The sequence below is a fragment of the Meriones unguiculatus genome, chromosome 17 (assembly GCF_030254825.1).
Source record: "Meriones unguiculatus strain TT.TT164.6M chromosome 17, Bangor_MerUng_6.1, whole genome shotgun sequence".
NCBI lineage: Eukaryota > Metazoa > Chordata > Mammalia > Rodentia > Muridae > Meriones > Meriones unguiculatus.
The window spans coordinates 58,073,862-58,195,757 of NC_083364.1; the positions used below are offsets into that span (position 1 = coordinate 58,073,862).

General features: G+C 42.5%; 3 protein-coding genes across 8 annotated transcripts; all 3 read right to left on the minus strand.

Moving 5' to 3' along the window:
- Positions 1-7,362: 7,362 nt before the first annotated feature.
- Nfkbiz (NFKB inhibitor zeta) lies at positions 7,363-31,231 on the minus strand. Of its 3 annotated transcripts, XM_021664551.2 has the most exons (13): positions 30,893-31,231; positions 28,949-29,020; positions 15,420-15,559; positions 14,920-14,950; positions 14,694-14,797; positions 13,700-14,499; positions 13,003-13,108; positions 12,486-12,632; positions 12,225-12,288; positions 11,786-11,955; positions 10,396-10,506; positions 10,120-10,287; positions 7,363-8,490 (listed from the first exon to the last, which is right to left on the minus strand). In XM_021664551.2, exons 3-13 carry the CDS (start codon positions 15,546-15,548, stop codon positions 8,437-8,439), a joined length of 1,884 nt encoding a protein of 627 aa, XP_021520226.1. In that variant the 5' UTR covers positions 15,549-15,559; positions 28,949-29,020; positions 30,893-31,231; the 3' UTR covers positions 7,363-8,436. The 3 variants fall into 3 exon arrangements, with proteins under 3 accessions (XP_021520226.1, XP_021520224.1, XP_021520225.1); XM_021664549.2 differs by lacking the exons at positions 28,949-29,020; positions 30,893-31,231 and adding an exon at positions 17,687-18,094; XM_021664550.2 differs by lacking the exons at positions 28,949-29,020; positions 30,893-31,231 and adding an exon at positions 17,341-17,663.
- A 2,984-nt stretch (positions 31,232-34,215) lies between these two features.
- Nxpe3 (neurexophilin and PC-esterase domain family member 3) lies at positions 34,216-85,119 on the minus strand. 3 transcript variants are annotated; one of them, XM_021664547.2, is made up of 6 exons: positions 84,984-85,119; positions 73,610-73,839; positions 54,606-55,360; positions 48,680-48,753; positions 42,285-42,491; positions 34,216-38,825 (listed from the first exon to the last, which is right to left on the minus strand). In XM_021664547.2, exons 2-6 carry the CDS (start codon positions 73,700-73,702, stop codon positions 38,275-38,277), a joined length of 1,680 nt encoding a protein of 559 aa, XP_021520222.1. In that variant the 5' UTR covers positions 73,703-73,839; positions 84,984-85,119; the 3' UTR covers positions 34,216-38,274. The 3 variants fall into 3 exon arrangements, with proteins under 3 accessions (XP_021520222.1, XP_021520223.1, XP_060226528.1); XM_021664548.2 differs by having other exon boundaries at positions 73,610-73,783; positions 84,984-85,113; XM_060370545.1 differs by having other exon boundaries at positions 73,610-73,880; positions 84,984-85,084.
- Positions 85,120-89,038: 3,919 nt separating this feature from the next.
- Positions 89,039-121,496, minus strand: Cep97 (centrosomal protein 97). 2 transcript variants are annotated; one of them, XM_060370546.1, is made up of 11 exons: positions 121,397-121,496; positions 118,012-118,154; positions 114,807-114,965; positions 112,919-113,020; positions 110,012-110,125; positions 109,169-109,335; positions 106,693-106,857; positions 105,829-105,953; positions 104,411-105,170; positions 100,115-100,190; positions 89,039-95,913 (listed from the first exon to the last, which is right to left on the minus strand). In XM_060370546.1, the coding sequence occupies exons 1-11, from the start codon at positions 121,437-121,439 to the stop codon at positions 95,230-95,232; spliced, it is 2,538 nt and encodes an 845-aa protein (XP_060226529.1). In that variant the 5' UTR covers positions 121,440-121,496; the 3' UTR covers positions 89,039-95,229. The 2 variants fall into 2 exon arrangements, with proteins under 2 accessions (XP_060226529.1, XP_060226530.1); XM_060370547.1 differs by lacking the exon at positions 114,807-114,965.
- Between the last annotated feature and the right edge of the window lie 400 nt (positions 121,497-121,896).

Consider the following 121,896-nt stretch of genomic DNA (forward strand, 5'->3'; position numbering starts at 1 on the left):
GCATAAAAACTCAACACCTGGGTGTTTACCAAAATGAAATGAGAGCATACACCCACACAAAGGTTATCTGTAGCTAATTTATTCATAGAAACCAAGACTGACAAGAGAAAGAAATCTAAATGACCACTGTGGTGGTTTGAATAAAAATGGCCCCTATTACTCAGCAATCAAAAACAAGGAAAACATGAAATTTGCAAGTAAATGGTAGGATCTAGAAAAGATCATTCTGAGTGAGGTATCCCAGAAGGAGAAAGACTCACATGGCATATACTCGATTATATAGACCTACAAGATATGATAAACATAATGAAATCTATACACCTAAAGAAAGGAGACTTGGGGTGAGATGAACAATCCTCACTTAGAAAGACAAATAGGATGTGCATTGGATGTAGGAGAAAACAAGTAACAGGACAGGAGCCTACCACAGAGGGCCTCTGAAAGACTCTACCTAGCAGTGTATCAAAGCAGATACTAAGACTCATAACCAAACCTTGGGCAGAGTGCAGGGAATCATATGAAAGAAGGGAGAGTTAGTATGACCTGGAGAGGATAGGAGCTCCACAAGGACCAAATACATCTGGGCACAGAGGACTTATATGAGACTGTTTCTCCAACCAAGGACCACGTATGCCTATAACCTAGAACCTCTGCTCGGATGTAACCCGTGGTAGCTCAGTAACCAAGTGGGTACGCTAGTAAGGGGAACAAGGACTATTTCTGATATGAACTCAATGGCAGACTCTTTGACCTCCCCACCCCCCAAGGGAGGAGCAGCCCTGTTAGGCCACAGAGGAGGACTTTGCAGCCAGTCCTGAAGATACCTGATAAACCAGTATCAGATGAAAGGGGAGGAGGTCCTCCCCTATCAGTGGACTTGGAAAGGGGCAGGGAGGAGATAAGGGAGGGAGGGTAGGATTGGGAGGGAATGAGAAAGCAGGATACAGCTGGGATACAGAGTTAATGACATGTAACTAATAATAATAAAAAAAATGGCCCCTGTAAGCCTATAGAGGGTAGTACTGTTAGGAGGTGTGGCCATGCTGGAGTAGATGTGGCTTTATTGGAGGAAGTATGTCACGAGGGGTGGGCTTTGAGGTATCTGAAACTCAAGCCAGGCATAGTGGCTCACTCTCTCTTCCTGCAGATCCAGATGTAGAACTCCCAGCTACATCTCCAGCACCTTGGCTGACTGCATGCCACCATGCTTCCTGCCATGATGATAACAAACTAAACCTCTGAACTATAAGCCAGCCCCAATTAAATACTTTCCTTTATAAGAGCTGTTGTGATCATGGTGCCTCTTCAGAGCAATAATACCCTAACTAAGACAGCCATTAATAGATGAATGACTAACAGACTGCTATTTACACACTAGTCAACAATAAAAATATACTACCAATGAATGCATCAATGCTGATGACTCTGAAAAACACCAGGGTGAGGGACACTGAATCCTGTGATGTCATTCCCAGGAAGGACTAGAAGAGGCAAAGCCAACTTGTAGTGACAAATTAATAATCACCTTGACCACTGTGTGGAGGGGCTGATGGCAAAAGGGGAGGGGAGGTGACCCTCTAGAGAGGTGGAAATGTGTTCTATCTTGACTTGAGTGGCGATTACATGGAAACCCACATTATTGAACTGTGCAATTAACATGCATCCATTTTATTGCATATGAATTATACACCACAAAGTTGATTTTGTCCAACCATAAGGCCATTTTATGATAAAGATATACAGATATATATGCAAAAACAATATATACACATATTCATTTCTGAATAACAGTTATAGAAGACAGAGGGAGAACAAGGAAGGAGTTGGAGGATAGAGCAAGAGATTAAATGATGTAACTACAATACTTTAAAATTCCTCCTCCACTCCAAAATATTTATTTTTTTAAAAAGTTGATTTTTAAAGGACATTCATCCCTTTAAATTGGAAGCCTTATCTTCATCATCAGTCTATGATGACTCATTCAGAAATAAATTTTATAAGAAATAATTTCATTATGAATTACACCCAGGAATTCCACATGAATGCCTAGCCATTTGCATTACATATTCATAGCTGTAGAAATGCCCATCATTCCTGATTTGAGGTGGCAGAAGGCTGTAACTTCAATTCTCATCTTTCTAAGAACTCTCAGCAACCATTTTTTTAAAACCAGTTCCTGAAGTCAGTATCTGTATTTTTTTATAAGTAAGTAAAAAATCTGATACCCCTCTACCTGCTCCATCCTGATAACACAAGCAAACTGTCAGACCAGTAAGCTGATAATACTGGTGGCCATAGGAAGGTCTTAACACTTTGTTTTAGAAACACTGGCAGTACATAGACTTCCCTTTCCTTTGAGTTATTCCTATCTGCCATGGGAAACTGATGGACAACAGTGAAGTGTCATAAACAAATCTGCTGGCCTCTGCAATGAGCCCACTTGTTAGGAAATCTCTCTTGTTCATTTGGAGTCTTAGACTAGACAAACTCACGCTAAGCTATGTTACCTGTTTGGTGTGTTTGTTTTTCTTTTCCTGAGTACCATTCTCCAAATTTAGCACTTTAAAATACCAATTGTGTTTAACTTCAAGTTGAGCAAATCCGAAGTCTGGATGAACTTGGCTACATTATCTGTCTGGAATGTGAAAGTGACACTCTAGCTGTTACTTGGGCTGTGGGGGAGAAATTTGCTTCTAAGCTTATTCAATTATTGACAGAATTTGGTCCCTTGTGTGTAGAAGACTGAGACCCCATTGCTTTCTGGACTTAGAAGGATTACCTATGTTCCATGGCACAAGGCCCTTTGCTCCATCCTCCAAGCCAGTAACTGAGCAGTGAATCCTTCTCAGGCTTCAAATCAATCTGACATCCAAACTACTACAACTAGGGGAAACTTTTGCCTCAAATGATAAAGCAGAAAGCAATCAAGGAAAATGTCAACCTCGAGCACACACACAAAAACACACTCATACACACACACACCACATTTACACACACTCAAGTCACATACAAAAAACAAACAAAAAAAGTCTACTGTGGCAATTCAGAAAACATAAAAGCTTTGGAATGCAGTAATGACAAGCAAAAACTAGAAACAAAAATTAATTCAAAGATAATGTGCCTTTTGTTACAGATTCTATATAACTTCTGTTAAAAGAAAAATAAAATGTATGTATCTTGGAAAATAGAAAATGCCATAAAAGAGGAAAGTTGTCAACTATTTAAAACCTTTGTATTAAACATACTACAGTTTATTCTTTGTATGGCTAGAATATACATGAAAAGTAATAATATGAATACTTAAATTCCTCTGTATAGATCTTTACTATATCATATAAACAAACTCAACAGTTTCCCATAAAGTTTAAAGGGGCTGTTTGAAAAGCAATCTGGTTTAATATACAGCCTTATTGGGTATATTTTAAAGCCCTAAAGAGATCTGTTTTCCTTTAAATCAAGTCATATACAGTATATTATATCTTATCAGACCTTGTCAAGCTCAAATTTTTATCTCTTTAAAAATTTTTCCAGATAGAAAAAGAGTTGTCTACTTCCCGTGAACAGGGTCCTCAGTAATGAAAGAGCAGTGCGGGAAGAGGAAAAAACCACGGACACTGATGAAAGTCATCTGTGAGGTCCCACACGGATGCAAATGCTTGAAACTAAACCTCTACAAGAGGGACAGCAGCAAATGGAAGGCAGGCTATGAGACTGAGCTACTGTGAGCTGATTAGAAACAATGCTGTCAAACTTGAGCATTGAATCAGTTAAGCTAAAGAATCTAGTATTGTTTCCCAATCGGCATGTGTCTCTACCATCAAGCCTACTCATGGCTAATCTGATGTTCCAACAGGAAACACATGCTAGATCCAACTTATACAGCTCCCAAAGCTGCTGTAGTCTTTATTTGCAGAACAACAGGCAGAAGCCCATCACTCAATGAAAACAAAACACATCAACTGGACTTTGGGCCCCATGAACTCAGAACCAACTACCTAACACTTCACATCCAAATGTTTCCAAATGCCACTGACTACCGACTTTACTGTTATCTTTACAAAGTCAAGTAAACTCCAAGCAGAGCACTACTGCTTAATTTATGATTCTATTGCTTCCCCCATGGGCAACTTTAGCTACTGTGATCCAATGTGAAAAACAGCAGGGCCATTCATATGTGATCCAGAGAACAAAATAACTAATGATACTCAAAGAAGCCTACTTTTAGAAGGTTAAAGCCTGGAAATGCATCATGCTTACAATGCTGTAGACCCAACAGTGAAATGTGAGCCCTAAGAACCTTAAAACTGGATTTGTACATGGTGGATGAAGTGAAGTAGCTCTGGATTAAAGCATGAGCTCCATGTCAAAGATGAAATACACTTTGAAGTATACACTGTGTCAGGAGGGAAGATGCATTGAAAAGCCAAAAGGTTCAATTAAAAAATATATACAGTTGCTAAATATTTACTGTGTGTCCAATACTGTGCAAGGCACAGGGGCTTTAGTGATAAGACAGTCATGCTTTCCCTTCTCTCAACAGTGAAGCCTGGACTAGAGCATGAAAACCAGGACTCCAGTGGCAGTTCTAAGTTAGCACAAACTTTGTACTTTGACCTCAACTTTGCCAGAGCCAGAAGTTGATTTCTCCCCGAAGTCACTTTCAATACAAAGTAACTGATAATAATATTCTATCCAGTAATAAAGCATCTGATGCTATTGGGAAAATGGAAACCATGGATGCTATGTTTAAGAAGTCGTTATTTTCTAAAAGCTAGAGGAGTTTGAGAAAATTCTCCACTCCTGACTTTAAATGCTACTTATTTGACTAACAAAGCTGGAAAAGTTGGTGTCTGACTTGCGGGGATTCTGTAGACTATACCCAAACTACTGTTGCTTGCAGAGAGACATACTCATATACAAAATAATTTTTAATAGGAGTCCAACTAGGCCCCTTATCCTTACCTATGATTGATGCAAAATTACATACCTAAATACATTACACATTAATTCACTATTAGTGAATCCTGTTCACAGTGCCAACTCCCCGCATAGCCAGTGGCTCGAACCACAACTGGCATGTACTTGCTCACTCCTTTAACTAATATGTTATGATCTCCTACCATGAATCACATGCTAAGCAATGAGCACATGGTCTTGGCTTCCATACCCCACCACGGTACTCCCTCCCTGCTAAGCCCCTAGCATATCCGAGGCCTTCTCAGTGGGGTATAAGAATATTGCCAGTCACTTGTAGAACCACAAGTAGAAACATTTGGCTCTCTGCAATGCTAACCAAACTTCACTGAAATCACCTACTGTTTCCACAAAATACTGGGTTTTCACACTGTTTTCTATTTGTTCCACTTCCCTCCTCCCTTCCTGAGCATCTGGATCAATGTTTCCATACCTAGCCCAAATACCCTACCTTGAATCCTCCCAGATGTAAAGTCCTTTTTGGAATCTCTCATTGTTTTCCTTTTTTTTAAAAAATGATACTTCACCTAGTCTACCCAATAAAGTGTATGCCATGCCTATTTTTTGTCTGGTTGATTGGTTGATTTGGTTTGGTTTTATTCAAGACAGGTTCTCACTATGTAGCTCTGACTATCCTGCAACCACATAGACCAGGCTGGCCTCAAACTCACAGAAATCCAACTGCCTCCACTTCCTGAGTGCTGGAATTAAAGGTGTGCATCATTACACCCATCTGTACACATCTTTCCCTCATGTTATGTCCCCTACATGTGCAACACACACCTTTGTTAAACACTAGTTCAGCTGATTGTGAAAAAAAAGGGGGGGAGCTGAGCTCCCTTAGGCTTACTGTGTAGGTATATTCAGTGGGGTGTTTTGTTCCTACTGTCTTGGCTCTCCATCCAAGTGCATTTGCAATCTATGCTTAAAATTTTATTTAAGCCATGCATGGTGGCAAATGTCTGTAATCCCAGCACTCTGGGAAGCAGAGGCAGGTAGACCTCTGTGAGTTTGAGACCAGCCTGGTCTACAAAGTGAGTCCAGGCCAGCCAAGGCTACATGAAGAAATGCTGTCTTGAGAGGGAAAAAAAAGTATCTATCTTAAAGAGAAACTGTACTAGAGAGCCATGGTCTTCTGGGGCTATGAAGCTCTGATGCTGCATACAAGATTGCATATGTGCTGTCTTGAGAATTTTCACTCTGAGAAGGGATTAAGCAACATCCACCTAAGCTCCCCGTGGGAATCCAACAAGTTTACCAGGTGTACGTACTGAGTAAGGAGTTATTGTCAGGACCACTGGTAAACCCAAATCAGTCACACCAAAAAAATACACCCAGCATGAATTACCCATGATTACACAGACGGAACCCCTTCCCCCTCATCACCCCCAGCCTAATACACGAGCCCCTTCCCCAGACCCTGCAGCCACATGCGATTAGGGCAGAACTCTAACTGGCTGGAAGGAATAGCTGATAGTCACATGGACCTCCTTCCGTAAGGGACGGCCAACAGTCAATAAACTCGGCTGCTACCATCTTTAATCACAATGGCCATAGCTGAACCCATGAAGATGGTGGCAGTTTGGATCGGAGGGCAGTCCTGGACAACATATGCCCATGTACATTTTTCAGGAAAAGGATCCATGGCTTTCCTCGGGTGCTCAAGAGAACTCTAAGAACTATTACATGTGCAACAATTGTAATGGTGGGAAAGGGAAGCCCTCCCACTTGGTACTGTTCTGAGGCTGATATCCCTCTTAGGAGGACCCTACTAATGCCCACACTGTGTTTCCTGTGTTCACTGTTCTGCTCATTTACCACAGAAACTGAGTACTCAACAGTATATACTATTAAAATTCACATTCTCAGAACTTGATCTTCCACTCATGAACACATGAAGCCATTTTTGATGTTAAAAAGCATGTAACTTCAGGGAACATGTTCTCAAAAAATAAAAAAGAATCGAAAAGTAAGTAATTTAAAGGTATGCAGTGTTTATCATTAATACATTCCATAGGCTGGGAATAGAGCTCAGTGGATAAAGAGCTTGCCTACCATGCATAGGCCCTAAAAATCAATCTTCAGGAGTAGAAAAAACAAAACAAAAAACAAAAACAGTACTTTTCAACCTACACACACAAATACCGCACTAGGGGAAAAATGCATGTTCTAAGACAACATGAATTTATTAATGTTCATTTAAAACTATGCATGAGTTTTGTCAGAGAGTGTACTAGGTTCATTCCACCTTAGAAATGCCAAGTGGCTATATCTAACTTCATAGGACATGCTGAATCAAACAATATGATCAATTCAATCCAAAGGACATCTTTTCAAAAAGAACATGAGTACTTAGCTACAAAAGAAAAACTAGTCAATTAAAAGATATCATTTTAAATGGATCATATTTATTACAAAGAATCAGCGCACAATCAAAGCTAAATATATTCTTCCCAGGCATATCAAATGTAAGCAAAATAATGTCAAAAAATTAACATTACTAAAAATCTAAAACATTTTTATGAATAGTATAAACACCACATCATATTATTACTATTTGACAACAGGAAACAATAATGAATTTTTGTAATTTCTATTAAGGACAAACAGAAAATTTAACAACTTTATGTAAATCACAAATTCTAAGAGGTAATTCATAAAAAAGGGTCTCTTCAAGAATGTGCAATAACCTCTTTCCAATGCTTGAGCAGCCCATTTACAAACCAAACATAGCAACTTTGGGACACACTTCTCCTTTTGCTTCACCTTCAAAAACTATAGTTGGGCAATTACGCAATACAAGTTGCTTCAGTTGTGCATAATTTTTTTTAAGTGGTAACAATTCACTAGCTCTTTTCTCTTTTATTGATTTACAAATGTCCATGTTAACAATCAAATATGTACAACATTTTAAAGGTAAAAATAACAGTTATGTACAGCTTCAAAGATCACATCCTAACCACAGAGAACTCTCTCACCTAGTGAAAGAGTGAGAGTATTAACCACCAGCTCCTGTATCAGACCAGGGAGGCATTAACAGGACATCCACATTTTTTTGTCCCCTTTCGAAGGCTTTCAATTTTCTTCCCGTGTTTTCAAGTCCACCTAATTGGAAACTGGCAAGAGCTACAAGAGCAATGCTTTATGCCACAAATCAAGCCTCTTCCCGTGAGTCTCTTTCTACCCAAAAGCTACTGCTTGTTGAAAGCAATTTTACCATTCAGATAAATTGAGATGTATAGATCCCAGATACCTGGGCATGAAATATGCAAATCTGCCAAGAAAATTAGATATTTTTCTCCTTTTCTTTTAATATAACCCACTATATAATAGTGAACTAAATGTGTTTGTTTCATAGAAACAACTTACATTTGCCAGTACAGGGCAAATGGTCTATGTACAGATACATCAGGACTGCCTAACTGACAGTGAGTGTTGCTGACCAGGCTCCAAGCCATGGAGCTAGTACGGTGGTGCTCGCTGCTGAATGGACTTCCCCTTCAGGATACGCCGGATCTGGAAGAGAAATGGATTGTGAAGTTCGTCTCTAATAATCAAAGTGGTACCCCTCCCTCCAGGGTGTCACTCCTCTCATAAACCTTCTACAGCACCCCTAACCTATAAGCATAGCTGAGTCAACTCACCAGCCCTAAGAGTTTTAGCATTACAACTTTCACAGCTTATTTCACGTTTCCTGTAATGACTGCTGAGTGCAAGACAGTAAATCAGCTCCATTAAAACTGAAAATCAGCAACTGAAATAGGTCTGTATCGCCCTGCTAATCTTTACCACTAGGGCAGTCACTATGGTATAGAAGTCTATCTCGTGTAACGTGAAGCCAGCCAACCTCCAGCATCAAGAATGCAAAATCCCCATTATACGCACTCAAGTGCATCTCAATGACTTCCAAGTCAAAACAGTGGCCAGAATACCCACATGTTAAAGCAATTGTGTGTCACCCCCCTTTCCTGGGGAGCCCAGGAAAGCCCCACAGTCATCTAGAGTGACGGACTTTGTATTCTGGTTGGATAAATTGGGTTATCTGCCTCTTAGCCCACCACAGATTAGAAGCAATAACATAGAGGAGAAGATGGTGGTGGCTGCTTACAGCTGCTGAAGGGAAGCCTGTCCAGTGGACACAGCCTGGCAATGAAGGAAGGAGACGCCCCTCTCCATAATGGCACACACAAGACAGAAGGAAAGATGACAGCACCCGAAAAGTCTCACACTCCTGGAATACCTCAGAGCACTGATGTGTGAAACTACAGCACAGCAGGGCAGCAAACGCTGGGCTGGAGACCTCCATTTACTAGCTCATCACGGTTCCTGCCCTTCCTACACACTAACTCATTTTCTCAGTTAAACCTCACTGAAAAGTTTTTGTAACTTTTAAATGACATAATACATGTGAAAAACGCTACCAACTATCAAGTGTCTAAGATCCAAAGAACTCTGCAGACAAGCTACTAGAACATTTTAGTTCTAATGACACCTAGGAATCAAAGAAAAAGCCAACCTGCATAAATTAATTTATAATTAGTAGTATATTAATCATCAATCCACAGCTTTTCAATAGCCCCAATTCTCTCTGGGAAAAGAGGTCCGTAAAAATAATTTAAAAGAGTAAAATCTGAAAATACCTGATAAAACAGGATCAGATGAATGGGGAGGAGGTCCCCCCTATCAGTGGACTTGGAAAGGGGCACGGTGGAGATGAGGGAGGGAGGGAGGGAGGGTCTGGGAGGGAATGAGGGATTGGGACACGGCTGGAATACAGAGTTAATAAAATGTAACTGATAAAAAAAATAATAATAATAAAAAAAGAGTAAGATCTTAGGGAGAAAAAGGTTACTCATGTGGAACTATGTAATCCTTGAGGATAAAATATAACCACCCTTAATAAGCACAGCACAATTTTAACATGTTCTAGGTACTTTTCCATCTCTTATGGAGGATCAGTTAGGAAACAGATTTATAGAAGCTGATATTCACTAAGTAAGCCTTTACTGCGTGAGCCTGCACTACTTCAAACAGTCTACACTGAGCAGCTCACCTGCAGAGCATCAGCGGGCCTTTGCCCCTCCCCCTTCTGGATTTCAGACCAAAGGGCCTGAAGGAACCTCCACTCCCTCCTGCGGCCCTCACCTGTTCTCCCACCGGGCCATCGGGAACCAAATGTACGGGCTGCTCATTCTCCAAGTTCCGAGTGCTCGGGTCTGCTCCCTTCCTCATCAACAGACGGACTGCATCCAACTGTGTCACTCGATACTGCAGGCTGGCAGCAACATGGAGGGCAGTGTTTCCATTGTAAGCCTGAGAACAGATCAACACAATGGCACACATAAGGAAGGGGGAAATTCCCTCAAAGGCGCTCACAAGCCCGAAGGTGGGAAGGTCAGCACCGAGGTTCTCTAAAATTACCTTTGCATTCACGAAAGACAGGCAGCTGGGCAACTCCAAAAAGAGGCGAATGAGCTCCAGATTTGCTTCTTCCGCTGCCAAATGCAGGGCTGTGCGGCCACTTTTACGGTCCTGGAGAAGGCAAGAAAGGCAAGGAGTGGGAATCCAGTTGCCAGCCTTCAGAGCATGGGTTCCCAATCTTCCTAACGCTGCAACCCTTCCTTCATTCACAACTACATGTCGTGGTGAAGATAAAATTATTGTTACTTCATAACTATAGTTTTGCTACTGTTATGAATCGTAGTGAAAATAGTTGAGATGCAGCATATCTGATATGTGAACCCTGAGAGAGGGTGAGGGGGTTTCGACCCACAGGTTGAGAACCACTGCTTTAGAGACCATGCTCTGGCCTTCTCTCAAATGTCTAAAGCAGCTTTAAAGATGCCTCTGCTGTTTCCTTCTTCCCAGAGCCTTCCTGAGCAGGTTACATGGAAGCTCCTATTCCTCTTATATTCCCAGTTAATTTACCCACTTGATTCTCATCACATCCGACTCATATATACAGAGCAGCCATTAAAGTGTAGACATGCAAAGCATTACTTTCTTATGTTATATCAAAGTCCACTGATTGTGTGTTCCTGTTTCCAGACTTGGCAGCCACTGTGTATTGCTATAATGAGAGAACATAGCCAGCTCCACAGGGACCTGTATCCACGTGGGCATCTGCATCCCCAACTCATTTAACAAGATGTTAAAGGACACAGAAGATCATCAACAGATAATATCCAGATTTAAAAAGAATATTTTCCCATTCAACACGGGGCCAGTGAGACAGCTCAGGGGATAAGGTGTATGCTGCCGATCCTAAGTAGCCGAGCTGCGTGCCCGAAACTCAGTGCAAGGAGAGAACCAACCCCTGTGGGCTAACCTCTGACCTCCACATCCATGTGGAGCAAAGCAAATAAAAATCTAACAAAAAAAAAACAAAAACAAAAAAAAAATTTTCAAAAAATTAAAATTTAAAAAGTAAAGTTCCAGATTCCACACACGCACACACAGGCAAAAAAAAAAAATCATTCCAAAAAGCACCATCTTTATGGTTAGCACATGAAAATGGAAGCCAAGCAGCATCAATGCCCAGCCTCTTTTCACTTTTAAACAAAGACTAATTTACTTCCCAGCTAAACAGTTTCATTTGCTTGGATGACTCACGAATTAAAAAGAAATCAAGAAATAGGATTAAAGGGTCTTTTCGAAGCTAAGCTTCTTAAATACACATGTAAAGCTTCTCACTCCAGCAATTTAAAAATAAAAGGAGGGGAGGAAGTAGTTTTAATCTGTGCTTACAAGCCAGGCCTCTGCCACACCCACGTTTCTCCCCATCCATCTCTAACCGCTATGGTGAGGTTACCTTCGCCTCCACTGCTGCTCCCATCTGAATCAGACACTTAATGGTGTCCACCAGACTCTTATTCTTCAGTAAGAGATCCTGCACTTCAGGCGAACGAGGCTGTTGGTTCCTCTGCAGCTCATGTACCACAGCGTTGTGAGCCACAACGGCACAATGGAGGGGAGTCAGGCCTGAGGAATAAGGGTACAACGGAAGTCAAACACCCCATCAAAGCTTCCAGCCACCACAACTACCCTTTGGACGGTTCCTCAGTTCACTTAGAAACGGTCTCCAGAAAACTTCCTAAGGCAATCCGTATGTACCTAGGCAGTTTCAATGCCAAGTTTACCTGTAAACCATTTAGCTCTACTTGACTTCTCTCTTTCTTAGTCTTGGAATCCATGGGCCCCCTCCCCACTTTCCACATGGTTCTTTATCCAATGGAGTATCGGCTGCTTACCATCGTAATTGGTCGCCTCAAGATCCACAAACTGATTGCTCCTCTCCGCTCCCTTCTGGATTGCCTGCGATTGTTTAAAATACACACCTGTTATCCAACGGTAAGGTACACAAATTGCCACCCACTACTGTGCTAATAAATAAAGAAATCAAACTGAACACAGATTTTTTTTTTTTTTTTTTTTTTAGCAAGCAGCCTACACGCAACCTCTTACATCCAAGCCCCATGGCCTCGGCGCTGTGGTGACGGAAGCCTGCTTACCTGGAGCACCTGGGAGTGGCCCTTCTCCGCACACACGTGCAGAGGGGTTCTTCCCCAGCAGTCGGTGGTGTTGACCTGGGCACCAAGGTTCACCAGATCTTGCACAATGAGGTGCTGATTGGCAGCGACAGCCACCTGGAAGGCGCTCTGCGGACATTCAGAGAAGAAAGATGCATTTTAAACCTGTAACACTACCGTAACGGGGAACATGAAAGTAAACGAGGGCTGAGAGGGAATATCCGTGGAAGGAAAACAGATCCTATTAATAAGCAACCAAATACAGAGAGACGAGGAAACTAAAATAAGCTCAGGGTGCGGCTTCATAACACGAAATCTTTGTTCAAACAACTGCAAAGTTAACATTAATAACTTCAAGGTTAACGGTGGCAAAAAGTCAACATCTCGAAGTTAATATTAACTGAAGTCCCTTGAGCTGGGGCTCTTAAGCAGTCTCCACGGGAGACTGGCCACCACTCACTTCAGCACCGGCCCATCTTAGCCACGCCACCACCCTCACCTGCCCATTGTGCTCCTTGATGTCCAGCATGTGGAGGGCGTTCATCTTTCTTGCAAGGACGTAGGAAAGTGCTCGCCTCCCCTGGGCAACGGCAATGTGGAGAAACCTGGCGAAGAGGCAAGGAAAAGAGAGAGGGATTGCTTCTTCTGATGTCATTAAGCTGCCCAGAGAAAACAAAAACGCCCACCACCCTCTTTCTGATGTATTGATACACTCAGATGGGACACCACAGAGGAGGAGAATCTGGCTTTTCTAACATGTTGGTACTCTCTCTGAACTGCAGCAGAATACAGATGAGGAGGAGGAGGAGTACTGAACACCATGCTGAGCACTGAAGACATTATTTTTAATGCTAATAAAAATTCTAGGACAGAAACATTACTATTGTATGTGTAAAGAAACAGAGGCATAGAGATTTTAAGTAACTTGCCCAAAGAGATAAAGACATCAGGACAGAGGAGGATCCAGCCTACAGACCAACTCCTAATAGATGGCTAGTCACGATCTAATTGTTTCTGCTCTAATCTGCATTAGTCTTCAAAACAGGTTATTCACAGAAAGCACATATTTTTAATTTAGGAGAAAAAGGTTTTCTTTCAAGAAGATAAAAGGAACATCCTTTCTTGAAATATGAATTATCATGGTGCCAAACACAAAGGTTTAAGGAGGAAAGTGCATGAGATAAAAGGATACTCACGTGTCACCATCTGCATCCCTGGAGAGAAACTGGTCTTGGGAAATATTTGCCAATTTGCTCTCTTCCTGCTCTACCTGCCATTGAAAAAACGACTTCCCTAGCTGTGTGGTGTTCATTGGGCTTCCCAGGATGTTCTGGAGTGATGGGGAAGCACCTAAGGAGGGGGAGCCAGCATCGTGCACCCCGACTGCCTCACAGGCACTACTCGGCATCAGGCTGAAGTTCTGCAGGTGAGCCTCATTTTGCGGTGGGACGCTGGGGGCAGCCTGAACAGGGACAGCAACATTCTCAGGTTCTCCTTGGCCACTCAGAAGAGACACGAAACTTTGGCCGGCGCAGAACTGTGGATCTTGATTATCAAAGAGGTTCGAGTCATACTTCGGAGACTGGGCCGTTTGGGAGTAAGGACTGAACTGCAGAGTTGGGTTGCGTGGATAGTGCTGCTGCTGCGGCGGCGGCGGTGGCGGGAGTGGCTGCTGCATGTTCTGGGCTTGCGGTGTATACTGGTACATAGAAGCCTGGTCCATCATTTGTGCAGAGCCACTGACTTGGAATGGCTGGTATTTCTGAGGCGGAGAGAAGACCTGCCCTCCATGGAAGTCCTGGCATTGGTCTCTTGGAGAGTTCTGTGGTACCACGGGGCTCATCCAGCTAACCTGGACAGTGTTTAGTGAAACTGGGCTGTACTCGTTCTTAATGTTTATAATGTTCTGAAGCAGAGCAGCACGACTCTCCAGCTTGGATTCATTGTGACAAACATCTTCCATGCTCTCCCCAGCTGCAGGTGTTTGGGATGATGTCTGGAAAGAAGGAAAAGATAACTTTCACAATCACTTTGTAGAAAAGAACTCCATGAGCTACAGGGTAGACTCAGCAGTAGGTTACATGGCTAGGCTTCAATACCAAGCACCAAAAAAAATGTTTTGTTTTGATAGTAACACTATCCCAGAAATGGTTCCACAGAGTGTTCAAAGGAAAATAGTGAGATGCTTACCACAAAATGAGTAGGCAACAGAGCTGGCCTTTTGCAAACTGGTCCATCAGAGGGAGTATCGGCCCCCTTTCTTTTCCCCGCTGCAGACACTGCACTCTTCAATTCTGTTCCCAAGGAAAGAATATGCAATCTGTGATCATTCCAACTTTCAAACTCCACCTAGAGCCACACTAAGTCATTTCACTCTAAAAAGACCAATGAAATTATGAACAGAAGTAGCTCTTACCCGTGTGTTGCTCAGTGTTCGTGCTCTGTGTCTATAAGGGAAAAAGATCACAACTGAGTACACACAAAATGGCTTCTCACTCAGTAAAGATTTACCTCTGTCCCCTCTCTCTGTCTCTCTCTCTGTCTCTCTCTCTCTCTCTCTGTCTGTCTCTCTCTGTCGCCATTTTTTTACCTCCAGCCTATTCAATCCTGGTCACGGTGAAATAAATAATATTCTTTGCATCTGATTCTTTCCTCTGTAATCAAAATGTTCCACTTTGACTGAATCCTATGAATCTCCTTGTCCCTAAACTGTTTTCATTTGTTTTCCCATTTAAATTTCCCTTACACACCCGGCACTGAGCCAAGTGCAAGGAAAGCAGCAAATAAAACACAGACCACAGTCTGTCCTATGATCTCAGTCACTGCAAAGGAGTTACTGGATTTGGCTAGCTAAAATAAAATAACCTTGAACGACTCGCCTCCCACCCGATCAAAACAAAGAGCAGAGGCCACCACCTTAAACTCATCCACTGACTGGCCAGAAGTCCTCTGTTTGTTACTTCGGATATGCAGGAGGAGTTCCTTCACCGAGTTCTTCACTCGAACACCTTGAAATGGTCCTCTCTGCTGCCTGCCAACCCCCATATGGGGCTCAACTGTTCAGAAGAAAAAGGAACCCATCTCAATTACAACTCTTCACAGTCATGAATCATCACAGCCCCCAAAGACTGCAGCCTGATGGATAAAATCCTCAAGCAGCAGACTGCAAAGCCTTTCCAATGGCCAAAGCTTTTCCAACATCCTTCGGTCAATGGGTTCTCATCATCAGTATCCAGTCCTTCTCAAGGGTCTATGTTGCCCGATAGGTCTTCCTACCAGGCACCCTAAGGAATTAAAGGGCTAGCAATTAAGGAATTAAAGCAGATCCTTGGGGCCAAGAGATACACCCAAATAAAGCCTCTCTGTCTCTCAGTACTATTTACTCATGAAATAGGATCAGAGGCTTTGCCAAGATTGTAGACTTATTCTTGACTTTGAGAAATCCTTGGAGGAGCAGAGTATAAATGAGGCATTTGTAGTTTTTAAAACAGAGTCTTTTATGTCCATATAGAAATCATAAACTACCTTTATTATCATTCACCTAATAGGGAACCAAACTTCCTCTAAAGATCTCAAGGTACCAAAGCTGACAAGCCAGCAACAGGGACTTAAGATTTCTTAGTATTTCCTTAATTCATTTGTGCCAAGAAAGCTGCTTAAATTCACTTAGCACATTTCCACATCACACACAGGATTTCCCCCTCACTCACTGCTCTTAGAATTACGTACATGGGCATTCTAAGTAAAAAGGAAACAGGCGTGTTCACCTTAAAACTTCAGATGGCAGTTTAAAGTTTACTATGAGGTACAGAATTCCACTCCTGGCCACAACTATCTAACAAGCTCTTGCACATGAATTAAAGACAACATTGAGGGGATCAGGAAACGAATAACTGGTCCACTGTCCAAAATAGGAAAAATTAAAAAGGAGAACAAAGCACAATTTGGCCATCCATACCACAGTATATGAGACACTCAGTGATGAGGCAATGAAGTGACCAGATAGTCTTTCCATTTAAATTCAAGGATTGCAACAAACACCCGAATGACTAGAATGGAATAAACAGCACTCCTCTGGACTGTCAGGAGTTAAATTTTCCATGCCCAGGGAAGACGGGGGTGCGGGGGGGGGGTGGGGGGGCAGCTTTAGGAATCCCCCATGGCGTGAGTGGTAAACCAAGAACCAGCAAAAATCGGTTCAGCCAGATGTCAGCCATTTCGGCCTAACGACCTCAGAAAGGGCTGTCAATGCATACACACCTAACTTTTTAGCTGGACCATACACGACCCTGTGGTTTAAGGCACATCGTTTTAAATTTAAAAATAACTGTTTAAAAATAAATGACACCCAAAGCTTGAGTGGCCAGCAATATCAGCGTAAAGAGTCATTCTTTAAAAGAATTGCGACGAGAGGTTCCAACAGCTGAGACGGTCTAGGCGGTGTTAAAATCTACCCACGGCGGCATCCTGTTTCCCCCCAGAATTATGCAACTCGGTTCACCAAGAAAGGAAACCACGCAGTTCGCAGCTAAAGAAAGGGCCTCAATAGATGGAACTTTCCCACTCTAAAGCACACAGAAAAACAAGACGGCAGAATTCCTAGCAGGCCTCTGAGACGCCAACACCATAAACTAAGCGCAGAAGCGGAATCACTTCTCCGACCCTAGCTGTCCTCTACAGCCTGATAAATTGGTTTCTTTTTATTTTATTCATTCCTACAGATATATCAGGAATAGGTGGCGGCTTTAAATCCAGTTCCCAAAGCTTTATATTCTCTGCTACTGCTTCTCACTAAGAGAGTTACAAGAAGAAAACTTCATCAGACCCAAAACCTCACCGTCATATTTCTCAGATTGTCGAGTTCGGGGCACGGGGGAAGTGAAAAGGGTAAGAATTATGAGATGGGGGAAAAAAAGAGAATCCTAGACTCTCAAAAAGTTCTTCCCTCCGGAAGCCAGGCGCTCTAGCCAGCAGAGTGCTCGGAGCTCCAGCCGAAAGGCTCGGGACTCGGCACACAGTCAAGGGCGTCCAGCAGCCACTCAGGACCACACTGTGTGTGATCCGCGGCTGCAGGGGCCGCTTCACGTCTCGACTAGGCGACCCCTAGCTGGGGAGTCCTGCCCCATCCTCCCAGGCGTGTGAACCCCGAGGAGAGGACCGCGGAGTCCCCAACGGGTGGGTACCTTGCGGGCGTTCGGCGCGCGCGCCACCTCTCGGGCGGGACTCCACGGCCCCGCAGGAGGACACGGAGGAAGTGGAGGAGAAGTCGGAGGAGTCGGAGCCGGGCGAGCCGGGCGCGGAGGGCACGGCGGACAGGTAGCCCGTGTCGCAGGCTCCGGGGGCCGAGGGCGGCGAGGCGCCGTAGAAGTATGCCAGGTTGAGCGGGCTGGTCATGAGGCCGCAGTCGCCGGCCGCGTCCAGCAGCCCCTCTCCGCCGCAGCTGTCGTCCAGCAGCTTGTCCACGATCATGCTCCCAGGCTAGGCGCTCGGGGTCCCCAGACACCTGCGCCACCAGCGAGCTGCGGCAGGGCGACTCGTACGTGCGCGCCCGGAGGCGGCCGGGCTATTTAAGGAGCGCTCGTGGGCCGCCCGGCCCCTCGCCGCCCCCAGCCCCCGCGCCCCGCCCGCCCGGCCATTGGCCGCGCCTGGGCTGCTTGCGCCCCGCCTCCGGATGCGTCTAGTTTCCAGTAAAATGCCCGGGATGAGGCAATGCGCCCTCCGCCCTCGCCCCGCCCCGCCCGGGCGGACCGGTTGTTTTCCGGCGGCTCACCTGGAAACCCCGGCCGGCACCCGCGCCCCGGCCCTGCCCCCGTGCCTGCTCTGAGCCTCCCCGGCCGGACTGCGCTCGGCTCACCGCACCCCGTGAGTCTGGACCCGCAACAGAACGCCTCTGCACGGGCTGCGAACCTACCCCCCTCCTCGGAGGGTTAGGGAGCTGCGGGGAGTCCCGGGCCCCCGCGGGAACGGGTCCGCCCGGTTCTGGGAGTGGAAAGCCCAAGCTGTGCGTGCAGAGTTCAGTCTCCTCCCGTGCCTCCCAGCACTTACCCGCCCCCAAACCTGGGAGCGTTTGCTTCCAGGCCAGGTCTTTCAGGCCAGGTCTCAGTTTCAGAGCGCTGGAAGTTTTTCTAACTTCCTATCTGGACCATAACTGAACTTTTTTTTTTTTTTTTTTTTTTTTTTTTTTGGTGCAGTATTCGAATAAAAAGCAAATGTCCATCCTTTCGTATCCTTCAATACTAAAATGGTCTTCCTAGCAAAATGATTAATGCAATACATGCACGTATATTTTTGTATGTTTTACATTACTTTTTATATACTATGTAATGTTTTATTCTGCACAACTTTACTCTGTCTGATAAACAGGGATTTTGATGTTTCTCTCTTGAATAATTTTTTAAATGTTTATACAGCTGTTGACACAAATCCAACTAGGGAAATGACAAGGAAAGTTTGTTTTCAGGAGTGAAAATGGATGAATGATTAAGTCTTTAGTCCATAGGAATGAGGTTCGTACACACATATTAAAAGAAACTGACTGGTTAAACATCATGAGAGATACAAAGTTCAATGGACAGTCTAAAAAGAGAGGATGTTTCTTGTGGAGAGAGGAGGTCACGGGGAAAGTCTGCAAAGAATGAGGCTTTGAGATGACCCCTACAGGATGGCCCTAAAGGATTTTGGGAAAATCATCAGCAAAGAATTAAGGCCAGGAGTCAGGGAACAATCTACACTGCCTTTTAGGACTGCTGAAGGGAAGATAGCCTTAAATGTAAAAGGTAACGTTAAGTGGAACACCTGCAGGGGCCAGCGAAGATACTGGAACTTCGATGCTCACTGAAGAAACATGAAGGAATTTGAAACAGGCAAAATGAATCTGGAAGCAGTTTTTTTAGAGGAGATAAGACTGAGGGTGTCCTAGTGGCCAGTCAGAGTCGATTGCCATGGCCCCAGAGAGATGACCTGACCTAGAAGGAACTGTGGCAAGGGGGAAGCTAAAAGTAGATAGATAATGAGTAATTAAGTGAATTGCACTGCTAAGGCAGAATCCACAAAGCTGGCTCTGCTGACTGTGCTGGACAGAAGGGCAGCCCGCCACGCTATAGCACTAAGCAGGCACCGAGCATTATTAAAGCTAAAACTGATATCAGTGACTTCTTACGGTTCACACTCCTGTTTGTTTCCTGGAAATAAACAAAGATGGGGAAATGAGGGGATTTGATTCCCTAATTGCTAGCTCTTAGGCTCTTGCCCTGTGCTCAGGCAGCCCAGAGAAAAGAGCTGTCAAACAACCTGTGACACTCCACAGAGCTGCACGGCAGCCACAGGCGGTTTGGTGCTGAAACACAACCCTGGCTTCTAAAGGTGCAGCCTGCGCCAGGACTGTCTCACATGGCTCGCACCGGCCTTTCCCTGGAACTCTTTCCACCAAGGCCAGATTGAGGGCATGTCCCCTGGTGTAACCTACAAGAGAGACTCCTGTGGCTGGTGTGGAAAGTGATAGGTGACTGGTACAACCAGCCCCTTTCCTCAGGCTGCCCAGCTCACTCTGGACCAGCTAGAAAACACCTTGTGTTTCTTCCTCCCCATTGTTACAACAACAGGCCCAGCTGAAGGCTTGTGAATGGTCTTGCCAACTTGTGATTAATTTTTAAGTTCACATACAAAAGCAATGGGTTTCTTTGTGGCATTTTTATACATATCTGTCATAATCTGTTCTAATTCATTTCTCCCCCACTATCTGCCTCCTGTCCCCACTGGCTATATAACCTCCTAGACCGTACTCCTTTCTGATTCCATCAGCCTCTCTCTACCTTCCTTTTAGACCTCTTTGTCTCCTGTCATAACTGTCTAACATGGGTCTGATGCTGCTTTAAAGATGGAGATTAGAAGACCCATCTCGAGGCTCAGATGTACTGTGTGCATCTAAGGACACTGGAAAAGATGGAAATAATATAGCAGAGAGCTCTGCAACTCATGGAAAGGAGAAATTTGTTCCAAAGTGACCTGAAAAAAAAAAAACCCTTTTGCTTGGCTTCATAGATGTTAATAATTTACTATCTTGTGTTTTATACAACAGAACATTTTGAACAGTTTTATGGTACTGGTTATGTTGTAACACCACTGTCAGACCAATAATTCAGAGTTCTAAAATGGAACAGAATTTTTTTTAAATGCAAAGGTAATGAACTTAATACCATATTCATATTTGAGATGGAAACACCGGTATCTAAGAAAATGGGCTATTGTACTATATTGACAGAAGAGGACAGGCAAGAAGTTGGCAATTCCCCATTATTGATTTTGCTGACAGAGAGGGGGGGAAAGATCACAGCAGAGCCACTTTCATTTGACATGGCAGCTCAGCAAATGACAAACAGCTCTTGTGTGAAGAATTCCGCTGCTGCCTGAAAGAGGACAGTTCTGCAGACTATGCCTGCTCTTTGTTTGCACCCACCCAATACCAGCCCACATCACATATCAGCGTATTACATGAACGTCTGACTACAAGCACAAGGGGTGCGAGACACCTGAAATGTACAGTCTCCTTTCTGAATCTCAACACTAAATGCTACCAAAAAAAAAAACCTGTCTCACTTAAGAAAGTCTTAGATAAAATCATAGTGATCCTAAATTGTATTTATACTGATCCCTGAAGTATGTATCACTTTAATCTTCTGTGTGGTGAATAAGGCTTACATTCTTGCACTGTACTTTGAGGTACAATAATTGCCTTTAAGAAGAGTATTTGCCAGGCTGGAGAGATGGCTCAGTGGTAAAGAGCATTAGCTGCACTTCCAAAGGACCCAGGTTCAATTCCCAGCAACCACATGGCAGGTCACAACTGTGTATAACTCCAGTCCCGTGTATTCTGACACCTTCATGCCAAGGCACAGAGAATTAAATTAAATAAATTATATATATATATATATATATATATATATATATATGAGTATTTGCTAGCATAGCTGTCCTCTGAGAGGTTCCACCCAGCAGCAGATCAAAACAGATGCTGAGACTCACATCAAAACATTAGGAGGAGCATGGGGAGCCTTTTGAAAGAGTTGGGGGAAAGGATAGAAGGATCTGGAGAGGACAAAAACCCCACAAGAAGACCAACAGAGTCAAATAACCTGGACCCAGGGGGCTTGTGGAGACTGAAGCACCAACCAAGAACCATGCATGGCCTGGACCTAGACCCCATATACATATGTTGCCAATGGTCAGCTTAGTCCTCTGTGGGTTCCCTAATAAGGGGATCAGGGGTTATCTATGACTTGGGCCCTGTTGCCTGATTTTTGATTACAACCCCTGACAGGGTTGCTTTGCCTGGCACTCAGTACTAATGTGACTTGATGTGCTGGAGTGGGTTGGAGGGATCCCTTTTCTGAGGAGTAGGGGAGGGGGAGTATGGGGAAGAGGAAGGAAGGCTAGAACCAAGAGGAGAGGAAGGAGGGACTACGATCGGATGTAAAGTGAATAAATAAAATAAAATAATAATTTAAAAGAAGAAAGGTATCTGTTCATCAGGGTGAACAGTGTGGCTTGCCATTCATTCTAATCAAACTCTAGGCTATGAGCTGAGCCAGTGTTTGTCACAAAATTTCATGTGAATGACAAGATGGATATTCGGATTTCTTTTTAATTACAAAGTAAGTCTGCTGTATCAAGAAGAACTTTCAGTATTTGTTAATGATAAAATTCAAAGGTTTTTAATGAAAAATTAGAAGTTGAGGCAATCTCTTTCAGATCTCCTGAGCTGTAAAGCCTCCGATACTTTAAAGACTTCTGTGATGAAGCCAGTGGTGATGTTCACAAATATAGTTTTAAATTATATAATGAAACCTATATATCATTATACCCATGATGAAGCATTAGAAAAATCTGTATCACTCAATTAACTATATGTTCCAGATGAACAATGCAAGATATTAAAAAAATCACCTATGGGTAAAGAGCAATTAAAGGACAATCAGACCAATAGATTTAATGAATCAAAAGTTAGTTGGGGTCTAGGGATGTGGCTCAGTGGTAGAGCACTTGCCCAACACGAGGAAGGCCTTGGGTTCAGACCCGCAAAACATTCACACAAAAACTGCGGCAAGCATGGTGTTGCAGACTTGTAATACCAGTGCCTAGCGGGCAGACGCAGGAAGACCTGGGATTCAAGAGCAGCCTGGGCTACATAGAGAAATCCCTGCTGGCCTCAGATGCATGGTAAGGTCTCAAAAAGGAAAAAAAAAAATATTGATTGGACCGACGTAAGTATTGATTTGTATTTTTCAAAACCCTCACCGTTGAGGGCTCAAAAGAAGACTCATGGGTTAAAAGTACTTGCTGTTCTTACAAAGGATCAAGATTCAGTTCCCAGAACCCACATGTCAGCTCACAACCACCTGTAACTCACAATTCCAAGGGGCCTGACGTGCTCCAAGAGCACCCGGCACACTTGGGGGTGCATACATACATAGATACACCCACATACATACATAGATACATACATACATACATACATACAGGCAAAATAAATATTAAAATAAACATTAAATAAATAATAATAGATATTAAAAACCAAATTTCACATTCAAAGTCTCCTTTTGTGGAGTTGGGGCCATGTACACGGTCCAACACGGTAACCGAAGCTGCCCTGGGACTCACCGAGATAAGCTGAACCTTGCCGAGCTCCTAGTGTCTCCGCCTCTCAAGGGCTGGGTTTAGAGGCATGTGCTTTAACCTCACTTCCTCTTAAATACAGGTGGTACACGTCTGTCAGTCATTCCTTACATAAAGACGTGAACACTTATATGCCCAAATTTTAATTCTGGAACTTTTTCTAAGGATATTCTTTAATGTACACCCCTTAGTTCAGAGTCTAAAACTTGAAGGTTTTGGTTAGGGAGAGGGATTTCTTGTTGCCATTGCTTTTTATAGAGACTTACTCTGAATTTCTACAAATAAGGAAGTAGTATGTACCAGATTAAAAACACCAGTTATAGGAATATTTAAGACCTGAAAAAGAAACCAGCCTGGGCCATGTACAAAATAGGCATCACCAATTAAATAATTAAAAATGATAGCCACGAAATATAATCTATACTTTGACATAGTGATGATGTTGATGGTAGCTATCACTACTGAACGTCCACCATACAATAAATACTATGTTAGGTCATTCACATTATCTCTAGTGTAACAAATGACTGGAAGAATAGGCAAAGACTGGCATGAAGTCAATACAGTCAATGGCCAAAAACTAAAGTGGCAGCTAGAGAGAGCTTGCCAACAACAGCTCTGAACAACAAACTCTGAACTTTCTGTTATTGAGAAATATGTGAATTTAATAGCATTCACAGCAATCACCTGAACAATCACTTCCCCTCCCCCAAGACTGCTTTTGTTTACACTTTCAGTATACCTTTAGTCAGAAACTGGGGACCACAGGCTCTTGGCTAAACCCAATCCTTTGTGCAAGCTGCTCCCTAAGAATGGTCTTTACATTATATTAATCATTGATTTTTAAGTGCCTATTTAAGTACCTATACAATGTTTTCCATCATCTCTCTTGGACCTCAAAACCTCAAATTAGCCCACTATGAAAAAAATATATAAAAAATAAAATAAAATCCCACCTTCTGATTTAAGAAGAGGGGCTTAGAGTTTCTATGGTAGGACTCTAAAGCCTGCAAACCCAATTCTAGCCATTTCTGGCCTTGGGAAAACACAGGCCGATCCTGAGGGATCTCTGACAACTACAGTCTAGCTGAAATGCTGCTCTCCACATTAAGTGAGTGACCCCTACTGAGCCCTCAGTATAGAAGGAGAAGTGATGGAGGACATGTTCTGGGGGACATTTCTCCTGCTCAATGATTGGACCCATGACAGAGTCCAGATCAAACTAAACCCTAGGCCTGATTCCGCATCCTCTAAGGTGTGGCCTTATCAAACCTACCGGTCCAGCTATCAACTCAGTTACAGTCTGAATTGCACCCCTATTACCAGAGAATTCCTTTGTTGATACCCGAAGCCCTGGGACTTCAAAATGAGACTATATTTGGAGATAGCCCTTTAAAGAGATAAGTTGAAATGAGGTCAAAAGGTTTTCTGTTGTTGTTGCTGTTTTTCGTTTTTTTTGGGTGGGTGTGTATGTGTGTGTGTGTATGAGTGCACCTATGTATGCAGGTATGAGTGGAGGCCAGAGGATCAGTCTTGGGTGTCATTCCTTATGCACCATATACCTAGGCTTTTTGTTTTTGTTGTTTCTTGGGATATGATCTGTCTTTGGCCTAGAGCTCACAGAGTGGGCTAGGCTGGCTGACCAGCAAGCCTGCTCATGACCACTATGCCAAGCTTTTTTTTTTTTTTTCTTTTTTTAACATGGATTCTGGGGATCAAACTCAAATCTGCATGCTTCTGCACCAAGCATTTTACCAGCTGAGCTCTCTGGAACCCTAACTTTCTGTTTGAGTGAGTGATTGATTGATTGTTTTTAAGCAGCTAAGTCAGGAAAGCTAACACTCCATTCCAGTATATTTATATCCTCATGAACCACATTGGGAAATAGTACATTGACTCTTGCTACGAGTTTTATCCAACCTAAATCTCTTGCCTGTAATATTTTTTCGACTTCTGTTTGAAATCATAGGATTTTCAAGTAAATCAAACTTTGCTCCAAATCCCATCTAATATCACTTAATAACCACTTAATTGTCTCCTCTAGGGCTGTTTTTCTCATCCTTAAAATGGGTATTTAACTATTTTTGGTCAGTGTATTAGTTAAATGAGGCACCAATGATGGTAGTTATCTTTTTTTTTTTTTTCAGATCTGTGTTGAATACTTGATAGCTAAGCTAAATATTCTGACATCTTTGGATCACCAGCCTAACTAGAAGAAGGAAAGTTGACAATCTTGAAGTCAGGTTTGGACTTCAGCTGCCTGAGAACAGTGGAAAGCTGGTGTGACAAGCCGTGGGGAGCTCCTCAGAGTTTCTGAGCAGAGTGAAAACATTGGAGGTGGCAGCTGTGCTCATGTAGGTAAGTGGAACACTCGGCAACAGTCAAGGTCGTGAACTGCAGTGGTACCTGCAGGGTGGAAAGGGAGTGCTTTGGGGGAATGATTCAGAAGTGTAATCCATAGGGCTGACAATGGACTAGAAAACAGAGCAAGGACAGAGTCAGGCCGCAGCAGGGCTGACAGTGTAGGGTACATCATGGGCAGAAATAAGGAAGCCAGGTGGAGAACAGAGGGAGTCTGCATTTCCTGTCCTGCCACTGGCCTGCATCTCACCTCTTCCCTGCAGCCCATCAGAGCAGTCACTGCCCCACCAACTTCAAGAAGGCATCTCACGGTGCCAGGGTGGGTTAGTACCCCTGGGGAGCCTCCCCTTCTCTGAAGAGACAGAGAAGGGAGAAGGAAGGGGAGGGGCGTGAGGATGGGACTGGGAGAAGAGGGAGAGGCTGGGATCAGTCTGTAAAGTGATTAAATTTAAAAAAAAAAATAAGGCATCCCACAATCAGCTCATGCGGCATGAACCTTTACAAAAGGCTACTTACATTTCTAAAGAGAGGCTGAGTTGACAGCTGGACAGGTAGATTTGACAGGGTCCCACCATAAAGGATGTAAAATCAGGCTTATGGATTGGTTTGATCTGGACTTTGATGGTTTGATCTGGGCTCTGTCATTGGGTCCAGCAGTTGAGCAGGAGAAATGTCTTCTAAACTTTTCAGTTATTTTTGTCTGTTTAATCACTTATTTGTGTGGAGCAGTGTCTCCCTAAATTATTTCTGTACCTCATATCTCTCTAAGTTTTTGACTACCATAAGCTTTGGAGCTTAGACAAACAAATGAAGTATATGGAACACTTGGCCTCTGAATGTTGCCACCACATTGTGCCTCCTGAGTTACAAGCCGGCTGCCATCAGTCACTGTGCCCTAGATATTTAATTAGTGTTGCCTGTAAGAATCTCTCTTATCTGAATGCTGGATGCTGTTCAACACCACAAGTAAACAAACAAAATAGTTTTCTTTGGTTGTTTAAGCTGAGCTAGAGAACTGTAGCACAGGAATGACAAGCTTGGAAGGCCCTGCTCCACCCACTTCTGCCATCTTGAATCAAGTTCATCTGACATGACACTAGCGATTTCAAGGGTCAGTTCAACAGCCTGGCCCAGAAAACTGTACTTTTGGCTTCCTCTAACCCTTGTCTTCCATCTCAGCTCGAACCCACCTTCTTTGCTCTTAGCAGAGGTAAGACACAGAGAGCTCTTAGAGCCTTCCTGATAGCTGTCCACAGACAGCTATTCCAACCAGGAAACAAATCATTTTCACTGCTTCTTACAGAGCATTTGTTAATTCCTAGCACACAGAGCAACTGTGTGTTATGAATGTGGAGGTAAGTGAATGGGGGCACAGAAAAGGAGCAGGGTGAAGTCAGAGCCACCCAACTCCCACCCTCTAGGTCCTCTCAGGTCATCTTCAGGCACAGGCCTAGCCGAGGTACCTGTGAGTCGCCTTCTAGCTCTGGCCCTTTCAAATCTCTGGGAAATTTTTCAGGATTTCTTTTAAATTTGGTGTTCCAAAGCAAGTATTCTAAATGTTTTAAAGGACCCGGTATATATGAAATCCAGCACATTGCCCCAACGATTTTCATTGGCACAATTTTCAGCCATACACTTGTTTCTAAAGTGCAGATAGACTTTAGGGAAGATTTTTGTTTCAATCATTGTGGTGCTGAATACAGAATCACTGGGCAGATAGATTCTATACTCTTGATTATCAAACTTTGACTTACACTCATGGTGCACATAATTATTCACTCTACTCAGCCAAACACTGCAAAATGAGTTGAGAAAAAATAGGCAAGGCTAGCAAGACAGCTCTGTGGGCAAAGGCACTGGCCACCAAACCTATGACCTCAGTTTGAGCCCCAGAACCCATATAGTAGAAGAACCCCAGAGCCCACAAAGTGTCTTCAGACCTATAGACAGACAGACACACACACACACACATACACACACAAAATATATGGCTGCCTGTCTGTATGTATGTATGTATGTGTGTGTATACATACGTATATCAATGTTATATAAATTGTTAAAGGAAAAAAGAACAATGATTGTGGGATAGCCACTTTGAAAACTGGTATGGCAGAGCTTCAGAAAGTTCAGCACAGGGCCAGAAAGATGGCTCAGTGGATAAATGACTTGCTTCAGTGAGTTCAGTCCCCAAAACTCACAGTAGACTCATTTATTCCTCCACTCAGGTGATACCAGTGACCCTGTAGGAAATGCAGCCTGGGAAGGGATTGTAAAGCATTTCTACAAAATAACCAGGGAGAGCAAATGAGAAAATGTAAAGGTCTTCTAGAGCCTCCTGGAGGCTACCTGTGAAAACAGATAATTTAGTTAGCTTACCAGCTCACTCTGAAACATCAATGACAGTACAGTAGATTGGTGGGTTTACCCAAGGCTCCCTTCTTCAGAGGAGGCAGCAGTGGACCCAGCAGCAGAGGGGCAGTGGGAATATTCTCCCAATGTTTATCTTTCCAACATGGAAGAAAAAGTCTTGAGAGGGGCAAAGGGAAATTGGCAACAGGATAACCCTTCCTCTGATATCTGCAATTGTTTCCAAAAAGGACACAGAAAGTAAATGGCCAGCTCTTGTGCAATCCTTAGGCCAGGCACTCCAGTGAGGTCTAAAGCACTTCTCTGCTGTCTCTTTTAAATATGTATTATCATGGCAGTTATCAAGCAAAACTGAATCAAGTAACTATGGACAGGGAATAATGATAGCCAGGACTCAGACCAAGAAGTATAAGAGACCCTGGGGAGAAACTGGCCTCTCCCATTGGCACATTTGTGTAACTGGCCTGGTGGCAAATCTAGACACTACTTATTTCTATCTGAGCCAACTCCCAGTTCTCCTGAGACCATGAAATATACCTGAGTACAGTAAACCTCAAATGCTGAAATGAGGAGAAACTGAGCTTTTGCAGATTCAGCTCCTAAAAGAACTGTTTAGAAACACTAGTCTCAAGTCCAGTATTTTCTCCATGAAATACTTGGACCTCCCAGTTCCACACTGAAGGAACAGAAAGTGCTTTGCTCAGAAGTCTCAGACGTGTGTTCAGATGAGCATCTTGACCCACCCTGAGCAGACATGATGCTCTCAGAACCCGTGGAAGATTGCATAATCCTGAAACTGTCCATTAGCAGAGGGCTGGATTCCCCTCTTAGATGTGCTCATAGCCTCCTCCCATGAGAAACAACAGAAATTCAAATATATTTGCTAACTTAAAGAAAGAAAGAAAAACAAGCCACCAAAAACTTTTGGTTCATAAATCATAATTGTCTGCTTGTAAAGAAATGGGCTTTGCAAACCTTAGAACTCTGAATGAAAACACCCCTTTTCCCATAGTGACAATACCACTTTGAAACACTCCCTCACTCACCCTCGGGATTTCTGCATCAGGCCAAAATCAAATTGTGAAGTTCAGCATGGGCCTCGGAATCTTCTCAGTGAGCTGCGGGCAAGAGATCAAGAAGCCCACCAGAACAGTGTCAATCATAAGCCAAGAGGAAATATCCTTCAAGAGTGATTTGTGGTTGGTCTCTGAACAATCAGAAAGCCCTCCTGAAGATCACACTTTGAGAAAGGGAGCTTTTAGAAAGGTTGCTTTCTGTGTTCTGAGAACACAGGACAAAATAAAAGGGACAGGTTTGCCCCCTTTTCCTTCCTAAGCCCAAAAGGCCAATCTCCTAATAATGGCTGTGCTGACCCTGACCCTATCTGAACATGAGGCGGAAGGCCCCCAAGTACACAGCCAAGTACACAGAGCACTCTGCACTGACCCATCCTAAGATGGCTTCTGTCTCTTCAGGGCTTGTCACCTGTACCCTGCCCAGCTGTGTCCTTAACCTGCAAAATGTTAGAGAAGTGGTAGAAAGAGGAGAAGGCACATGCTATTCTCAAGCCAAATAAAAAATATGTGCATATGAAATGTGGCTTAAGCCATTCTGTATGGGGGATAAGTAAGGGAGATGAACAGGCCTTGGAAATTTTTCTATTTGGTTATCCAAACAACCCATATTGTCCAACAGCGGTTTTCAATCCTCCTAATGCTGTGACCTTTATTACAGTTCCTCATGTTGTGGTGGCCTCCAGGCATATAATTATTTTGTTGATACTTCATAACTGTAATTTTGCTACAGTTATGAATCATAATGTAAATATCTGATGTGCAGGACAGCTGATATGCAAACCCTGTGAAAGGGTCATTCAATCCCTCCAAAGGGGTCATGACCCACAGCTTGAGAGCCACTTAACTAAGAAAAGAAAGAACTGTATTTCTTTAGATGCCAGATTCAAATTAAGAATGTATGTGTGTGTGTGTGTGTGTGTGTGTGTGTGTGTGTGTATGGTGCCAAGTGCTTAATATTTACATAATAAATGTCACATCTTCTTTGAGCCAGCTCCTTTGCCCAATACAACCAGTTCACTAAGGCCCATGTAGAGAACCTCTAATCCATCCCATCTAGAAACATGCTTTCATGTGGATGAAACCTATTACACATTTCAAATAGACATTTATGAACCTGCCAAGCCATCAAAACAGTGGTTTACTCTCATTCATAAAATGGCCATTCACAAATTTTAGTTTTATAGAGGTGTTCTGAGAATTATCTAGGGTATGCTATAAAATATTTCAAGATACATTTTTTTTCCATGAAGACGCAGTTTCATATAGCCGGGCGTGGTGGCGCATGGTGCACGCCTTTAATCCCAGCGCTCAGAAGGCAGAAGCAGGCAGATCTCTGAGTTCAAGGCCAGCCTGGTCTACAAAGTGAGTTTCAGGACAGCCAGGGCTACACAGAGAAACCTTCTTTCTCTCTCTCTGTCTCTCTGTCTCTCTCTCTCTCTCTCTCTCTGTCTGCCTCTCTCTCTCCCAAAAAAAAAAAGCAAGACACAGTTTTATGTTTACCCTCAGTGAGGGCATAGACCTTTGAACCCACCCATCAAGCTTCCTGAGAAATTTCCACCTTAGGGTACCGCCATTTTCCATCACTGGCTTTAGATAAATTCATACATAGATTTACAATGTCTTCATCCTTCATCACTCATCATATCCACTTCCACCAGTATCTTACTTCTTTCTAGGCCTTTAAGGCAAACAGACATGATTCATGCTATTACCAAAATATTAAAACATCCTGCATGCCACCCTCACCCCCTCCAAAAAAAGAGTATCCCACAATATTTTGCCACAAAGCAAATGCTGTAATTTAAACAGCAAACATCGAACTCCCAAGGAAAGAATATGGGAAAGGAGCCGCTTGAGAGCAACTTAGCTCTTAAGACACCCTTTCGTATTAAATATCAAATAATAGAAGTATACCTTTGTGTCTGAAGATTCAAGTCAAAAACATGTAAAGGCAAATCAACTGTTTCCAGCTGTAAGCGGCGATAATGCCCCAAGTACGTGAGAGCATCAGAAGACTGATCGGTTTCCTTTTGAGGTTACATGATAAGGAGCAGTTAAAGCAGCCTCTGTCTCTCTAGAACTCGCCGACTGACCTCGGTGGCAGAAATTGGCCAGTCCTCTAGCCTCCTTTATAGTGCCGGCTTTCTTCTTGCCAGCTAACTGTACAGAGGGGGCGGGGAAGCCCAGCACTCCTAAAATACACCCTATGCTCATCCTCGGCTTCGATCGGGGGTGCGTGGGCACCGAGAAGGGCCAGAGGAGGCGAGGGGGCCAGTGAGGACTAAATTGTGGACTTTTTTCCGCACGCTGGAAATTCCCAGGCCGAAAAGGTACCAACACGAGTCCCGGACATTCCCCGCGAGGGCTATCTCCAAGACCCGGACTGGAGCCGCGCGGAGCACTGAGCGGCTCCGCATTGCTGTTTTCAGGAGGCCTGTCCCAGTGTCCCGGGAATCTAGGGCATTAGGCCTCCTCACTAGCGTCGCCTCTATGATTTTCACTTTTTCACTGTGGCCTCTTAGGCGTGGAAATGGCATGGTATGGAGGATTACTTCCCGCAGCTGAGTTTTGTGAGCATGGCAATCAGAAAGTGGCGTCTCTGCGGTGTGTTCATAAGATTCAACTTAAGTGAAGCAGAGCCCGTTAGCCGGATGGCTGCTGGGACAGGCGATGGGGGAAGTCGGCATAACTGCGAGCCAGCCGTTGCACAAGACTGAAGGGGTTTCTCCTGACACCCAGTTTCGCTGTTGGGTTTTTGGAGCAGTGTAGTGGTTTCAGGTCTGTCCTTTTCTTCTTTGCTTTCATCATCTCCAGGCATTCGTTGTTACAGTCTAGTTTTTGTGACTGCATAGGAAACACCCCCCTGTCCTATTGGGGCAGCAAAAATGTTCATCTACATCATCAGTTCAGATCCTTAAAGCTCAAGAGGCCTGACTAGCTCTCGTTTGATTAAAAATAGTAATAATTAAGGAAATTCTGTATCCCTGCAATGCCTCTGGGGATAGCATTTTTTTAAAAGATAAATATCCTAAAATGAGTTCCTGGCAGTTCTTTCCCAGAGAAGCCCACACCAAACGTTGTCCCTCTTTTTCCTGAGCACTTCTTTTTTCTTTTAATCCTCATGCTTAAAATCTATATTTAAAATGCCGTTTAATACATTTTTTTTTTTAATTTAAAGGTAAGTGCATTTGAAAGGTTGAGTTGAGCTGAACTGATGGAGCACATTTTTTGCTCCCCTGGTTTCTGTGTTTTACACTTCCGCCTCAACAGCTCTCTGGCACTCCACTGCCTCCCATCTGGTTCTGGATCCTAAGTGCCCGCACCCCCACCCCTAGCATCTGGAAATGCTGCAGACCCACTTTGAAAGAGGAAACAGCAATCCGAATTCATTTTCATTGCCCACGCGTGTAGCAGGTATTCTGAGTGCACTGGGCATGGTGGAATAAACCCTCAATGCTAAGGGGCTGTGTAGAAGTGAGGCGTCTTTTATCTCCCTGGAGGGCTTATCTCCCTGCCCTTCTCAATGACTGTCATTTTCTTCACCTGGGTCCAAGAACAGACAGCTCACTTTTTTTATTAACATCCCTACTGTGGTTTTCCCTCCCTCCCCGCCTCCCTGTCCCACCCACCTCCCATCCACTTCTCCTCCATTTCTCTTCAGAAAAGAGCAAGAAGCCTCCCATGGGTAGTAACCAGCCATGCATGACACATCAAGGCCAAAGTAAGACTAGGCACCTCCCCTCCTATTGAGGCAAGATGAGGTTACCCAGTAGGAGGAAAGGGTCTCTAAGGCAGGCAACAGAGTCAGAGACATCCCCTGCTCCCACTGTTAGGAGTCCCACAAGAAGACCAAGCTACGTCTGTGCAGAGGACCTAGGTCAGTTCCACGGAGGCTCTCTGGTTGACAGTTCAGTCCAGGAGACTCACTTCTACTTGGATCACATGAATATGTAAAGGCTTACCGTGGCTCTCCTCTTCCCTGGAGGCCTGTTGGCCACCAGTCCACTAGGGCAGGAGGAACAAAGGCGGGTTGCACAGTGATGGAATAGCTTCCAGGTCCAGCTGCAGGGAGGCAGATGTGAGGGGGAATATATAGAAAAAGGGGAGCAGCCAGGAGGCACTCTGACAGGAATTCAGTGTTCTTCCCGTGCATTAAACAGCACAGCCCTGTTGCCTGTGTATAGAGCACAGTACCTAATTATCCTATAGGTGCAGGGAGGGGAGAGCTAGCAGGGAACTGTGCCAAAAGCCATGTATCAGATGTGGTTAGAGGCATCTATGCCTAAAGACATCTCCAGATGAGGTCAGGCACAGAGTAGGAGGCCCTGTAGGGGAGAGGGAGTCTTCTGCCTAGGGCAAAGTTCAGGAAGGCTATGTGGCCATCCAAATTAGAAGGACTGCAACCTCAAACAGCAGGATCCTCCATCAGCTTACCATAAAATTTGTTCTTACCAGGGACTCTGATTTATCAGGCTGAAACTTATTATCTCTAGCCAGGAAAGTCTGCCAAGGAGGTATTAATATTAATGTTTTTTCTTTTTTCTGAATGGTAAAATGGTTCCCACACATTGGAATACCTAAGGGCTGGTCTCTGTCTGCTGACTTATTTTTAATTGCAAGTATACATGCGGAGGAGTATGCGCAAGTGCGTGCTGGAGCCCACAGAGACTAGTGGAGGGGCTAGGTATCGTGGGCTGCTGTGAGCCTCCTGATAGGGATACCAAGAACCAAACTTTGGCTCCCCTGCCAGAGCAGCATGTTGTCTTAACTCTGAAAAAGGTATAGCCGTGGCTGTCCTAGAATTCACTCAGGCTGGTCTTGAACTCAGAGATCCGCCTGCCTCTGCCTCCGGTGTGCTGGAATTAAATGTGTGCACCACCACTGCCCAGCTTGAGAAAGGAGAATGTTCTTAGTATGGGCGTTTTCTTTCCCAACACCAGCAAATCAATCACTTCAGCTCAGGAGTATGAGTCACTTCAAATATAAATTCTTAGTTTTCTTTGCATACGTGTGAGTATTTTGCTTCTGTGTATGCATATATACACCACACGCATGCAGAGCCCACAGAGGCCAGAGGGGTCAGAATGGACACACACACACACACACACAACTGGAGTTACAGGTTGTTGTGAGCCACAGTGTGAGCGCTGGGAATCAAACTCTGCCTGAGCAGCAAGTGCTCGGAACTGCTGCTCCCTCTCCCCAGCCCCAGAAATTCATAAACCACCTCAACGAAATTGTATATAAACCAGTTTTAATATTTTATTACAAGCCCAAACATCCAACCATAGCGGCCAACTGACATAAGAAAACTGGTACTAGATAGTACAATTTTAGGCAGACATTTATAATTATTAAGGCTATTTAACATATAAAAATATTTAAACTTCAGGTTAAATTTTTTTAAAGGCCCAAATTACATGTTCTTTGTGATACTAACTCCAGGATTTGGGTGCTAGGATTAATTAATCATAATCTGTTGATGCTCAAATACTGTAGAGAAAATGGCATAGTATTTGTGTATAAGAAGAAACATCCTCCAATATACTTCAAATCATCTCTAGGCTACTTACCATACCTAATAATATGTAAATGTTATGCAAATAGATGTTATGCCTTATTATTACATGGAGGACACAAAAAGTCTGTATACATTTAGTACAGATGCAATATTCTCCCAAGTATCTTTATTTGGCTGAAGTTGGCTGAAGCTGGTGATATGGAAGGAATCTAGAGATAAAGAGGATAAAGAACATGTGATTTAAAAAAAAAAGAAAGAAAGCCTATCAAAATTCTAATGTTCATTGTACTTGATTGGAGTGTATCCTAATTAAACACTCACAGTTTTTTTTAATATGATTCCCTTTGTATTTATTGTGAGAAATCTATATTTAAACATTTTTATATGACATGCTGACATTCACAAGTATGTGGGACTAACTAACCTATAATAAACTTTTCATAAGTTTGAGAAGCCCTTATCTGAAGCCCATGAGACAAGAACTGTTAGATTTTAAATTATTTTAAGTTTGGAAATATTTGTATACGTTTATGTATATATATATGTATGTATGTGTGTATCTATGTATTTACATACACATATGTATATAACTCATTAATGTGTCAGAAACCCAAGTAGAAAATGTATGCCTCATATATACTTTACATCTATAGGTTGAAGGAAATTTTATATAATGTTTAGTATGTCTGGTTTCTAAAGATTAATTTATTCTTCTTTTTATTCTTTTTATTCTTCTTGTATGTATTTGGTTTGAGGGTTTTGGTTTTGGTTTTGGTTTGTTTGTTTGCTTGCTTGCTTTTGTTTTTGATTTATTTTGTTTTGAGACAGTGTCTCACCATATAGCTCTAGTGAATGAAGAACTTTATAGACCAGGCTGGGCTTGAGTCCACAGAGATCTGCCTGTTTCTGCCTTCCAAGAGCTGGAATTAAAAGTATGTGTGCATATGTGTGTGTGTGTCAGTGTGAGTGAGTGCTACATGGATTCAGGTACCCTGAATGCATGTGGAGCATCAGTCACAGGTAAACCCCTTGGCATGGGTGCTGGGACCCAGACTCAGCCCTCTGAACAGCAGCAAGCACTCTGAACCTGAGCACTCTCTCCAGCCCCGCATCTGTCTTTTGAGTGGGACCCATCACATACTCTCAGGTAAAGCTTTCCCACTTGTGATGTATTTGAAAGCGTTAGATTTTGGAAGATTCTGGATTTTCACTCAACCTTTATCTGACTGCTCTGGGAAACATTTGGGTAACATTAGGGTAACATTTTAATGTCTATAAAAATTTACACACCAGAGCATAAAAGGCAAAAGCGGGACGAAGGTGACTGAAGGGTTCAAGAAACTGCCATCAAAGTGTTAGGATCTTGTGCCACCAAACTTAAAAGCAAAACTCCACAAGGTCATAAGGAATCAGCCATGGTAACAAATCGCTGTAAACCAATAGCAGGCAGTCCTGAAAATTTCACTGGGAAAATAACATCTCAGCCTCTTCCCAAAATCATCCTTAAGGAAGTGTTCACAAGTTCTCAAACCATAACATCTCCTTATGGAAGTCAAGCAAGCTACAGCTAATCAGGACGCGGACTCCATGTCCCTGACTCCAATTCAGACACTAATTCTTCTGTGAAAAGTGGAGCTAGTATCACCCAAATTATTGAATCATGACCAGAATTAAACACTTGATGAAGCCTTGAAATAACAGATAAGCAATATTTCTTTTCTAGATCAATCTTTTCTTTGTCATTGTTTCTCAAAGTGTGGGACCCCACAACCGTTATCAGAATCCCTGGGCATTTATCACAAAGGTTTATTCCATAATCCTTGGAGGTATGGTCCCTAATTCATTAAAAGACCATTTAAGATGAGTTTTTGTTGTTGTTGTTGTTTTCCGATACAGAGTTTCTCTAAGTATCCCTAAGTTGTCCTAGAATTCCCTCTGTAGACCAGGCTAGCCTCAAACTCAGAGACCCACTTGCCTCTGTTTCCCAAGTGTGTCACCACTCCTGGCTTAAAACTAGCTATTTTAACCAGGCTGATGGCACAGTCTATAGGTCCAGTTACTGGGAAGGCTAATGCATGAAGATGAAAAATTTAAGCTCATATAGGCTACAAAGCAAGTTCAAGACCAGCCTGTGATTTTATGGAGACCTTCTCTTAAAATAAAAAATTTAAAAAAGAAGGAGGAGGATGAGGAAAAGGAGAAAGAAGAGGAGAAGGAGAAGAACTACTGGGAGTTTAGCTCAGTGGTAGATTGCTTATCTAGCATGCACAAGGTTCCAGCAGGTTCAAGCTTCAGTACGGCAAAAACTAAGAAATCATAATATATTTAACTTCACTGGTCCTGTTCAGACTCCAGAAACAATTATAAAACTTTTCCCCACAAATTATTTCACAAATGTAATGGTCCCCAAGAGCAGGAAAGGAATGACTTAAGTCCTCTGCATTAAAAGCCCAAATCTTCCAAATCCTGGAAGGTGAGTATTTTTCTTACTTTAAGAGTGAGCATTTTTCTGTCTCCCAAGCCATTTCAGTGTTCACATGTGTCTGTTCAAGGAAAGCAAAAGCAAACTGTAACCTCTCATAATGCAAAAGCTACTAATTAAATGATCCTAAATTTAATTTAAAATCATTTGATATTAATAAGACAAAGTCCAATAAAGTGGCCAATCCTGTTATTTTTGGATGTATGGAAATGGGCCAGGAATGTAACTGAGTTGGTACACACAACTGCCTACTGTGCACAAGGCCATGGGTCCAAAGAGCCAGAAGGAATAGCAGATAGCTAGATAGTTGCTTCTTACTTCCAAGCATGAGGCACTGGGTATGATACTTTATGTCCAAGCCAACAAAAGCTGTCATGGATTTTAATATCTAATTTTATTAACTTCTGATCTGGTTTAACGTCTAATTTTGACATATACTTCATGACAGCCAAAAGAAAAGAGAAGGTTTGGAATTGCTGAGGGGAGAAACTATTTTATGAGGGCCAGTGGCATTCTTTACATAAAAGTCAGTTCTTAAATCTTGCAAGCTTCAGAACATAAAAATAAACTTCTGTTTACATATTTGTTTCCAAAAGCCGTTACTCTAGAATAAGAATTCATCATGTAAAATTTCAGTGAATCAAGTAAGAAATAATTATCCAGTGCCAGTACCAATTCAAAGCAGAGATTTAATGCTCTTCCACTTTGCTCCTTTCCTCAATAAAAGAGGGAAATTGTTAATATCCTCATTATAAAATTCTGACCGCACACATTGGCCTTTACAAGCAATTGAGAAAAAAATAGGTAAGTCAATAGAAACTCCTGAGATACGGCAGTCTTCAGCCACAGGAACCTCTGACAGAAATCCCTCTCTATTCCCAAGGAGAGAACTTTGTGCTGTTCACGTAGATGGGTTCAATTTCCTTCACCAGACGGGGGGCAAACAAAGCACACTTCTCATGGGCATCCGCACAGTCATCTCCCCGGGAGAAGCTAGTTCTCATCCACTCATTGGCATCTTTGGTTACGAGGGCAATACAGTGTGTAGATGCTGTAAATAAGAACTCTATGATGGCTACGTCAAACGGGGAAACCCTACAGGTAGATTCAAATGCGGCCAGCGATGCCTGAGTTCTTCACAAGTCCTTATGCAAAGTACAGCTGTTCTCTGAGATGGCAAACAAGTTAACAGCATCTGTTTCACAGCGGAGTTTGTCTGATCACACATTTCCCATGCCGCAGGGCAGCTGGGAAGGTCACTGAAGGTGAGTCCTCCAGTGGACTTGAGGACAGTTAGGTCTCCAAGGGGCACACGTAGGACAAGAATGTGTCCAGCTGGTTCTTCACAATCACTTCATCTGGATGCAGCTTGTGGGGCAGGTGATGAGCCAAGGTCATCTCCCAGGCATCAACAAGATAGACACCAACCCCTGAAAACATCCTCCGAAGGACAGTGTCCAGTTGAAAGTTGTACCAGTCGCTGTTGAAAAGGCTCACCTCAGGCCCCAGCTCTTGGGCATTGCCTGTCCGGATGACAACCACAGTCTTGGGGCTTCGATCCAGGAGTTGGACCACTGCTCGTCGGATGTTCCTGAGTCTCCGGATATACACCTCCAAGGGGAACGTGCTAAAGTGAGACCATACAGCTATGGCCACCACTGTGTTCTTCCCGCCCACGATCCCATTCAGTTCATTCGCCACGTAATGGAGCTCGTTGCTAAAGACGCTCGTGAAGCGGATGGGTGGACCGTGGCAGCGATATCTGAGCAAGATGTTGTGTTTCTGGTCCACTGCAAGGAAGGGGCCCACATTCTTGGGACTACCCAAATTAAACTCCACTAAATCTGAAACGGGAAAAAAATCAAATTCACGAAAACATTCCATCTAAACACACATATTCTAAATATCCCAGTGGCTTTGCAAAACAGCTTCAAAAATAGAAGTAAAACAAACAGGCTCGATGTAAGTTTAAAAGGACTATTCTCTGTGTCCCATTTTGAATCAATGGACCTTTACTGTATTTCCCTAATTATTCAAATCACTCCAAAATATCACATAATAAGCAATGTTATCAGTGAGAGTCTGTGCATGTCTAAGATTAAGCCAAGACCTCTTTCTATGTGCATGGATCATGGAATATTTAAGAATGAAGTTGACATTCACACTTTATCCATCTAATAGATGAGGAGTCTATCTTTTAGGACACAGTCTGTAACTTCTGTTTTATGAGCACATCTCAGTAACCACACACATCTTTTTGAAAATTCTGTCATGTGCTACAACATGAATAAGCCTGGAAGGACTCCACGCTAAGTGAAATAAGCCAGGCACAGAGAAAAAAAATACATCGTGACCTCCCATATATGTAGAAACTATAAGAGTTTAACTCAAAGAATAAACTCACTGGATGCTGGGAAGCAAAGGGGAGAAGTTAACCAAAGTTACCTAATAAGGAAGGATCAGTTCATGAGACCTACTGCACAGCACCGTGGCTATCCTATCGTCAACAATAAAATACTTCAGAATCACCCAAAGATATTTTAAATGTTCTCACTGCAAATAAATAAGTGTACAAAGTTACAGCTATGTTAGTTAGCCTTATAAAAATCATTCTATCAATATGTCACATTGTGCCCTATAAATAGAGGCAGTCATTTATCAATTAAAAATAAATTTTTAAGCCAAGAATGATAGCATATGTTAGTAACACCAGTACTTGGGAGGCTGAGGCAGGGGGGTTACTGGGTTCAAAGCTTCCTGGGCTACAAAGAGAGATCTTGCCTCAAAGTAAGTAAACAAGTAAGTAAACAAATAAATGATTTTTTTAAGTAAAATAACTATATTCCTGAATTAAAAAACACAAAAAAGCATGTTCCTTGTTTTTCCAGGAAGCAAAAGAAAAAAAATGGTTCTGTTTCTTTTGACTTTTAAGTTTATCCCATGGTTAGAAAACTGTACTAATGCCCTACAAGAAAACTTGGGGGTATGGCAACACACTCCTTAATCCTAGCACTAAGGAAGCCAAGGCAGTGGATCTCTATGAGTGTAAGACCAGCCTGATCTACATAGTGAGTTCCAGGCTAGTCAGATAGTGATACCATGTCTCAGATAAAAGGAAAGGAAAGGAAAGCAAAAGTGAGGTAGGGAGGAAGTGAGTGAGTCAGTACAAATTAGAGATCCCTTTGCTCCCTCCCCTCTAAGCTGTCTTTTAAGGCCCAGTTCCTTCAAAACCTACACATGGGGGAAGGATGGATGAGGCAGGAGGATCCCCACAAAGTTGAAGCCAGGCTGATATACAACGCAAGCTGCAGGCTAGAAGGAGTACACACAAAGCCTCTCTCAAATTATATACATACATACATACATACATACATACATAGTAAATGTTGGTAACACAATTCCATTCACATTTCTTTGGCAACTATCCAGTGCCCACTTCCTTCCACTGGTACTATAATTCAGCCAAGACAGATGCAAAGGCCTGCCTCACAGTTCATACTCCTTTCTGAAAAGGACACAACAGATTATACCAGGCCTATATTCCCCTTAGGGGTTAAAGTGGATCTCACTTTTTCCTTTCTGCCCTCCAAAGCTTCTCCTTTAACTCTCCTGCTTGAGTCATTACTATTTCGCCTCCAGAGTTGAAGTGAATAAAAGTTCATGCTATCATTTTCTTTTGATAAAGATCAAACACCCACACAAGGCCTTATTATATCAGATGAAAATCTGTCTTTAAAGGGTCTGGTGGAAAAATGATCAAAACAGACAATGTGATCATTGCTATTAAAGGAAATATCAAGCTACGTCATCAGAAATTATGAAGAAGCAACTGCAGATGCCTTGAAGGCCTGCCTGGTCAGCACCAAGGCTTACCCAGCATCCTACAGCACATTTCTTCCTCCTCCAGATTTTTAATCTAGGATTCCCCAACTAGAACCCAACCATATCTGCTTCATGGAAAAAAAAAAATAGAATTGACTTTCTACCTTCTGGGCTACAACCTATTTCTTTTCTTTTTAAAAAGTAAATTAGAGATGATGAAAAAAGCATAAGCAACTCAAAAAATAATGACAATTTAGTTTTGTTTTTTGTTTGTTTTTTTTTTTTAAAAAAAAAACTCCATTTACAGGGCTGGAGGTTCAGCCCTATTGCTACAGTAGGTTCAGAGCCTACTGCTGTTCTAAAGGTCTTGAGTTCAATTCCCAGTACCCACATGGCAGCTAACAACTGTCTGATGCTGTCTTCTGGTGTGCAGATGTACATGCAGACAAAGCACCCATATACGTGAAAAAAAAAATGCGTCTTTTAAAAATAAGAAAAAAACCCTCCATTTACAACCATAAAAAAAAAAATAGCCCCAAACAGCCTGAGGATGGCTGGCTTGATCGGTGCTTTCCATACAAGTGTGAGGACCTGAGTTTGATCCCCAGAACCCAAGCAAAGCGGGAGGAAGGTGCTTGGGAGTTTGGGACAGCCAAGTCTCTCAGGATCACTAGCCAGTTTGAAAGACTCAGTCTCACAAAACAAGCCGGACAGAACCTGAGAACCACACCCGTGGCTGACCTTGACCTCCATGCACATTCCTTCACACACACCCATTTGCACCTATACACAAATACACAAAACACACAAATAGTTCCCACAACACCACCTGTTCCTTAATAGTAAGCACACACGCTTAGAGAAAGAAGAAGGCACCTTCTGTGGGTAAGTGGTAGGTTTCCAACAGGTGCACACTCATTCTGGATCTGGAGAGCAGTCTCAGAGCTAGACAGACAAAGCCGAGAATGCTGGGTCTTGCCCGGCGTCTCTTAACACAAGCCTTGTCTTTCTCGGAGTACCATCAATGAGAGACCCAGCGGGTGTCTTTGCTACAAGGATACAATTGGCTGCCTCCTTCCAGTAAAATCTTGTACAGGCCTAGATAGAGCTGAGTCACACAGAACTGAAAAAGAAACAACTGGACACGGCCAACTGTTTCATAATCTAGAATATTACAAGCAAAGGACACCTGTGAGGTGACATAGTGCAGCTGTCTAATGTGACACAGAGACAAGAAGCCCGGAGAAGCAAATGACTCACCCAAGGTCAGAGAGAGAGAGGGGTGAGCCTCTCTGAGGACACAGTGCTTCCACCAACACAAGACTCTACTAGTGGCCAGAAGCTGTTGGACAGCTCCTGGGTTAAGATACATCTTAACAGAGAAATCGCCTCCTCCGCTGAATGCTTTTCTTTAGGTTTCATTTTGAATATGATTTCACATATCCTGGAAACAGCCATGAGACCAAAAGCAAAGCACCAACCTGGAACAAATGTAGTGAGGTATTCAAACCACTGCCTGATTGTTGAGTCACCAAATAAATACACCATTTTTCTTTGCAAGCATTCTGTAATGTTGTCAGGGTCATTGAAACGGCGCATCCTAAACCTTCGGGGCCACCACTGGTTTTTGTAGAAATAGCCAGAAGGAAAAGTTCCTGATCCTTGGGTTACTTCAAGGTCATCAGTTTCTGCAAAGAAAAAGGGGGGAAATCTATTAGAAGATTCTCAGATTCATCTCCAAACACAGATAGAAAAATGTTTCCATTAAGGAAAAAAAAAAAAAAAAAGAACCATGCCCACATATTTGCTGGCCTGCAAGCTATGGGCAATACTTCCTATTGTCATAGCTTGAAGAAATCCTAGCATTTTCCCCATACTAAAATGGGAAGATAAGAAGCAAATGGTGGGGGGGGGGGTGTATGGGAGGGCAAAAGGGGAAAAGAGCACTTCAAGCATTCCCTTTGTGTATGCACGTGCTCATCCAAGTTCAAAATAAAGGAAGACAAAATCCAAGGAAATGTACGCATCTGCCCAGCATTATTTCAGAATGGGAGAGACAGTTTTTATCCCACTTCCTGAGAGCCAAAAGATAGCTTAATCTCACATTAAGTTTTACATATATATTTTATATATGTCTATATGAGATTTATATATGCATGTGTATACATATATACAAATATTAATATAGCGCTATTAATACAATGCCTCCCAGTCCATTAAAGGTTTTAATACATAAAATTCTATATTCAAATTTTAATTCAGAAAAATTGTCAAATGCAGAGAAGAAACCAATGCCACGTGATGGATCATTCTCCACAAATGGTTCAGGTCTTCCGCAATCCTAAGCAGCACTAAAACGCATCAGCAATGTGCACTCGCTCACCACTGTAAGCTAGTACACATGGGAGCAGCCACACCAGGACACCTTTCAGAGAGAGTCAGTACCTCTCGGCCTGTACACCTCCCTTGGGAAATGCCACTGTGGAAGCAACAACGGGTAAGTCTTCAAAACAGGTGGTAATAGCAAGTTAGCTCTGTTCTGAGCACTGTTCGGGGCAGTTACACGTGTTGCCGGAAGAAGACTCACACAGTCTCTTTAAAGTTCCTATCAGTACTCCTGCCGTCAAGAGTGGGCAACTTGAACAGGGACTCATGAAGCGTCCCTGTCAGAATCTGAAGCAAGCAGGCCATCCCAAGCCCAGCTTCTCAATTACCATGCTAGGTCATGTGAAAAACGTGTGCTCAAGACATGTCAGCCATTTCTCGAAGCTTTTCCGTGAAGATACAAACTTACTCCTTTCCTAATAACGTAAATGTGTAATCTCCAAGTAGCACCAATCCTTTTGTGCCACTTCCTTACACACCCCAGAGTTCAGCACCAATCACAGTCCAATCGATTCAGTCACCAGTTGAGCCACAATTGGAATGCACATGCTATGTGACCTTGAAATTTAAGTCAGCTTATTTGTGACCTGAAATGTGCTATTTTCAGGTTATTTAACTCCTTACCTCTGTCCACATTACTTAATCCAAATTATTTTGTATTTCCAAATCTCTCTTTTTAAATGCATATTTTCTAGCTTATTAGTTTAGGTAAAGAAAAAAGAAATATATATCTATTCTGATAGTCACCTCCAAGAACAGGTGAAAACTATTCCCATAAATACAACTATGCCCACATATGTGCTGGTCTGCTAGCTTATGGATGACATTTCCTGTTGTCAGGAAATAAAATGTTGTCAAAGAAATTTCAGGATTTCCCCTAATAGTGCATATTTAATTTTTTTCCTTGAGCATTTTTATTGCTTCAGTGACTAAGTGGAAAAGTAACTGGTATTTTGCAAAAGTTTTAGTTTGACAAATATGTTTATGAAGGAAAATGTAGGAAGGCAAATAATAAACATTTATTTGACTTATTCAGTAGTAACTTCCTTAGCCAGAAATAGCAGGGTACACTTGGGAGGTACAGCTACACCACCCAGGTGGCTGAGGCAGGAGGATCACCTGAGCTCGAAAGTTCAAGACCAACTCAGGCACACAGCATGACACAATCTCCAAACAAGGCCAAAACTCACAGTGAGCAGATTAAAACCTCAACATGCTATCAAGTGTTGCTTCTCCTCCAGCTCCCCAAACTCCTTCACCGTTTTATATTATTATTACATTGTGTGTGTGTGCGTGTGTGTGTGTGTGTGTGTGTGTTGCACAAACCATGATACACACATGGAATACAACTTGTAGGAGTCACTTCTCTCCTGCTGTGTGGGAGCTGGGATCAAACTAAGGTTATGAGGCTTGGCGCTCAGGGTTTTAGCGGCTGAGCTGTCTAGCCTGCCCTCTTTAATTTAATGTATCCAATCTGCATAGCCAGAGAGACGCAGAGAACACACCTGGGGCACAAAGAAAACATTTACTGGAATGAGAATTAAAAGTGATTTTGAAGTTACAATTTTACCCCTGGTAATTTGGCAGATTCAGTTATTTGGTGTCAAATACGCGTTAAAAAGAAAAGTATATATCACACAGGAAGCAATTACCATTTCCATGAGAATGTTAATTATATTTACTAGCAGAGTTTAGTCAAGCAAAGCAAATCAATTACTGAACCTGACAGTCATTCTTCAAACGCAGGGTGCTGTTTAAGCGCGGAACGCACGTGCCTACACTGCCCCCTTGCGGTCAATTTGTTCAAAAGTGTTTCCTGGCTGACTTCAAATAATTGCAATTGCTTTGAAAACGTGTTTCTCGGAACTTTATGGACCTTCAGATCACTAAGACATGAAGTTCTCTTAAATTGATGAAAATAATCCCTAATCTACTATTTCTTTGGGCTAAAAAGTAAGTCAGAAAATAACAATTCAATATTACTAAATTGTTGTCCTAAATATTAGTAAAGGGTGCACAGTGGTGCACACTTTGGGTCTCAGCGCTCTCTGCGAGTTCAAGGCCAACCTACTCTACATCGTGAGTTCCGAAGAGCCAGGACTACACAGTGAAACCCTGTCCCAAATAGATGATAGATAGATAGCTAATGGTGATAAGGACATAAAAAGTGACAACCCTTCTTTATACTTGCATTCCATTTAATAAACCTCAAAAGGAATGTCACAGAAATCATTGCTACAGTTGAAACCAACAGAAGATGAAGTTAGCAGGGAAAAGTTTAAGTAGAAACAGGATGTTTGCATAAAAGGAAAAACAGAGAGCCTCATTAGGGTCTTAAAGTACCATCTCTGGTCAGTGTGGACTTCTGGGAAGGTTCCTCAATTTGAGCTCTTGGATATACAAAACAAATTTTTTCCTAAGTATGTACCTGTTACAATATGACTTTCTGTACCTAAGTATGTACCTGTTACAATATGACCAGAGTAGTCTGTACATAATAATTTTCAGTTACTTTCTTCCATCAAAAAAGCCCCAAGTTAATCTGTCTTCTCTTTACCCAAAATCTACCAGTTCCTGACTGATCTGGGACCTGTTGGGTAGAGGTAAACCCTAAAATGTCTGCCTAATTTGCTTCAGAATGATGCAAATGGGGCAAGTGGATGGATACAGAGCAATGCAGCCAGGTGTCCCTCAGCACTGAAGATGAGCTACCTCTGACTGGCTCCTGACATCTTCCTGTGTGTTCTGTCCATGCTGGAAAAGGAATTTCCCATTAGTAAAAATGTGAAAGCCAGGTGAGGTGGGGCACACATGTAATCCCAGCACTCATGGAGGCAGAGGCAGGCAGATCTCTGTGAGTTCAAGGCCAGCCTGGTCTACAAAGCCAGTCCAGGACAGCTGAGGCCACACAGAAAAACAAAAACAAACAAGCAAAAAAAACTGTCTCAAAAAATAAAAAATAATAATAAATGGAATGGGGGAGTGGGGGTCACATGCCTTTAATCCCAGCACTCGGGAAGCAGAAGCAGGTGAATCCCTGGGTTTGGGGCCAGCCTGGTCTACAGAGCAAGTTCCAGAACAGCCAGGGCTACTCAGGGAAACCCTGTCTTGAACCACTCCACCCTCAAAAAAAAAAATTTGAAGAACAAAAATCTCCTCCTATTAATCACTCTACAGGACACCTAGAAACATCACAAACCTGGCCAGCATGGCAGAGTGGAAGGGAAGAAGGGCAGACTCATTAGTGGGGAAGGCTGTTTGGGGTGCAGGATTATGGAGAAACACCACACCTACCACACACATCCCCTACAACTCCCAAGTCAAGAAGAACTCAAGCAGATCTTCATCAGGAGACTGGCACATCTCACAGCAACAGGGGAAACCAGAGACTATATATCTCGTCTGCAAACCTTTTTTATACCATATACATTTCACAAATTTTGAACCAGATATCAGTGTCTTAAAATATATCACCATCACATTTCGAAACTCAAATTAATTGGAACGAAAACAAAACAAACCAACCAAACCTTAAGGCTTCTGGTTTGACCTGGTGAAGAAAGTCTACAGAGCTGGTTGCAGTTTGGGTTTGTTTTGTTTTTGCAGGAAGCAGAGGAACAAGCTGCCCCTTGAGGATGTCCTGGCTCTTTGACTAGTTCTGCACAGCTTACACAGGCACACATACTATCACATGGCCTGTGTGGTGCATGTGTATTATATGCCTGGCGCCTGTGGTGAAAGGGATAGAATTCTATGCAGTGGGGGAGACACTGTTGTCAGTAACTCCGAGGCTCTTTCCCCACCTACACAGGTCTCCTTGCTCTCTAAATTTACTACAGCAGAAGTATCACACTTACAACTCTGAGCTTCATTCTTTTACATTTTTTGGTCCTTTGAAACAGAGTTTCACTCTGTAGCCAAGGCTCGCCTGATTCAGGCTACCCCTGAACTCAAAGCAGTCCCCCTGCCTCAGCCTCTCAAGGAGGACAGGTAGATGTGAACCTTTGCTCTTCATTATTAATACCAAAGCCTGAAGATCAGAACGGTATCAACCTGCTGATTCGTATGTGCTTGTGTGCCAGGGTTCACCACAGACTAATAAGCCCAGGGCACTTTTCTACCAAGTCGTAAGCCCATCCTCTACTCAAGTGTTTAACACTTCCTAAGACAATTTACGTGCATCTCTTGACTGTCTACAGAACACTAATCAACAGAGCTTTTTACATACTCCCAAACATGATGACATTACTGAGTGTGTGATTTCAAAAACAGGGTTTTTAATTTTATTTCATTTTAAGTAATTTCTGTTTTAATGGCCACAAAAGACTAGAATCTTCCATATTGGCCAACATAGCTCTAGAGGAGTGGTTCTCAACCTTCCTAGTGCTGTGACCTTTTAATACAGTTCTTCATGGTGGTGACCCCAACCATAAAATTGTTCTCTTTGCTACTTCATAACTGTGATTTTTGTTACCATTATGAATCATAATGTAAATATCTGTGTTTTTCAATAGTTCTGAGCAACCCCTATGAAAGAAAACCTCAAATAGACAAATATAGAATGTATAACAGAAGAAAAAGAAGACAACTTTTACATTAGCACACCTAGCAAAACCCAGGATTAACTATACAAGCTCTAGCTGCTTTTTTAAATTAAGCTTTTAAAATCTGGACACAGGGGTCTTTTCTGAGACTGCTACTCCTACCAAGGACCGTGCATGGAGATAACCTTGAATCCCTGCTCAGCTGTAGCCCATGGCAGCACAGTCTTCAAGCATTTTCCCTAGTAAAGGGAACAGACTGTCTCTGACATGAACTCAGTGCCTGGATCTTTGATCACCTCCCACTGATGGGGAAGCAGCCATACCAGGTCACAGAGGAAGACAATGCAGCCAGTCCTGATGAGACCTGATAACCTCGGGTCAGATGGAAGGGGAGGAAGATCTCCGCTGCCAGTGGACTTGGATTGGGGCATGGAAGGAGAAGAGGAAGGGAAGGTGGGATTAGGAGGGCATGAGGGAGGGGGCTACAGCTGGGATACAAAGTGAATAAACTGTAATTAATATAAAAATAAGAATTTAATAAAAAAAAACACAAAATTGAGCTTTTAATAGTCTCTGGCTGTACTCAGAAGTAACCATGGCATAGGAATGGGTTAAATACACACACACACACACACACACACACACACATGCACACACACACACACACACACACACACACACACACACCCAGGCTAGAGAGCAGACTCAGCAGTTCAGAGCACTTGCTGCTACAGCAGAGGACCCAGGTGGGGTTCCCAGCACCCACATGGCCACCCACAGCCTCCTGAAACTATAGCTCCAGAAGAGTGGAGAACCTTACCTGATCCTAAGGGTACTGTATGTCTGCAGCATCCCTGCATACACGTAGGAAAAATACTCATAAAATTTTAAAAATAAATACCTTTTTTAAAGAGAAGAAAAATGTCATCAAACTCATTTGTTTTTACCTTTTATTCTTCTTGAAATCACAGTCACCGAGTCAGGTCCACTGGAATTGATTGGCATTTTGATATTGACACCGCTTTGGATGGAATTAAAAAAAAAAGAAGAAGAAAGGAAGGAAGGAAGGAAGGAAGAAAGAAAGCACAAGCTTAGATTAAGATTCAGGGACATACCAAGCCTTATGGTGAAGGAGAAAAATTAACTAGCATGACTAATAGTTAAGTTGCTAGGGCTCTTGAGAGAAAGCTATATAGATGAATTTACTAGATCATCACTGGGTTTTCATTGTTGTACACACATACAGGTGTATAAAGAAATTATATATATATATACCTCTTAGCCAGCCTTACAAATGCAAACTCTAAAATGACTAACTCCGGGTTGAATAACTCCTTTTGGAATCAGAGAATATCTACTTTGTGACTACGTGGTTTTGAGGCCACAAGTCTAGGCTGAACTAAGCCACGTGCTAGATTCCTTAGGCATGCCCAAACCGAGAAGAGTCCCACAGAAACACTGGCTCCAAACAGGGCTCAAAGAGTTCCTCCTTCCATTACAGACTCCTGTGTCTGTTCCCCTTACCATAACGCACATTCCTCGAGAGTATGGTTGAGGTGTCACTCACCTTTGTGTCTTTAGCACTCAGCACAGACCATGGATTAGAGTGTATGCTTGGTAAAATTCTTTTAAAGAACTGCATGAAAAGCTGAGGGAGGATGAACACTAGCAGCAAAGAAAGGGAATCCAATATTACTATTCCAGAATCAAGTCATTGACGGACTCTGATACTCATCAAAAACAAGCTTTAAAAATATAGACTGGCCAGGTGGGAGGCAGAGGCAGGCAGATTGCTGTCAGTTTGAGGCCAGCCTGGTCTACAAAGTGAATGCAAGGCAGCCAGGGCTCCACAGAGAAACCCTGTCAAAAAAAAAAAAAAAATCATCGTCATAATGATGATAATCGTCATCATAATAATAATGACGATATAATAAATAAATAAACATAGACTGCTCGGCCTCCTGATACAGGAATGTCTCATCAGGATATTCTTACTGCTTCACCAATTTCAGAAAAATGTGTTCATGCTACAGATAATTACTAAGCTGCTTTTATATTCTGGGCACCATTCAAGCCATGGCTAATGTGGCAAAACTCCAGAATCTCCACCCTAACTGGAACTGACATTCTACAGAAGGAAACAGAAAAACAAGCAATGAAGGATCCATACAGGGCTGGCCACACCGGAGAATACTAGAATTTAATATCTTATATAATGACATTTGATCACTTTCAGGAGGGCACATATAAACCACTCTCATAAGCTTGGAGTTTATTACTTAAAAGTACATAACAATTTTCATATAAAGTCTGAAGGGTAGTTTTCTCCATAATTGTGCAGCAAAAATATTTAACCTCAATCTAGTCATAGGAAAACAACAAAGCAAATCTAACATAAAAGTCATTTTACAATGTATCAGTATTGAAGTTGTCCAGATCATAAAAGGCAAAAGAGATAAAAGAACTTTCCTGGATCTAAAAGATAAGCTATTGGGGTGGTTTGAATAGGTATGGTCCCCATAGACTCATGTGTTTGAAGGCTCCGCCCATAGTGAGTGGCACTACTAGGAGGTGTGACCTTGTTGCAGTAGGTGTGGCCTTGTTGGAGGAAGTGTGTCACTGTAGAAGTGGGCTTTGAAGTCCCTTGTGGTCAAGCTATGTCCCAGTGTGGCACACAGCCTCCTTCTGCTGCCTGTAGATGGAGACGTACAACTCTCAGCTCCTTCTCCAGCACCAGGTCTGCCTGCATGCTGCCATGTTTCCTGCCATGATGATAATGAACTAAACCTTTGAAGCTGTAAGCCAGCCCCAAATAATGTTTTCCTTATAAGAGTTGCTGTGGTCATGGTGTTTCTTCCCAGCAATAAAACCCAAACTATGACAGTATAGAATGGGATCCCAGATTAAATTAACAAAGGACATTACTGGGAAAACCCAAACATGAAATAGGTGCACTGGTCAATAATGCTGTATCAACAACAAATGTCCCAACTGTGATAACTGCGTTAAGATTACATGCCGGACAAAGTCCATGCTCACAGGAGATGCGTGCTACTGGGGTCGGGGCTGTGCTGCCTGTAACTTACTCTTTACTGGTCCAAGGCGGGAAATATAAACAAACAGACATATAAAGTACACGCTGAGGAAAAGAAAAACAAGTATGAAAGACACTAACAATTTTGGGTATGTAGTATTCCCTAAAATGTAAAGCAGTTGGGGAGGATATTATTTGCTTACTTTTTGTTTGGTTGGTTTGGGTTGGTCATTTGGGTTTGTGTGCAGGTGTGAATATGTACATGTACTCCTTCATGTGTGCACATGTATGGTAGAAAGGCCAGAGAGCAACCTCAGACAGGGGTTCTCACTATCCTAGAGCTCACCAAGTAGACTAGGCTGACTGGTGTGAGAACGACAGAGATCAGCTTGTCTTTGCCACCTCCGTGCTGGGATCACACTCGCTAACCATCACACCCAGATCTTCAGTGCATTCTAGAGCCTGCGCTCTTATGTCTGTCCAGCCATCATTTTACAGACATAGCTATCTGCCCGACCTTTCACCTGCTGTGTTCTATTCTGTTTGAGCCCAGGCTACCCTTGAACTTCCAACCTCCTTCCCTGGCCTTCTGAGCTTGGGTTACAGGTCTGAGCCATCATGCCCAGAGGAAAAAAAAAAAAAAAAAAAAGTATGAATCATGTTAAAATTGAAAAAGAACTTATTAGTGAGAACATCATTTTGAAATTCCTGCCCTTATAATAGAATATTTGAACAGGAGTCCTTCCCAAGACCACCATTTTCTCTCTCCCAAAGGCAAAGCACAAAGATCTATCACCTTAATTGTCGGCGTATAATTTGAAGACCCAAATGCCAAAGTTAGCTGGGTGCAGTCACTCTGTCTATAAGTCTATCACTTAGAAAAATGAGGATGTGGAAGAGCATCACAAATTTGAAGCCAACCTAGCTATACAGTGAATTCCAGGACAGGCTGGGCTTTATAGTGAATTCAAGTACAGCCTGGGCTACACAGTGAATTCCAGGACAACATGGGCTACAGTGGAATCCTATCTCAAACAAACAAAACAACAGCAAAGCTTTTTAATTTTTCTAAACTAAGTGAGGTTAAGAACCAAAGACAAAAGGTAAAAATGAGTACAAGCTCAACATACTCAAGGGAGCTCAAAATAATATGCCCAAAGGTCTTTCAGACCTGTTATCTTTTGAGATAGCCTCCTGCAATGGTCTAGAACTTTAGCAGTATGAAGGCTAACAAAACAAACATTAGTCATTCAGTTTCCATCAAATGTAAGCTACCTCAAACACTTTCCTTGGCAGCCACTCCCATGATTTGCAAGTAAGAGTGGGCACAAGACATCATTTTCTCTTTCTGTCGAAACAGGGTTTTTCATTTGCTTTGGTTTCTAATGGTGGGATTTAGTGTTAGGAATATTTTTAAATGTTTCACTATTCAAGTTTTTACTCTTTTATCCAACTACTTTCCACATGGAACTTGATAAAATTGTAACCATGCTTCTTCTTCATGGGTGTGCCATTAGATAGACAGACAACCCAACTCCAGAAAGGGACAACCAAATAATCTTCACATATGGGGAAAAAAAGTGCATAGAAATGAAATAATCTGCCCACTGAAAAATACTGTGCCTTGGATCTGAGCTCAAGATCCAAAATGTGTAACTACAGTACACATATATAAAACTTTTAAAAATAAATTCAAGAATTAAAAGAAATAAGCTCTTGAAGCTCGTCATGGTAGCACATGCCTGTAATTTTCTTCATCTACAAGGCTGTATCAGGAAGATAGGTTTTCTTGCCAGTCTAGGTTCACATAGCGAGACCAGGTCTTATAAATAAATAAGTATATATAAATAAATGTTTAAATTTATGATTAAGGGTTCTGGGGGGATTGTTGTTGTTTGTTTGTTTTCTTTGATTTCATTTCACTTTTTATTCAGCCATACAAAATACTGGTCTTCCAGAGACCTATGCAGGAAATGCATTGGCTGAGGCTCCCTCTGCTGGCCCTGTACAAAAAAGCATGGCATGAGTTCACTGCCATAACGATGGACCACAACCTGACTTGTAGAAGGTGGAAACTCAGTTTCATCTCAGAAGCTCCTATAACTACATGCTTCACAAAATGGGTGGCAGTAAAATATTAAGACTTCAGGATTTCCTACTCAACAAAAATAGCTCTTTACCAGTCTTACAAATAAACACTTCATATTAAACTAAAAATATTTATAGGAAAGGATCCAGAAGAAAGTGGGGAGGGAAAAAGAATATCGTCAAAATATGTTGTATGAAATTTTTTTTCAATTTAAAAAATAAACTATTTATAAGGGCTGGAGAGATGGCTCACTGGTTAAGAGCACTTGTTGCTCTTACAGAGGACCTGGGTTTGACTTCCAGCACCCACATGGTGGTTCAAACCATCTGTGACCCTGGTTCCAGGGGATTCAGTGCCTTCTTCTGACCTCTGTGGACACCAAGAATTCGCATGCTGAACAGTCATACATGCAGGCAAAACACCCATACACAAAAAATAAATCTTTAAAAATTTTTTAAATATATATGTATACGTTCTTCCAAATAGTTTTGCTTTTTGACCAGGTAGTTTTATAATGTCATTTCTTCTTTGATTATTTTTTTGTCACCTAGTAATTATAAACACTTAAAAGGTACAACATGAGTTTAATGCATGCTTATACATATAATACTTAAAAACGGGGAAACTGGGATATCATCACAAATATTTACCAATTATTTATGATGGAAACATTCAAAATCCACTATATTTTTGTAAGTATTCTATTAGCCACTGTCAGCCATAGTTATCCTGCTACGATGGGGCAGTGGAGGTAATTTCCGACATAACTTCCCCCAGGACTGCTACTTCACTTCAGAATTACACGCAACACTGAAGAAAACACACACTTCCATCCAGACTGCTGCTATGCTTCTCATTCTGCCCATTACCCACATACTAACACTACGCTGAAAATGTTCTGCGTTTATGTTCAAAATGGACAGTTCAGCAATAATGCCATAATACTTTCAAAAACCGTTAAAATGCAGGGTTCGCTTTGGGGCACCTTGGTTCTCGTGCTTCCTGCGTTAGCTCGGTAACACCGCCAAATCCATAGTCTTTTACTATAGATAAATGTTTTTAATATTTCAAAAGCGGATCTTAACGCCTTTTCAAAAATTTATCTTCACGCGACTCTCTAGCCCCACTGACTAGACCTCAACACCTCCTTTCTGGGGCGGGGGACAGGGTGATGGGTACACAGGTCCCACAGTGTAAGTCACAGGAGGGGAACCGGAGAGTTGGCCCTCGCCCCACCTTGTTAAGGGGGAGGGGCTCTCTTGTTTCTGCCGTGCTGCGTACTTCAGGCCAGCTGGTCTGCACGCTTCCAGACTGTCTCAGGTTTCTGCCTCCCGTCGTACCTACCAGAGGAGCCCTGGGGTTTCAGATGTATGCTGAGGCAGGCTTTTTAGGTGGACACAAAGGACTGGTCAGCCTGGCAGAGCGAGCATGCGCTGAGCCGACCTGCCGCTCGGTTTTTTAAAGCCTGCTCTGTGAATAAGCGGTCTCGCCTATGTAGCAATAAACACGGTATGCATTCCTAACCCAAAACATAGCTGAGCAGGAACAAGAAAGTGAGGGCGAAAAGGTCTTTTGAACACGCACTAAATTTCACTCGTAAAGCACTACACAAAAGTGCAAGCCTCTGTCTGATTTCTTATTCAACACCTCTTCTAACAGAAAGACAGGAAATGCAAACTTACAAGGGCCTCCTAAATGGGCAAAGACAGTGCGGCAGCGCTATAACCCGCTGGAAGCAGGACCCCCGTACCTCTGAAAGAAAGCACTGTCCGCGGCAGAGAGAAGGCCCTTCAAGTATCCGCCCTTGAAATGGTTGATTCTGCTGCTGCAGGGGAGCTTCTTTGGCTTGAAGCAGAACCAGGGCTCTCCGGTGTAGAGATCTGTAAAATTGCACAGGGGAAGGCTTCCAGGAAGACACACATTGCACTTCACGGTTTCAGAAATCCTCCCGGAGCGGAAGAGACTCTTGAAATAGACCCTGTCCGGTCTCTCTTCCTGGAGGTGCTGAAGAACTCTGATCCCTTCACTGGGGTGAACCAGAGATATGGACACCCTAACCCTGCCTGGCCAGAGCAAAGTAAAAAACACTTTGTAAAATCCATTCTGGTAGTCTACCACTCTGCCCACGGCGCCCGCCTGCAGCTTAGGCGAGTGTATCCTGGCCTGCAGGTAGTCTCCTCCGTACTTCTTGGGCCTCCCTTGAAAATCCTGCACGTGAACCAGCACCTCCAGCTGGCTCCCCACCCTGAAGGAGGCTGCAGAATTCAAGATGACAAAGTAGCTGGACGACGGGTCGGTGCTCTTCACAAACGGGACGGGCCCCGCATCAGGCACCTGCCACTTCGAGGCAGCGAGCAGGGCGTCCTCCTCCGAGCGTTCCCGACTGGACAGGGTCTGGTGCTCGTAGCCACAGTACGGAGTCCGGGTAATGCCTGTAGCCTGGGAGGAAATATACTGTCCGCTGCTGTCGATGAATGTCTCCGACAGCGTCTCATGGTCCAAGTACTAAAGAGAAAAGACAGACAACAGAAACCACTGCTACAACGCTTCTCTGAATATTAGGCAAACGAACCTCTGCTTCGGTTGAAATTTGTATAAAATCAGCTGGAGTGACACTGTTTCAACAACCACGCCCTGCAGACTTCAGTTACCGTAACGGAGTAAGATTGACGGAAAATCCGTAGGGAGGTCTCTGTAGTTTCAGAAATCTTACCTCTAGAAACTATATGTAGGTTCTTTTTTTGGGGGGAAGGGAATTTTGGGGGGTTCAAGACAGGGTTTCTCTCTGTTAGCAGCCTGGCTATCCTGGAACTCACTCTGTGGAGTGCTGGGATTAAAGGCATACACCCCAATGCCTGGCCCTGTATGTGGGTTCTTACAGTGGATGATCAGAGAAAATCCCCTTGGGTTTCTAGCCTCCAACTCTGTTCTCTACTAGGGATAAGAACCAACAAGCTGACGAGATGACTCAGAGGTTAGGAGCACTGGCTGTTCTTCCAAGGGTCCTAAGTTCAATTCCCAGCACCTACATGGTGGTTCATAACCATCTATAATTATATCTGGTGCCCTCCTTCGTGCAGGCACAAATGCAGGCAGAATACTGTATAAATAATAAATAAATAAACCTTAAAAAAAGAACCAACAAGCACTGAGGAAGTCCACAGAGAGTAACATGCTCAGCAAAGGTCTCGGGGCTAACCACAGAATAGCAATGCCCCTCCTCACACACCCACGCCACTGCCCAGTGCAAGCCCACACAGCACAGGACCTTCCACCTGCTTCATCATGTCTGGAACTCAGAGCAAATTGCAAAACACTTTCCTTTCTTTCTTTTTTTTGTTTTGTTTTGTTTTGTTTTGTTTGAGACAGGGTTTCTCTGTGTAGCCCTGGCTGTTCTGGAACTCACTCCATAAACCAGGCTGGCCTCAAACTCAGATCTGCCTGCCTCTGCCTCCTGAGTGCTGGGATTAAAGACGTGCACCACTACCTCCTGGCTGACAAATTGAATTTTTAATTTTTTTTTTTTAAATCAGAATTTGAAGACAGAGCAAGCGCGAGAAGCAGTATCAGCTACAACAGGAATGCTAGACTTATCAGACTGGAGAATTTAAACAATGGTGAATGCAGCTCAGTGGCACAGTCTGGCCTCTAACACACAAGGTCCTCAGTTCAAAGCTTAGCCCCACAAAAGCCTAAAAAATAAAATAAAGCAAATTTTCAAATTAAGGAACTAAGTCTCGGGATAATTCCTAAGATGGCCATGGTGCGACCTGTGGACACACATGCGGTGGCTCCTAAGATGGCCACGCCGTGACCTGTGCACACACATGTGGTGACTCCTAACGCTGTGAGAGGCCCAGAGACCTGCAGCACTGGGTAAAATGTGTCGGCATATGGTGCTCTGACCACTAGTGCCTGGAGCTGCTGTAAAGTGAGATTACAAAAGTGATTTGTGTCTCCTCCCGCTCCCTCCAGAAGCCCAGAGCTCTGCTTTCACACAGAGGCAAGGCTCAGGCTAACCACTGGAACCCCTAGAAAACAATCAGACTGGTGTGAATATAGAAAATGGTTGTGAGAGCTACGTATTATGACAATCCACCACATTTACCTGTGGCCACTAAACTGTCAAAAGATAGCATCTGGGCCCCTGAGACGGTACATGAGGTGAAATTCATGAAGAATCAGTAAAAAGGTTTTTTTAAGAATATGAATTTTACAATGGAATATTACTCAGCCATTTTCGAAAACGATGGCATAATGAAATTTTCAGGCAAATGGGTGGAACTAGAAAAAAAATCATCCTGAGTGAGGTCGTCACCCAGAAACAGAAAAATGAATAGGGTACGGATTCACTTACATGTGGAAATTAGCCATTAAATGAATGATAACCAGGCTACAGTCCATAGACCCATAAAAGTTAGGTATATAGAAATGGATGGGTGGGTGATCTCCCTGGGAACAGAAAATAGAACAGATTTTATTAGGTGGACTTGATGAGGGGGGCAGAAGGATCAGGTGGTGGGAAGGGAGGGTGGGAAATAGAGAGGTGGGGTTGGGGGAGGGAATGCAAGGAGAGACACTGAAAATTAAGGGGCATTTTAGGGGTGGTAAGGAAATTAGCACAGCGGGAACCTCCTAAAATATATGAAGGTGATCCTAACGAAGTCTTCATTCAAATAATGGAGGAAACACAGTCCCAACTAGCAATCTCTCGTCACTAAACAAAGCCTCAAGGAATGGAACTGGGTTACATCCAATTGAGCTGTTGGCCAAAGGGGTCCCATGGAAATCCCCCAAACAACCCAGGCTGTTGCCGAGACATACTGACAGCAAGGCCCCGCTGTTGAAGAAAACACCCACAACAACACATTGAACTTGGAAAGGCCGAGCTGGTACCTACCCAGAGCCTTCACCCCTACATTCTAGTGTCTTTGGTACGGGAAGGTACTCTGCAAGCTACCAAAACAAAACCCAAAAAACATAACCCAGTCACTGAGCCTCTGACCTACAATGCTGTCCTGCCTGCAAGACAAGTGAAGACAATGGTGGCATAGAGCTTTGGGGAGTGACCAACACAGGTCTGACTTGACTTAAGGCCCACTCCATGACATGGAACCAATACCTAACACTGCTTGGGTGACCAAGAGCCAGAAACTAGATAGCCCAGAGATCTGAGGTAAAACCAAATACTGCTAGTCTAAAAACAAACAAAAAAGCTGGGCACAGTGGTGCATACCTTTAATCCCAGCACTCAGAAAGCAGAGATGTCAGAGCTCTGTGAGTTCAAGGCCAGCCTGGTCTACAAAATGAGTTCCAGGACAGCCAGGGCTCAGTTACAAAGAGTAATACTTTCTCAAAAAGCCAAAGATAGATAGATAGATAGATAGATAGATAGATAGATAGATAGATAGATAGATAGATAGATAGATAGATAGATAGAAAATGACTCCTTCTAATAATATTTTGCAATACTCACAGATCAGTGCCTTATTCAGCCATCATCAGAAAGGCTTCTTTCTGCAGCAGATGGGAACAAATAGATCCACAGCCAGACATTATGCAGAGAAAAAGAGACCTCGGGACACACAGCTCTAAATGATGTCTCCATCAAATCCTTTCCCTCAGAGCTCAGAGAACTCCTTGGAAAAGAGGGCAAAAAGAGCGCAAGAGCCAGAGGGGATGGAGGACACCAGGGGAACAAGTCCCTCTAAATCAACTGGGCAAAGCTCATATGAACTCACAGAGACTGAAGCGGCAAGTACAGGCCTACACAAGCCTGCCCCAGGTCCTCTGCATATATATTATGGATTCTTGTTTCATATATCTACAGGACTCCTAAATGTGTGAATAAGAGGGTCTGAATCTTGTGCTTCTCTTGGGCTCTTTTCCTTCTGTTGGTTTGCCTTGTCCAACTTTGATTGTGATGGTTTTTTGTTTCATCTTATTATATTTTATTTTGTTATGTTTTGCTGTTAGAAAAGCCTGTTCTTTTCTATTGAGAGGCAAAAAAGGAACTGATACAGATGGGAGAATATGTGGGGAATAACTGGGAGAAGTAGAAGGAGGGGAAACCGGAGTCAATATGAGCAAATAATCTATTTTTCAATAAAGACAAGGGGTGCTTTTAAGACAAAGAAAAACAAGAATATGAATCTTCCTGAGATCCCAAGAAATATTAACATTGGTGACATCAGTACTAAAGTGCCAAACCCTCTTTTAAATAAAATATTTAAAAGGCTACTCCAAAGTAAAATCCACGGAAAAAGTTATCTAAGTTTATGATACAGTTGTTTACCAAAAATAGAGGAGGAGAGTCTTAACCTTGCTCTTAGATTTAAGTCAAGGTATTGTATAGATGCTCTATAAACTCAGTAGGAGCCCAACGTTGCCTTTCTTGATCAGTAATTTTAAATAAATTGAGTGGTTCCGTGTGATTTTTTTTTTCTTTTCTTTATGCCCACATCAAGGCATGCCTTGATTATTGGCTACTACGGTGTTTTGAAAAGAGAGATGTTTCTTAAAAAATAAACAACCCAAAGCTGATGCTGTGTATGGCTCACAAGTACAGCATCCTCTAAAATCTTTCTGCCATGGTCACAGTTGTTATTTAAAGAACCAAGTATGTACTTTGTGAAAACATGACCTTTTCCTTAGTTTAAATAAACTCTACATTAACTGGACTTCAAAAAAATAATTAATTTCACTCAATTAAAAGTTAAAGTTCTCTCTCTCTATCTATCTATCTATCTGTATCTCTCTCCCTCACCAAGGAATGTGAGAGAGGCCTCACAATGTGATTCCAGAGACCCCAATGAATGACTCTCAAATTCCCTAAAAGTAGTCCGTCTGCCTCAGAGGTTAAAGGGAAAACTGGGAAGTCCAGTGGGTGGATGCTCCTGGAAGCCCATCAAGGGACTCTAGTAGACTTTGATTTGGAAATTTTAAATGTCTCCTCTGCTGTGGACTCTTGCCTTTACTTCCCCCTCACACCTCTTTTCAGGCCCCATCAAGGACTGCCTTTCCTGTCAGTAAACTGTTTCGCACTAGATGATCAAACAGAGACACTTGATGTAATGAAGCCTTGATGGAGCAGGGAGGTCAGCCCCAGAAGACTGAACTGCCTCCCCCCCCCAAAAAAAAAATGTACTTTTAGCAAGTCAATTTTTGCATCCCAGAACTTTTGATCTTATCTAGGAGTTGTCTGAAGGAACTCATTACCCAAGCAATTCTCAGGCAGTACAAGACTTCCTAGTTTGCCAAGAATGCCTTATGTCATGCAAAGGCTCTGAAGCTCCTACAGAAAAGCACCTCCATAAGTCTCAGATAACAATCACTGATTATTTACAAAAGATTACTTAAAAGCCTAGGTGTGCCATCAAACTGGAGTTTATGCCAGGTACAACGGCTCTACTAAATCTCTCACTAGATTTTCCTCCCTATGCCTGGCTATTATACAAATGGAACTACTGATACAATTGAAGGTCTTTTAGATAGACCCACTTGAAGGGTACCCTGACTGCCACACCCAGCACCCCCATCCAGCTAGAAGAAGCCAGCTCATTCATCACCCTAATTCCTTAACAGCCGTTGGGGTTACCTCTTCAAAGTTTGGATGATGAGAACAGGAGGTAAAAACCAGCTAGGCAATTAGAGGGTAAAGGAATGCGAAAGAAAAATTAACCAAATACTTTCCTGGATAAAAACCAAAAATGTAGTCCTTGCCAGAGGCAGAAATTCTAGAAGGGTCTCTGATCTCTGATCAGTGGGCTCTGATCTCTGATATTGTTCCTAAATTGTTTTAGAGCTAACTTCTTCAGGGGGAAGAGTGTTAGGGTAGCGATAAGGGCTCATTAAGAAAAAATTCTGTTGTCCTCAAGAAAATAAAATCTCTGGCTTGGGTGGGAACCTAATAGTGTATTTGGGGTAGGCCAATCACCTTGCCAAGGCAGCACTCTTAAGGAAAGGGACTTATGTTAGGCCAGGCCAAGAGATAGGTGGAATGATTTTTCCTTTATTGAGACACCATTCTTTGCCTTCCTTGGCACAGTCCCTACAAGCAGGAGGCTCAGCAAAGTCTGTCCACTTTCTAACTAGAAAGGTATAACCTTTTTGTTGTAGTAGTTCTATTTCTTCCAGATAGATGCTGCCAAGGACCCAGGTCTGCTTTTTCTAATAGTTGGGGCTCCCTTCCCCTTTCTCTAAAACTCTACTCCCTGCCATGTATCTGACCTCTGTGCTGGCTTAAATGACATGGCTTTATTTTTCCTTCCCTGCTCCTGGAAGTTGCTGAGATCTACAACTTGGAGTGTTTTTCTTTTTAAACTATAATAAAATTGTCCTCAGGCTTCAAAAATAATGATAATAATAATTTCATGTAAGTGACATTAATTTACTTTTAGTTTGCTCACTTTTTAAAAACATGCTAGTTAGGAAGCTGTTTACAAAAGGGGAAAGGGGATTGAGTGCTGAGCAGCTCCCAGAACTGGGAACAGGGTACCAAGACCTGCTGAGACTCTTCCATACACAGGATCACAGAGCCCATTAGTCCAAACAGCCACTGCTCTGCCATTCCTGGGAAGCTGGAGACCTGAGGGAGCCAGGAGAGCAGAAATGTCACTTTCCTTCCCTCTTGCACCCTTGGGGATTGAAGGTGATGGAGTTCAGGCTGTGACCTAACCTGCTGAGCAACCAGACCTCAGAGGTTTGGAGCTGCTGGGAAGTGCATTGATTTAGGGTGGTGAAGAAAGGACTTAACCTTTGAGGAGCACCAATTTTATGTCCCGCAGCAGAATAATGAATAAATAAAATGTGGTACATTTACACAATGGAGTATTATTCAGCTGTTTAAAAAAAAAATGGCATCATGAAATTTCCAGGCAAATGGATGGAACTAGAAAAAAAAACCCAACCTGAGTGAGGTATCCCAGACTCAGAAAGGTAAATAAAGGTAAGTATATCTATTTAGCTTCTAAGAAAATATTAACTGTGAAGTCGATGATAACCGAGCTACAATTCACTGAATCACAGAGAACAGGTATAAAGTAAGGTACTACAGGGAACAGATAAATCTCATTAGTAAAGGGAAATAGAATAGTTATGAATGGGTGAGGCAGGGCTGAAATGAAAGGATCGAGTGGGGGGGGAGGAGGGGTAGGTGGAAGGGAATGTAGGGAGAGGCAGCTAAAATTAAGGGGCATTTGAGGGATAGTATGGAAACCTAATATAATAGAAGCTTCCTAAATTATATACATATATGAAGGTGATCGAAATAAAATTGTCAAATAATAGGGGAGACACTGTCCCAACTGGCTACCTCTTATCACCAAACAAAGCTTCCGGTATTGGGGTACATCTAATTGAGTTGTTGGCCAAGTGATCTCATGGAAATCTCTAAACAATCTAGGCTGTTGCCAAGACAATAAATTGTTCTATACAAAATAATAAGGTCCCATTCCTGAAGATAACACTTATACGACTCATTGAAGATGGAGATGATGAGTTGGTAACTATATAGAGCCTTCACCCCTACTTCCAGCATCTTTGATACAGGAACATACTCTGCACACTCTCAAAAGAGAAACATGGGCACCAAGCCAGCCACAAACCCTTGATCTAAAATGCTGTCCTGCCCACAAGATATGGTAAGGCAATGGTGGCACAACACTGAGGGAGTAATCAACCAATGTCTGATTTGACCTAAGGCCCACCCCACAATATGGAACCCATACCCAATACTACTAGATAGCCCAGGGTCATAGGGGAAAACCAAATAATACTGTTCTAAAAAGAGAGAGAAAAATACAGTGACAAAATGATATTCTAGTATACTCTAGATAAGAGCCTTGCTCAGCCATCTTCAGAGAAGCTTCCTCCTGCAGCAGATGGGAACAAATGCAGAGACCCACAGAGAAAGAGCTTGGAACATAGGAACATACAGCTCTAAATAGGATATCTCCATCAAATCTCTCCCCTCAGACCTCAGGGAACCCCATGGAAAAGGCAGAACAAGTATGAGAGCCAACGGACAGAGGACACCACCAAGAGAACGAGTCTAAATCAACGTGAGCAAAGCTCATATGAGCTCACAGAGATTGAAGCAGCATGTACAGAGCCTGCATAGGTCTGCACCAGGTCCTCTGTGTCTATGTTACGGTGTCCAGGTTATTGTTTTATGGAATTCCTGAGAGTTCAAATGAGTGGCTCTATGATTCTTGTGCCTTCTCTCGGGCTCTTTTCCTTCTGTTGGTTTGACATCTCCAACTTTGATGTGACAGTCTTTGTTCTATCTTACTATTTTATTTTGTTATGTTTTATTTTAAAAATGAATGGATAGATGGATGGGTGGATGAAAACCTAGCCACTAGGGTAAATGTTAACAACTACTTGCACCTCACTTAACCTACTTAACCTCACTTGCACCTGCTGAAAGAGAAAAAAACAGTTTTCTCCACTGGCATGGAAGTGGGTACCTCAACCACTCCAGGACAGACCTCATGTTCAGACGTAGCTGACCAACATGGGATAGACTCCATTGTGTGTGTGTGTGTGTGTGTGTGTGTGTGTGCGTGCTTTTATTTGATTACAGTTTGATGGGGTTGTTTGTTTGTTTGTTTTACTTTGGGGTTCGGCTTTTTCTTGCTTTGGGGGGTTGTTGTATTGGTTTTTGTTTTTGTTTGTTTTTTTTAAGAAAGAACTTAAAGTTGGATGAGTAGGAGGGGGAGAGGATCTGCAAGTTGGAGATATTTGATGGAGGGAAAGAATATGGTCAAAATATATTTAAATTTTAAAATTATTTTAAATAATAAGAATTTTTTTAAAAGTGTTACGGGGAAAACCAAAACTGACTCTGAAAAAGTCCCCGGGCTGCAGAATACCTTTCAGGAAATGTTTCTGCTTCACTTCTCCTTTTTAGTTGCTGAGACACTAAGAAGGACCAAATCTTGCATTTTGTGCTCACAGTGTATACCCTATTCTTCTTACTTCTTTACTCTGTTCCTCTCTTGATGTCTCTACTGTTCCATGTGTAGCCAGAACTACCCAAGATCAGCTCCTAGGCCTATACAACTAAGGGCAGGAAGGGGAGGGAGAGGAAAGGAAGGAAAGGGAAGAAAAAGAAGGAGGATGGAAAAAAAGAAAGAAAAGAGTACACAGAACAGTCTTAATAGATATGCCATTTTAACACTGGGTAGAGGACTGGAACAAAAAGCACCCAGCAGTAATGGCCATGTTCTCTCCAACTTGACCACACAGGGTCTCACTGAAATCAGGAATGTGCTACTGGCCAACAAGTACCCACTGTTCCCTGTGCTGGTGCCATTGCCCCATGTAATGTCACTTCTCTGGGCCCAAGAAGAACTCTGCCTTCATAAACTGCATCTGCACTAACAAAATGCCACAGATGCAAATAGGCATTCATCTTCCTGTAGTTCTGGAAGTTGACACCTGACACCAGAGGGTCCGCATGGTTAGGTTCTGGAAATTTTCCTCTTTCCAACTTACAGAGGGCCACAGTTGATGGCTCAGCCTTTCCTTAACTACTCTCTTTTCCTTTTCCTTGTGAGAGCCTCTTGCAACAAATTATAAATTAAGTTTCTTCCCAATGTCCCACTCCAAATGTCATTACACTGAACGATAGACCTTCAATATTTGAATGCTGGCGTTGGGGTGGGGTGGGGGGAAGAGGCTCTTGTTTCCAGATCTAGCCATTATCACAAAGTCTCCAGAGACACCACTGAAATTCCAAGGAAGTCACAACTGATGAAGACTGGAGAGACAGTAGGAGACAACAAGGCCACAAGACTGAGCATCTCCCTCTTCACCTTCAGATCCATATTCTGGCAGCTATATGGCAAGGACAGTACCCACAACTCCAGAATAATTGAGAAAACAGAGGGTGTGCACAGTCCTGCCACACACTATGACGTCCATACCCTGTTCAATTATGAACAGGGACAAGTGAATCCTGGTCTTTTCTAGAAAAACTGATAATGCCTTTCCATGTGCTGAAAAGGTGTGAGGATTAATATTGACTACCAGCTCGATAGGATCAAGAACCACTGAGGAGACAAACCTGTAAACATGTCTGTGAGAGAGTTTCTAGACTGGGTTAACTGAGATGGAAGACCTACTCTAAATGTGGTTGGCACCATTCCAAGGGCTACCTTTGCCAGCCCAGCCCCAGTGAAACTGCAAAAGAAAAGTCAGCAGACTTAGGTGAAAACAGTGGATTTGGCCTCTGACCAATCACCAAAAAGCAACCAATTCAGCTAAGATTTATTTGCGAAGCAAAAAAATAGAGATTTATCTCCTTTAAAAAAATTGTCAAGGGCTGGAGAGATGGCTCAGAGGTTAAGAGCACTGACAGTTTTTCCAAAGGTGCTGAGTTCAAGTCCCAGCAACCATGTGGTGGCTCACAACCACCTATAATGTGATCTGGTACCCTATTCTGATCTGGAGGCACACAAGCAGGCAGATTGCTGTATAAAAAGTAAATAAATTTTTAAATTGTCAAATTTAAACTCTAAATGCAAATCCATGACATTATGTACTTACTGATCAAAACCAGTGAGAGAATAAAAACCATAATACAGCTGGAAAGAAAGGGCACATTAGGAAGAGAGAAACAATGATAAACATCATCTCACTAAATGAAATCTCATTGAGCTGAGCACGGTGATATACATGAGTAATCCCAGTACTTGAGAAGCTGGGACAAGAAGATCACAATAAATTTGAGGTAACCTTGGGCTAGACAGTGAGTCCCAAGCCATCCTGGGATACAGATTAAGATCTTGTTTCAAAAGTTTAAAAAAAAAAAAAGAAAGAAAGAAAGAAAAAATCTCATTTCTGATCCTGTTATGTGCATAAACATGAAGCAAGCACACACATCAAAGGGAAAGATCACCTGCTTCTGCTGATCAACTCCAGAAAGCCAGCTGTGTGATAACTAAGAAATTCTGGCCATACACCATTCCCTGATGCTAAGAGTCAGGCACAGGCATCTTGGCATCACCAGTGTGAACCAACCCTGCTGCGCTCTGCAGCACGCAGCACTTGCTGTGGTGTTCTCAGTATGCCAGGCAGATGCACAGAGGACATTTTGTCACTCACGCCTGCAAATCGGGAAACTGAATCCGGGCAGTTACTGCCTTGCCGTTGGTCACACAGCTCATACTGTGCAGGACTGATGTAGAAACGGAAGTTACGGTGCTGGCCCACCTGTCCCCAACTCCGACAGCTAGATCCAGAGATGCCCTTCTTATATCTATTTCACTAGCGGACAAACATGAGTCAACATTATTTAAGAAAAGCCTGAATTTCTCCGAGGATACGGGCACCTCTTGGTAGACACCAGCTACACAGAATGTTTTGAATAAGTTGTTCTAGGCTGATGATAATTTCCCTGGTCTGTACACTGATGTGTCTCCTGTTTAGGAAATTCAGAAATCCTGCTTCTTACTAAAGCTTAATAGACTGTAATGTACAGCTTCCCTCACATTTAAAGTCATTCTGGGTAAAAGAAAGGCTAAATAACAGAATGAAGAGGTGGGGTAATTTGACAGGAAGACCTGAAGCCATGAAAGTTTGTTCGACAGGATCAGGTATGGCCCCCAACTTATATACCAAGGTCCCAACCCTAAGCAATGATTTACAGATGATTCTTTTGGAAGGCAGTTAGGGTTAAATTAATTTATGTGGACAGACTCTCAAAATGGCATCAGTGACTGCAAAAAATGGAGAAAAACCTGGGCATGGTGGCCCATGCTTTGAATCCCAGAATTCTGGGGGGTGGAGCAGGAGGATTGATGGGTGTTCCAACCTCTCTGGGGCTACAGTGTGAGTCCTATCTTTAAAAAAGAAGAGGAGAAGAATGAAGAGGAAATAAAGGAGGAGAAGGAAGAGGAAATAGAGTAGGAAAAGGAGTAGGAGGGTCTGTCTCCCCAGTGTGGACAGTGAGAAGTTGGCCCACTGCAAGTTAGAAAGGGGAATCTCATCTGGCCCTGAATCGGCTGGTACCTTGAGCTTGAACTCCTGGCCACTAAAACCCTGAGAAACAAACATATGTTGTTTCAGGAAAAGCAAAAGAAATGTCATTTCATTTTGTCATCAGAAATAATGCAAGCAAAAAGATGACAGAGTAACCATGCTAAATTATTTAAAGGGGAAAAAAAAAGAATCTGAAAGGTTACACACACTGCATTATTCCAACTTCACAACACTCTAGAAAAGGAACATTATCAAGATAACAAAAGACCGGTCCTCTGGTGTGCAAGAGAGAAAAGGAAGAATGAACATATAAAGACCTGGGCATTTTTAAGTCAGTGAAATGCTTTATCATACTCTTAATGATGAACACATCATTTGACAAAACCTACAGAATTATACAAGCGAATATAAAACCTGGGCTGGAGAGAAGGCTCAACAATCAAGAGCATTGGCTGCTCTTCCAGAGGACTCAGGTTCAATTCTCAGCACCCACTCTGTGGCTCACAACCATCTGTTACTCCAGTCCCTGGGATCCATCACCCCCTTCTGGTTTCTAAGGTACACATGTGATGCAGACAAAACTTCTGCACATGTAATATAGAATAATAAAATAATATTTGAAAAAGGCATATAACCTAGTGGAAACAATGGACATTGGTTAGTAATGTATCCACAATGCTTATCACTGTTAACAAACACATCACATGAACTCCAGTGGAAGCTTCCTGCTCTACTGAAGGCAATGCCAGCCACCAGAACGCCAGACCTCAAACTCAAGTGGAGGACCCCAGGTGAGACCAGAGGACTGTTGGCCTCCAGAACTCTGGTCCCCAACTCAAGTGAAGACCCTGTACTCAACCACAGGTCACTCTGGCCAGAAGACTAAAGATTGTTGTAGCCTGATATTTGAGACAAAGCTGCAGCCATCTTTGTACTCAGCTTCCACTTTGTTTCTAAGGTGAAATTAAGTTCAAACTTTTAAACTTTTTAACTCTGCTTCCTGGAAGCAGTTGTTCATAGCTGGCACTTGCAGACCTGGCCAGAGGATTGAGCTGACCTTTTACTATGATTTTTACTATGATTCAATTATCTATTCACTTGGCTACACTCTGGTTGCAGCCTTCTTATCTACACCCCCTGGCTACACTGTGGATGTACTCTAGAAGACCCTAAGCCCTGTCTCACTTACCTCACTTAGGACCAATCAGCTTAAAGGTTAGCTGATAATACTTTGTCTAGTTAGCCAAAATGTGTTACTGCCCTCCCCGTGTCTTTTGCATTTGTTTCTTTCTATAAAAATCCTGCTTTGAGAACTTCCAGGTATCACAGCTAGGCTCCAGAGTCCCTACTGTGGCCCTGATCGATCAGCTTGGAAAAGGTGTTCCAATAAACCATCTAACTGAGTCTGAGTGGTTTGTGTAGCTATTCTTTTTTTTTTTTTTTTTTTTTTTTTTTTTTTTTTACCCTTTATTTTATTTTATTTTATTTTATTTTATCAGTTACATTTTATTAACTCTGTATCCCAGCCATGTCCCGATCCCTCATTCCCTCCCAGTCCCTCCCTCCCTCCCTCCCTCATCTCCACCGTGCCCCTTTCCAAGTCCACTGATGGGGGGGACCTCCTCCCCATTCATCTGATCCTGTTTTATCAGGTATCTTCAGGACTGGCTGCAAAGCCCTCCTCTGTGGCCTAACAGGACTGCTCCTCCCTTCGGGGGTGGGGAGACCAAAGAGCCAGTCATCGAGTTCCTGTTAGAAATAGTCCCTGTTCCCCTCACTTTGGGAAACCAATTGGTTACTGAGCTACCACAGGCTACATCTGAGTGGAGGTTCTAGGTTATGTCCATACATGGTCCTTGGTTGAATGTCAGTCTCAGAAAAGACCCTGTGCCCAGAAATATTTGGTCCTTGTGGAGCTCCTATCCTTTCCCCATCAGACTAACTCCCCTTCTTTCTTATGATTCCCTGTACTCTGCCAAAGGTTTGGTCATGAGTCTTTGCTTTGAAAACACTGCTAGTTAGAGTCTTTCAGATGCGCTCAGTAGACTCCTGTCATACGTTCAATGCACATCCCATCTGTCTTTCTAAATGAGGATTGATCATCTTACCCCATGTCCGCTCAATTGATTATCTTTTTTAGGTGTATAGATTTCATTATGTTTATCATATCTTATAGGTCTATATAAGTGAGTATATCCCATGTTTGTCTTTCTCCTTCTGGGATATTTTACTCAGAATGATCTTTTCTAGATCCCACCATTTGCCTGCAAATTTCATGATTTCCTCCTTTTTGATTGCTGAGTAGTATTCCATTGTATAAAAATACCACAATTTCTGTACCCATTCCACCGTTGATGGACATCTGGGTTGTTTCCAGGTTCTGGCTATTACAACTAGAGCTGCTATAAACATGGTTGAGCAAGTGTCCTGTGTAGCTATTCTTATACTAGAACAAGAGGAACCAAAAACCAAGGAACAAAACACCCATCTAAAAGAGACAAACCCAGATGGAGAGATGGCTTAAAGGTTAAGAGCACTGGCTGCTCTTTCAAAGGTCCTGAGTTCAATTCCCAGAAACCACATGGTGGCACAATAAAATAACATTAAAGCCAACAACCATCTGTAATGAGATCTGGTGCTCTCTCCTGGCATGCAGGTGTACATGCAGGCAGAACACTGTATACATAATAAATAAATAAATCTTAAAAAAAAAAAAGACAAACCCAGAAATCAGCACCTAGAGATATAATCATCCCAAACCCAGATGTCAGTGTAAGAACAAAATTGACAACAGCCAAGACTGTACCACCAAAGTCCAGCTGTCCTACTATCGCAAAGCCTGAATATTCCAACAAAGGTAAAGCACAACAAAACAACGTTATAGCCAAGCATGAGGTAATCTGGTAGGGAGCACAGCTACTTCCTGACCCTCTGGCACCTCCCAGAAATATGGGCAAGCCCGGGGGTTACTAAGAAGCACATGAAGAAGACTATATTGCAACCTAAAACCAAGGTCAAGGCCCTTATTGGGCAAATTGCTGCTGGGAGACTCTTCTTGATACAAATAAAACATTTCTTAGTACAGATTCTAAACCCCAATAACTACAGGTATTAAGTAGGAAACGATGAAGGATTATAACAGAAAACCCACAGAAGTGGCTAAGATTCCAGTAACCTAGCGTGTACCACCTGTTAAGCATACTCAGTGAGAGCTGGTCTTGGGTTTAGGAATTAGGGGTGATATCCCATGTTCCTTACAGATGACTGGGGCAACAGATCAGCATCTGGCAACACAGTTCACAGGTGCTGTATGGTGACGTGAAAGCTACAGTGGAAGCTCATGGAGTTCTGTCAGTCAGCTTTCTGTCACAGGGACAAAATACCTGAGAAAATCAACTCACACTTTCAGAGGTTTCAGTCCAGGTTGGTGGGAAGGCAAAGCAGCATAGTGGGTACACCATGGGACAGCAAGACTACTCACCTCATGGCAGTGGGAAGCAGGAAGCAAAACACACGTCTTGTTGGCTTTCCCCTGTAAGCAATATCTCCAGGTAGGCCCACCTTCAAAAGTTTCCAGCACCTCCCAATTACAAATTGTGACTCTGTCATCTGATCATTCTGTTAATCCTCAAGGTCTATCATTTCCATGGAGTACCAATGCGTTTAGAGACCATTTTAGACCCAATCTAAAGCAGAAGCAAGGGGAACATATAAAATAGAACTTGAGAGCCACAAGAGAGTGACATTTAAGTTCAGTCTTAAGGAAGAGAAGAAGTTACCAGACAAAGATGGCAGAGGAGAAACTGGGGCCACAGAGAGCGAAGAACTTGTCATTTTTCAAATGAAAAGATAAAGAATATGTGATGAAAGGAACTATGAGTTACAGATAGGGAAAGATGGAGATGTAAGTAAAGAAATGATTAACAAGAATTTTCCAAGCCACTGATTTTCGGCTTTCACATTTGAGCGATGAGGTTGCCTCCATCTCTTGATTATTTGCCCTAGTTCTAATATAGAAAGTGGCATCAATGGTAAAAGAGTACGGGACTCACAGTCAGGAAAAGACGGGCTTTGGTTCTTCCCCACCACCCTGTGAGCCTGGCGAGTCTTGCTTCCTACAGAAATGGGAAAAATAGACATAGGCTGGTGAACTAATCATGGGAAGAAGGCCTGTTATCTCTGCTGATTTTATGATGAAACAGCAAACTGTTATGAAAGATATCTTGACAGCATTTGGGCTGGTACAGAAGCCTTCAGAGGACAACCCTTCTACTCTGATTCCCCCTTTTTGATGTTCCATCTTTAGAAAGGTGAAGGATATGTGCTAATAGTATGCTCCACAATTGTGTGGAGTGATCACAAATACACACAGAGAGAGAGAAAGAGAGAGAGAGAGAGAGAGAGAGAGAGAGAGAGAGAGAGATTGCGATCTATTTAAAAGAATAAAAAGGTATTGTAAGTTCCATGTTCTTATCACAATACCTAGATGTATATTTATAACAGAAAGCTCTGAGGTGAAAGGCATTGTCAATATGGTCTTTTGACAATATGTCTTTTCTACAGCAAAACATAAGAACAGTGTAACGAAATGAAAGGAGTCAATTTCTAGATGTTATGTTTTAATCTTGAACAGAATCACTTTGTATTCTCCAAAGTACCCAACGACTTGCAAAAAACCTAGAGGACTCTGTGTCCATTTCATAGTGAGAGTAGGTGTTCTGCTACACAACACAAAGCAATTTCCAGCAGGAGAAATGAAAAAGCCTGTGGCCTGCCTGTAAAAAGTCTTGTGCTAGTAACCTGAATAAGCAAAGAAATGCCTTGCTTAGTTAAGACTTGCATCATAAAAAGCACTACAAGCAACAAAATAAAAGGGCTAGCTAGCATCTTTCCTGTGAAAACTGCTCCATAAGAGGAGTAGGAAAGAGGGGATTGTAGGGGATTACTAATAATTATCTTCTTAGTGTCTCCGGGAGACATGTTCTCTGCCCTTCAGCCATACAGCTGTATTCAAAACAGACTCATCAACTTCCTCCCCTGAAACTGTCCTTCAGCCTGTGGCCAAGCCACATGATCCCCTTCTTCAGGAAAGCCCAGTCTTCCTTACCCTAAAGCAGCCATGAAGTACTCACTCTGCTTGCTCCCCACGGAAAAAAGAAGTGTCTCTGATGATTCAGCTTTTGCTCTGACGCCACTGATGCCACCCTGGTGTTAGCTGCAAGTTTGGGTTAGAGCAATTCCTTGTAGCCTGGTCTTAGAAACAATGCTTTCACTGTATGGGATGCAAAAGATGGAGTTAATGGAGTCCAGCTGACCAGCTGGGTTCTGCCTATAGCTAGCTGGAGGCCAGCCTTTGGTTGTGGCTAAGTGGGGGAAAGGGAGATCGCCAGCTTCCTTTCTTTTCAGCGCTTTCACAAGCTCTGCCAGTCTATATCATGCAATTATGATTATTACTTATGATTGTAGGGAACATGCTTTTTTTTTTCTTTTATTGAAAACAGGCTGAGCAGTGGTGGCACATACTTTAACCCCAGCACTGGGGAGGCAGAAGCAGGCAAATCTCTGTAAATTCGAGGCCAGCCTGGTCTACACAGTGACTTCTGGGACAGCCAGGGAAACCCTGTTTTGAAAAATAAACATAAAAACTTTTTTTTTTTGCATACAGTATATTCTGATTACAGTTTCCCCTCTCCCTACTTCATCCAGTTCCTCCCCATGTCAACTCCCACCCAGAAGCACAACATTTCTGCCTCTCCTTAGGAAGCATCAAGCCTATAAGGAATAAAATAAACCAATGGAGAACTAACAATGTAGGCAACATTCTTACTCCAATATTCTGAAATCTGAAATGTTCTCAAGTCCAAAGTTAAATGTTTGAGTGTTCAGGTTTGAGCATTTATCGGAGACTGAAGCACCAACCTGGACCCTGTCTCCTACAAAGACCTAGCAGATGGACAGCTTAGGCTTCATGTGGGTTCCCTAGTAAGGGAAGCAGTGACTGCATCAGACAAGGACTCACTTGCCAGCTTTTTGATCACTTTTCCCTGGCAGGACGGCCTTGACAGGCCACAGGGGAAGAGGACATGCTCAGTCCTCTTGATGCAACATGCAACTTGATGAACTGGGGTGGTTGGGAAAGGGAGCTCCCCTTCTTGAGGGAAAGGTGAGGGGTAGGGGGAGAGAGGGAGGATGGGACTGGGAGGGGAGGAGGGATGGAGCTACAACCAGGATACAAAGTGAATTTTAAAATAATAAATAATTAAAAAAATAAATAATTTTTTTAAATATAAAGAAAAAAAAGATTTCTGAATTACAAACATTCAACCAGTAAAAACTATGCTGGTGCATGCTTCAATTCCAGCACTCAAGAGACAGAGCAGGCAGATCTCTGAGTTTTAGGTTAGCCAGGGCTACAAAATTAAGACTCTGCCTATAAATAATAAACAAATAAACAAACAAATAAATCTCCTGAATCCCAAAGTAAATGAACCTTCCTTCTGTAAATAAAACAATAAGCTCCTGACTATGACAGGCTCTATCTAATCCAAGCATTTCAGGTACGTATTTTCTGTATTTTCTCCCACATACACTCAGAATGTGAGCTCCATAAGGAGAGGAATCCTGTCTTCACCATCGTGTCCTCAGCACAGCGGGATCGGTGCTAGACATGCTCAAACACATTCTGCAGCATCATAAAGATGCAACTGGCCCAAGCTTCTCGATGACCTCAGGCTACTGAGGAACAAGTCCCCAGACCCGAGCACTCACCTCTACCTGCGTGACATTGACGACCAACACCACCACCATCAGCACTGCAAACAGACAGCAGAAGACTCGTAGTTTGAAGAAATTGGTCCACATTGTCCGGCTGTGTCTTGCTGACCCATGGCCGACACCGTACTCCTTTCACCTTCAAAGCCCCATGTCTTCCTTTGCTCAGAGCTGCGGATGAACACCCAGTTTCATTTGCCTCTATTCTGCCAATAAGCTTAAGAGTTCTGTAGAAGAAAGACCGCAGTGGTTCAAGAAGCATGTTTTTCTTAAAAGAGAGAGAGAGAGAGAGAGAGAGAGAGAGAGAGAAAGAAGCCAAAGTCTCACCAACAGCAAAAGAAAGAAAAATCCATTTCCTTTCATGAGCATTATCCAAGGTCAAGTCACGAGCAGACAGCAAAGGGTCTAGGCACAGTGATACCTTATCTCCAGATAATTCAGTTTCAGAAATTATAATATAAAAGTAAACATTAAATTCTAGTATTTTTTTTAACATTTTTATTGATTCTTTGTGAATTTCACATCACGAACCCCAACGAGCAGCCTGTGCTCTTAACCACTGACCCATTTCTCCAGGCCCAAATTTCTGGAGTTCTAACTATGTAAAATCACCTCACTTCCCTTATAGCTCAAATTATATAATACCGCCATATACATTATATGTGAAGAGTGTGAGGAGGAGGCCTCATGTTGTTAGAGAGAGCTCCAGAACACTGTGTGTGAACCATCCTGACCCTCTAGAAAGACAGACTACCACAGTCTCTACAGCCTTCAGTTTACAGCTCCCCAATATGTGGTCCTGTTCTCCTTCAGCGGAGTGACAAGGCATAGGAAGAAAGACACCTGCCCTGAAGATGTGGGGGGAGACAGCTCAAAGTGTTTGTACAAGGTCTTGATTCCTCTGTCACAGATGTTTAGGGGCAAAGGACTGGAGTCTCATAACAGATTCCAAATGTTCTCTCCAGCTGCTGGTTTTATGTTGTTCATGTTGTTGGGTTTGGGCAGTGGGGTGTTGCAAATCAGTTATGACTTCAATTATGTTCTCATTAGATAGTATCTTTTTTTTTTTTTTCTGAGACAGGGTTTCTCTGTGTAACAAGCCCTGGCTATCCCGGACTCACTTTGTAGACCACCAGGCTGCTTCAAACTCACAGAGATCTGCCTGCCTCTGGGCTGGGATTAAAGGCCATCATGCCCAGCTGATAATCTTATTTTTATAAAATTTATAAAATTGCAGTAACTTCTCATTTTATACCAGGGAACAGATATCTGAACATCTTATTTTTGTAGAAAAGTAGACAGAATAATACACCAATTTTTCCAAAAGGAAAAAAAAAAAAAACCAAGAAACATTTGATCTGATCTCTTTCCCTCTAAATATATAGATGTAATAATTCACAAGAAAATATATTAATTTCTGTAGAGAATCTATTTTTTTTTCTTGTATACCATGGGAATTTCTGGTTCAAGAATGGATTTTTTTTTTATTACTGTAAGGACATTTTGTTACTTTCTGTAAAAAAAAAAAAAAAAATCAAGCACACAATTTGATACAAATTGAAAACTACGGTTTTAAACCCCAGACATGTAGGAACTAGAAGTATATGTCAGGCAATTTACTTAATTATTAAACTCTTCTGGAAAAAGTCTTAAAGGAGTAGTCATATTCTCTCTCTCTCTCTCTCTCTCTCTGTCTCTCTCTCTCTTTCTCTCTCCAGCAAAGGACATGTACAAAGGAAGCAATTACTTTGGTTTTCAAGGCAGATAAAGGTGTGCTTGGAGGTGAAGGTTCCTATTGAGAAACAATTTGAATCACATTTCAGTTTCTGTTTGGCCTTTGCTTTTGCTCTCTGCAAATGAATTTTGTTTATACCTCAGTAAGTCAACACTTTCAGCCTGGTCTGCCTTTATATATGCCTACATACTGGGCCTTTGGCATTTTGGCCTTGCCTGCTTTGAAACCCTTGTTAATGTTTATTTATACATTTTTACCTTCGTTTCCTGTAATGTCCTGAAATTCTGACTTGAGTTGACATCCTCTTCTGAACTTAGAAGGGGCGGGCAGTCCTGATTATCCATGTTATCTGTATTATTTAATTTTTTAATTAATTTTTTTAATTTGTGTGTGTGCGCTGAGCCACCTCACCAACCCTCGTCTGTTATTTTTATTGGATATTTGCTTCACTGGCTACTGTTACTGTTCTTTTTTTTTTTCCTCTGTCGTTTTGATGTTGCCCTAGAAAGCCCAATCAGAATCACTCTCCTTATTGTTTGGAGGATCAGAAAGAATTCCATTTCACAACTCCAGTTTCTGCTGCTTCTGAGTAAGCTCCAGCTGAAGGGTCCAGCTCTGCACCGACACTGATAGTGGTTCCAATCTCTGTGCCAGCACTGATAAAGGCTTGTTTACACCACCTACCGCTCCAGTAGCCTTTGGCTGGAAATCAACACACTTCTACAGTCCTTGGTGAGAGAAAGGGGTGTACATTTAGAAACAGGTAAGACATATTGTTTAGTGTAGGCCAAGGCTTGTTGCTACCTTGAAACTTTAGGCCTTTCGTTTATTAGAAATGATAACTCTGTAAAAAGGGGCCATGACTCAGCAGGTAAAGGTGCTTCCTGGCAAGCCCAACAGCCTGAATATGATCCCCAGGATCCACAAGGTAGAAGGAGTAAACTGACTCCTATAAGTTGTCCTCTGACCTCCACAAATGAGCCATAGCAGCAGATGTACAGAGAGAGAGAGACAGACAGACAGAGAGGTGAGGAAGAGAAGAAGGGAAAGGGAGAATGTAAAAATTAGAATATTTAGAATATTTATGCTATATAGTCCATATGAATTGAGAACTATAGAGTCTAAGTGTCATATAGCAAAAGTAACACACAATGAGTATATAATCGATATTTGATACAGGTAAGCAGAGGGGTACCAGTGAGGGTTTCTTGGAAGGTAGGTGGAGATCAACGATGGCAAGGGAGCATAATCAGAGTTCAAAGTAGCTTAGAATAGCTCAATTGTGTCATCACTCCCTTCAGTTTGCTGCTGGACCTAGAAGCCCCTTGTTCTCACTCCTCTACTCCACTTGCTGTGCCATTCCCATCCCACAGAGCCATGTTAATCCTTCTCCGACCCAGCTGCAGAACGAGGACGAGACTAAGCTGAAGGAATGCACCCCTGTTCTCAGAATTCCCACAGCAACATCTTCACTTCTCAGCCGATTACTCGTATGTGTTTATAATTTCTCCAACTACATTCTTCCAGATATGACTATACTTTTAAAATATATAGAGAGATGCTGGAGAAATGGCGCAGTGGTAAAGATCACTGGCTGCTTTTCCAAAGGACCAAGGTTCAATCCCCAGCGCCCACATGGCAGCTTACAACTGTCTATAACTCCAGCTCCAGAATCTCAAAACCTAACACAGATATACATGCAGGCAAAACACCAATGTTCATAGAAAAAATAAAATGGAAAAAAAAAGTAAAATAAAATTTTAGAAATAAATAAATAAATGGAAATCAAAAAAGCTATATATCAGAACAAAAGCAACTTAATCATATACCATATTTTTCTTTTCTTTTGGAGGGAAGTGTTGTTGCTGTTGTTATTTGAGACATGGTTGCACTATGTCTCATGCACTAGCCACATGCCTTGGCTAGCCTAAAATTCACTATGCAGACCAGGTTTACCTAGAACTCATATAGATCCAGCTGTCTCTGCTTTCCAGGTGCTGGGATTAAAGGTGTTCACCTCCATGCCTGGACTAATATATTATGTTTTTCAATTCTCCCCCAGTATTAGCTCTTCACATAATACATATTGATTCAATCCACAAAAATAAAAAATAAAAAATAGAGGTCTACCTATAACTGTATTGTGGGCCAGAAATTCTCTTTTAAAAGTTTATATTTATATCAGAGAGAGTCAGTTCCTTTGTTAGAGAAATGTGGGCTAGAGATAGAAGTTACAGAGTGCTAGCATAGAACGCATGGCCCCAGGTTCAGAAGGAAGGAAGGGAGAGGAAACATATGGTGGGAAAAAGGAATAAATCCACCATTCTAGACAACTTCACACAATGCCAAGAGTAACCTCACCATTTCGTGCCCGACCTCAACAACGTTCTCCATAACAAGGTACTCACCCACCCTGAAGTGTCTACAAATTTAGGGCAGAAAATAGCTATGAAAACAAAAAAAAAAAAAAATGAAATGGAATGAAAGGGTTAGTGGAACTAACTCTATGTTGTTTCTCAGACTCCATCCAAGGTTAGCTTGTCCCTGGAGTACCTTGGTTCCCATCCTTAAGTTCTGGGAAAAATAAACCACAGAATGTTCTCTGCAGCCTGCAGCGAGACACAGCAACTGAGGCAGACCAATAAAGACAGGGTCAGTTAGGAAAACATAAGTTGTTCCAGGGTCGCAGTGTTCCTCTTGGCAAGCTGTTCCTCTTTGTGGTTTGGCCTGGTGCTGTTAATCAACTAAGTCAGGGTGCATTTCATTCCTTTACCTTTCGTCCAATCATGTAACGCTAAGTCTTGGAAGCCCCTGCTTGAGGTTTTTCCCTTTAAAAACCCTGTTCCCTTGGAGCTGTCGGCTGCTCTCCCAACCTGCTGTGCCAGGTGGGATTGCGACCCACGCTTGAGCTGGAAATAAAGACCCTTGTGTGTTTTGCATCGGACTCCTGTTCCTGGTGGTCTCTTGGGGGGGGGTCTCGTGACCTAGGCATAACATTTGGGGGCTCATCCAGGATACCCCAGACCTCCAGGTCGGGGTCTTATGCCGGCTGGTAAGTGTCTCTGTGTAATATCTGTGTCTTGCCTGTCAGTTCTGAAAAGCCTTGAGGTGTCTGTACAAACAGCAAGGTGTGGCTAGGAGCAAACACACTCAAGAGTCACAGTCGTGGGGGTCAAGGGAGACGTCCCCAGCCCTGGGGTTTACGAGGAATCCCATCTGTCAGTTTTGATGGACATGGAATCCCACCCAGTGGACAAGGAATCCCTCCATCGGTTGGAGAGATTTTGGGTGGAGGATGGAGAGCACCATATCAGTTACTCTCCTCTCTGTGCTGCTTTTGGTTTCCATGGCAGGAGTCCGTAAGTCCAAATTTTTGGATTCACTTCTGTTTCGGTCCCAGAGCAGCTACTTTGTTCGTGTCTGTCCTTCTGTTTTATTCCTTGTGTTTGTGTGTCCTCACTGTCTTGTACTGGACTGTGAGGAATGCTATGGGACAGACTGCTTCTAAGTCCCTAGACTTAACTTGCCCATATCTGGGAAGCCCTGGTCTGGCAGGTCTCTCTGCCACTGCTCAGGTCTCTGGTGGTGGAGGTCTTCCCCTGAGTTGGGTTGCTTGGGCTTCTGTGCAGGCAACAGTAGCTTAAAGCGGCAACAGTAGCTTCTCAGGTAAAAATGCTACAAGCCTCTATGGTTAAAATTGGATTCAACAGTTAGCAAGATGTTCCTCCCTTGAAATTATAGCTAAAAAGAAGTAAAAATAAGTTTTGTCTGTCTGTTTTCAATATATAAGTTTACTATATTCTGTATGTCTTGGCTACTGATTATTAGTTATTAAGTATGTTAAGATTTTACATAATTTCTGTCCTGTCTTAAAAACCAAGTTTATAAAAAATAAGGTTTGAAACTCTGTTTATATGAGATATTAGAGCTGCACCTTCATGTGTTTGTATGCAAGGACTTTTCTTGTTGTCAGCCAACAAGATGTTTATAACATCAAAATAATACACTTGGTATTGATTTTAGAGACACTGAATTGTCTCTAATAAAATTTGTCTCTGATAAAATTTGGTTTTGACTAAAAACTATGGTTATGCTCTATGATTTCACTCCGGTTATTTTACTACTGCAAAAAACAGGTTTTGGAGAATGTTTAAATGTTTAAGCGTATAAAACATTTTAAAGTTTCTCAGACATTTTAAAATAATGACGTTGGACAGTCTAACAAAGAATTTGGAACAATTTCTCAACTATTTTGGGGGAGGTCAAAAGACCCTGGTATTTATTTTATTAATTTTACCAAATGAAACCAAGCCATGCCATATGAGCTAACTAAGAAAACTACAGTTTTTGCAATGTATCATGTCAGGATAATAAAAACCCATGAATGTCTGGTTAAATCAGAACAGAGCTAGGAAAAGCCTAACCTGAAGGTATATAGAATATCATGGAAGGCAGAGTATGACTAGAAAGCCAGAGGGCATATGAACTGTATTTGCTTTGGTTTCTCATACCTGCAAATATGATTTGAGAAAGAACTGTAAAATATGTTGTTCTTCATTTAAAAGTCTGGTGATTCTTCAATGCAAAATGTTTGCTTATGCTCTTTAAAGGGGGAAGAGGACTGCAGCTCCATGTTAGCCCAGGGTTCTATAGGGTTATATTCAAGTCATTGTTAACCGTTATATGAACTATATGTCTGACTACCAGTTCCTATATGTATGATTTGATGCTGTTTCTTTCTAGCCTATAGATTTGCTGTGGCCAGAATAGTCTATCTTTGCTGAGGACTGCCAGCTGTGTTTAGTTCTCTGTTTAGTACTGAGTGAAACTTTTGTCCTTTAAGCTTTTTGCTGTTCAGTCTTAATGCAATGTGGTAGGACCAGCAAGCTTTGCTAAATCCCTCTATGAACTGTATCTGATTGAGAGTTTTTCTTCTCCTTTAGTTCAGAAATACAATTAAAGTTATGCTAATGACTTCAGTTGGTTACAAGATAGAGCTTTACGTAGTCTGTTTATGTTTTCAAGGTTAAATCTGGGATGGGTAACTACAAAGTTTGTTTATGTAAGAATTACATAAGGGGCTGGAGAGATGGCTCAGAGGTTAAGAGCACTGGCTGCTCTTCCAAAGGTCCTGAGTTCAATTCCCAGTAACCACATGGTGGCTCACAACCATCTAGAATGAGATCTGTATACATAGTAAATAAATAAATCTTAAAAAAAAAAAAAAGGCTGCTGTCTTGGGGCTGAAGAGATGGCTCTACAGTTAAGAGCATGGGCTGCTTTTCCAGAGGAACGGGGTTCAATTTCCAATGGCAGCTCACACCTTTCTGTAGCTCCTGTTCCAGGAGATCCAACATCCTCAGACAGACATACACAGTCAGAACACCAATGTTCTAAAAATAAAAGAATTACTTAAAATGGATATAGTTCTAAAATACTTATCTAAGAAATATGCCAGAATTAGAGATTATGGCATTCTGTTTTACAGGATGTAATTTAGAGTAGATAACTAAGGATTGACAAAGAGTAACTCATATGCTGGCCCTCAAGTTTGTCGGAGATCTGTGGAATATATAGCATTTTAACCATTTTAACATGTGTAAGCTTATTATAACAAAGAATCCCAAAATCCTGGCAGTAGCTCTCCAAGGTCTCCAAGAAGAAATGGGCACAAGAACAGATGACTTCAACTCTGGATTGAGGTAGGCTAACCACTGGGCAAGACTGCCTTAAATGACCCACCTCTATGGCTCAGCCTAAACTGTGGACAGAGCTCTGAAAACCTGGAGAGTCATTGTTACACGTTGCTGAAGGAGAGGTGAGGCCAATCTCTCATGTTCTTTGTTCCATAGAAACAGTCTCTCACCTTCTGTGCCTGATGGCCAGACCACCTCTGCTCATGATGCCATGAGACCACAGGAGCCAAAGACAGCTGCCTAGGTGGTGGACTGACTAGTTGTTTCTGTCATTTTTATTGGTACATAGATTGGCACATTTATTTAGTTTATAATTTATCCTTCTCAGGTCTCTGATCACATTGATGTCTAAGCTAAGCAAATGGTAGCTTTGCAGCTAAAGAGCAAACAATTAAATCCACTGTTAGTTCATTGGTCAATTTAATAGCTAGTTAGGACTACTAGATACTAGATCTCTTACTTAGGAAGACAAAGAGGTTTGCCTCGCTCACAGGCTTCATGTTAATTGCCTGTGTCTTATGGCAAATAATCAGATAGAAAGATGTACAATTATATAGGGTCTGAGGATATAAAAGTTTAAGTTATGAAGATCTAAAAAATTGAGGGTCTAGGAAAATGTTTCAAAGTTGATAAATGCAAGAAAGATTGGAGGGTCTAGGTCTAAATAGATGTTTTAAGGTATATGAATGTAAATTATAATGATAGAAAAATAATTTAAGACAGATTAAAAATGGGAGATATTTCAGATCCCTCTCTGCTATTGTTGTGCTTATATTTAGTTATAAGATTTCAGAAGTTGAGAGTTTTGAACATGACCATCAGGGCAGTATAAGTTGGAAATATGGCAATAATCTTCCTTCAAAGAAAATGATGAAAAGCAAGGGGGGGTTTACAATTTCAATTTCGTTTTGCAAAATCCTGCCTTGTAACCTCTCTTAGCACCACTGTCTTATTAACTTGGCTCAAGCAGATATGGACTACAAACCAAGATCTCAACATCACACTGAGTCCTGTCACACACTCGTTTCTCCCTGAATGACTGCCCTGATGCCTCCAATAGAGTTCTGATAAGCTGATAGATCACCGAATGCTTATTATCCAGTCACAAGCTTGAGGTTTTAATTTCCCTTTGGTTGTCCTCTGGAGATAGACTTAAAGGTGCTTCTCATCATGCTAAAAACATTTCTCTAATGTGTATATCTCTGACCTAAAAACCATAGTTTTTACTAGATCTTAATGGCTTGAGTCTTCTGCTGTCTTGTAGACACCTGTTACCTGCTTTTTCTAAAGTATGGATCTCAATACAATGGTAATACTAAAGTACTTCCTTTTGTAAACTAAAATTCATATGAGTTTCAGGAAATCAAAAAGTCAGAAGACCTGGATCTGCCATAGCTCAAACGGACTTCAGATGAGTTATTCCCTTGGTCTTGGGATTCCTCGCTTTCCCTAATTACTAGACGAATTTTAACTTCTGTCTCTGGTCTGAATTTGTCTCAGCAGATTTGCAGGTGGCTGACAGACTCCATTCGGGGATCAGCTATGGACTGCAAGCTGAGATCTGGACTTGCTGAAAGCTCAAGTAAACCAGTCCAGCTGATGTGATGGCTCCCTGTCTCTTCAACTGGATCACTAATTAGATGGTGCCCTATTGCCTAGCCTTTGACTAGCCTTTCAGCCTTCCTAGGTCCCCAATATAAATATCTCCACCCCAATATCAACCTGAGGAAATTACAGGAGAGATTCATCGACCTTTATCCTACCTAACAGGCTGAAATGCTAAGTTAAAAGGGACTCCCTGACATTAGCTATTATCTTGGAGACCTGCTTAGCTAGAACAGGAACTGGTATTGAAGCACTGGATGTACAAAGCCAGAATTATAACAGCTAAAAGGCAGATATTCAATGCCTTGAAAACTCAATCACCCATTTAGAAAAAAAAGTATTGATTCCTGGCAGAAATAACAGAACAGAAGGAAGGGGCTTGGATCTGTTGTCTTTACAACAGGACGGGCTGTGAGCAGCACATAGAGAGGAATATTGTTTTTATAAAGACCACTCAGGAATGATTGGAAAATCCTTAGCAAAAATAACAAAAAGCCTAGAGAGAGGCTGGAAAGATAGGATTCCAGAGGATGGTTTAAATCCTGGTATAACAGTTCTCTTGGCTAAGGTTAGAGAAAACCTGACTAACTGTGAAAAAGAGTACAAAGCAAACCAAAGCTGGTTTGAATCTTGGTTTAGTGCTTTCCCTTGCTTTACTGCTTTGTTCTCTGCCTTAAGAGACCCTTGCTGATATTGTCTCTTGTGCTTAACCTTGGCCCCTGCACATTGAATAGTTTGATTGTCTTTGTTAGACAGAAGTTGGGAGCTATTCGGTTAATGGTAATGAAGTCCCAGTATCAACAACTTGATACCCAATTATCAGATCTCTAAGGAGTCCAAGACTGGCCTCCATAGTTACAAGGGGGCGGGAATGAAAGGGTTAGTGGAACTAACTCTATGTTGTTTCTCAGACTCCATCCAAGGTTAGCTTGTCCCTGGAGTACCTTGGTTCCCATCCTTAAGTTCTGGGAAAAATAAACCACAGAATGTTCTCTGCAGCCTGCAGCGAGACACAGCAACTGAGGCAGACCAATAAAGACAGGGTCAGTTAGGAAAACATAAGTTGTTCCAGGGTCGCAGTGTTCCTCTTGGCAAGCTGTTCCTCTTTGTGGTTTGGCCTGGTGCTGTTAATCAACTAAGTCAGGGTGCATTTCATTCCTTTACCTTTCGTCCAATCATGTAACGCTAAGTCTTGGAAGCCCCTGCTTGAGGTTTTTCCCTTTAAAAACCCTGTTCCCTTGGAGCTGTCGGCTGCTCTCCCAACCTGCTGTGCCAGGTGGGATTGCGACCCACGCTTGAGCTGGAATAAAGACCCTTGTGTGTTTTGCATCGGACTCCTGTTCCTGGTGGTCTCTTGGAGGGGGGGGGTCTCATGATCTAGGCATAACAGGCCCAACACTGCAGAGTTAGAATAAGTATGGTGTGCCATTCCTCTGAGAGAAATCAGACAGTCTTGAGGGTCCAGGTACCCTGCCAGCCTCAAAAACACCCTAATGTTCCAAATGACAAATGGCAGCGGGAAGAGAACACGACCATCAGGCAGTGTTAGTTGGAAATATGGCAATAATCTTCCTTCGGAGTAAATGATGAAAAGCAAGGAGGGGGGATTACAATTTCAAAATCGTTTTGCAAAATCCTGCCTTGTAACCTCTCTTAGCGCCACTGCCTTATTAACTTGGGTCAAGCAGATATGGACTACAAGATCTCAACATCACACTGAGTCCTGTCACACACTCGTTTCATGATTGCTCTGATGCCTCCAAAACTGCAGCTCAATAAGGCCAGGGTAGTCCAAAGTATGACAGGACAGCCTGCCAAAAGGCAGCTGGGGCACAGAGCGGCGATGAGACTGGCAATCGGGACTGGGAGAACTGTCGCCAAGCTCTCTTCACTAGGTGTAGGGAAAGAAGGACGGTATGGGTTGAAAGAAGGGGTACAGGGGCCTGGCTGCGTTCTCGGGCGCGGGTCACTGGATTCAGGTGCCCTCTACCCGGGGCAGCGGCGTTGCAGCAAGTGGAGAAACTGAGGGTGGAGATGCCCAGCCCCGCCCCGCCCCATCTCTGCAGCGGCTGGGATCCTCCGGTCCCAGGCTGCTGCAGCCCAAGGCTGAAGCTCTGCCTGCGTCTTCGGGCGGGGCATCCACTCCCAGGCCCCCCGCACACAATCAGGACTCAAGGGCCCGTAAGTCCCCACACCGGGCCGGGGACGCCAGGGATGCGGGGCGGGCAGGCGGAACCCAGGGGTCGGCAGCCGAGGGGCGCGCGAGGCACGCTGCACCCCGCGCTCCCGGGACAGGCTCCGCCCCGCCCCGCGCACAGTCGCGCCTCGCACTCACCCGGTCTCTGGTCTCACCCGCTGCTCGCCCTCCCGCGGGATGTGGACGCTCCGATCGCTGGCCTCCGCGCCAGGCCGTTCTTTCTCCGGCTTCCTGACCCCGCTCCGGCTCCTCACCCCCGACCCCCGGCTACGATTGGTCCGACTATGGGCGGGGCGGGGCGGGGAAGTTGACTGACAGCCACGCAAGCAGGGTGTTGTGCCCGCCCGGAGGCGACAAGGAGTTAGCACTGCGTACTCCCCGCAGCCGTAGGGCTCCTGTACTCGGGTGACTGTGCACCTCTCGCACTCTGGCCCGAAGCTGGTCCCCTCTGGACCCAAAAACTGATGGCTTTCGGACATCAGCATTTCCCAGGAGCATCCTTCAGCGGGATTTTCTGTCTGAAAACTCTTAACCACGACGCTGGCCCTGCAGTGAAGGAACTGCTGGTTCCTGGTTCCTGGAGATGGCAGAGTCTTGAAGCTTCTTGCTTTGAAGTTAGTCTCTTGGCAAAAGAGCCAGAATATTCTATCCGTTTTAACAGAAGGACTGTCAGAAGCAGTTCGGCGACTCTGAGGAGCTGAGAGGAATCCCTAGAGAATAGAAGGACCGGTGTGGGACAGAAGACATCCCAGGCTCTACACAGAGCATGGAGCACAGTGGGGATAGTCTTTGAAGCTGAGCAAAAATGCTGGGCAAAATAAAAAATTAAATAGCAGCCAGTCCTGAAGATACCTGATAAAACAGGATCAGATGAATGGGGAGGAGGTCCCCCCTATCAGTGGACTTGGAAAGGTGCACGGTGGAGATGAGGGAGGGAGGGAGGGACTGGGAGGGAATGAGGGATCGGGACACGGCTGGGATACAGAGTTAATAAAATGTAACTGATAAAAAATAAATAAAGTAATAAAAAACTAAATAGAATAAATACCTGCCTTCAGACTGTGTCTCCAGGTTGAAGAAGAATTAATATAAGTTACAATTAACATCGATTATCTTTATATTTATTGACCACGGTGCTATAAAAAAGCCTGAGAGCAGTAAGGACTGAAGAAAAACAATTGTCTTCAGGTCGTGATCAGACCACTGTGCTCATGAACTCAGAGCACCTGAGATTGCCTGCACAAGACCTGAACAAAATGGGAGCAACAAACGTTCTAGCAAGGCAGGAGGAAGGGTTCGTATGTACCCTGTTAATTGAAGAGCTGCTGGAGGCTTCTGGGGAAAGGAGACACTGTTTTCTTTAATGGTGTGGGTCCTGGTAGATCAACGATGGTCCCACACTTGTGAGTGAGTATTGAGCAGCTCAAATTGGACTAAGTGGGTATGTTTAAAATAATAGTAATGAGAGCACAAAGTTAGTGAAGGGAGTTGTGGGCAGATGGCAGAGGAGTTGAGGGTGAAAATGGTCAAAATGCATTGCATGGAGTTCTACAAAGATTAATAAGTTTGCATTGAAAATGTATAGATTCTGCCATGCAGTGGTGGTGCACACCTTTAGTCACAGCACTGAGAAAGTAGAGGTAGGCGGATCTCTGAATTCAAGGCCAGTCCGGTCTACAGAGCAAGTTCCGGGACAGCCACAGAGAAGCCCTGTCTTGAAAAGCAAAACAAAAAAGTATAGATTCTGAGGCTAGGGACTAGGTGAGTAGTAGAACCCTTGTCTGGTACACACAAAGGTCAAGGCCCTATCCCCATTGTCACCATTAGCTGGCTGGTGATGTATCCATCTCCTCGGCCATGCACTGGGGCGCAGTGAGTGGCCGTAAGTGGCACCCTCTATTGTCAGTCTCTATCTAGGCCTTGAGTATCAGAACCCTACTAGTGTTACAGTTCCTATGTAGGCTTTGATTGTACCCTTACCCTTGACACCGTCAGAAGCCTGAGGATTTGGTAGATCTTTGTTCTATAGACCAGGGCTAGCATTTTCTCTTCTCTGGTTCCTTAGAGCCTTTTATGAGCTTTTGGTTCAGATTTTCTCTCCTTCCAGTTCCTCCTGCCCAGGGGGGCTCTTCAGCTGTCCCGCTGCTTCTTCAGCTGCCAGGTAAGCCATTGCCTGCCACTCTTCCACAACATGAGAGTTGCAGCTGGCCTGACACTGGGTACTTGCCTCTGTTGGGCTACCTTCTGAGACCAGGCCACCCACCACAGCTCAAGAGTATGGGGTCAGTTGGGCATAGTGGTGCACACCCTTAGTCCCAGTTCTTGAGAGGCAGAGGCAAGTGGATCTCTGTGAGTTTAAGACCAGCCTGGTCTACATAGTGAGTTCTAGGATAGCCAGAGCTTCAGAGCTTCACAGTGAGACCCTGTCTCAAAAAAAAAAAAGAAGAAGAAGAAGAAGAAAAAGGCACACCTGTGTGGCCTGCCCTCTACAGGGCTGCTACAGTGTCCAAGTATGTGGTGGAGAGATGGGAGAGATAGAAGAGGAACAATTTGTGCACTATGAAGATATGAAGAGAGGCAGATCTGGAGACATGACAGTGGAGAGGACTAGCCTGATGCGAGTAGGCAACAATGCCATCTGAGGCGACGGTGAAGTCCCAGCCTATATTACGGCCTACGTCTATGGCCGTGCAGCAGCAGGGGTCTATGTCGATGTCCATGGCCCATGTTGACACTAAAGGCCATATGGATGTCATTAGTTTGGTCTGCCACCTGGGACCATGTTGATGTCCAACGGCTGAACAGAGCTGGCCCAGACCCTATCCACTTGGAGCAGGCGGGAGAGCTGACCTTGGTGGTACAGATGAAGTAGTGGTGGACGGCAGACCACCTCAGCTACCACGAAGGCCCAGATCCAGGGCCTACATCTACCCACAGTTGACAGCTATCTACCCTATCTGTGAACTGCTGAAGCGAGTGGAGAGGCTGGTCCTGCTGATCGAAAGCTGCAGAATCTCCCTGACTCAGGATAATATCAGAGAGGAGTCCCAGTGAGGAACCAATATTGATAGTGTAGCAGAGGCCAGAGGCCTGGAACCAAACCAGTGACTCACTACAATCAACATTTGCAAGTAAAAAAGTGTGGACAGAAGGGTATATTGTGGGGCACACTGTGACACACTACAGCTCCCACATCGAGGTTTTGTACGTTTGTTTTTCTTTTATCTTTTGAAGGGGAGGCTGCAAGGGTGGAGGCAGATATGAAGGTACAGGGAGATGAGCAGGACAGGCGTTCAAGTCACAAAGAATAGATAAAAAGGTTTAAAAAAAAAAAAAAGAGTATGGGGTGTCAGGCCTGTCATGCTCACTTAAGCATGAGCATCATGTGCTGGGTGCAGAAAGGATCAAGGATCACCAGCCAATGATATCTGTTAGTGACTACGAAAGGCACACACCCTCAGGGGCAAGGGCCTGTGTGAAAACACCTTCAGTGTATCCATTCCTTTATTTTCGGCTAAAGCTTTTTGGTGCAGAACGGGAGAGATGACTCAGCAGTTAAAAGCACTTGGTCTAGCAGAGGACCCGAGTGGGGTCCCAGCACCTGCCCAGGGTTTCACACTATTTGTAACTCCAGTTGCAAAAGATCCAATAGCCTCTCCTACCCTACACAAACCTGGTGCACAGACACGCAGGCAAACTCAACACCCATGGTCACATAAAATAAAAACTTATCTGTAAAGGAGAAAGCAGTAAAAACATCATCCAAAAGTTATTTATAAACGTTATAGTGCAAGCTGATCATGCCCAGAGGCATTTCTGTCCATCATTTCAACATGACCTAGAGCTAAAATAATGTGTCTGTAGCCAGGTGTGGTAGTGCATACCTTTGATCCCAGCATTGGGGAGGCAGAGGTGGGTGGATCTTTATGAGTTCCAGGCCAGCCTGGTCTACAAAGCAAAAAGCATGCTTCCCAATAGACTCACCCTCAAGAAAATATGTTGAGGCCCCTCAGATAAAAGCCCCATGCTTCTTTTGAGGATAAAGAGCAGTGCTTTGGAAATGACTCTCGTGCTTTTTTATACGATGCCAACACTGAACTTTCTGAAGTAAAACTGTTCTTAACTTCACCTACCTGAGAGCACAGTGAATAATAACCATGACTACTGACCACAGAAATAACCAGAGGCCGCACCCAAATGTATAAAGCTTTTATTTAAAATTAGCCAAACTCAAATACAAATCAAACAATATAAAATAGCAAGCCTTCATAAAACAGATTCCAGCCACCTTAAGTCTTACACTATTTATAGTAACATTAAAAAAAATCGAGAACTAGTACAAAATGAAGTTACTTTAAAAATCTTATTGCCTGGGTTCCCTAGTAATGGGAACAGGGGCTGTCTCTGACATGAACTCAGTGGCTGGCTCTTTCATCGCCTCCCCCTGATGGGGAGAGGGAGCCTTACCAGGCCACAGAGGAAGATGAAGCAGCCAGTCCTGATGAGACCTGATAGACTAGGGTCAGATGGAAGGGGAGGAGGACCTCCCCTATCAGTAGACTTGGAGAGGGGCATGGGAGGAGATGAGGGAGGGAGGGTGGGATTGGGAGGGGATAAAGGATAAGCTATAGCTGGGATACAAAGTGAATAAATTGTAATAAATAAAAAAAAATTGAAAATCTTATTGCCAACCTTCACACTATTTTGAAACATACGGCTACAGTGTAGTTCAGGGCACAGTGCCTGCCTCACATGCCAGCACTAGATACACACACAGAGAGAGAGAAATATTACAAAAACGTCCAAAGAAATCTATTAGCAAAGCTACTCTGAGGAGTGATTCCTTCTACCCACTAAAACCAATAAAAGAATTAAAATTCAGTGTGATTTCTACCCATTTACAGATTAGAAGCACCTCATTCTAAAAAGACAGTGATCAATTTCTCTCCAAGGCTATGAGAACTGCCTCGTTTACTTGATTTTTATTTTTAATATGGCACACTAGACTTTATCACTAAAATTTAGAATTTAAATGTTTTTACGCCTATACTCCCAACTACTCTGGAGGCTGAGGCAAGAGGATCATTTGAGGCTAGAAGTTCAAGAACAGCCTAGGCAATATAGTGAGACACACACACACACCCGACCTCCAAAAAATAAAAAATTTGAAATGTTTCTTATAAACTACTTCTGTCTCACTTCAAGAATAAGGGTATTATGACTGGGCATGGTGGCAAATGCTTTTGATCCCAGCACCCAGGAGACAGAGGCAAGCAGATCTCTGTGAGTTCCAGGACAGCCAAAGCTTTATAGAGGGACTTGTCTCAAAAACAGCAAAATAAAAATAAATAAATAAATAAATAAAAGTACTATGTATTAAAAGTTAAAAACATAACTACAATAAACTCCCTTTAACACAGATGTGGCAAAGTAAGAACATTAAACAACCATGTAACCAAGACATTTTCTTAATGAATGCGAACTAATCCAACGACTGTATTTCCCCTTCCTACACTTCAGGAAAAAAAAATATGTTATTGTTATAAATCCAATCTTAATATCTTACATAAAAAAGTTATCAGGAGAGATCGTATAATATTTAAAGCCTGTACATTCCTGAAAGTATTTGTAAAAAGCAGAACTAGACTTGTCCTAAATAGCTAATAGGAAGATACATTATTACAATGCTTGTATATTTAAAATAACCTAAAACAAATCTAGGAAAAACATACACTCAAGAATGGCACACATATAATAAAGAACAAAGTTATTTACAAATAAACGACTATGTAGCCAAACATTTTCTAAAACATGCATATTATGGTGTCCTTTTATAGTTAGACATATACGAGTAAACTACCTAAATATCATCACCTGTCATTAGACCTTTCTCACACCAGGAAAGTAAAATTCTTACCATCTGTTCTTCTATAAAAGGCAAGATGAAACATCAAACTATTTCTTGAGAAAATTTTATCTACTTTGGCAATATATAACACTACCTGTCTTCAAATACATGATTAAGACACAGCGATTCCTTCCTAAAGTTTTAGCTTTACTATTTCTGTTTTTGGAGACAGAGTCCCAGGTGGCCCAGGCTGGCCTGAATCTCACTATGCAGCTACAAGTAGCCTTGAACTCCCACTCCTCCTACCTCCATGCCCTAATGCCATGATTACAAGTGTGTACCAACAATGGGCTATGGTGGCACACGCCTTTAATCCCAGCACTCAGGAGGAAAAGGCAGGCAGATCTCTGAGTTCAAGACCAGCCTGGTCTACAGAGTGAGTTCCAGGACAGCCAGAGCTACATAGAGAAACCCTGTTTTTAAAATAAAAGTGTTCACCACCATTCCCTACTGCTATTATTGCTCTTTACAAACAATTTTAAGGAAGTCACACTTGGTTTTGGAGAACATTCATCAAGGTTCTGAAACTTTTAGCTCTTTGCTACAACTCTGCCATTAAAGGCCCTCTTCTCTCTTTCTTTCTCTCTCTCTCTCTCCCAAGACAGGATTTCTCTGTATAGCCTTAGATGTCCTGGACTTGCTTTGTAGACTAGGCTGGCCTTGAACTCACAGAGATCCACCTGCCTCTGCCTCTGCCTCCCAGAGTGCTGCGTTTACAGGCATGCACCACTCCCAGCTTAAAGGCCCTCTCTTAAAAGCTGTTTTTCTTCTTTAAAATGCAGAGATTTCCTTACTCACTAAAAGTAAATATTAACAGAAAAGGTATAAGGAAAGATTGAAATATAGAAACATGTTTTCACAGTTTACTGCCGACTATAACCTTAGACAAGTGGTTATCATCCCTGGGTTTCTGTTTCTTCTCCAAAATGAAGGAGTCAATTCCTGACGTGAGACCAGCACCTCATTTGGATTATATAATAATAATAACTAATAATATAGCAATAATAATAATTACAATAATAATAGCAATAAATAATCTTAAGATTCCTTCTGATTCTCAGATGGTATGAAGGTTTTTGAGCTTTTGGGTTTGGGGGGGTTGTTTTTGGTTTTGATTTTGTTTTTTTGAGACAGGGTCTCTCTCTGTAGCCCTGGCTGTCCTGGAACTCACTCTGTGTAGACCAGGCTTTCTTCCAACTCAGAGATCTGCCTGCCTCTGCCTCCCAAGAGTGCTGGGATTAAGGGTGTGAGCTGCTACCACCTCTGCCACCACCACCGACCCTATTACCACTACCTAGCTACATAGTATGAGTTTATGCTTCTGCAGTAATTCCAACTGATAATCAAATATTCCATAATTAAAGAACTTTATGAGTCAAAATAACACAACTAAACAAAATCTCTCCTGTCAAAAAAGCCCAGGTTCAAAGCTCAACTCCCCAGACTCCTTGGTCTGTTCCCTCTCCAACCAAACTAATAAATAACCAGTCACATAAAGTACTATTCCTTAGTTGCATAAATTACCTTTAAATTATATAAACAATGCCTTAGTTTTTCTACATTCTGATATACAGTATTTTTAACTACATTCAAGATACTCTACAGCTCAAAGCAGGCTACTTCATATTCTCATCCTTGTAAAATGTAGTAAAAAAAAAAAGCAGAATATTAGTAATTATCATATTCTGCCAAGTTTTTAATAAAAATATGTTGAATGCCATTTTTCAGACTAGAAAAATGAGTAACAGAACAATAAATTCTACTGACAATGTTGATCAAATGGCTGTACCTGCCATCACTTTAAAAAAGATGAAGAGGCAGCTAGAGAGATGGCTTAGAGGTTAAGAGCACTGACTGCTCTTCCAGAGGTCCTGAGTTCAATTCCCAGCAACCACATGGTGGCTCACAGCCATCTATAATGAGATCTGATGCCCTCTTCTGGCCTGTAGGTATACATGCAGACAGAGCATTGTATACATTATGAATAAATAAATCTTGAAGAAGCTACCAGAACCATGCTCAGGGAAACTCAACCAAACATTTCAGCCACTTTTCCTAAAATTAATGTGCAGTGAAGCAGTTTTGGTACTTGCATCAAGAAATGGTTTTTCTTTAACTTCAGGTAGTAAATGAGGCACTTAACTGCAGAAATAGAAAAATAAGAAAATGTCTTATCTCATATTGAAAAAGAAATGAAAAAGAGGGCTGAAGGACAGATCACAAACACCAGTAACTCCAAGTTCAAGGGAGCTGACACCTACTTCTGGCTTCCTCCAGCAGGCGCACACACACACATAAATACTCTCACACATACATATACACACACACAAACTCTCACACATGCATACAAATACTCTCACATATACACAAACACACTCTCACATATATACATACGCTCACACACACACTCTCACACTTACACTCACACACAAACACAAACACACATATACACAAACACACCAAATACACATATACGAATTAAATATTTTAAGAGAAATGCAAAATTAAAAAAGGTGGTTATTATTCAGAAGGTTACATTTTCAGTTTCTATCCACCATGCATTCAATGTTACACCTAGAGAAAATATTTTGAAGACAAGACCATTGTTCTATTTATAAAACACAGAAAACATGTCCTTTTTGAGGGATTTTAGATTTCTGAGAATGAAATGCAAACCTTCTCAACTTGAGTGCTACTTACTTATAAACTAGGCAAGTATAGTCAACCATAATATAGAATGTTCCTCTCAGCTAAGAATACCCTGTGGTCTTCAATTTTATTCAGGAAGGCCCTGAATTTTTGTTTTATATACTTTTAGTTAAGGGATTCTAATGACTTTAACAAAATAATGGATGATATTTAGCACCTAAGTTTAGAGAACAGAAGTATTGCCAGAATTGTAAACAGGTGCTTGTCTGCAGTTGGAAAAATCATATCTGTGCTATTTAATGATATCATAACATTCTAAAAGATATAATGCCAAGCTCCTAAATGTCACCTTTGATTGACAGATATACCTTCAACATTCAAACATTACATTATTATTCCTGAAAACATTTTTTTAGTTGTTTCTTTTTGCTGCTGCTTTTATTGTTTTGTTGTTGGGTGTTTTTGTTTTGAGGTAGGGTCTCACATGTAGCCCTAGCTGACCTGGAACTCACTATGTAGACCAGGTTGTCCTTGAACTCAGAGCTCTCCCTAATTCTGCCTCCCAAGTGCTGGCATGTTGCACCAGGCCCAGACTGTTTTATTTTTTTCTTAACCACCATTAAATTGTCCTTCCAATGTGGCACTTTTCAGAGATTAATTTAAAAATCTTAAAAAAAAAAAAAGCTAGTTTATCAATGGAAGGATTTAAATGTTCTTTATTATGAGACAAAAGTCAAGAAGGCAATAAGGACTGAGATACACTGCAGTGATACAGCACTTACCTAGCAAGCACAAGGTCCTAGATTTGGTTCTCCCCCACGCCTTCTCTTTGTGTGTGTGTAGGTGTGTAGGTGTGTGTGTGTGTGTGTGTGTGTGTTTGTGTGTCAGAGAGAGAGAATGAAATGAATAGCTTTGGCCCTTCTGGTGAAGTATATATAGAAATAAAAGCAAGAACATAAAGATGAATGCCTACTGATTTCCTACAATATATTTCTTCCCAAAATATTGGCACATAAATACTGTATGCTAAAAAAAAATAATGAAAAGACAGACATTTGAGCAGCATTATTTCAAGTGAATAAGTATCAAGTCTCCTTTCTCCATATCAAAAGAAATATTTTTGCCTAAGTTAGCTTGATTTTAATCCTATAATGGAATACTTTACTTCAAAACTGATCCACAAATTAGCTTAAGTTTGTCATGAGGCAATTTAATCACCCCACTTAAAAATCTTATAATCTAGAGTTAGGTGGTGGACAGCTCAGTGGCAGAGCATTCTCAAGGCTCTGGGTTTAGCTGTCACAACACACATATACACACATACAAACACACACATAAACACACACTACTATAAACTTTTTTGCCCTAAGTTTTCTTATTTAAGAAGGCTTTCCTTAATGCAGAAGGGGAGAAAACATGTGTTAGAACAACAAGACTGCCCAGCATATTCAATTGTTCATAATCCTCATCCTAGTCATGCCTTACATATTATAATCCTTACTACATAATTAAAAATTAAATTCCCCTATTTAAATCACCAAACTTCTTCAAAAAACTATTTTTGTAAGGAAATACGTATATAAAAGAAACATTACTGGTATAATTATTAAGAAATAAAGTGCATATGCCTTTTAATGTCAATATTATTTAGTCCATTAGTACAATCAAAATGAAGATGTAGCTCAGTATCTCATACCTGGAAAGTATGGGACAAGAATACAAGTTGTATATGAAGAACAACAAAATAGAGGAAGAATTGTTCCCCTCCAAAAGGAAAGAAGCAACTGAAAACAAAGTGAATTTCTGCTTCCTAATTGATGAGCCAGGCTACACAGCGACACCTACAGGCAACACCTGAAACACAGCATCACATTCCGGCTGCTGCTCTTGAGCCTCTTCGTTTAGTTTACAACTCTCTGGTGTCTGGCTGATCTCACCCTGTAAAGCAGGAGATTCTCTATGAGTCTCACTGTCAGAAGAGGCATCTAACCTGTCTGGAGAACAGGCTTCATGACACTTCCTGTCTCCTGCCACCTCGTCAGAATCTGTCCTCTCGTCAGCATCATCCAGCTGCTGGACTGAGGTTAAATACTGCTCCAGCAGGGTGTTGTCCTGCTCGTTGTTCGAGCTTTCCTTACTACAGTCACTGTGCTCCTCAGTCGTGGCCTCGGGGTCTTTGCCGCATCTCACCGTGTCAGTGGAATTCCCCAACATGGAGCTTTCGCTGCTTTCTACGGAACTTTTTTCAAAATCCAAAGAATCCTGCAAACAGCGAGCTTGCGTCAGGGAAGAGTGAAACCCAGAGTCTGGAAATTCTGACGCAGATTTCTCTTGAGGAGCTTCATCCTCAGCAATGAACCAATCCAAACTCTGATCGGAAGACGGGTCCTGACGTTGTGGAAATAATGGTGGTTTAGGCGACACCAGAGTGCTTGATATAGGAGGAGCATCAGTCTGCCAGGAAATTAGACGCTGTTCCACTGTCTGTTGCCAACCTTGTAGAGATCTTACCTGTAAACCAGCAGATACAGCTGTGTTATAAAATAAAATTTTTAAAAAATCGCGCCTCTAAAAAATGTCCTGAGCGTTTTTCCCCAGAAGTCATGCAGTTGCCCTCATTCACTACTGCCCTATGCTCTTCCCAGGAGGACTCCCAGCCTAATCCGGAGCCACAGTTCCGTGTCCTCGGTAGCAAAGGGCCGTCCCCCGCACTGGGAGGAGACCAGAGCAGTTCTCTTCACTGAAGAAGCACAACCGCATCTTTCTCACCAACCATGGGGTTGATAACGCACAAAATACGGACGGACATAAGGGCTAATCGGCTCTTATGTAGCCTCTAAAATGTCTATTTTAAATATACATGCCGACATAGGATTTCCAATTATTTTACATTGTAGTATTTATAACTTTCTAAAATGACTAAAAGATATCCTAAGTTCTTGAAAATATGACCTTTTATATCTCTAAAATATAAAAATAATTTCACCTTTTTACTATAAAACATTCAAACTCCTGAGCGATGGTGTACGCCTTTAATCCCAGAATTTAGAAAAACTCTTTCAAGGCCAGCCTGGTCTACAGAATAAGTTCCAAGACACCAGGGCTTCACAGAGACACCCTGTCTCAAAAAAAAAAAAAAAAACAAACAAAAAAACAAAACAAAACAAACAAAAAAGACAAAGGGTGGGAGAGATGGCTCCGCCGTTAAGAATATTTCTGTTCTTGCAGAAGGCTAGAGTTCAGTTCCCAGCACATCACTCACACAGCACATCACACTTGTCTGTAACTCCAAGTCCAAGGCTTCCACCACCACTTCTGGCCCAAGGACACCTCACACATAGGTCACACACACACATACCCCTCCTTTTTTTTAATTGCAAGCAAGAAAGTGACACAGAGCTAGGGATGCAGCTCGACTAGCAGGCACAAGGCCTTGGCTTCGAGTCCCAGCACTACCTAAGCCAGTCATGGTAGCATTTATGAGAGGCAGGAGGGAGGATTAGGAGCTCAAGGTCATCCTCAGCTACGGTGAGTTTATGGCCAGCCTAGACCACATGAGAACTTATCTCAAAAAATAAAATAGATGCCTGGCGAGAGGAGATAAGCCAAATATAGAAGTTTCACTCTCAATACTCTCTAAGGTAATTTCTTCTCTGCTTTTTGAGGCAGGTTATCACTACATAGTCCTGTGCTAACAAGGTACTTTATGATAGTAGTTTAAAGTGTATTTTTTCAGAATTTTTTCTATATACTCAAAAACTTAAAGCTTTAATATATATTTTCAATTTTTGGCTTTTTATTTGTTTTTCAAGACAGGGTTTCTCTGTGTAGCCTGGGCTGTCCTGGACTCACTTTGTAGACCAGGCTGGCATCAAACTCACAGAGATCCACCTGCCTCTGCCTCCCCAGAGTGCTGGAATTATAGGCATGTGCCACAGCACCTGGCTTATATTTTCAGGGTTTTTTTTTTTAATTATTTTTATTTATGGAGAGGGGCATATACATGCTTGTGTAGGTCACAAGGCAACCTGCAGAAGTTGGCTCTTGCCTTTCATCATATGGTTGAAGGGACCAAACTCAGGTTGTCAAGTTTGATGACATGCACCTTCATCCTGTGAACTAGCTCACTGGTCCTCAGAGAGCTTTTAAAACAGTGGTTCTCCTTATGATAAGAGTCTACTGAGAGCATCTGAAAGACTCTAACTAGCAGTGTTTCAAAGCAAAGACTCATGACCAAAGCTTTGGCAGAGTACAGGAAATCATAAGACAGAAGGAGAGTTAGTCTGATGGGGAAAGGAAAGGATAGGAGCTCCACAAGGACCAAATATATCTGGGCACAGAGTCTTTTCTGAGACTGACATTCAACCAAGGACCATGTATGGATATAACCTAGAACCTCTGCTCAGGTGTAGCCTGTGGTAGCTCAGTAACTAATTGGTTTCCCAAAGTGAGGGGAACAAGGACTATTTCTAACAGGAACTCAATGACTGGCTCTTTGGCCTCCCCACCCCCAAGGGAGGAGCAGTCCTGTTAGGCCACAGAAGAGGGCTTTGCAGCCAGTCCTGAAGATACCTAATAAAACAGGATCAGATGAATGGGGAGGAGGTCCCCTCCATCAGTGGACTTGGAAAGGGGCATGGTGGAGATGAGGGAGGGAGGGAGGGACTGGGAGGGAATGAGGGATCGATCGGGACACGGCTGGGATACAGAGTTAATAAAATGTAACTGATAAGAAAAAAATAAAATTAAAAATATTATTTTTTGATAAAAAAAAAAGTGGTTCTCAACCTTCCTAATGCTGTGACCCTTTAATATAGTCCCTCATGTTGTGGTGACCCCAACCATAAAATTATTTTTGTTACTAATTCGTTAGCTGTAATGTTGCTACTATTATGAATCATAATGTAAATATCTAATATGCAGGGTATCTGGCATTGAAACCCTATGAAAGGGTCATTTAAGCTCTAAAGGAGTTGTGACCCACAGGTTGAGAACCACTGTTTTAAAATCAAGTGGGGTTTGTTGTTGTTGTTTTGGGGTTTTGTTGTCTTTTTTTTCCTTTTGGATTTTTTCAAGACAGGTTTCTATATATAGCTTTGGCTGTCCTGGACTCGCTTTGTAGACCAGGCTGGCCTCAAACTCACAGAGATCCACCTATCTCTGCCTCCCCGACTGCTGGGATTAAGATGCTAAAATCTGTCTCTTAGTGTTATTACTTAGCATTATTCTGAAGATCTGTCCAGGTAAGTTCATATTACTACTTTATCCATCTTAATTGTCCCATAGTATTGTCTGTATCATAGTGTTCTACAGTACTGTTATTTTTATATCTTATTTAACCAGTTCCCTACTAATGGTAAATTTTTTTAAATCTTAAAATTACCCTTTAATTTTACAGCTTGTATATAATTATAACAACGTATTTGTTAAGACATTCCTAAGAAATAATTATTCGAAAGTTTTTGGTACATCATTACAGTATTTGTAATATTCTAAAGTTTTTGGTACAGCAATACAGTAATATTTTAAAGTTTTACAGTACTAGTAAAACCAAAATCTTAAATGACTCTGGTCCCTGCCCCCCTCACTGGCTGCAGCACTCAGGAGAGCTGTCCTTCACCTTAACTAGGTAGCATAATACCTATGAGAAAGGGGGTATGGGTAAGTCAGCCTTGAGGGTGAGAATGAGGAAAAGCTGGCTCTGCCACCTGTCTGCCGTGAGGTAGTGTGGGTGTTGGGGTGATGCCCTCCTGCCCTCACCCCTCACCACCTTTGGCAGTTGAGAGAGCTGACCCTAGGGTCATGAGAGCTGGCCCTGTCCCTCCATGTTTGTAGCACTTGGGAGAGGGCCCTGCAGCTTGCCTGGACAGCACAGTAGGAGGCGCAGGTGAGCCAGCCCTCACTTCCCCCACAGAACAAGAGCAAGCAAGAGCTGGCCCAGACACTTGCCTGCAGCACTTGGGAAAGTGGGTCCTGTGCTTGTATTGGGAAGCACAGTGGAGCTGGCTCTGAAGGCATGGGTGCAGTTGAGCCAGCCTGAGGGCATAAGAGCAGGAGAGCTAACCCTGCCTCCTGCCAATGGCGTTACTGAGTGGCTTGACCAGAGCAGTACTGGAGAGTTCATCATGGTGGTTCGGATATGGGAAAACTGTCTGCTGACCAGCTCAGCTACCACCTAGGCCCAGCTCCAGGGCTTTCAGTTGGCCCACCCCAAAATCTACATCATCTGTGAACTGTTGGGGCATGTGAAAGGGCCAGTCTTGCTGATCCAAAGCAGCAGGATCTCCATGACACAGGGCAACAATAGGATAACCAGGAGTCCCCGTGAGGATGCAATACTGATGATGTCCCAGAAGCCAGAGAGCTCAAACCAGACCAATGACTCATTACAATGAACATTTGCAAGTGAAGATGCATGGACAGAGGGGTAAACTGTAGGACATACTGTGACCTACTATAGCTACCTTGACAAGATGTTTTCTATGTCTTGTTTTGATTTGGTTTTTTTGGTTGTTTGCTTGTGTTTCTTTTTTGGGGGGAAGGGGAGAAACAGAGAGAGATAAAAGAGGACAGTGAGATGAGTGGGACTGGGGTACATGATGTGAAACTCACAAAGAATCAATAAAACATTTTTTAAAAATTACTTTGATGCCACTGACTAGAAATTTTCTTTGTTCACATAAACTAGAGGAATCAGTAGTAGAGGATTTACCTCGTTCCAAAGGAATCTGACAGCCTCTTCTTGCACAAAATTTTTCACACGTTCTTCATCTCTTTCTTTTCTTAACCTACAATGATTCAAAAGATCATGCTGACATAAGGAAGAACACTTTGATTTAAACTTCCAGTTACAAGGAGAGGAGAGGAAGAGGGAGAGAGGTTGGGACCAGGAGTAGGTGAGGGAGGGGCTACAACCAGGATATAAAGTGAATAATTATAATTGTAAATAATAATAATAATAATAATAATAATAATAATAATAATAATAATAAACTTCCAATTACAACTACTAAACAAATGCATTAGAAAGAGATTAATAACCTAATAACAACTGTTTCCATTTTTAGAATATTTAAACTTAAACCTTATTTTAAACTATGCTTCAACCAATCCCTGAAACTATTAATGATGCTCTGCTTACAGATGGAAGCCTAGCATAGTTGTTCTCTGAGAGGTGCCACCCAGCAGCTGATGGAAACAGGTGCAGAGACCCACAGCCAAACATTGTGGGGAGCACAGGGAGTCTTGTGGAAGAGTTGGGGGAAGGACAGAAAGACCCAGAGGGCACAGGAACTCCACCAGAAGACAAACAGAGCCAACTAAACAGAGCCCAGGGGGCTTGAGAAGACTGAAGCACCAATCAAGTACCAAGCAAGGACAGGACCTAGGACCCCTACACAAATGTAGCCAATGGGCAGCTCAGTCTTCATGTGGGTTCCTAGTAAGGGGAGTAAGGAGGGGGAGGCTATCCTGACATTAACTCTGTTGCCTGCTTTCTGATCACTCCCCCAGGGGTGGGGCTGCCTCCCCAGGCCACAGAGGAAGAGTTTGCACTCAGTCCTGATGTGACTTGATGAGCTGGAGTGGGTCGATGGTGGGGAGCTCCCCTTTTCTGAGGGGTAGAGGAGGGAGGATGAGGGAAGAGGGAGGGGCATGGTACTGGGAGGAGAGGAGAAAAGGGGCTATGATCGGGATGTAAAGTGAATTAATTAATATTAATTAATTTTAAAAACTATGCTTCAAACCAGAAGCCAAATGAGATGTGTCTGAAATTGAAATTTACATATTCATTCTATAAAGTGTTATTGGTGGGGGAAATGTTTGTATGAGTGTGTGCACATACGCTTATGTATCAAACGTCTATCTGCCCTTCAATTTCCCGGCCAAAAACCAGATGATAGGAAGCATAGAAAAGGCTGGTTATTCAAAGCTTCCAAACAGTTAACGAACACTCTGAAGTACTCAGGACAATTTTCTCCTGAGACATTAGCAGAACTGACTGCACTTTCCTGTTTGCTCCATTCCTGACTCTCCCATCTCTTACTCACATATCTCAGTCTTACCTCTGAGAGCAGTGATGCCAACTCAATTCTTGGGCCTATTCCAAAAGATACGCTTCCTTAATTGTCTGTTACCCTCTGAGTGTCACCCTCACTTTGTTCTGAAGTTTACTTTGTGCTTGCTTTTTAATTTTTACAGGACTGAAAATAGAAAGCAGGCCTTGGACCTGCTCGACAAAGACTCTACCCCTACGCTATAGCTCACCCCCTTTCAGAACTTCCAACATGATCATCCACCTTCTCTAGACTCTCCAGGACATTTCACTATGCCATCTGGCAGTCCTCGACTGTAAGCAGCAAACTCCCTCATAGACTGCCTTTCTTTGATTTGTTCTTAGCCAAAACAGACCCATTTATGCCAACACTGTAGCTCTCTCAAGCAGAAGCCTTTTTTCTTCTTTTATACATCAGGATCATCAAACTGCTCTTCATTGCTATTTACAAGTGACTCTTTATCTAACTCCTTGTCTTGGTTGAGTTCTTTTGCAACTTGACAGAAACCCAGAAATATCTGGGAAGAGAAATTTCAGTTGAAATAGTGCCTCCATAAGATTGGTCTATAGGCAAACCTAAGGGGCATTTTCTTGATTAATGATTAATATGGGAGAGCCCAGCCCACTGTGGCAATGCCAAACCTGGTCAGGTGGTCCTGAGTTGTATAAGAAATCAGGCTGAGGGCTGGAGAAATGGCTCAGAGGTTAAGAGCACTGGCTATTCTTCCAAAGGTCTTAAGCTCAATTCCCAGCAACCACATGGTGGCTCATAACCCTCTAGAATGAGATCTGGTGCCCTCTTCTGGCCTGCAGGCAGAATATTCGTGTAAATAATAAGTAAGTTTTTAAAGAAAGCAAGCAGGCTCGTGTGTGACACACTGGTGCAGTAGCTGCACAAATGTGGAAGTAACCAACCATTCCCTGACTGGATTTAAGGACCACTCCATGAGAGGGGGGATGTGGGAGGGGAAACCATAACGAGAATATATTGTATGAAAAAAATTATTTTCAATAAAAAGGAAGGAAGCAAGCAAGCAACCAAGCAAGCAGGCTGAGGCGGTTGAACAAGCTATGAGGAGCAGGCCAATAAGCAATGTTCCTCCATGGCTTCTGCTTCAGCTCCTGGCTCCAGGTTCCTGCTTTGAGATCCTGCACTGGTTTCCCTCATTATGGAGTGTGATCAAAGAGTTATCAGCTGTAATAAACATTTTCTTCCCCAAGCTGTTTTTAGTTATGGTGTTTTATCAGAGCAATAGAAACCCTAGGATACTCCTCTCAGAATGCCTACTACCTTGATGAATTTTCCAACTTCCCACATTATTCACAGATGGTACAGCACCAGTCTTTCTCTCTGCCCCATTCCTGTCATTTTGGTTTTGAGGACTCAACATTCAAATAGATGTTATACCTAAAAATAATCTATCCCATTAATCTATTGTCATACTATCACTTCAATCCCAAACATATTAACTACACCACTTTTAAAACTTATTCTGAGGATTGGCAAGATGTCTCAGTGGGAAAAGGTGCCTGCTGAAAAGACTGAGAACATGAGTTCAATTCCTGGAAGCCAGAGTAGGAAAAAACCTTTACCTACAGAATACCTACCAGCAACTACCTACTCTCTTTTCTTCATTAAAATAACATTCCCAAAGAGCTGGTGGCACTCATTCTTTAAGCTCTTTACTTTTTTATTCATTATCCATCCCAAACTGGCTTTCATCCCCCACACCACTTAAGCCACTCAGAGGAAACTCACTGGGCAGTGAAGAGTTAACCCATCAGAGCTGGACTGTCGGACTTCTGTGCCCTGCGTGTTCCAAATACAGAACAGGAAGTAAGGCAACACCCAAGCCCCTGAAATAGTTGCCTGAAGAGACTCTTTGTACACCTGAAGTATTGAGTTACACTACAGCTTATGCTAACAATGTGATTCCTGGTAAACACCATTTTGTTCCCCTGACATGTACCCGTTTATCTGTAGGAATCGGGAAATCTAAGAAAAGTCAGTCACATGAGCACTCAATAACTAAATAAGTGACCCCAATAAAAACTGTGGCCTGAAATGCTCAGGAGAGTGTCTCTGGTTGGCACTTCTTTGTATGTGTCATCACACATCACAGTGATGGGAAATAAGCTGTGAAGCAACTCAAAGAGGGCACCTGGAGGCCTGTGAGGTAACAGGAAGAGGGCACCTGGAGGCCTGAGGAGGTAACTGAAAGAAGACACCTGGAGGCCTGTGGTAACTGAAAGAAGACACCTGAAGGCCTGTGGTAACTGAAAGACACCTGGAGGCCTGTGAGGTAACAGGAAGAGGGCACCTGGAGGACTGTGAGGTAACTGAAAGAGGGCACCTGGAGGCCTGTGAGGTAACTAAAAGAGGGCACCAGTCTAGCACCCCTTTTACCCTTCATGAAGCACCTCTCACTTCTGAAACTGGAACTGAATACAATATACTCTATTGGCTGTTCCCTCTCAGGCTCCTTTGCCACTTTCTCCTAAGTCACCTACAATCTTAATAAACATCATTTATTGCAATATTAATGAACTCCTAATTGTTCTGGATTGGCAGTGAGGCAAACGTATGCCCTGGAACTGAGCAATAAATCCTACCTCAGCCCCAGAATTTCAGTCCCTTCGGATCGCTTATGTAAACTACTTGGTTCTATGTGGACTTCCTCTTCCCCCTTATCCAGTGTTTCCTACAGTATCTGCTTCGTTGTGGAGAATTATAGATGCAGTCACTCAACATCTTTCGTGATACTACATCTATGTACCAACTGCCGTGCTGGGGAGGGAGATGCATACGTCGATCTCTACTCTCAAGATGTTCTCAATGTATCAAGGAGATGAAGTACACAAGGGTGGCCACCTGTCACGACCACAACAGCAGAGTTCCAAAACAACTTCAAAACCTGGCACTGCAAGCCACCAGAACAGCAGTTTCCAACCTACCTCCTTACTTCAGCTGTTAGGCAGACAATGTGCTCCTGCATTCTGCGCAGCCGGATTTCATAACGTACCCCTTTGGCTTGTGGATTGTAGTTCCTGGTATAAAAGCCCCGCCAACAGGCCTGAAGCTTAGTGGCAGCTGCATTCAGTTGCTGGAGGGTGACTTTATCTTGTTTCAAAGCAACAGGTCTCTGGGTAAAAATTCTGCAGGGAAATTTCTCTGAGGTGGTAGGAGACATGGTTTCTTCACTGTTTGGTTCTATGTGGGGCTCAGGAAAAGATGTAAGACCACGGTTATCCTCCATCAAGATAGCATTGGTGATCACTGACTTGGCATGAGGCAACAGCCCAGCTTTCTCACTTATTCCTGTACTGACCTTACTTTTCAGCATTTGAGCAGAACTCTTTTTTGTGTCCCATAAAGACTTTTCCTTGTCCTTATCTAAATCCTGGTTTTCTAGCCCTTTCATGGATTCATCTGTAACATCGTCATCATCTTCCAGGCCCAAGTTAATACCCTGTAGCCTCAGTTCAACAGTGGGCGACACCGGAGACAGTCCTGATGCAACTGGCATAAAAGTGGACTCTGAAGACAGCATACTACAGTTTAGCTTGTCCTCATCTGTCTGTATATCTTCCAGGTGAAGGTCATTCCGAGAATATCTTGTAGTGTGTGCAGAAGCCGGGAAGTTACTCTTAATAGCATATAATTGATCATCATTACTGCTCGTCCCAACCCAAGAATTGATTTGGAGGATGGGTTCTAGAAGAATCAAGAGAGCGCCATTAAATCACCAAATATTTGAAAAGCCTTCTTAATTGTATACTTAACCACTTTTTATATTTATTTAGGTACTGTGTATGTGTGACTGTGTGTGTGTTTGTGTGAAGAAAATAGCAGATTCCTTATAAAAGTAGAGTTACAGTTGGTTGTGTCTATAGTTCCAGGGGATCTGATGCCCTCTTCTCACCTTCATAGACTCCTATATGTATGTCACATACATATAAACACTCTCACATACATAAAGCAAGTATTTAAAGAAAGAAAGAGAAACAAAGAGAGAGAGAGAGAAAGAAAGAAAGAGAGGAAGAAAGAAAGAAAGAAAGAAAGAAAGAAAGAAAGAAAGAAAGAAGGAAGGAAGGAAGGAAGGAAGGAAGGAAGGAAGGAAGGAAAGAAAGAAAGGAAAGAAAGAAAGAAAGAAAGAAAGAAAGAAAGAAAGAAGGAAAGAAGGAAGAGTGTTGAGTCAGGAGGATTTAAGGCAAGCTTGAGACCAGCCTGGGAGCTACATGATGAGTTTCAGACCAGTCAGAGCTACAATGAGAAACCTTGTCAGAAACTGTTTTATGACCCAGTAAGTCAAATGAGTTGAAAAGTAGTGCAGCAGGTGGTTCTTAGGCACTGGGTATTATGAGTTCCTTACCGCTTTCCTGGAACTCTTGGACAGGGCTGGAACACTCAGGTGAAAGGGGCACCTTTGTTTCAACAGGAGCAAGAGGAGACAGCTCTTCATTTTGGCTTTGGTTCATCAGCTGCCTCTGGTGAAACCTAAAAATCAATAATGTCATCTAACACAAACTAAGGAAAAGCTCTCCTGCTACCTAAGTTAACGGTGTTAAGACACAAGCTTAACACTGCAAGGGGCATCTTTAGCCACTGGCAAACTATAGTATCCTTTGAATGCATTGTGTAAAAAAGGTTAGGTCTTTTTTAATTGTTAGACAGAGATGAGGATGGCAACACATGCCTATAAACCCAGCACTGTGGAGGTAGAGGCCACAGAATCAGTTGTTCAAAGTCACCCTCTCCAACATAATGAGTTGAAGGTCAATCTAGTTTACAGGAGAAGACCCTATCATAATCTACACAATTAACTGTCCACATGACATTATATGAACACAATTTCATATGCAAAAACACTGAAAGATGCTTTGTTAATATTAGCACTCAACATGCTACATGAGGCACCTACACTAAAAGGCCAAGTACTTTTCTTCAGATGTTAAGGCTCAAACCTAGGCCTCCTACATGCAAGGGCAAATCTACCACTAGGCTATGACCTTGGCATTGACAAATATCCCATTCTTCTGTTATCATATTGTTTGGTTCTCCCACGCGAGAAATGATTAGCAAAGAAACTTCTGAGGAACAAGCCACACTGTGTAACTCAGCTTCTCCGCAGTGACACAGGACCCAAGCGTTCCAATGTGTGCCTTCCACCACAGGAAGTCTGAGCTACCTTCACCTCCAAATCCCTCAGCTGATACAAATAAACAAACGGGCTTACCTCTGTTTGCTCAGAATCTTCTCAAGTTTGGCATCCTCTGCAGTTTGAAGACCCAGTGCAGAAATAAGAGGACAGACTGTAGCCAGGTACTGAACTAGCTGGACATGCTGGCCAGGCCGATATGCTCTTCCCTTGCCTTGACTATAGAGCCATTCCGCCTTCAGACTAGGGAATAAGGTGGTCAATACATTGTTAAGAGACAGTGATCTTCCTTGTGAATCTGCTCTATAAAAACCACCGCATGTTTCCCTTTTCTTTTTTTTTTTTAAGATTTATTTATTATTTATACAGCAGTCTGCCTGCTCACCAGAAGACAGTACCAGATCTCACTGTAGATGGTTGTGAGCCTCCATGTGGTTGCTGGGAATTGAACTCAGGACCTTTGGAAGAGCAGCCAGTGCTCTTAACCTCTGAGCCATCTCTCCAGCCCCCACATGTTTTTCATTAAAAAAGATTACTCAACTTTACTTCCTTGGTTTTAGTCCATTTTGAGGGGTGTTGGTGGTGATGTGTGCGCACGTGTGTCTGCATGTATGTGTATGTGGTTTTGTTTAATTTTGTTGCTGCTTTTGGAAACAAGGTACCAAGTAGCCAAGGCTGGTCTTGAACTTGCTATAGCTGAAGCTAGCCTTCCTGGCTCTACCTCCAAAGTGTTGTGATTACTGACTTGATATTTTAAGGTACTAAAAAATTAGAGAAGGCTGAGGGTGTAGTTTAGATGATAGAGCACTGGTCTAGCATGCATGAAGCCCTGGATTCAATCCCCAGGACCATATGAAGCCAGCATAGAAGCAGGCCTGGAATCCTGCCTCTGAGGTGGTGAAGGCAGGGAGATCAGATCATCCTTGGCTACACAGAGACCTCAAGAACAGCCTGGATGAGGTTAAGAACACTGGCTGTTCTTCCAAAGGCCCTGAGTTCAATTCCCAGCAACCACATGGTGGCTCATAACCATCTATAGCGAGATCTGGTGCCCTCTTCTGGTGTGTAGATACACATGCAGGCAGAATGCTGTATAAATAATAAATAAATAAATCTAAAAAAGAAAAAAAGCAGCCTGGGGGTACATAAGACCCTGTCTCAATATACTATATGCCTCCTGGTTTACTATTATTTTATTTTTAATATGAATGTATAGAGCCAGTAAGATAACAAAGCAGGTAAATGCACTTGTTATTCAGACCATTATAATGAACCCCTGAAACCTACATAGAAAGCCAGATTCTGTAATCCCAGAATTCTACTGCAAAATGAGAGGTGGAGGGATTCATCCAAGATCTTATACTATATCCATAATGTGGTTTCTAGGAAACAGTGCTACCATCTCCAAGCAATCAACAAAAGAACTTTTAGGAAGTAGGTTTTTGGAAGTTTGGCATTTAGACTAGAGCTAATATTCACTGGTTTTCATTTATTTATTTTTTATTTTATATGTATGGGTATTTTGCCTGTATGTATATCTATGTACCACATGCACTTGAAGGACATAAGAGGGCATAGCATCCCCTAGAACTGGAGTTACAGCTGGTTGTGAGTCACCACGTGGACACAGGGAATGGAATCCAAAAAAAGCAGCCAGTGTTCATATCTGCTGAGCCATCCCTCCATCCCACCCACCCCTTTTATATATATATATATATATATATATATATATATATATATATATATAGTTGTTCCATAGTTGAGTATGATTTTGAATTTCTGATCTTTCTGCTCCCATCTCTCCAGTGGCAGAATCACAGGCATACAGCACCATGGCCAGCTCTATGAGAAAACCAGGACTCTAAGTCTCACGGTGAAATGAAGCTTGCTCTTTGCTAGCTACCCAGCAACCCACCCATTTCTGACCCCTTCTCCCCCAGTCCCTGAACTACAGGTACGAGAAGCTATACTTGGCTTCTTATATGGCTTCTATGGATTCAAACTCAGGTCCTCGTGCTTGCCAAGCAAGAAGCTTCAAACATGGGAGGCAAGCATTCTACTGAGTTGTATTCCCTAACCCTGAGGCTGGGTCTTACATAGCACAGCTATTCAAGAACCAACAGTTCTAGATCCTAGGATGACAATGACCTCCCAATTCTTCTGCCTCTATTTCTCACGTGCTGGGATTACTGGCATGTGCACCACACCTGGCTCCCAGCCTTGATATGTATTTTCTGTCCTTTGTAGGAAAGGAGGGAGAATCCTAAATAACCAACATTTTTAACTTCTAAACACACACTTAAAAAAAATTAAATGATTAGCAGGACGGTGGTGGTCCAAACCTTCAGTTCTAGTACTCAGGAGTCAGAGGCAGGTGGATCTCTGAGTTGAAAGTCTACAGAGCAAGTTCCAGGACAGCCAGGGCTACAAAGAAAAATCCTGGCTCAAAACAATGAAAAACAAACAAGCAAAATCAACAATCTGTATCAAACTAGAAATGGTCTTTCCAAAACTTTCTTGATTGATACCATGTTAAGCAAATTATATTGTTTACCTTTCCTTCTGAGAAATCACATATCCATCTAGTACTCTGAGATTTAAACACCAGCTGACAATGTACGGCCGATAGTCAAACCCTGGAATGGATGGGGTTGCCATCACACAAGGATTGTTCATAATTGACAACTGCTCCAATTCACTTAAAGAGGCCAAAAATGAGATCTACAACAAAAGACATCGTTGTTGAGCAAAAAGAATGGTTAGTGTCAAGCACAGGGTTTCCGCTGATTACATAACTTTGGCAGCATTTGAGAATGTCACAATTTCCCTCTTGTTCTAAAAAGCATCAAGCAATAGTCTACTATTAGCCACTGACTTCCAAAACTCTAAAAACCTGACCATTTGTCCTTGCTGAACAACAGAAAAGTATCAGCACTATTTCCTAGTTGAGAAAACGGTATTTACTTTTCTTTGAGGCAGGGTCTCATTTAGCCCAGGCTGACCTTTAGCTTCTAATTCTCCTGCCTCCATTTACCAAGCACTGAGGTTACAGACATGCAAGAATATACCTGGCTTGAGAAAAACCCTATTTAAACGTATCAGCAGCCAGGGAAAGGTGGACAGGTATATTATTGGCCCCTATATTTCTGATCTTCCTGCTTCCTCTCCTGATGCCTCTCTCTTCTACCAATCACCAGTGTGATGATAATTGAAGCATTACAACCGAAATTCAGCCTGCCAGTGTTAAGAACAAGTAGAAAGAAAAATAATGGTGCTCTAGGGCCAAGTGTTTCACGGTGGCAGCATTTTCTCCCAAGATAGTCACAGTCTAAAAGTGAGCTCCAGAAACTCTCCTGTCTCTCCTGGATTTCCCCACAGAGTAGCTTCAATTTTTTACCTCATTTAAGTCTCGGATTTCATTTTCTGCCAAAGACAATATAGAGAGACTTCTGGGTAGATAAGTAGGAGCCATTCGAAGAGAGGTAATGATGTTTCCATGTAAAAGCAAGGTCTTGAAAGAAAAAAATTACAGATTAACAATGTATAAATATATTGACAGCCAGGTGTGATGGCACATGCCTTTAATCCCAGAGGCAGGCAGTTCTCTGAGTTTGAGGCCAGCCTGGTCTACAGGACTAGGACAGCTAGGACTACAAAAAAAAAAAAAAAAAACAAAAAAAACCCTGTCTTGAAAAGCCAAAAAATTAAAAATTAAAATAAATAAATAAATAAATTGACTTAACAATGCCAAAAAGGTGCCTGCAAGAATAAAGAGATTCTTTTGTCATACTTCTCATCACACGTAAATCAAAGATTAATACTTTGAAGGTGCTTAAGTGATCTTTGATCCAAACAAGGTTTAAGACTTACACAAGATCACAGTTGATGTAGTACCTAGCTATATTGTGATGCATCAGCATGCTATACAATTTAAGTTAATACACAAAGCAATCTCCAACATAGTTATTCGTTTCTTTCTAAAATATCAAAATAAGATGGGTGTGATGGCACATGCCTTTAATCCCAGCACTGGGGAGGCAGAAGCCCCCCTGGTTTATAGAGTGGGTTCCAAGACAGCCAAGGCTATACACAGAAACCCTGTCTCTTAAAACCAAAAACCAAACCAAACCAAACCAAACAGCAAAAACAAAAAGCCCACATCAAAAGAAGGGCTGGTACCACATGGTGGTGGCACATGCTTTTAATGCCAGCACTCAAGAGGTGGATCTCTGAGTTCAAGACCAGCCTGGTCTTCAGAGTGAGTTTCAAGACAGCCAGAGCTACACAGAAAAACCCTGTCTCAAAAAAAGGGTGATGGGGGCTAGATACCTAGCTTGGCACATAAGTGGTTGCTTTACAACCATGAAAACCTGTAATCAAGTCCCCACCACCCACGTAAAAAGCTGGCAATGGTAGCTCATATTAATGACCCAACACTGAGGGGTAGAAATAAGTGGATTTCTAGCCGACCAACAGCTAAAAAAGTGAACTTCTGGTTCAGTGAGAGAATATTTCAAAGTAATCAGGTAGAGAAGGGTTGGAAGATGCCCAACATCCTATTCTACCCTCCACATGTGCACACATATGTTCATCCGCACTCATGTCATGCACTACAGTCACATCTAACACACACACACACATACTCAAATACACACACGTGCACATACCCATAAAATAAAACAATCACATAGAAAGCAAATTTTGCAAAAGAGACAGATAAACCACAATTCATTCTTTACAACATTTTTGGCTTACTAGAGGCCAACCAAAAGCAGAAATTGACGCTTGCAGACATGGCTGACTCATATTAAGTCAGTAATAATAAAGAATAAGTCCAAGGGGTGGAGTAATGTTTCAGTGGCTAAGCCTGCTTACTGCTCTTGCAGAGGCCTGGGTTTAGTTGCCATACCAGTGGCTCACAACCACCTGTGACTACAGCTCCAAGTTATCCAATACGGGCACGAAGCCACACACATACACATAAATAAAAGAAGTCTTTTAAAAAGAATAAGTCTAAGATACTCTAAACAGTCAGGATTCTGTTTAGATATTCATGCATCCATTCCAGAAAAAAAAAAAAAAAAAGATATAACAAAAAAAAAAAAAAATGCACCGGGTGCAGTGACACATGCCTGTAATCCCAGCACTCAGGGAGGCAGAGGCTGGCAGATCTCTGTGAGTTTGAGGCCAGCAAGGCCTACAAAGCAAGCCCAGTACAGCCAAGACTACACAGAGAAACCCTGTCTCAAAAAAAAACAAAAACAAAAGTCAAAAAAAGAAAAATGTACAAAATATCCAATAATCTTTAGCTCCTTTGAATTCTCTTAGCATTTATCAGGAGAGATGCAAACATTGCTTAGAATTATTGTTGTTATAAAATGATTTCTGGTCAAGAGGTAGAGAAAACAGACCTTCAGATTCTACTTTGAAGGCTTGAGGAATTTAATAATATTCAATTAAGAAAAAATACAGGAAAAAAAAACTCTACATATGATTTTGGTTTAGATTTTATGATTTATTATGTATGTAGGTGTTTTGCCTACACGTATGTGTGTGAACCGTGTGTGTGCCTGGTGCCTGTGGAGATAAGAGGGAATTAGGATCCCCTGAAACCAGGATTACAGATAATTGTTAGCTACTGTAAGGTACTAGGAATCAAACCAAGTTCCTCTGGCACAGCAGCCAGGGCTCTTAACAATTGAGCCATCTTTCCACCCTCCATGTTTATTAATTGAAATTGATTCTGTTAATTAAGTTATACTTAGTATTAAAAACAGTATCCTCCAGAATAGGAAAAAAGAAACACATAAACAAAACCACACACCAGACAGGTGGACAAAGAAGCAAATGTATCACTTGAGCCCAGGAGTTCAAGACCAACCTAGACAAGAAAGTGCTACCTCATCTAAAAATCAAAATAAAGCTGGGCTTGGTGGCATATGCCTTTAATCCCAGCACTCAGGAGGCAGAGGCAGGCAGATCTCTGTGAGTTTGAGCCAAGCCTGGTCTACACAGACAATTCCAGGATACACAGACAGACAGACAAACTGATGGAGCTACATAACAGAGAGACCGTGTCTCAAAAATCAAAGAAAAAACAATACTCATTTATGATGGATTGCTATCAAACTTTACCATTATATACTCACTAAAGCCCATAGCATTAGACCCTTTCAAAAAATGAGAAAGAGAAAGAGATCTTGATATATGGTACACAGCAGGCTGAGATTATACCAATGAGAACATTTTTTGCAATTCTTCATAATTGTGGCAATTTTTAAGAAGTGACAGAAGATCCACTTACCTTCAAAGATACCAACTTCGATAGATCACCTATCTGGGGTATGTTATTGTCTGACAAATCAAGGTGTTGCAGAGCTGCACAGCTACTTATTTGCTCCATGGTCTATTACAAGAAAAGCATCACATCATTCAGTGCACTTAACATAAACAAACAAAATGGTTCCCTAACTCTTTGTAGCTGAGCCTCCTCTTGAAACTAGAAGCAGAGCAGTGGAGATGAGCATGAGAAAGGGAGAGCAAAATTTAGAAAAAAGCCATGATGCAAGCTTCCAAGACTACCAAGCAATTCATACCGTCCCAAATACTTATAGCCCAAAGAAACTTCAGTGGCATCTAACTCTTTTTTTTATTTTTTTATTTTATTTTTTTTTTATTTCTTTATTTTACATATGAGCGCTCTATTTTGCGTATACATCTGCATGACAGAAGAGGGCACCGAATCTCATTATAGATGGTTGTGAGCCACCATGTGGTTGCTGGGAATTGAATTCAGGACCTCTGGAAGAGCAGACAGTGCTCTTAACCTCTGAGCCATCTCTCCAGCCCGGCATCTAACTCTTAGTAGAGAAAAGAATTTACACATTTAGGATGAAGACAAACAGCCCACATTAAATCCTGGCTTTGTGGTCAGGGGGACAAGAGTAAAGCAGTGTCTTCTAAAGATACCACTGGCCCATTGCACTCATGAATGCACAGCAGCTGTGGTTAATCCGTACAAGGCCCACACAAGAGCAAGCCAAGCAACATTCAGCAGAGAGGCAGAAGCCCCACCCCTGAGGACCTATGGACAGTTAATGGCTTCCTTAAGAGTGTGGCCCTAGTAGGTCAACCATGATCCAGTGAATTGCACTACACCCAGGAATACATGGACAGCATAAATTGGACTTGACAGGTTATTTTAAAAAAGAGAAAGACATCAACTTGGGTAAGGAGGTGGGGACAGATCTGGAAAGAGTTAGAAAAGAAGTGTTAGATGAATATGATCAAAATTTGCTGTATTTGTATGAAATCCTACAAGAATAAATATTTTTTTTTTTAAATTTTGGGCTCTGCAACTTCTTGGATGTATGAGCTGGGACAGGTTTTTAACTTTGCTGTGATTCAGTTGTCCTAGCTCTGTAATAAGCATAATAACTATACCTAAGGTCTCACAGGCTCACATCAGCTTACTACACACCAGGTGCTTAGAGAAGGACCTAGCATAAGGTAGGTGCTCAGTAGAAGCAAACTGCATTATCATTTACTCTAGTCCCCTCATCTAGCACATCAGAAAATAAGATATAGAAATGATTATTAACTTATCCAAAATTATTCAGTCCCTGTGTGACAGGAGTAGGAGTAGATAGAATCCAGATCTCTGGACTTTGACAAACCTTTTTCCATTTACCATTAAAAATGTACTTAAAATTTAACTCAGTGGAAGAGAAGCTCTTTCCCCATCATCCTGGCATTTTATTTAATTTTCAAGTATAATATAGATTCTCTGTTCACATTTAAAAGTGTACTCTAACCTGACAGACTAGTATTAGAAGGAAGAGGAGGAAGACCTCAGCTATCCGTGGACTGGGGGAGTGGCCTGGGTGAAGAAGAGGGACAGAGGGTAGGATTGGAAGGGGAGGAGGGAGGGACCTACAGGGGGGATACAAAGTGAATAAATTGTAATTAAAATTAAAATTAAAAAAGTATACTCTACTGTGGCATATATTTCAGAATGGGGCGTGTTTAAAGTTTCTGTTGGCACAGATCGTAAAAGCAGACATTTTCATTTTTATAGTCTACTTATATCTATACTTGCCAAGTTTCTTTTTCACAAAGAACAGATTAGCAACAACAACAAAATAATCTCAAAAATTAATTACTTTTTTCTAAAAGAAAAAAAAGTTATTCACCTTCAGATTATTTCCTGCTAAGTTCAGCCATTCCAGATGGACTAGGTCCTTCAGCCCTTCCATGCACCCAATACTATTATGAGGTAAATTTAATACCCGGAGTTGAGTTAGTTTGGCCACACCCATCATCCGAACCAGCCGGTTATTAGCCACTGAGAGCTGTGCAAAAAGGAACATTATTATTCCAGGAAACAAAATATATATGTCCATACATATTACTTTCACATTATGGTAAATGGTCAAACATTCCCAAATACACAAGCCCAATTTATACTTTTTATACATATCATTTACATCTATTACCTACAAATATAAACTGGAATTTGCCTATTACACAGGAAGGAACCATGTGCGGTACTATAAACCCAGTTGAAAGCCCATGGGGGGAGGACAGAAGCCTAGTGAAGAAGCTACTGGTGTTTTTTGCTAATGGATATAATGTACCTGTAAATTTGCATCCTAAATAAATATATATGCACCCACAGAAAAAGCTGCAGGCAGCTTTACTCAAGGAAGCATCTTTTGCAGTAGTTATTGGTGACTGCAGAAACTCAGGAGTAATCAAATTGCAGGAAGTAAGTAACTGTTAAATGCCGGCCATAAATGGGGCATCTTTAACATCCCCTCCAAGGCTTGAGGAGCACAATAGAAGAAGGGCAGAAGGAATGTAAGAGCTGGAGGAAAAGGGGGAGAGAAAGGTGACTTTTGGGTATTACATGGCTGTTGTACTCTTAAACTCAAAGTAGTACAAGGCTTCGCTCCTCCACAAGCTGGAGGCAGGGAGAGGAGCTTGGAAGCTCCTCCCTGAGTTAATGGTTGATGGAGGAAGGAAAGACACTTTCAGTGTCTTCAGTACTGTAGCCACGGGTGTCTATGCGCTTGTAAACAGATTCTCAATCAGGCCCCTCATGAAATTCACTAGGTCACAAAAAGAGAGGTCAGGAAGAAGTGGTGGAGTAGCAGAAGACACGAAAAACTAGTAGGAAGCTGGGCGTGGTGGCACACGCCTTTAATCCCAGCACTTTCAAGGCAGAGGCAGGAGGATCTCCAGGCCAGCTTGGTCTACAAAACAAGTCCAGGACAGCCAGGTCTTGATACACAGAGAAACATTGTCTCAAGGCACAAAACAACAACAACAAACAGGAGGGGGCCACTTGAGAAGAGAAAGGGGATTAGGGAGAGTGGGAAGGAAACAAGAGAGTAATGGAAATGAATATATCAATATATGTATGTACGTATTCAGAAAAGTTAAACCCAGCATTATGCATAATCAATGTATGCTTATACATTTTAAAATAGAGATAAAGCTGAATAAGACTTCTGTCAAGTATACCTAAAGAAACTAATCAAGAGGGAGGGCTCTTGCTAAAATGCTCAATTCCTATCCAGAAAGACTAAGAGGTTGGACATCAGAAGAAGGAGAAAGGAGGGAACAAGTCAGGAGCCTGACACAGAGGACCTCTGAAAGGTTCTGCCCTGAAGACTATCAATGCAGATCCTGAGACTTATGGGCAACCTTTGGGCAGAGTGCAGGGAATTTTAGGAAAGAAGTGGGAAACAGTAAGATCTGGAAAGGACAGTAACTCCACAAGGAGAGCAACAGAACCAAAAAATCTGAGCACAGGGGTCTTTCTTCATACTGATACTCCAACCAAGGACTATGCATGGAGATAACCTAAGACCCCTGCACAGATGTAGCCCATGGCAGTTCAGTATCCAAGTGGGTTCCATTGTAATAGGAACAGGAACTGTCTCTGACATGAACTGATTGGCCTGCTCTTTAATTACCTCCCCCTCAGGGGGAAGCAGCATTACCAGGCCACAGAAGAAAACAATGCAGCCACTCCTGATGAGACCTAATGACTAGGATCAGAAGGAAGGAAAAGAAGTCCTCCCCTATCAGTGGACTTGGGGAGGGGCATGCATGCAGAGGGTGGAGGAAGGGAGGGACGGGAGGAAGGAGGGAACCACAGGGGGGGATACAAAGTGAATAAAGTGTAATTAATAAAGAATTAAAAAAAAGACTTCTGTCAATTACTAAAGATATTTGTGTGTAGATGATGTACATTAGGGGGAGTTGTGTGTGTTGTGTATGTTTGTGTTGCATGCTTGTGAGTGTACAGGTGCACAAGCCCATACGTATATACAACAGGTTAGAGCAGGACTTTGATTATCTTCCCTTACCACTCTCTGCCCTAAGACAGGCTCCCACTGAACTGGAAGCTCACCATTTTGGCTAGTTCTCGGATCTGCCTGTCTCTCCCCTCCAGTGACCAGGTTATGTGTAAACTACATGCCTGGATGCCCAGCTTTTTATGGGGATCCAAATTCAAGCCTGTGTGTTTGCAGTGCCAGTATTCTTAACAACTAAGCCATCTCCTAAAGATATTTTTAACAGACCAACAACCTGAAAATATAAGCTCCATGAAAACTGTCTTCATACCATTTCAGTCAAAAACTAGGACAATGATAGGTATACTAACAGAGACCAAATGAGCACTTTTTTGTTTGGTTTATTTTGGTACAATTCTGGTGATTTATATTAGGGCTTTAAGTATGCTGAGCATGTACACTTAGCATCAAGTACATTCCAAACCCAATATTAGATAAATAACTCTTTATACCCTAATATGAGGTAAAAATTATGTTACACTATTATATCAACATATAATGTTCTCTTTAGGATATATATTTATTTATGGTAATAGAAAGATGGCTCATCAGTTAAGAGCACCTGCTGCTGTTCCAGAGAATCAAAGTTCAGGTCCTAACGCCCAAGTAAGGTGGCTCAAAACCACCTGTACATAACACCAGCTCCAGGGAATTTGATACCCTCTTCTAGCCTCTGCATGTACCCATACACATGTGGCATATGTTCGTAAATACACATAAACAAAAAGTAAAATAAACAAGAAACTTAAAATATGCATAGAAAGAAAGTGGGGGGTGTCTGTGTTTGTGTGCACACATACACAAAGGTTTGCGGGCACCCTTGATCAAAAGCACAACTGTCTGTAACTCCAGTTCCAGGAAATCTGACAACCCCCCACCCACACATACATGCATACAAGCAGGCAAAACATCAATGTACATAAAATAAAAATAATTTTTAAAAAAATTGAAGACATTAACTGCTCTCCCAACATGTAGAGTAACTTTTTGGTTTTGTTTAGTAATAAATTACACTTATAAAACCCAAACCCACCTGTATTAACTGTTTGCATTTTTCTAGATTTTCCAGTTTAATAATCTGATTTTTATCCAGAATCAATGTGTGAACATCAGCTTCACAGGGCAAATTGGGACCTAATTTCTGTAGTCCCTGCCCTGACCAGTTCACCACTAATCCTTGAGAAGAGAAAACAACTTGTTAGAAAGTAAATATGGCAGTTGAGCTTAGCATTTTACACTGGGTGAAAAAAAATACATATATACTTTTAAAACACACCAGAGCACAAGTATCAAGAGTATCACAAGTATCAAAACCACACTAGTCCAGAGCTGTGATGATACATTTTCCCTCAGAATTTACAAGTTACAGGCTGGGGATATAGTATGCATGGCCCTAAAAATCGCATTTAAAAAAATAGAACTAAGCCAGACTGGGTGGTGAATGCCTGTAATCCAAGCACTCAAGGAAGCAGAGGCAGACTCTGTGAGTTCGAGGCCAGCCTGGTCTACAAAGTGAGTAATAGGATACCCAAGGCAACATAGTGAAACCCTCAAAAAACAAAAAACAAAAACAAACAAAAAAAAGGACTAAAGTTTCCTTTGGGGAAACCTTTTTCTTTTTCTTGGATGGGGATATTTTGTTTCTTTGGTTTCTTTCTTTTTTTTTTTTGGAGGTGGGGAGAGATGTTGGTTGTTGTTTGTTTGGTGTTTTGTTTTGTTTTTGCCAGAGACAATGTTTCTTCTCTGTGTAGCCCTTGCCATCCTGGAACTAGGCCTGTAGACCAGGCTGGCCTCAAACTCAAAGATCCACCTGCCTCTGCCTCTTGAGTGCGGAGATTAAAGACGTGCACCGCCACCACTCATCTTATCCCCTTTTTATCCTTCAATGTTCTTCTTTTCTTTTGGATTGTTTTTTTTTTTTTTTTTTTCTTTTGCTGTTGTTTTCTTGTTCTGAGACAGGGTGTGATCCTGACCAGGCTAGCAAAAAACTCCCTGTATGTGGAGGCTGGATTTGAACTCCTGATCTTCTTTCCCCCACCTCCCAAGTACTAGGATTATAGCTATCATCACAGCAATCCCTGAGACTGAATTTTTCTTTTTTTTTATAGTGATCAAAATCTTTATAAGCTAACTACAAGTGCCCCAAGTTTGAGTATGTATGTGGGGGAGGGTATACATCATGCATGCCCAAGAAGGCCAAAGGAGAATGCTGGGTGTCCTGCTCTGTCACTCCTTATGCTCTTGACACAGTTTCTCACTAAACCTACAGGCCTAGAGCCAGGCTAGAAGTCAGCAAGCCTCCATAGCACTAGGTGCTGGGAGCTTTTTACATGAATGCTGGGCATTCTCATACTTTCTCTGTAAGTACTTGTACCCACTGGGCTATCCCCACACTTGGTTTTTTGAGGCAGTGTCGCTCACTGGCCTGGAGCTCATAAAACAGGGCAGGCTATTTGGCCAGAAAGCCCCAAGGATCTGCCAATATCCACCTTCCCAGATTGAGATTGGAAGATCCTGCCACCAAATTCAACTTTTTTTTACCAAGGTTTTGAGGATTGAGCTCAGGTCCTCATGCTTGCACAGCAAGCACTGTGCCAACTAAACTATCTCCTCAGTTGCTTCAAAATATTTTAAAAATCAATGTATAGTCAGTTAATTAATTAAGAAAATAAAATGATTCTCTGATTTCACAAGATTGCAGTCAGTACTCAACTAAAGCACTGTAGCATGAATTCAAACTGTAGCTTCCCTGGCTGACCACTATAAACAAGTTTTCTTTTTTCTCATTTATTTTTCATAGAATGAAAGCCCCCAAAATTAAGGTGGTGTTGGCAGGTTTGGTAACTGACACCCCTCTCCTAGAGGCTGGCCTCCTCACTGTCTTCCACATGTGCAAATTGCTGGTTGCTCTTAGCCTCTCCCACCTCCACTTCCTCTTGGATCCAGTTAACTTTTCTGCAGTATAAAATGCAGATAGCAGCAGTATAAAATAACAACTAGCTGTGATGGCACATGCCTTTAATCCCAACAGTAAGGAGGCAGGGACAGAGAGAGAACTCTGAGTTTGAGGCCAGCCTGGTCTACAGAGCCAGTTGCAGGATACCCAGGGATGCAAAAAGAAACACTGTCGGAAACAAAAGAAAAAAGAAAAGAAAGAAAGAATGAAAAAGAATGTCGATGAACAGTACACACCGTTAATCCCAGCACTAGGGAGGCAAAGGCAGGAGGATTTTTGTGAGTCTTAGGCCAGTCCCTGGCTACATAAGGAGACCCTGTGTAAAAAATAAAAATAAAATAAATCAAGTATACACTATAAACATTGTTCTACATAAAAACATGAGATAATGTAAGAAAAGCACCCAAAATATCATCTGGCTCTTTTTTTAAAAAAATGGCTCTGTTGTCTGTTGTCTTGGTGGACTAGGGAGGTTTACGAACGGCACTATCAGGGGGGCGGGGCCAGGGTAACTGCCAATTTCAAATTTAGGATCAGACAGGGACTACCGTGGGAAGTAATTTTTCGGGACTGCTCTCCTGGAAGGTTTTAATGTTTTCCGGTCTTCTTATCACGTTGAGGCGTCGTGAGCCCCTTCTTTAAGATGAAAACTATGCTGTCCCGGAAAAGCGCACCTAGCGTTCGCCCACAATTCCGAAGGGTCGACACATCTTTTAGCCGAACTCCTCACCACAAGAATTCAGGGTCTCCTGGTTATGAGCCCCAACTCTACCCCGGTGTGTCCTGATCCAGCCAGCTGCTACCACGCCTCAGAGTGTAACCAAAACAAAAGCTCAGGTCCGGCGCCCCACGGAGCCATCATCTCCCAGGCTCAGGCGCACCCCCAGCCTGCACTCTGCCAAACAAAGACCAAACTCGACCCCATTACCCAGCCTGCAGAATGACGGGGGAGCAATGCACGTCTGGGTCACCCCAGATTCTATCACGGGTACTGGTCACTTTCAAAGAAGAGTTCAGGCAGCCTACGATGCGGTATCAGACAAGATGCTTCCTGAACGTTCTCGGAATCGACGAGACGTGGGGCGCGGGAAATAAAGAGACTCTGACAATTCCCGTGGGCACTCAGAACTCAAAGTGTATGTCCCAGAAAGGTCACCGCAGTCCGAAGCCCACTGCTCAGTCAGGCTAAGGAGAGCGCGGGACGGGGGCGCCGGGCACCGCGAAGGCTACTGGGGGGTGAAGTCCCTCATCCAGCCTTCACCGCAATGCTGCCGGACTGGACCAGAGAGTGGGACTACAACTCCCAGTAGGTAGTGCGCCTCCGCGCTGACTACAGCCCCTCATCAAAAGAACTGGTCCAAAACTACACCTCTAAACCCAGGTTTTCTCTTTACACCAAGCAACTATTTTAATATGACTTAGTAAAGTAAACTTTGGGATTTAGGGGTGGGTATCATCATACCTTCTCCCGGAGCCAGAGCTCCGTCGGCTCGCGCCACCGCCATACTTGCCGCTTGCTAATGACACCAGGCAACCGTCTTCAGCCGTTCTGTAGGGCTTGTAGTCAGCAGTGGGGAACTGCAAACTACAACTCCCAGGATGCACAGCAGTCAGCCGGCCCAATTGGCTGCCTGAAGGGACTCACAGACTATGAAGAGGCGGGGAAAGAGCGTAGGGAAACCCAGACACCTACCTACCTATAGTTGATCGGTGAGCAAGCTGCATTGTTAGATAAACCATTTCATTCCAGCCCAGGTGTTTGGGAAATTTGACACTTTTTCCACCTGGCACACTATAAGAACGTTATTTAAAATAAACTGGTTTTGAAAGCTCATTGTTAGCAGCTACCCATTTTGACAATTCTGGATTAAGTTTAAAGGTTTCAGCTTCGCTGTAGGAATGATAGTAAACGTTTTGAAATAGTCAAAATGGATACATTGTATTTGCAATTTTACCTAGTTA

What these genes read in the sequence shown, in the direction of transcription:
- Nfkbiz (XM_021664549.2), bottom strand. Translation starts at nt 17,972, where the DNA reads ATGATCGTGGACAAGCTGCTGGACGACAGCTGCGGCGGAGAGGGGCTG. An exon ending in GCGCGCCGAACGCCCGCAAG is followed by an intron (nt 15,560 to 17,686) that starts GTACCCACCCGT and finishes TCTTCTGAACAG; the next exon opens with TTGAGCCCCATATGGGGGTT. An exon ending in AGGGATGCAGATGGTGACAC is followed by an intron (nt 13,109 to 13,699) that starts GTGAGTATCCTT and finishes CCTCTTCGCCAG; the next exon opens with GTTTCTCCACATTGCCGTTG.
- Nxpe3 (XM_021664547.2), bottom strand. Translation starts at nt 73,702, where the DNA reads ATGTGGACCAATTTCTTCAAACTACGAGTCTTCTGCTGTCTGTTTGCA. An exon ending in TCAATGTCACGCAGGTAGAG is followed by an intron (nt 55,361 to 73,609) that starts GTGAGTGCTCGG and finishes TTTTCTCTTTAG; the next exon opens with TACTTGGACCATGAGACGCT. An exon ending in CCTCACTACATTTGTTCCAG is followed by an intron (nt 38,826 to 42,284) that starts GTTGGTGCTTTG and finishes TTCCCGTTTCAG; the next exon opens with ATTTAGTGGAGTTTAATTTG.
- Cep97 (XM_060370546.1), bottom strand. Translation starts at nt 121,439, where the DNA reads ATGGCGGTGGCGCGAGCCGACGGAGCTCTGGCTCCGGGAGAAG. An exon ending in CGAAGTTGGTATCTTTGAAG is followed by an intron (nt 110,126 to 112,918) that starts GTAAGTGGATCT and finishes TTTTCTTTCAAG; the next exon opens with ACCTTGCTTTTACATGGAAA. An exon ending in CTAACAGCTGAAGTAAGGAG is followed by an intron (nt 100,191 to 104,410) that starts GTAGGTTGGAAA and finishes GAATCATTGTAG; the next exon opens with GTTAAGAAAAGAAAGAGATG.